Raw genomic sequence first — 121,896 nt, forward strand, 5'->3', positions numbered from 1 at the left:
GTTGAGTGCCTGCCAGCGGAAGATTAGGGAGTGCAGCCCCTCTCTGTGTCCTATGCATTTGGAGAAGGAACCTGGTCCCTGGCCTGGTTCAAAGAGCTGCCTCGCCGCCTGCATCCTGGGCCGGAGCTGCAGACTTCAAGAGCTGTAGGGCGGAGTGGAGGAAGATGGGCCGGGGTCTCTGGGGGTCGGAGGGTGGTGACTTGTACTCCTGCTACGGGTCACCGCACATAGTGCCAAGGACGGCGCTGTCTTTTATCTCCCTGGGTCAGAAACTGCAGCCTCCGTGCCATTTACCTTAGACAGGCTCACTGCAATACCTGCTCGCCACTCCTCTGCTATTCCCTTCTTCTCTCCCTCTTTCTCAGCTACCAAGCTCTAATCCGTATCTGCCTGACAATATCAGTAAGGATTGTCAATTCTGAGACCCTACCCTCTCCTTCCTTAAATAAACACCCTTAGGCCGCCTCGCCACACAACACACACACATACACACACACACACACACACGCATGCACATACACACATATATATGCAGGATTTCTACCAGGATAACAAACATTTGAGAAACTTAAAAGTTACATACAATCTTTAGTAGTATTAAGTCATCACTGAAATGTACATTTAACCTGGACCAAGTTGGGGAAGGCAGGAAGGAGACTTTGTAGCCTCCCTCCTTTGAAGCTATCTCCTCCCTTCACATTTTCTTTCCTTTTCCCAGAGGATGGAGCTTCATTGTCCGTCTCTCAGAAGCCCTTGTACTTTGTCTTCTGTCTGCAGATATTCCAGTTGGGCTGGAAAGAAGTAAAATGATTCTACTCTCCAGATTTAAGTGATTCACTCATACAGGGAGAAAAGTCAACATTGGAACAAAAGCAATCCAATTTTATGCAACTGTATTTATTCTAAACCCACGTGTTCTGGGTTATAATCACTTTAGCTAAAGCGAGTATGATATTAAAAAAAAAAAACCTCAAAGTAAAATACAATCTGTGCCTGCCTAATCTCTTACCCAGTGATTTTTCTCATCATGTTCACCAACAGGGTTATATATACCCAAGAGCAGAGGCACTCTTTTGCTTCAAAATATCTTTAACAGTGGCACAGTGGTTAAGAATCCACCTGCCAATGCAGGGGACACGGGTTCTTGCCCTGGGCCAGAAAGATCCCACATGCCGCGGAGCAACTAAGCCCATGCGCCACAATAAATGAGCCTGCGCTCTAGAGCCCGTGAGCCACAATTACCGAGCCAGCGAGCTGCAACTACTGAAGCCCGCGTGCCTAGAGCCCGTGCTCTGCAACAAGAGAAGTCACTGCAATGAGAAGCCCGCACACCACAACGAAGAGTAGCCCCCACTTGCCGCAACTAGAGAAACCCCGCATGCAGCAATAAAGACCCAATGCAGCCAAAAATAAAATAAATACATTTAAAAAAAAGAATTCTTTAAAAAAAATATCTCTAACAGAGGAAACTGTGGTAACATAGTTGAAAAGGATTCGGGATGCAGTTAGGCCTATAACCAGACCCATCACTCTAGTCAATATCATTGATTATATAATACTAAAGATAGTAACATGACAAACTTATCAACAACTAGAGACCATGTAAATGTCAGTATTTGAAAGTTCAATATTGGGGTACCCTCCAGAGAAGAAAGTTGATCATTTGCCAAGCTCCTGATAAAATCTGGTAAGGGTTTCAGTGTTGTGAGCTTTTGCAAGATGGAAAGAAAGTGAACATCTCAGAATAGAATAGCCCATTTTAGATCTCTATTCTCTCTGGTCCTCATTGGAGTTAAGGCTAGGGTCCCTCTCAGCTAGGACATCACAATTAAACCATACTAATGTTCAGACTTTCCTTTATTAATAGTGCTCCAGAAACCTGAGAGATCATGAATAAACAAAAAACTTTTAGGACAAATGAAGGAAAGATAGTACCTCACATAGTAAATAACAAACTATGGCATTGTATTACCTCCCCTACCCCCAAAGTCTTCAATAGCCCATCAAACAAAGACCAGAGCCTTTAGCATGGCATTTCCAATCACATGCCCCCCTCTTCTTATCCTCCCTCTTTTTTTTTTTTTTTTTTTTGGTCTGTCTTCCCACCTCTGTCTCAATCCCTATATTCAGGCCACACTAGACTGTTGGACACAGACATGTCCTCACCATCCAACATCTCTCTTGGGGTTTATTCCCTTTCTCTAGAATACTGGTTGCTTCATCCCCACGCAACTTACATTCTTCACATCCTACGGGGCCCAACTCAAAGATTACCCTGGCTTCAAAGCCTTTTCCCTTTCATGATATTTCTGTCCTTTATTACATTCTACCTTTGAAATTCTGAAAGTGTTTCCTCTAGCGCCTCCACCAACCATGATGTAAACTCTTCACAGGCAAGGGCCAATGTCTTGGAGCATTTTTGTACCTACATTACAACATGCCTGAACCCAGCAGATACCAAATAAATGTCCCTTTTGATTGAATGGATAAAAATAGCCCCCATTTATTGAGGGCATTTTACATGCCAGGCACTGTGCTAATTACTTCACACACATCATCCCATTTGATCCCCTCAAAACTATTGTGTTGTTTTTGGCTGCGCCACAGGGCTTGTGGGATCTTAGCTCCCCAACCAGGGATCGAACCCATGCCCTCGGCAGTGAAAGCGTGGAGTCCTAACCACTGGACTGCCAGGAAATTCCCCTCAAAACAATTATTACGTTCATTTTACAAATGAGGAAAGTGGTACTTCAAGGCTAAGTAACTAACCATAATGGCACAACTAATAAGCAGTGGGGCTGGAATCTCAACTTAGATTTGCCTGACTCTGAAAGCAAACACTCCACTACTGTACTTTACTGCCTCTGAATCCATGACAGATGCACTGAAAAATACAAGTAGGTTCTGATGGGGATGAATAAATAAAGGGAACCCCTCCCCCACTGTGGTGTATTACAGGAAGCTCTAACAAATTTGGTTACAACTCTACCTTTATTGTGTTTAAGCTAAACAGATCTTTAGGAACTTCCCTGGTGGTGCAGTGATTAAGAATCCGCCTGCCAATGCAAGGGACATGGGTTCGAGCCCTCGTCAGGGAAGATCCCACATGCCGGCGCATGGGTTCGAGCCCTAGTCAAGAAGATCCCACATGCCGGCGGAGCAACTAAGCCCGTGCACCACAACTACTGAGCCTGCGCTCTACAGCCCGTGCACCACAACTACTGAGCCTGCGCTCTACAGCCCGTGTGCCACAACTACTGAGCCTGCGCACCTAGAGCCCGTGCTCCGCAACAAGAGAAGCCACCGCAGTGAGAAGCCCGCACACTGCAACGAAGAGAAGCCCCCCGCTCTCCGTAACTAGAGAAAGCCCGAGTGCAGCAACAAAGACCCAACGCAGCGAAAAATAAAAATAAATAAAAATTTAAAAATAAATAAACAGATCTTTATGCCTCACCCAAATGTCCCTTGCTTATATCCCATGTAGGAGACAAAACCTTGGGCTGTATGAACTTCAGGAGGTGGTATTATGCTTTATGATGACAATAGGTAACAGCATGTAGAGAACAGAAGACAGAGACAACAGAGGTGAAGACTGCAGTTAGGAGTCTGAGAAAACTGCTTAAGGGCTCTGAAGATTTTATGACAGCTAAGTGCATGCTGATACATGGCAATTAGCCCAAACTTATGAGAAACCACTAGAGGTCATCTTTTTAATTACTAGGGAGGAGAGAGCAGCTTTTGAAACTTAAGTCCAGACAATAACAGAACAGATCCTCCCCCAGACATGAGTTTTGTCTTCTAAGCCTGCCCTGTGTGTGTTGCAAGAGCCAGGCAGCCCCTGGCTTCTCAGACTGAGCCAACTCAGTGTGGCAGGCTGGTCACCTACGGGAGAGGAGAGCCCGTGACAGGCAGTGTGAGAACAGACACGGCCTCACATACGAACACAAAGAAAACCCCATATGCTTCCATTAGACGACTTTGGGAAAATGCTTCTTTTCATCTCATACTCCAGACATACTAATTATTGCTTCCAGCTCTGTCACACACACACTACTCGTTTTTTAACTCTTCAGTTCAGCTTTGCCCAAACACAGAGTGGAGGCTTCAATGCTATTATTCTGACCCGAAATCATCTTTCTTTGGTTGGACTTTTCTTCTCACCCCATCAAAAATCAAAAGGGAGGGAATTCCCTGGTGGTCCAGTGTTTAAGACTCCACCCTTTCACTGCAGTGGGGGGCGGGTTCAACCCCTGGTTGGGGAACTAAGATCCCGCATGCCGCGCTGTGCCGCCAAAAAAAAAAAAAAAACTCAGAAGGGAGCCAAATGGCCTTGTGTTCCCTAACCCAGAGTCATCGCTGAAGTAGCATGCAGGGCATACATCTTGCATCTGTCTCATTTTAATCTGGGCCCCATTGTGGGTCGCCACTCTTGGGCCTGGATACCTAGGCCACCTCTGGGCTTTCTCTAGTCAACCTTGTGTGAGAGCTCTTGACCATGCTCTTAGCTCTGGAAGGGTGAGAAGGCACAGAAACTTGCTAGAAAGAAAACTTACTGTTAGATGATCTCACACACACGTGGAGTTCAGAGGATGGGGTAAGGCAGCCCGTTATTTTTCTCACTCGTCACCTATCAGGCCATACTTATTTCGCGCAGACTCTGGACAGGTCCCAGGGAATCACTAGATACCAGTGGTGATCCTTGCTGGCAAGGTCTCAGAGTGGAACATCTACAAGTCAAATACACTTTCCTTTTACAGTGTAGATTCCTGCTAATTACATAATTTTGTAACCAGACTAACAAAGTTTTGTCTTTTCTCTACCTTCAACGATCCAGAAGTTAGGCTATCTCCCCAGGAAAGGAGTGGGTAACCCCCCAGAGTAACATGAGGAGTTGGGGTGTGGTAGGAAACTTCCCTGCCACATGAGAAAAGGGAATGATAAAACCCGCTAATTCAACAGCTATTTGTGATTCATCTATATGTGACAAGTCCTGGACAAGGTGCATTGAGTGAAAGATGAGTATGACACACTCCCTGCCCTCACAGAGCTCACAGTCTGGGGCAGAATTTTCTAGAAACAGAGTCAGCTAGAAGAAGGAACTATGAAAATAATCTCAGGATGATGCTACTCTAAAAAACCCAATGTTAAAACTGAAAAGCCCTGTGGCTTTAGTAAATTAGCAATCTCTGGGAGTCTTGATTCCCAATTCTTTTCAGACTTACATATTTCATTAGAGCTGTTTTTCTAATTTCTTTTTCCTTTTTTTTTTCATAATGGTTTATACATGAGTTACCCACTCAGCTAGAAATAAGGAAATAATACCTTGAGTTAGCAGTCAGGGTATTAAGAATAAAGAGGTGCACACAAGCACTCCATATTGATGGGCACATTTGCATCCATCCTGGCTGGTCTATTCCTACACCCACCTCTGGACAAGTTTCTTCAGTATCTAAACACTTAAAGAAATAAACACAAAAGTTGTTTTCAAACACAAAGCTTCCCACCTCCAACACACATTGAACAGGTGATCAATATGTTAAAATAAAACGTAAAGGTATTCTCTAAGCCAACCTTCCGTCAGAGCAAGCCAAATGTTAATCTGGTTGCTCTTGGCTGGAGTGGGGCAGGTGCCCTCAGTCCTTCCTGTTCTCTTTTAACCTCTTCTAGGCCCAGAATGTGAAGGCTTCCAGTTCCCTCAGAGAAGAGCTGCCTGATGTGGTCTCCCCCTGCCCGGTCTTTAACCTGCTCCCAGAAGTTCTAAAGCCCCGCAGCTAGAGCCTGGAAAGAAAGGAGGACCTTCGGTCTTTGCTTCTAAGCTGAGTATGCACAATGTTACTAGATGAAAGGAGACTTTGTAAAGGACTCTAGGTTTTAAAGAACTTCACCACTGATAAACCTCGTGCATCAGTTAGAGCTCTTCCTTGCAAACAACAGAACCCACTCTGGTTGGTTTAAGTAGAAGAGAATGGCAGCTCAGCCCTGTAACTGCCGAGAGGACTGGGGGATCAGCCTCAAGACGCAGCTTCCAAAACCATCCTTGATGAAGAAATCTCCACCCCACATGCAAAGATGCTGTCAGTGCTGTCACCTCCACCAATGCCATTTTGCATCAGGAATTCAATCTTGCAGCCATCACTGTTCCCCAAAGCCAGGCACCTCTGCAGCCACTGTGTCCAACAAAATGGGGCCCCCATTTCCTTAGGTGTCCTCAGGTCTCACATTTCTTTTTTTTTTTTTTTTTTTAATATTTATTTATTTGGCTGCTCTGGGTCTTAGTTGCAGCACGTGGGATCCTTGTTTCAGGATGCAGGATCTTTTAGTTGAGGCATGCGGGCTCCAGTTCCCCGACCAGGGATTGCTTCCCCTGCATTGCGAGCACAGAGTCTTAGCCACTGGACCATGAGGGTGGTCCAGGTCCCTCATTTCTAAATGAAAGTTTCACTCAGGTGTATCTGAGGGGCAGAGCCTGGATCCCATACCTGAGTTCTAATTGCAAAATATGCTGGGAGTTTGGGTTCTGACTTCCACTTTGATGGAAGATAATGAGGAATTTCCCCAAACAAGAGCAGATGACAACCAGCCATGAGATATAACAAATGTCCAGTCTACCCTATTATCAGTCTTCAACATCAATTTTAAAGACCAAAAGCTGGGGCTTCCCTGGTGGCGCAGTGGTTGAGAGTCCGCCTGCCGATGCAGGGGACACGGGTTCGTGCGCTGGTCCGGGAAGATCCCACATGCCGCGGAGCGGCTGGGCCCGTGAGCCATGGCCGCTGAGCCTGCGCGTCCGGAGCCTGTGCTCCGCAACGGGAGAGGCCACAACAGTGAGAGGCCCGTGTCCCGCAAAAAAAAAAAAAAAAAAAGACCAAAAGCCCTGAGGAGACCCATACGCTCTCTTAATTTGCTACCCTGCTTCTCCATCATTTTAAATGAAAATCTCAGATTAAGACGAGAGAATTAAGGATGTAAAAGTATTATGTACATTTTAGAGCATATTAATTTAGTTTACCCTAATATATGTAATAACTGTGCCCCACTTTATGAGAAAAACTCCCCCCAAAAAACAGCTTTCAAAGATATAAGAAATATAGCAACACCTTATACCAGGGTTTCTCACCCTCGGCACTAGTGACATTTTGGACAGGATAAATCCTGTGTCGTGGGAGGTTGTCCTTTACATTATGAGATGTTTAGCAGCACCCCAGGCCTCTTCCCTCCAGATGCCAATTGTGCACACACCTAGTTGCAACAACCAAAAATGTTTCTAGCATTACCAAATATCCCCTGTGGTGGGGATAGGAGACAAAATCACCCCTGGTTGCGAAGCAGTGCCCTACACCAATACAGCACTTTTAAAATTCCCAAAGTACTCTGCTTGGGAGTGCTACCAGCCTTCATAGTTGGCTCTCTTCAGACAGCAAGACCCCAGAGCTGTGTCTCAAAAACACTGAATTTTCTCAGATTGTCCTCTTACTGCTTCTTAAAACAGCAACAGGGCAAATGGAGAAAGATGACGTTTAAGACGAAAAGAAATCCCTACGATAAGCACAAGTTGATTGCCAACAGCAGGACAGAAATGGTCACAAAGTCCAAATAAGGAAGAGCATACAGCTCTCGGGCTTGGGTAACGGCGCCACCACTACTAAGCATGAATTGTCCTATTCACAGAAGAATCCCAGTTTTGGAAAATATAAGAAATTCATAATAATGCCCATCTCTGAAGAACGCTGAGAAGATCCAATACGTGTGAACAAGCTGGCACACAGCTGGCTCACAGTAATGGGGGCTACTTTGGGGGAACCCTTTGTCCTGCCTTATGTCACCACCTCTTGTCAAAGGGTTTCTGGCGTGCAATTCCAACTCTTTCACTTGAATGTTACTCTGGAAGATAGTCTTTGTAATGAGAAGAATTAGCTAGTTTTTAGTCTAAAGGCTTTCCTTCATTTCATCCTTGTTTACTAGGCATACAAAGCCCAGGGTGAGACATTGCAAGAAGAATCAGAGACCCCAAGTAAAGGACAACATTGTCTAGAATTCTGCAGTCTAGTAAGAGAGAAGTCTACAAAAATCACTATGCTGTATGATCTTGATAAATGCTACTACCACCACCTGCTGTGAAAGGGGGACATGAATGCTCACTGGGAAATTTACTAATTGCTTTAGTAAATTAGAATGGTGTTTACCCTTATAGATCATATTTATTTTAACGCACAAGAGTCTTCAATGTGTTCACATTTGTTACTCAACCATATCAACACTGCACAGGTTGCTTAAAGCTGTCCCCTTTCTTACGTTTATGTCAAACATACACAACAACTTAGGGCCCATTATGAATAAGTGTTCAGGTGGCAGGAAATGAACAAGAAGTGGGTGTTCACTGTGTCTTTCTAATTATCAAAATGTTCTTCAGGCTGAAGCTTTGTGTCAGGAATCCATCCCCCTTCTTTCCCCAGCCACCGCTCAGCATCATTTCTTCCCAGGGGAGGTGTTCCCAGTAACCCCCGCATCCCTAGCAGGCCCTGGTGTGGAGCACCTGGGTGAGGGTGCTGCATGGCACAGCTCCTTCCTCCTCCCTTTGATCGTGTATGTCTTTGAAATGTATGTCTTTTTTTTTTTTTTTTTTTTTTTGCGGTACGCGGGCCTCTCACTGTTGCGGCCTCTCCCGTTGCGGAGCACAGGCTCCGGACGCGCAGGCTCAGCGGCCATGGCTCACGGGCCCAGCCGCTCCACGGCATGTGGGATCTTCCCGGACCGGGGCACGAACCCGTGTACCCTGCATCGGCAGGCGGACTCAACCACTGCGCCACCAGGGAAGCCCAAATGTATGTCTTTAACAATATCCCAAGAGGTCCAGGACTGATGCTGCCAGGGCTGCCTATTTTTGATGTGATTATCCAGGGCTGGGGGGAGGTCCAGGCTGGCTGAGTTGCTGGACCTGAGCTCTCTGAGACATTCTAGGGCAGCTGTAGTACCTGCCCTTCACTTATCTAGGGTCTCTTGCCACAGGCAGTCTCACTGCAACCATCCCTGGACTTCACTCAATTCCTGAAGATCCAGGACACAGTCAGGCCACCTTCTTTAGTGACACTCTGTACAAAAACCCCCTTAAAAGACATAAGGCTTGACCAACCTGCCCAAGTCAGGATCTCAGCCCATTTTATTTTTCAACTTTTGATTGGACTCTTACCAATAGCCAGATATTAGCAGCATGGATGGCATACCTAACCTTAGTCTATTAGAAGTAGAAAATATATACAAGTGCACAGATAGATAGGTAGATAAATGATAGATAGATAGATAGGCATGGAGACCAAAACAAAACACTTGAAAGCCATTTCTATTACATTCTTTTCCTAAGGTAGGGACAAGACAATTTGCTTTCCCATTTTGCTTCCTATCCCGTTTCATTATTGAGTAGAAATGGCTTTTATGGATGGTAAAAATTATCTTGCATGTGCATTGTGCCATTTAGCAGTGAAGGGCTCTTTGTGGTCACATTTACATGGAACCCATGACCTTATGGAAGCCCCTCATTTGGGTTTCCATTAATATATGTCTCCTGACAAAACACAGTGATGAGCCAAACTGCACCTCATTACGTCCACCTCTGAATTATTATGTACACATACCTAAGTTCATTCTGGTGTTGCTATCTAACGTGACGGCACCTTCCTGTCTTTTTTTTAGACAAAGCACAGAACTGCTATGGTCCTCGCAGTGTTTTTCAAGTGCACTGTTCATGTGTGTGTGCGCGCACACCACACACACACACACACAGCTTTTAGGGATGGCAGTCTGGCAGTTAGAATGTCTAGGATGAGTGTGTCTTCCCTGTGTTTTATCTTAGCAAGTGGGTCCCTGTCACCAGGGAAACAGCCCTGGCTTTCATCTGTGAGGACATTGTGAGCAGTGTCTCAGCAAAGGGGGAAGAACAGAAACGTATTATTCTCCTCCCAAAGACTACCTTCATCAGAATCAACTCTGGCCCTTATTAAAAATGCAGACTGAGGGAATTCCCTGCTTGTCCAGTGGTTAGGACTCAGCACTTTCACTGCCGTGGGCCGGGGTTTGATCCCTGGTCGGGGAACTAAGATCCCGCAAGCCCGGAGGCAGGGCCAAAAAACAAACCAAAAATGCAGATTGATGGACCAAAAGACAGACCCATTAAATCAGAATTGCTGATGGTGAGACCTGGGAAAAAGAAGCTATCACAAGTACTGCAGGTTCTCCTGATGCACACTCAAGTGTGAGAACCACTGTCCTACAATCTGCCATGCGTAATCCTGGCTCCCTACTTCCCCAAAGTTGACTGGGATGCCAGCCAGGGGGCACGAAGCAGCTGCCAAATGCAGCCTGGTTTTCTGCCACAGAAGCGCAACAGTGGATTTCAGCCCTCACACTCTCCTTATATGAAAGACACTGGAAGACAATTGTATTGTACTAGCTCGGTGGTTTCTCTATATCACATCTTTTTCAAGTTACTTTTAATGACATAAGTAGCATCTGAACATATTCTCCTGTTTAACAGACATAAAACAGAGAAGCCTAAAACCCCACTCTCTTCCTCAGAGGTTACACGTGTCCTTTCTCTGTGCATTTACATGCATATATCTGAACCCGGAGAAAAGTACTGATGGACATTTAGGTTGTTTGCCACTTTTTGTTATTACAAACCTCACTATAATAAAGATAATAAAGATGTTCCAGATGTCGGTCAAAGAGTACAAACTTCCAGCTATAAGATGAATAAATTCTGGGTGTCTGATGTACGGCATGGTGATTATAGTTAATAATACTGTATTATATACTTGACAGTTGATAAGAGGCTACATCTTAAATTTGTTCTCACCACAAAAAAGAAAGGGTAATTATGTGACGTGATGGAGGTGTTAGCTAACACTATAGTGGTAATCATTTTGCGATGTATAAGTATATCAAATCAACTAGTGCACCTTAAGCTTACACAGGGCTGTATGTCAATTATATCTCAATGATGCTGGAAAGAAGACTCCATGTACTTATATTTGGGTTGAGAGTAAAGCATACTGTGAGTGATGATGTTTTCTAGCTGACCAACATATTCTCATATTGCTCTATATTCATGAGTTATTTTGCAAAAACTCAAGATTCAAATTCAGAGAAATTAAAATAAAATAAAATAAACATGTTCCTGTATGCCTTCTTAGAGAGATTCCTCCAAGGGGCCATTCAGCAAAGGAAAATTTAGAAGTCACAAGATGTGACCCAATTTAAACTTATTAGCACTACAGGGGACTCTCTTTTGCTTCATGAATTATAACAGCTTATTAACTACAGCATGAGTTCTTATAATGGCCAGGTGAGGGTGGAAAGGAAATGCAGCATTTTCCATGGATGTTGGGAAAACCCCCAAACACCCCAACCTGGTTTTTCCTGCATGTTCCCCTTCCTACAGCCCATTGCCAACCAGGGCCTCACGATGGCCGCTGGGAAGGACAAATTCTCCTGAGGCAAGGGTGTGGTTGGGGGAACACTGGCTCAGCCGACAGGAGCTGTGTAAAGTGCACGCATTGGCCTAAGTAAGGTACTGCTTTCCACTTGGTTCTGGGCTCAGCAGAGGGATCTCTATTTTAATATGTTGTTGAAATGAGGCACCCGTGGGGTACATCACTGAAGCTCATAACCCCATGACAAATAATGTCTGAGGCCAAAATCTAAGCCAGTGGAGCCCTGGACCAGGTGGAGTCCACAGGACAGGCTGGGATCGTCACCAGCCAGGATTTTGTAGGAGCGAGCTGGGATGAGGAGAAGCAGACAGCTTGAAGAGGTATAAGAGGAAGGCAAGCCTCATGCTCCCGGACCATGACTCAGGACACCGGCTGCAAATCCCGCACGGAAAGTAACTACCAGAGCAAGCCCTACCCAGCTCGGGATCTCTGTGTCCTCATCGGTAGAGCAGGCTGGGGAAGGAGAACTAGACAATCCCAAAGGTCTCCACAAGCTCTGATAGTCCAGGAGCCCAAGTCTGTGGTCCTGAGAGAGTCACGTCAACTATCCACACGCCTGGACGCCATCGCTCACTTGTCTGCACACACCTGGATGACATTATCTGTCCACACATCTGGATGACACCACTTGTCGCTGGTTCCTCCTTAATGAAAGACGGTCTACCTTCTAGCCAATGCACCTGGACATCCTTTCACAGCTTCACTTTTGTTTTTCTCTCCACACACTGGCCTTCTTACAAATCTAGGAAATAACCTTAGGCCCCTGGAGTCGAACTTCCCTGAGGGAAGATTCTCTGAAGGAAATAATTTAGTCCATGTGTACCCCTCACAACTTTTCAGCTCTCAAGACATAAGCAGCATGAGGAAAGTCAGCCTGTGTAATTGCTGCAGGCTTCAGAGTTTAGTTAAGTTGCGTTTTGTTTGATTCTCATGATTCACCAGATCCAAACAAAAGAATTACGTATTCAGGGCCTTCCCTGGTGGCGCAGCAGTTAAGAATCCGCCTGCCAATGCAGGGGACATGAGTTCGAGCCCTGGTCCAGGAGGATCCCGCATGCCGCGGAGCAGCTAAGCCCGTGCACCACAGCTGCTGAGCCTGCGCCCTGGAGCCCATGAGCCACAACTACTGAGCCCACGAGCTGCAACTACTGAAGCCCACGAGCCGCAACTACTGAAGCCCACACCCCTGGAGATCCCACACAGCATTTTGTGTCTCACTGCTGAGAGCACCATGTCCCTGGGTCACCGGCTCCACTCAACCAAGCTCTGGTACCGCAAAATCCATCCAGGGCACCCAGGTGCTTCCCAAGGAGCCCAGGAAAAAAGACAAACATGGAACTCAGGGTAAAAGGGGTTTTTACAGGTGAGGAGACTGAGGCCAAGCTGAAGGACAGGCCAAGGTCGCCCAGACACTCAGTAGCACAGCGAGGCCATGCCCCAGCTCTCTGGAACTCACACTCAGTGCTTTTTCCTCTGGGTGGAGGGTGTTCTCGTGACACTAATGACCACCTGAAAGAGGAACCAATTCATCTGGTTTTCCAGAACTTTCTGATCTGTCTCTTCTATTCGTTCAAAATTGAAAACCACTTTGGCTGTGCAGACATAATAATAAAAATAGAGAAAATGAGCTGTGCTCAGAGGCCAAGTTTGTTCACTCCCAACGCATCACCTTTGCCTGGGCTGTGTCCTGCTCCCCCCCTACCCCACCCCATAAGTAAGGGCATCCTCAACCATGTTTATCTTTTAAAATCCTGTTTATTTTATAAAACCAAGAAAAAATGGACCACTTCTCCCCATTTCAAGCCCACCCCGACCTCTTCCTCTCCCCAACTCCTCCAGCTCTGGCTGCCCCTCCAGTTCTGGCTCCCGCTCTCACTTGAACGCGCTGCTTTCTCCTTCCCCTGGGTTTCATTTGTTGGGCTGATTGCCCCCGTGAGACCAGCCAGGGATGATGATTCATCCTTCTGCTCCCCACGGCATCTGGTAGGTTCTGGTTAAGTTACATCCAGATGAAGGAGACTGACAACTTCCCAAATCAGTTGAAGCAGGAGCAGACCGTTAAGACACGATGTTGGTTCCAGCCAGTGGGGATGAGACAAGAAAAAAAGTTTTCCCTGGAGATAGAGTGAGACAGGATCTTGTCTGCTTTAAAAATTCAACCTTTGCCTTTTTCCTTCGATTCCTCGAAGGCAGAGCATTTATCTTACAGGAGAAAGAATTGATTTGCACAATGTCTGTTCACCTTCCTTTTTTTTTTTTTTTTTTTTTACTGAAAATGGCCTTTGAGCTGAAACAGACACTACTGGGAAAGAGTCCGACCTGGAGCAGAGAGCAGGTGGGCTTTGCTTTCCCTGAGACATTTAAAAAGAAACTAGAGAAAGCCTGCGTGCAGCAACGAAGACCCAATGCAGCCAAAAATAAATTAATTAAATTAATTAATTAATTTTTTACAAAAAGTCCCTCATTTAATTCCTTCATGAATTGAAATGATAACTGCTCTCATTCTGTACAGTTTGGGGTTAAAAGTGCAGATTATGGAGCCAGACTGCTGAGGTCAAATAGAGGCTCCACTACAGACCAGATATGTGACTATGGGCTGTTACTTAATTTCTAGGTGGCCTCAGTTTTCCTGTCTCTAAAATGGACACAGTAATTTTTGTACCCATCTCAGAAGATTGAATGACTAAAGTGCTTAGAATAGCACCTGGCACAGAGTAAGCACTCAGTAAATATTAGCTCCGACTATCCACAGTTTACAGATGAAAGAGTGTGAGAGGGGCAGAAACTCAAAGCTTGGTTTCTAAAATTCTCCCCATCTTCCCTTAAGAGCCCAGCCCATCTGCTCAAGGCCAGATCCACCCAGTTGGAGCATCTCAGTGCCAGTGTCAGCCACCTGCCCAAACAGTCAGCCACCTCCGTCTAATTCAATCCACGCATAACTCCTTCTACTATCATGGGATTCTTTTAAAAATATTAACTAGATGTATTTTTATTTCCTGAAGCCTTGGTGCTTTTTAGCACACAATCAAGAAATAAAGCCTCAGGGGTGAAGAGCAATGTAATTATGACAAAGGGTAAACCAGTATTTAAAGGCTAATTTTGACGTGTACCTTGAGCAACAAAAATCAGAATAATGTAAGCAGGTTGAAAGCATGGATGAAAGCACACTGATTCTAGACCACAGTGGGAAATACGCTCAAGTTCAGGTGAAAACACTGCCTGGAAACATAATATGCTTTTCTTTTCTGTGGTTAAATAATTAAGTCATAGAACGTGCCCTGGAGAGCTCCAACGATGCCATGATGTGATTTAATAAAGAGGAAAATGTGTAAGTATAGTGGGCACACACAGATTCAAGCCATCAAGACATGGCGTTGCTGGGATTAACATAAAACTGGTATCGAGCACATTCTACACATTTGAAGACTATTGCCAAACTGTGTAAAAAGACCAATGCTTCTGGGACTTCTCTGGTGGCGCAGTGGTTAGGAATCTGCCTGCCAATGCAGGGGACACTTGTTCAAGCCCTGGTCTGGGAAGATCCCACATGCCGTGGAGCAACTAAGCCCGCACACTGCAGCTTGCCGCAACTAGAAAAAGCCCGCGCACAGCAACGAAGACCCAATGCAGCCAAGAAACAATTTTAAAAATTAAAAAAAAAAACAATGCTTCCTAAACAATTTAAAATACCAGAAGCACAAACACTCATTTTCAAATGAGGTCAGATCTCAGTTTTGTTTCTTCCCACTCAAAGATAAGGGAACACAAATGTGGAGTGGCATATTCGTTTCCAAGGGCCCCAGTTCTAGGGTAGAGAATCTTTTCCTCAGGCTGGTGGCAATTTCAGAGAAAAAGGTGGGCGGGGGGGGGTTCTGGCTGCAAGCCCAGCCTGACTCACTGTGAGGGGTAGTTACCAAGAAAATGAACACCTGTTAGACAACATTAATAATAATTATGAGGATGATGACGATTAGCGGAAGAATGGGGTGTGAGTTAAAGGAGATGGTTGTCCCATGATCTCACTTATTTACTTAACACTCAGTCTGACCTGGAGCCAGGAAGAAACACAGTGGGAAAAGTAGTGTTTATATGATAAAAAAGAAGGCACATCTAGGAGGAAAAGTTCATGGCACTGAGGTCCTTTAGGTTAAAGAAACAAAGTAGTAATCAACAAGGCTTGGGGCAGAGAAGGGGAGAGGCTGAGGGTGTTCCGGAGTCCAAGCTCACTCTGCTTGCCACACGACAGGCCAATGTGCCAATAAATCGGAGATGAGGTGTTGAGACAAGGAATATGACTTTATCTGGAAAACCGGCAGACCCAGAAGATGGCAGACTAATGTCTCAGAATAACCATCTTCTGGGGTTTGGATGCCAGTTTCTTTTACAGCACAGAGAGGGGGAGGAGATGAGGAAGTAAAGTAAAAAGGCCATAAGTTTTGCAAATATCCCCTGGAATGGCCAGCCTTGGAGAGGGGGTGTGTTAATTTCTTTTTTCTTATAGCCATCCCCAGGTGGAACAGGGTCCGGATGTTTCCCTGAACAAAGGCACTTTGGTTTAACATTCAGGCAGAGGGGCAGGGTTCCCTGAGGCAGCCTATTATGTATAGACAGTATCCTTTTAGTGAACAAAGCAGCAGAAGGCAAAGGTTAAAGTAAAAGAAACAGATCCAACACGTCTGATTTGCCTCTTCCCTGTTACAAAGGGTCCAAGAAAATACATTAATAAGATTATCTTGGATATGAAGTTTCCTACAAATACACTTGTCATTGACATATATTTATTCATAAGAATATAGCAAGCAGAATTCTTTTATTCAAGACTATTCCTTTTGCATGTATTTTCCTTGAATATATTTTTGAATGAGTTAATTTTATTCAATGAATAGATCATCTTAAGGCAACAGTCTTAGGAATATGTTCTTATAAATATATTCATGATTCCTCATGTTTTCGTCTTTTCCTCTGGGGTCCCCAGCTTTCTTCCCTCATCATTAGTCTCTGTTCTTCAGGCTCTGGCTTTGCTAACAGGGAGTGAAGGCAAAAACAAACTGAATATTCCTTAAAATACTTCCGTGAAGACAGAAAGAAAATCAGTAAATTAAAACTACCATGTTTTATCTTTTTATTTTAATTTTTCAGTCAGTGTGGTGGATTGACAGGGGCCATTCAGCAAATCGGTTGTCTGTGAATTAACCTGATGGCAGGTCATGTGGAAAAGATACAAAGATGCGAGAAGTTTCAGTCAAGTCCCAGTGAATTCACTGTGTTAGTTGGTATCAAGGTCATTAGAAATAAGTTAGTGGTCGACTAATTAAAAAGCTACATATATTTAGATGACATTATGAATAATAATAATAACCCTTCCCACTGACCATGGTTGACTGAGCCGGAGGTGGCCTGCTGACCCAAGCAAGGCCAATCGGAATTCTTTCCTAAGACTTTTCAAATTGAAATTGAGAAAGGGAATGAGCCCTCTTAAGATTGAGCCCTTAAGAAGTAAGACAGGGGCTTCCCTGGTGGTGCAGTGGTTGAGAGTCCGCCTGCCAATGCAGGGGACACGGGTTCATGCCCCGGTCCGGGAGGATCCCACATGCCGCGGAGCGGCTGGGCCCGTGAGCCATGGCCGCTGAGCCTGCGCGTCGGAAGCCTGTGCTCCACAGCGGGGAGGCCGCGGCAGTGAGGGGCCCAGAAGAAAGACAGGTGTAGGGGAAGAAAAAATTTGCCTCAACCCTCTTAGGGTCCCTGGCTGGGTCTAAAAATTAAACTGACAAAGATCAACAGGACAAAAATGTACACATTTTACTGAATTTTTACATGTACATGGGAGCCTTCACAAGAGAATGAAGACCCAAAGAAGTGTCCAGAGCAAGAAGCTTTTATACCTTTTAGACAAAGAAACAATAAATTTGTGAACAACTGACAAGAAAAAAGGCTTGGGTTAGGGCTGATGAGCCATGACGAAGTAGCTAGGAAGATAAGGGGTGGTTTAACAAGGTTTGTTTGTACAGATTTCTCAGCCCCAAATTCCTGTGTCTGGCGATAAGAATGTCTCCTTACTCCTGGTGCAGGGAGGGTACCTACCACTTGGGAGATTTTTTTGTTTCAGGGAAGAAGAATGAAGGTGGAAGGGGTCAGAGTGACCTTCCTGCTTCTGACTTTTTTTTTTTTTTTTTAATTCCTTCAGCTTAAGATATTCAGTATGTCAAGGAAGCGTATCTTGGGGTAGTGTGTCCTGAATGAACTCCATCACAGGGAATCCTGGGCAAGCCTGTTTCCCACTAAGTGAAATAAGACCCCAACTGAATGGAGCTGAGTGGCAGAGTAGCTAAGAACTTGGAGCAAGAGAGAGTCTGACAGTGTCCAAGCACCTGGATCCCACTCTTCCTGAAGCCCAGATGCACCCTGGCCCTGCCCACAGGAGGAAGTGGCTAGTTCCAACCTGAGGGGATGGGTCAGGACATGCTTGGAATGAGACTTGGAAGATGAGAAAGACTGAGAGAGAAAGAAACACAAAGACCTGGAAGATCAGAGTCACCCAACCCAGAAGTGCCAGTGGTGCAGGTGGCTGAGCAGAGTTTGGGCGAAGAGGGTCAGATGTACAGAAAAGGCAGGCTGGGGAGGCAGGGCCAGATCTGGAAGGAACCTGCAAGCCAGGCTAAGGAGTTGGAGCTTTATTCTCTAGGCACTGGGACCCAATGACAGGTCTTAAGTAGGGGCATGAAGCTCATTCCAGAGTACGGAGTACGGAGGGAAAATTGAAGGGGGATAGGTAGGACCTGGGGTGCCCACTGGGAGCCTGCTGCAGAGGTACAGGTGAGAGGGGAGGAGAACCCAAGCAGGGCGGGAGAGCCACTAACTCCCAGTACCAGCCCTCCCCACAACCTAGCGTGGCTGGGGCTGAGGGGGGAGGGGCATCAAAGGGGCGGGGACTATGTAGCAACCTTCCGGATTGTTCCACATGTTACCCCGGGGCACCTAGAGCACACATGCCCACGCTTTGCCCATCTTGGGTTCCTCAAATGCTAGGTTTCCTCCAAATACACACAAGGTAGCAGGTGGGGCTCCATGACCTGATGTTTATTCCATGGCCTCTATCAGGGTCCACAGGGGAAACAGCAGCGCCCAGGAGGGTGTTCCCTCTCTCTCCTGGACACACGGGCTTCTAACCTATTAATCGCCTCATGATTCTTTTTTTTTTTTTTTTTTTCTGTACGCGGGCCTCTCACTGTTGTGGCCTCTCCCGTTGCGGAGCACAGGCTCCGGACGCGCAGGCTCAGTGGCCATGGCTCACGGGCCCAGCCGCTCCGCGGCATGTGGGATCTTCCCGGACCGGGGCACAAACCCGTGTCCCCTGCATCGGCGGGTGGACTCTCAACCACTGTGCCACCAGGGAAGCCCTGCAATGGTTTTTAAGTGCTGTGTTGCTCCTTGTAAAGGTAAGCTTCTTTCAGGACAAAAAGGCAAATTCCCTTTTTGACACAGCAATTCAGGGCCTTCTGTGATGTCAGATGTCCTTAAAAGCCCCTGTCGCTCAGGACAGGAAGAGACACAGCCGATCGTAGGGACACTGACTCGGTATCAGCTCCTCTACAAAGAACTCTTCTCCATCCCTTAAGTCCTTCCACTGGGGCCCCTTCAGGATCCCCCCAGCCAGAGTGTCGGTGGGTGTGGTGCAAAAGAACCATGGCAAACTGACCTTCAGAACAAGGGGCTTCCGTGCAGCATCGAGGAGACTTGACTGTCTGCCCTCCCAAAGGGATTTGAGCTCTCTCTCCAGAGGATGCTGTTTCAGCTCCCCATCGAAAAGCAAGATGGGCTTCCAGTTCTCCAACAGGAACTCGGGACACAGCTCTCCTTACAGCACGCTCAGAGCTGGGCAGGACTCAGCCCCACAGATGCTTCTGGTCCAGCTCCCTAAGAACAGTCCCAGAGGATTAGTGGGGACCCTGCAGCACCGTCAGCCTCAGGGCTGGCCACCAGCTCTGTGCAACAGGCTCACAGCAAGCACCAGGCAGGTTACTCAATGACCCTCCTCCTTTTCATGTGTCCTTCTACATTTGTACCACCCTGTTAAAAATAATCCACCTTCCCCATAAGTACTGTGTTTCTTTGTTTTTGTTTTAATTAATTTATTTTATTTATTTATTTTTGGCTGCGTTGGGTCTTCATTGCTGCGTGCAGGCTTTCTCTAGTTGCGGTGAGTGGGGGCAACGGGAAGCCCCGCATAAGTACTGTTAATCTCCTCACTAAACAAACAGAATTTGTGCTTAAATAACTGTGTTTCCTGCAGGGTTTGCAAATTTCTGTTTTGACTCTTGGCTCAGCTTCCTGGAATTGACTGCAAAGTGTGTAGCTGTGGGCCTGCCCTCCCCTAGGGCATCACTTGAGATCCAACTGAGAATCTGAATAGAGAAACTCAAGCCTCTCCCCAGGGAAACACCAAACAGCCCTAAGGTACAGAGCACCCAGTGTCATTTTTTTAAATGTTTTTATACACTTAAGAAAATGATAAAAATGAAAGAGAGAGAACAACAGAAAATATTAGCTCCTGAGGGTTGTTTTTAAATCCTCCTCTAATTTTCTCCACTGGAGTTTCATATATGAATTTGTTTTTGAATAGGAAGAAAATTGTTTCTCCTTTACTCTCACATGCTGCTTCTGCCATGGTCACACTTCCTTGACCAGACGCATGGGTATTTTCCCACTCCAGGCAATTCTGTGAAGCCAGCTACTCGTCCTACAATTTAACTCCATTCTGACACTGTCTACCTGAAGTTAGCCCCAGATTCCACAGGTTAAAGGCTCAGCCCCACAAGACCGTCCCCACGCTTCAGACGCCAATCACAAGTCCATGTTATCACCTGTGCTTCGGACTGACTGGCTATAAGTCAGAGGTTCCCACCATCCCCACCTTGGGTTTGATCATTTGCTAGAGCAGCTCACAGAACTCAGGGAAACAGTTTACTTAGTAGATTACAGGTCTGTTATGAAAGGAACATTATACAGGTCTATTATAACTCAGGAACAGCCAGACGGGAGACATGAATATGGCAAGGCATGGGGGGAAAAGGCTTCGAGCTTCCATGCCCTCTCCAGGCGCACCGCCAGCCCACCCCCAGCACCTCCACATATCCACCAACCGGGGATTTTTACGGAGACTTCATTATGAACACGTGGTGGTTGATTAAATCATTGACTACTGGTGATTAAGTTGATCTCCAGCACCTTTCCCCTCCCAGGAGGTGGGGCTGAAAGTTTCAGCCCTCAAATCACATAGTTGATTCCCCTGGCAACCAGCCCTCATCTTTAGGGCTTTTCCAAAAGTCATCTCATTAATATGAACTCAAGTGTGATTGAAAGAGAATTGTTATGAATAATAAAAGACACCCATTTTACCTTCACTGCTCTGGAGCTATTTCAGGAAGTGGGAACAAAAGTGAAACACTGTAACAAAAGATGCCCCTATAGCTCTTATCAGTTAGGAAATTACAAGGGTTTTAGGGGTTATGTACCAGGAACCCTGGAGGAAGACCAAAATAAATATGCTAAGTGCTGGCCAATGGAATGCGGCAAGAATTGTTGAACACCGCTTCCAGGTCTGAGCTCTAAAATTCCTCCTTCCTGAGGTTTCATTTCCTTTCTGCCAGCTGAATGTAAAGAGGACAAGACCTTAGAAGATTTAAGACCCACATCATGGAAGAAACCTGGGTCCCTAAATAACAGAACAGAACAGACTAAGCCCAGCTGCCCACTTCCCAATAACCAGTAGGAGACCTCATTGGACTGTGACACGAGCAAGAAGTGAAATTTTACCGTATTAAGCCATTGAGATTGAGGGGGTTTTGGTATCAGTCTACCCCATTTGCCTAGTAAAATAATTTTAAAACTTCCACCCAGAAGGTTTACAAAACAACCTCCATATCTGACATGCCTTCCACCATATTGACTTATACTGTGCAAATCAAGAATCAACCCCGAAAAGGCAAAGAAACAATTTGATTATTATGTTTCAGTTTCAAGGCCATAGTGACCTTACATTTAGATATTTCCCAGTATCATTACAAATAATGATCATATTTTTTCTCCCATCCCCAGGAGTTTGGGGAGCCATACTAAAAAATAAAATAAAACAAAATTCAACAAGTCACAACCACAGGAAGTTTTGGTGCAAATACCTAAATTTTAGCACGAATTAATACACGTTATGCGCATACTCATAATGTACCTCCATTCAGAGTCCTCCTTATTGGCAGGGGAGGGCTTTCAGCCGGCGCATTCTCTCCATCCAGCTCCCCTGGGTCCTTTTGTTCAAGGCTGCTCAGTGGTAAGACGTCTCCCTCAACCCCCAGTCTGCACTCACCCAGCACCTTTCTGGCTTGTGCTGTCATAAGTTAGTGAATGAACGTTGATTGGTACTTTCAGTTTGGTTCATTTTCCTAATTGTCCATCTTGACACCTGGCAGCTGAGCAGTTTGTTCTTAACTGCCGGACTTTGTCTCAGCTCCCACCCAAACATTCCCAGAAACTCAAATGCATTAGATTCCAATGCATATTGGGGCTGAGGCCCAGCCTGCTTTTTTCTTGCCGACTCCACCCTCTCCACCCCACTGCCCAACACACACCCTTTCTCTTTTCTTTCTTCTCCGAATCCTACTCTCCTCAAGATCTGGCTGGACCACGGAGTTTCTCCTGAATTTATCAATTGAGCTCCTATTTCTACTAGGTAATGTTGATGCCTTTCGATCATGCTATATAATGGATATCTTCCTGATCAACAGTTATGTCACAATATCACAATCGTGTACTAGATATGTACCCAATACACATCACATACATGACATGTGGTCAATCCTATTGCGAAAAAAGATGATGGCCGAGGGGAGGGGAAGGATAGCAGGCAGATTCCAGGGGATCTGGCTTGTGTGATGGAAAGAGAAGTGAACTTAGGGGAAGATGAAGGCTTGGGTGTGGACCCCCCTGCCAGCCCTGCTGTTTTAGGGGCTTCTGTACCCTGGGAGCAACTGGAGCATCCGAGTCGTGGGGATCAGCCAGTTCTGGGCAAAAAAGGAAATAAGGAAGCATTTTGCCATCCAGCAAAGCATGAGGGCGGTCAGCATGTTCTTACCAGGGAAACAAGCTCTGCATCTCACCCTGCTACTCTTTCAGGGAGGAAATACAAGCAGAAAATCGCGGGCCCCAGCTCCCGGTTGCGTCAGAGTGGCCTCACTCAGGCTCTTTTTTCCCCTCCACGGTAAGGATGGAAACATAATTGCCTTCACACGGCCAGCATGGAAACTCTGTGACAAGCCTCCGATGGGAGGAAACAGGGAGGGAGGTCACAACAGAGCCAGCTGCAGGTCAGTGGGGTCTGTGCCTTCTGCCCTCCCTATAGCGAGAAGGAAGCTCTGAGCAATAGGGCCATTGCTCAGAGGGGAGCAGGGGGCTCAGAGCTGGCTTACAAATCAGCCGCACTGAATCGGGGAGCAGAAAAGAATCTCCTGTGATGACAGCAACTCCCAGGACCAATGCACTCCCTCTTACCCCTGAGCACCCCCAGGCTTTGGCTGGGTGTGGTAGAGATGGTGGCCCAAAGAGACAGTCATTTCTGAACATGCAGCAGGAGATCAGAAAGGGATGGGGCCCACACAAAGGCTTTGGGAACCTGCACGGCCCCCTCAGCCCTCTGCTTTCTGATGCTCCCCAAAGCTAGGAGACCCTCCAAGATAGTGTAGAAAGATTCCCTGCACTAAAGAAACTGGGGAGCTGACACCACATCTACTTCTGACTTGCTGTGTGACCGTGGGAAATCACTGCCCTTCTCTGGGACTTACTTTCCTCGCAAGACACGTACAAGGCAATTAGCACAGTGAGAGGCTCGTAGCAAATGCTCCATGAATGTTAGCTATTCTGATGATGACGATGATAATGATAATGTCAAATGGGGCATTTGGACGAATGACCCATCTCTAAGGCCCCTTCCTGCCTTATAGCCGAACAAGCAAAACATCTGTACTTAGGATCATAGACACTGTTTACTAAACTCCTGTGTGCTGGGCACTGGAGTCACATTATTTCATTTACTTCTCAAAAACACCTTGCAAAGTATGTAATATTAGCCACTATTTGGAAGATGACAAAATTGAGGGCCAGTGAGGTGAAGTAATTTGCCCAAGGTTACACAGTTAATAAATGGGAGAGCTTGGATTGGAAACCAAATCTTTTCATTATACCAGTGAAGCCACCTCTGTAAAAAGAGAGAAGACTTATCAAAACGGTGTGGTACCGGCAAAAGACACGTAGACTAATGGAACAGAAGAGAAAGCTCAGAAATAAATCCAGGCATCAGTAGTCAACAAATCTTCAACAAGGGCGCCAAGAATACACAATGGGGAAAAGATTATCTCTTCAATAAATGGTGTTGGGAAAACTGGATGTCCACATGCAAAAGAATGAAATTGGACCCTCATCTCACACCGTATGCAAAAATCAACTCAAAATGGGTTAAAGCCTTAAACATAAGACCTGAAATTATAAAATTACTAAAAGGAAGCATAGAGGAAAAGCTTCTTGATACTGGTCTGGGCAATGATTTTTTTGGCTATGACACCAAAAGAAGAAGTAACAAAAGCAAAAATAGACTAATGGGATTGTGTCAAGCCAAAAAGTTTCTGCACAGCAAAGAAAATATTCAATAGAGTACCAGGCATCCTGTGGAATGGGAGGAGATACTTGCAAAGCATATATCTAATAAGAGGTTAATATCCAAAATATATACGGAATCCATACAACTCCACAGCAAAACATTTAAAAAAATAATCCAAATAAAAAATAGGCAAAAGGTATGAATAGTCATTTCTCCAAAGAAGTCATACAAACAGCCAACAGGTATATGAAAAGGTGCTCAGCATAACTAATCATCAAGGAAATGCAAATCAAAATCAGTGAGATACGGACTTCCCTGGTGGTCCAGTGGTAAAGAATCCGCCTTACAATGCAGGGCAGGCTGGTTCGATCCCGGGTCAGGGAACTAAGATCCCACATGCAGTGGGTCAGCTAAGCCCACACATCACGACTACTGAGCTCTCGCGCCTCAACTAGCGAGCCTGCATGCGGCAAACTACAGAGCCCACGCACTCTGGAGCCTGCATGCCACAACTAGAGAGAAGCCCGTGCCGCAAAGAAGAGCCTGCACGCCGCAACAAAAGGTCCCGCACACCTCAACGAAGATCCTGCGTGCCGCAACTAAGACCCAAAATATAAAATTTATGTTTTAGATAAATTTAAGGCCAAGGGGCTTCCCTGGTGGCGCAGTGGTTGGGAGTCCGCCTGCCGATGCAGGGGACACGGGTTCGTGCCCCGGTCCGGGAAGATCCCACATGCCGCGGAGTGGCTGGGCCCGTGAGCCATGGTCACTGAGCCTGCGCGTCCGGAGCCTGTTGCTCCGCAACGGGAGAGGCCACAACAGTGAGAGGTCCGTGTACCGCACAAAAAAAAAAAAAAAAAAAAAAAAAATTTAAGGCCAAAAATAAAATTTAAAAATAAATACATAATAAATAAATCTTTAAAACACATCACAGTGAGATATCACTCTATACCTGTCAGAATACCTGTTCTCAAAAAGGCAAAAAAGTGTTGGTGAGGATGAGGAGGAAAGGGAAGCCTTGTGCACTGTTGGCGGGAATTAAATTGGTGCAGCCATTACGAAAAACAGTAGGGAGGTTCCTCGAAAAATTGAAAATAGAGCTACCTTATGATCTAGCAATCCCACTTCTGGGTAAATAGCCAGAAGAAATGAAATCAGGATCTCAAAGAGGTTCTGCACCACCATATTCACTGCAGCATCATTCATGATAGCCAAGATACGGAAATAACCTCAATGTTCACCAGCAGATGAATGGATGAAGAAAATGGGAGAGAGATGTAGAGATAAGAGAGAGAGGAGTATGGAATATTATATATTATATGGACTATTATTTAGCCTAAAAAAAAGAAGGAAATCTTGCCATTTGTGACAACATGGATAAACCTGGAAGACATTATGCTAATTGAAATAAGCCAGATGCAGAAATGCAAACGCTGCGTGCTTTCACTCATATGTAGAATATAAAAGAGTCAGAGTCGTAGAAGCTGAGAGTAGAATGATGGTTGCCAAGGGTTGGGGGTGGGAGTAGAAGAAACGGGGAGATGTTGGTCAAAGAATACCAGCTTTCAGTTATAAGATGAATAAGTATGGCTATCTAATGTACAGCAATGTGACTATAGGTAACAATACTGTATTGTATACCTAAAATTTGCTGAGAGAGAAATCTTGAGTTCTCACCACCCCACCAAAAGAGGTAACTATGTAAGGGGATGGGTCTGTTAAATAGCTCGATCGTGGTAATTAGTTCACACTGTATACATTATCAAAGCATCAATTCATACACCTTAAATACATAGAATTTTTATTTGTCAATTATACCTCAATAATGCTGAGAAAAAAAGACAGAGCGAGAAAAGCCCTGTATCTAAGGTGACACATAACCTATAGTCTGAACCCAAACATTTCAGTGGATGACCACCTGTCTTGGTTTGCCTGGGACTAGGAGTTTCTCAGGACACAGGAAAGTTGGTCATTCTACTTTTGAAAATGAAAAGGAACGTGACCATTCATTCAATTTGTGATACTTTCTGGGTTTCCTTATGATTTCTTCTTTGATCAATGGATTTTTAAAAGATGTGTTGCTTCATTTCCCAATATTTGGAGATTTTCTAGATACCTTGTTTTTTTATTTCAAGTGTCCTTTCATTTTGGTTAGGTAGCATTCTTTATATGGTTTTAACCTTTTAAAATGTATTGAGACATGTTTTGTAGTCCAGTATACGGGTCTAACTTGGTGAATGTTCCATTTGCAGGAGAAAAGAATGTATGTTCTGCTTGTTGGGTAGGGAGTTCTACAAATTGGTTGATAGGTTTGTTCAGATCTTCTGTATCCTTTGTCTATTTGCTCTATCAGTTACTGAGAAGGGGGTAATAAAATTTCCAACTAGAATAGTAGATTCATTTGTTTCTCCTTTTAGTTCTGTCAGGTTTGCTTCTTATATTCTGAAGCTCTGTTATTGGGTACATTTAGGACTATGTCTTCTCAGAATTGATCTTTGCATCATTATGAAGGGCCCCTCTTTATCTCTGGCAATATTCTTTATCTTGAAGTCTAGGTTAAATAATTCATAAGCTCCCTTCCCACTCAGAAAAGGAAAAAGACAAGAAAGCGTGTATGACTCTGCAGCAGCCCTGACTTATTTGAAGTCAAAGATAGTCTGTGTTTTTTCCACTCCCTCTCTTGGAGCCTGACAGATCTCAACATTTAGAGCATCCATTTATACAAAAAGAAATGGTCTGTTTGATTTAAACCTTCCCAGATGTAATTCCAATTCAGCTGCAGGGGAAGCAGCTGTTTATGTCAGATGGGCTGATAAGGCCCTTTGTCTTGGGGAAAAAGCAGCAATTTATCATCTCTCTCCGACTTAAATCCCTGGGCTTTGTGGGGGGAGGGGCGGATGCTAATTCTGCTCTTTGAAAACCTCAAGAACATAGGTGACCTTCTCAGCTAACAACCTCCTTCTCGGTGGCTTGTCTCTCATTTCATCTGCACAGGGATATGCCTGGATGGGGTAGGGCCTCGGGTCATGTGGAATAAAATCAACAGTTTAAGGAAGGGCACCACAAAGCCAGATCTTACAGAGGGACTACAGGCATATGAGGGGAGTAAAAAGAGGAGTCACAGCTATATGCGTAGTTTCTAGTTGAAAAGACAGGGGAATGGGGTTCCCAAAGACTGGAACAGGTGCTGGTCGGTACTGTACGATTTCAGTTTTGTGTCTTCCATGTTCAGCACAGTGATAAGTACCTAGTAGATGCTTAACACATCTTTTTGGGTGACTCAATAAATAAATGAATGAAACTGAAGTCAGAATGTGCTCTCAGGGAAAGTATAGGATAAGTCAGGGGTCAAACCCCCGCTTCTCTAGGGTTCTGTTAGTCAGGGTTCAGTTGCAGATAACAGTAAGCATTATAGCTAGCTGAAGCAGCAATGAATTTAATGCCAGGAATCGAGTGCTGACAGAGCCATCGGAGCGGATGAAAGAATAATTGATCTCTAGTCTGAGAAGAGATTCCCCAGAATGCACAGAACTGGTCCGCCAAGGGAAGGGAATTGCTGCTTCTACTACCGTCAGGAAGCTGCAGCTGCAAGAGGCGGTTGCCCCCTGGAGGTCTACACCACCAGTGGTGGGGGCCAGGAGCGGCCCCCAGCAGCTGCTGGCTGCAGAGCTACGCCGTGCCTGCTGGAATCCGCTGCGGCAAACAGATGCTTATGCAGTTCTGAATGCAAGCGTCAGCAAGTGCATCTGATGGTCAATCGGAATCGCTTCTGGAGCCACACCCGCAGGGAGTTTGGGAAATTCAGACCTTAGCTTTCCAGTCTCTGCCATGGAGGAAGTTATCCTAGATGGAGGTTGGAACATAAGTCTGGGGGTTCAGATTCTAAACTTTTCAAGAAAATCATGCTGGCCAGACAAGACACATCTCAGCCACACCTGCCTCGCTCTGCAAGCATGAGAGTCCTGGCAGAAACAGAGATTGGAGAGGCTGGGCAGAGCCTGGGACAGGGAGAAGGGGCAAGAGAAGCCAGCAAAGGAAGCAGGAAAAGCAGGAGTGGGCGTGAGGGGGAGAGAAGCCAGGAAGGTGGGCGTGGCCGGGGATCATCAGAGAAGGGGAGGCTGCTCAGTGGCCCTTGGATTTGACCCCAAGAAGCTCCTGTGAGATTGGAGGAGGGAGCAGCAGGGGAGAGCTGGGAGGGAGGGAATAAAACAACGGTGGTCATTTGGCAGGATCTCATAAAGCTGGAGAAGCACACCCTGAACCCTTCTGGGGGAAACTCACACACATGCTCAGAGAGACAAGAACAGGCACGGGGACACAGAATTAGGGGAAATTACAGCGTGAGGGCTGCACAAAGCACTCTATCTATACAGTGAACGCTTTACAGAAATGAAAAGGAAGCATGTGTGTTACCTGTCACACACACCAGTACCGATTTCAAAAACAAAATGTTGGGTGAGAGAAGCAAGAAGACAAACGGCATGGACAGAACAATACCACGTATTTCATTTTTGTAAATGCACACACAAAAAGCACTGACCCTGCTTATGGACACACAAGTGTATGCTTACTACAGTGCAGAAGGGTCCACAGCAATCTCGCTCGACATAACCGAGGCGTGGAAGAGTGAAAAATGGGAGAGATGGGACCCAACAAGATGGCGTCATTGCTAACGTTCACTATTTTTTAAAAAAGCATGGAAGAAAATAGGATAAGATGTTGACAGCTATTAAAGTGGTGACAATATGGTCGTTGGTATATTCTTTTTGTACTTACTTTTCTGTGCAATTTAAATTTCTCACAAAATAGATTTTTTTTTAAGAAAAGGTGGTGGGTGATGCTGAAGGGGTTTTGCACATTTAATGCAACTCAGTGAACGTTTGTTTCTCGCTGACATGTCTGGATCCGGTGATTGCTGTCCAGGGGGGCCCAGCAAATCCTGCTTCTCCGAGGTTTAGGCAAATTGATGGGGCTTCAGGCAACTCATCTCCTCATATGAAGATGCAGTTTAAAATCATCACAGCTTCTGCTCCTGGCAGTGCCTCTCTCCCCACCCCGCGAAGGCTCAGCAGCCTGGGGGGAGGTGGACGGGAACCCCAGCCCCTGGAGCCCACTGCCCCCTCCAGAGCAGGGGGGAGGGACACCTCAGGATCCGTGGTCCCTCTTCAAACCCTCCCCTGAGCTTTCCCCTCACCCTAAGGAGTCAGAGGGAGTCAGAAAAGGATCTAAGGAAAGCAGCAGAATCAGGCAGGGAAACAGCCTCGCAGCAGACGGAGCCTCACCCGTGGGGTGCTCCTCACGTCTCAGGCTGTCTCCTCCACTTCCAGAAACTCTGCTCTCCTGGGCAGAGACTGAGTGTCCCCTGGCTGAGTACCCACCAACGCCAGGCTCTGAGGCCGGCTCTCTTATCTCCCAGCAAGCCTGTGGGTGACAGGGTTCTTTGGTTACAAGCAAGAGAAATTAACCCTGAAGAATGAAAGCACAAAGGAGTCTACTGGAAGGAGATTGGTTAGCTCATGGAAGTGACAAGAAGGCTGGACACATGGGATCAAAAGAGAACCTGGAACCCAGGCAGATCCAGGGGTCTAGGAAGCAGCTCTCGCAGTGGTCTCGTCAGGGTTTGGGTCATCCTGAGGGTGTCCCCACCTGGAGTCATTTCGGCCCGGTTTGGTCACGTGTTCACTATGGCCAGGGGAGTGCAGGACACCTTGACTTGTGTCCCTTGGAGATTTCACATGGTGGGGAGGTAATTCCCCAAAAGTAAATCAAGGAGCTGTTACCAAAGAAGGGAAAAGAGATGTTGAGCAGCCAGTAAACAGCTCATTTTTAGGACCTGTTATAACAACATGCATTTTACAGGTGAGTAGACCGAGGCCCAGAGAGTTTAAATCATTTTCCCAGGGGCACGCACTTAGTGCGGAACTATGATTCCAGCTCCATTCTGTGGGCTCCAAAGGCCATGGCTCCCCACACTGTTCCCATGACTCCAGAGACCACAGCAAGTCGAAGGGAACAAGCCTCGCCCCCAAAGTCAAGGCCCTGCCTGAATTTCACCGCCATACACCAGTCGTCTGAAAGCTACAGCTTCTCAGAATGTCCGTGCATTCTCAGCCCAGAAGGGAATTAAGGCCATGACCAAGCTCAGGACTTACTGCTGTGATGCAGCACGCTGCTGGAATAATTGTCTTATTATATAGCAGGCCCAGGGATGTAATTTCTCAAACCATCTGGCTGGAGTACGTGACTGGGAAGGACAAATTAAGATGCCCTTGGAGAGACTAATCAAATAATAAATGGCAGACACGCTCCAAGAGCTCAGGTTCATGGAGAAGTAGCCCTGGAAGCTGTTAGGGACTCAGAGCCCAAGACAGCTGAGCCAGCCCAGCCTGTGCGCCTGCGCTTCTGCCCCGCCCCTCTCTCAGAGGAGGCACCACCTTCCTGGTGGGGAGCGGGGAGGGGGAAGGACACTGGGTTCCAAATGGGAAGCGTTAGGCATAAATGAAATGAGCTTGTTTCTCTCTTGAAGAGCCCAGGTGATCATACCTGGGGTAAAACATTTCAGATACAATCTTGTCAACATGATAATAACCAGTATTTAGGCTGTGCTCTTCCTCCAGAGACACTGGGAAAAAGCAGGGATGGCTACACTTATACAAACATCTTCCATCAGAGAACTGCCTTCTGAACACGGAGCGGGCAGCTTGGAACTGGCCTGAATGTGTTTCAGATGAACAGGTGGCATCAGGCTAAATGTTAAGGGACAGTCCTCTTCTGCCTGCTCCCTAACTCATGCGCGCATGCCTGCGTGCGTGCGTGCGTGCGTGCGTGTGTGTGTGTATGTCCTACAACGCACAGGACAGCCCCGAACAAGAAGCATCCAGCACAATACACAACAGGGTTTCTCCACCTTGGCACTATGACATTTGGGACTGGTTAATTCTTTGCTGTGCGTGGCCAGGGGCTGTTCTGTGCGTTGGAGGATGTCTGGCTACATCTTGGGCCTCTACCCACTGGATACAAGTAGCTCCCCACGCCTGCCTCCCTCCAGCTCCCTTATCCTTCCCAAGCCCAGTCCCACCAGCAACTCGGATAACCTAGGTCAGAAATTGCTGAATTGTGGGCCAAACTGGGCCTGTTTTGTTCAGTTTGCTAGTGTTTAATGCTTTTAATCAGCTACCTACTGGCAGAACAAGTCAAATTTCCATCTCATCCTGAGAATTCAAAAAGCGAGAAAAAAGCTGGCTAGAGCAGGTGGGGAGTAGGGGCTCCAGGTGCCTTGTCACCATGGCAACCCTCCCTCCTGCCCACACTCACTTCCACTCCCCTGAGTGACGGCACCAGGCCAGCCTACACGCGTTTGCGGACGCGCTCCTGGTCGGTGCAGATGCCGCAGCTGAGACCTGGAGCTCTGGGCGTCTCTGGGAAACACCTCCTCCCGACCTGAGGTGGTCCTTAGGGGTTCCCTAACACCACTCCCAGCTCTCCTTACCTCTCATTCCAAGGCACCTCACCATTCCCAAGGCTCTCTCACGGTCTCGAGGTCATCTTCTTCATCTTTGTAACAGTCCCAGAAAGTGAGAGGCAAAGGTACAATCTCCTTCAGAGTACAGGAGGGGAAACTGAGGACCTCAAAGAGTTCACATCACTACACCCAAGTGACCCCACATGCAAACAGAGGAGCTGGTTGGAGCCCAGGGTTTGCTCCTTGTTATGAGCTAGATGTTTGGGTCCCCCGACCCGCCAAGTTCACATGCTGCAACCCTAGCCCCCAGTGTGGCTGTGTTTGGAGGTGAAGCCTCTGAAGCCCTAATTAAGGTTAAATGAGGTCATGGAGGGGAGCCTGCTCTGATAGGATTAGTGTCCTTATAGGAAGAGACATCAGAGAGGACCGTCTCTCTCTCTCTCTCTCCCTCTCCCCCCAGCCCCAAACGCGCATGACCGTGTGAGGATCATGTCACAAGACAGCCATCTGCAAGCCAGGAAGAGAGTCCTCAAAGCAACCAACTCTGCCAGCACCTTGACCTTGGACTTCTAGCCTCCAGAACTGTGAGAACATACTATCTGTTGTAGGAGCCACCCAGCCTGTGGCTCCTGAGCAGACTAAGGTATACCACACACCATTTTATAAACTGCTTTCTTCACTTAACGTGTAGTGAAAAAAGTGTAGAGTGGACATCTGGTGGGGTCCTTCCCCGTAAGGGCTACCTTGTCACTTTTAATGCCTACGTTCAGCTTCTACTAAGCGTTTCTGAAATCGAGGCTATTGGTGTGTCAAAGCGACGCCTTCTTTCTGTCTTGGGGCGGGGGCTCCCTGAGGTCAGGATCCTGAGCCTGGCTGAAGTGAGACCCAGGAAGGGCCAGGACCAGCCTCGGGCAGAGAAGGGAAGGCACCACCTGGATGAGATCCCCCCCACCCCCCCACCCGTCACAGTGCCTCCTTCCGGCGGCCAGGGAGGGGCTCCCTTCTCCCCTCCCTCAACACGCCCATCCCTCTGAAGCTGCTGCCTTGGGAACTCGCCAGGCAGAGTTTGGTGCCTTCTCAGCGTGATGGGGATAATGGTGCATCCGAGTCACACGAGAAGTCTGACTCTTTTTCAGCTCAATTTTTCAAATTAGGGCTGGGAGAGTGTTCTCGCCACCACCCAGGCTGGCTGCTTGCAAGCACCCACCCCTCCCCTCCTCCTCGAGGCACAAGTCCCCCTTCCAGTTACAGGGCATGAGAGGCCCAGCTCCAACCACTAGCGCTCTTGACGAGAATCTGCCCGATGCTGAGGCAGGTCCGCTGAGCTCCCAGGCCACCTGCTCTCAAAGCTCTGGTGCCTATGCCTGGCCCAGCTGGAAACAGGGACCCTGCGGCCTCCAGAGGGTATGCCCGGTGGGGGAAAGGTAGAAGAGCAGGCCAGGAAACAGGGGATGCAGGCCTCCCTCCTCTAGCTGAGTCCCTCAGTCCTTGCGATGTAGCTGAGCCGGCAGCCCTCCTCCCTTCCCTCCCTGGGGCTGCCTCTAAGATCTCCGCTTCCTCCTGTAGCGTGAGGACAAAAGAGCCACTCCCAGCTGCTGTGCCCAGCATCATCCGGAGCCTTCCTCACTTAATGCTCAGCTTATCTCTGTGTGGCAGGTCCTAACGCTGTCCTCCCCCACAATGAGGGAAAGGAGACGTAGAGAGCTTGGGGAGATTGCCCTGTGAGGACGTGGTGGCAGTGGGCTTTCAGCCCAGCGCACCCACTCTAAAGCATGGTGCAGTAGAGCCTGGCCGGGCGGGTGCGGTGGAGGAGGTCCTGAGGGTGGGCAAGGGCATCTCCCTGGGGTGGCAATGAGCAGCCACTGTCGCCACGCCCCGACGCTCCTCTGACATGTCTGACACTCTGACACACAGGTCATGGTGGCCTGACGGGGGTCACCATGCTCCTTGTCAGCTCTCGGAGGGCACAGGGCATCGGGCAGACTTGCCTGGTGTGGGTCTTTATACACCCCTTTGAGTTCTTGTGCCCAGATGGAGCATCTGCTGGAGAGGCCCCCAGCCTCCCACAGCTGGGCTGGGAACATGCCTGGCCCTGCCGCCTCCCCAGGAGGCCGGGGGCCCTCAGCTGAAGCCCATCCCGGGAGCCTCCCCACCCTATCGGTCTGAGCTCAGCCACGGGAGGTACAGGCCCAGCCCCACACGCCAGAGGCTGCTCCATCCCCAAAAGCCTGGCAGAAGGTTCCTGCTCATTTCCACTCCAGTTTCCTGGCTTCCTTTAGTCCTTGACACCTGCTCATCCAGCCTGTTCCTCACTCTGCTATCCACTGGCAACCAGGGAGGGGGAAGGGATGACAAGATGTGAAAGACACCAGGAGACACCTGTCCAGCCTCAGCCCTCCATCCCCGAATCAGAGGGCAGGAGACCAGGTTTGGGTCTGTCTCCCTCCAATGCTGATCAGCTCTGGGGTTCAGCTGCCTCATCTATGCGATGGACATGAAAGTTACTGACCCACCCGGAGGCAGAGGCCTGGACCACAGGAACTCCCGAAGGTATGTCCTGCTCCCCAGCTGTCTGATGGGCTGATCCTGGGGCCTGGTACCCTCCCTCCCAGGTCACAAGTAGCACTGGGGATCTTCAGGTGCACAGAGAAGGCTGCAGGATCTAATCCTTCTCCTGATTTCCAGGACGGGGCTTGTCTGGCCAGTCTGTGGCGCTGGCCCTGGGGTGGAGTTTCAGCAGCCCCTCCCCAGCTAAGGAGGCTCCCTCATGATGAGGTGGGGCAGCCCAGCCCCACAGGAGGGAGTTGCCGCCTTCAGTCCAGCACATGGTCCTTCATCACTGCAGGAGGATCTTCTCCTTTAGGGAACAGGCAGCAGAGGAGCAGCAGACGCAGGTCTCTGTTCTCTGACCTCCAAAGGCCATGATGTGTTCAAGTTTAAGAAAAAGACTTTGATCCCCCTTTCTTGCCACTACTGCGGAGGGAGATGGAGAAGGAAAGCCTCAGAGGCAGACAGTCAATACCACTAGGGGAGTAGGGGGAGTGAGGGTGCTGCGTCCAAACTCCTCCCAGGCCCCACCCTTGGTCTGGGCAGTCTGCCTGCTTAGCCACGGGCCAGGCTTTGCCCCTGAGTTGATAATGTAGGGCCTGCAGCACCTCTCTGGTCTGATGGCCTGGCTGTGCAACCTTGGGCAAGTTGCTTAACTTCTCTGAGCCTCATGCTTCTCAACTGTCAAATGCAGCATTTAGATTAAAAAGGTTCTGTTTTCAAACACTTTTAGCAGCAGAGCCCTCCAACGTATAAGAAGTGAAGGCAGAGGCTGATAAATCTGGGGGGATTTAGAACAATCGGGGGCTCAGCCGAAGACCTATTTTTGTGGTTCCTCTCCCCAAGGCTGGCTGAGAGACTCTTCCATGGACACCAAAGGCAGCCCATTCACCGAGAATCATTTTGCCAAATACCAAATCATCCGAAGGAACTGAAAATATCTTACATGAAAAATGAGCATGAATGCTAAAAATCTCAAATGCGATGCTGGTGATAGTCTTTCTGCTGATGAAATATCTTGCAAAAGCAAACTCTCCTGTAATAAGCTCCTAAATATTGCCTTCACCAAATCAAACGGGAAATCTGATGTTGTAGACAAATCGGTCATTTGGCAAATTGATCGGTGAGTTTTCTTAGAATTCAGATTCTTGGGCCCCACTCCAGACTCACTGAATCAGGTCCTGCATTTTTAAACAAGGTCTCCGGGATAGTCCGACTTGTCTTCAAGTTTGAGGAATGCTCATTTAGAGCAATGATTTTCAGCCTTGGTTAAACATTAGAATCATGAAATCATGATCTTGAAGAGATATCTGCACCCCCATGTTCACTGCAGCATTAATCACAATAGCCAAGACATGGAAACAACCTAAGTATCCATCACTGACAGATGAATGGATAAAGAAAATGTGAGCCATAAAAAAAGCAGGACATTCTGCCATTTGCCATAACATTGACGGGCCTTGAGGGCATTATGCTAAGCGAAGCAAGTCAGATAAGTCAGACAGAGAATGAAAAATACTGTATGATACTTACATGTAGAATCTAAAAAAACTGAGCTCGTAGAAACTGAGTATAGACTGGTGGATGCCAGGGGCCGAGAGATGGGGGAAAGGAGATGTCGGTCAAAGGGTACAAACTTCCAGTTATAAGATGGATACGTTCTGGGAATCTAGTGTACAGCATGGTGACTATAGTTAACAATACTGTATCGTACACTTGAAAGTTGCTGAGAGAGTAGGTCTTAAGTGTTCTTGCCACCACAACAAATAGTATGTGAAGTGATGGACTTGTTAACTACCCTTATTGTGGTACTCACTTTGTAATATGTACATGCATCAGACCATCACACTGTTACACCTTAAACTTACACAATGTTGTATGTCAATTATATCTAGATAAAGCTAAGGGGGAAAAAAAGAAGAATCATCTGAGGAGCTTTTAAAAACCGTCAGTGCCCAGGTGCCAGCCCCAGAGGGTGTGGTTTCATTGGCTGGGGGTGAAGTCTGGGTTCCCTGTTTTCCAGCTCCACAGCTGTCTGGGGCCTATATTTCTCCATCTTCTCCCTCCCCTCTTCTCCTCCTGGGGACCTGGGAGCTCCAAGCCGTAGTAGATGCTCTCACTGGGACCCGATTTCTATCATCTGAAGCTGACAGTCAGTCACAACAAGCCATCAGCCAGGGAGATGCGCCCCTTTCAAAACAACCCACGAGTTGCATCCCGGTCCACACCGCTTTTCATGAGACTAATTACTGGCAGGATAACAGTCCAAGAAGCAACACCTGCAGATTGCAGATCAATGAGACCCAACCAGGAGCTGCGCCAGCAGCAGTGCGGACAGAGGCAGGGCCAGCACTCACTGACCACTTACTTCCTGGCCTGCTCTCAGGTCCATGAGTAGGTCTGGAAAAGACATAGATCAGGGAGCAGCCGGGGCCAGAGGGAGGCTGCTGGGCTGGGAGAGGGAGTCATGTGGGGTCAGGGGAGAGAGCCAGAGCTGCGCGAGCTCCAGCTGAGTTCAAAGGCAGGATTTTGAAGGCCCCTTGAGCGACTACTTTTTTCAAGCTCTAGTACCCCAGCCTCACCTGGAGGGCTTCTTAAAATGCCAATTGCTGGCCACACCCCCAGAGTTTCTGATTCTGTTGTTCTAGGGTAAAGCCCAAGAGGCTGATGCTGCTAGTCTGGGGAGCATGCTTTGAGAACCACCGCCCCTGAGAATATACTTTGAAGCAGCCCCTCAGTCACAGACTGCTTGGCATAACGGTTAGTGGAGCAGTCTCAGGGGTCAACCAAACCTGGGCTGGAAGCCCAGCTCCACCACTTCCCAGCTGTGTGACCTAGGACAAGTTACTTAACCTCTCTGTGCCTATTGTTCTTTGTGCCTATCTGCCAAGTGGATCCAAAGATAGTAGCTATGCCTTAGGGCTATGGGGAGGAGTAAGAGAAGGAATGCCTGCAAGGTACCTGGAGCACTGAGTGTCCTCTTAGCACTCCTTGCCTGAGCTGTGGCCAGGACGACTCTGGAGAAGTACGTCTATACCTCCTGTGAGCCTGGCCCCTTCCAGTGTTCAAGTGTACTTTTCCAAATTATTTCTTTTAATCTTCAAAACAACACTTAGGAACAGATGCTAGTAATACCCGCCCCCACCCCCATCCTCAATTTACAGATGAGGAAATCTGCTCAGAGAGGCCAAGTAATAAGTCCAAGTTCACACAGGTAAGAAGTAGTGGGGCCTGTGTTTGAACCCTGGCTACCAACTCCCTTGCCCTCCTACCATCTGTTCAAAGACACTGAACTGATGTGACCTCAGCCTGTGAAGCCTTACTGGGTTCAAACAAGTTGTGTCCAACAGGGTCTTAAACTACTGAGAATGGCTCAGAATCTCCTAGAACACGGGGCCCTCCAGTTACCAGTACTTTCCTTGCTTCTAGAGCCGTGCCGCACAATATAGTAGCCACCGGCCACGTCTGGCTACTGACATTTGACTTTCAATTCACTAAAATTAAATAAAATTAAAAATTCAGTTCTTCATTTGCAGTAACCACATTTCAAAGGCTCAAAAGCTACACATGACCAATGGCTACCATATTGGATAGTGCAAATCTAGAATCTTCCCACCTTCACATAAAGTTCTATTGGGCAGCACTGCTCTAGAACCTTGATCTAATTACTCTCTGTACTTTCCTTTACATTTTTTTCTAAATAAAAAGAAAAAAAGGAGGGATGGGAGGGAGGAAGGGACAGAGGGAGGGAGGGGCACGAGTTGTGCAGTCTGCTCTGGGGGTCGTCTGTCTCCTGACACAGATCAGGCATTGCTGTGTGTCTTCCTGAGGTAGGCGAGTGGAAGGCTGTTCTGGGGAGGGTTAAGCAAGAGTCAGGCTAAGCCAACGAGAGTCCTTAACAGCCCCACAAGCAAGAGCCCACATACTGCCTGGGGGAAACTTAGAATCTCCACCAGAACAGATGAGAAGCCCATCCACCGGCCTCTGCAGGGACCAGACCTGCCTCTGCTGGTTTTCCACCTGTCTGGCAGCCTGGCTCAGAGGGCAGCTGGGGGTGGCAATGAGGTCTTCCCTAGCAATTTTCCCGTCTGAGCCTGACGAGGGGCCTTTGAAGACCATTCATCTGCCGTGTTCCATAAACCGTGGCAGGGCCATTTACCTCTCTGTGTGGCGCATGAGTGATGCCAGCAGAGGGACACTGCCAACCTCTCTAGGGAATGGGATGAAAAGGGTGGGATGGGACTGACGCTAGAGTCCCAGACATACGCTCAGAGGCTCTGGGACTCCCATGGGTTTCGAGGACAGTACCTGGCAAAAAATAAGACACTCAACAAAGAACTGCTGAATGAACAACTACCTTGATGGGTGCAGATTCTGCAGCCAGACCACCTGAGATTGTACCATGCTTGCTGGCTGTGCCACCTTGGACCAGTGCCCAACCTCTCTGAGCCTCACAGAGCTACGGCCAGGATGAGCCAAAGACACGCAGGCAAAGAGACAGCGTATGTAACGTGGTGCTCAAGAAATGGCGGCAGCTGTGATAAGGGTGAAAGTCCACCTGCCCCTGGAAGACTGGTTTCCACCTGATGGGTCTTTGACTTCGGCCTGGTCTTATCATCCATGCTGGGTCAGCAGTGGGTCTACAGAGAGAATTCTAGCAGCTGGTATGGCGGCTTGACACCTACCTGGGCTCTGCTTGCCAAAGGTCCCCTTCCCAGCGCTCCCAGGGTCCTGCCTGGCTTGTCCGGAGATGCCATCCACACTCCCCAGCTCCTGCTCTATGTGCCTCTCAAGAGCCTCACCACAGGGAGCCCCAAGGGTGGGGCAGCACAGAGGAGACTCTGCTCAGGCATCCTGACTCCCGGCCAGGGCCCTCCCCTCTGCCAGGTGGCCTGAAATCCTCTCAGGGTCAGTGCTCCAGAGACAATCCCCCTGTTGTCTTCAAATGTCAGAACAACTGCTGCCGGTTATTAAGGGCCCTAGCCCACTAGCCCAGAACTCAGAGGTCACAGAGTCCACACCAGACCTGCCTTATTTCCCCTCATACCAAGAGGCCAATGGACCCCCTTGAATAACAACCCGCCTCTCACCATCCCAGAATATATTCACCAAGGCCGCGTGAGTAACATCCAGGGATGAGAGTTTAAACATCTCTTGGTTAATGGCTTTGGGTCTGCCATATCCAAGAGGTAAGTTCTTTGCCTCCGGCGCGGAAGGAAGCAGTCTCCTTGCTGTCGCAGGCATTGCGTAGAGAACGCATTGACCTTAACAAATTTAGTGGTTGCAAGATTCTGTATTACCTCGTCCAGGCTGGACTGAATGCTCTGCCCACCCCAGACCCACAGATTGCAAAATACAAGGGCAAGAACAGAGATCCTACCAAGCTCACTCCTTCCCTTGGATAATGAACGCAGCCAGGCCTCGTTGCCAGAGCAACCGTTCAAAATCCATTTATTTGAGGAAATCAAGAATCCTGTTTATGCCCATTAATCTACATTAATAAAGCCTTTGACGGCACAGGGCTCTGGAGGCGGGGGTCCAAACCGAAGCTTCCTCCCATCCTGTCCCATCCGTCCCCAGCTAGCTGGGGGAATCACTCCACCCTAACTGGGCCAGCAGACAACGGGTCCCCCGGGGCTAAGCAGCAGCAGAGCTCACAGGGCTTGCTGGAGAGGGGGACCCCAATCCGGGGAGGCTGAGAACGCTCAGGGAGAAAACCATCACGAATTCCAGAAAACGTACCCTGCATGCTGGGCCCTCACTGAAATGCTCAGCTCCTCCCAGCTGCCACCAAGGGCTCTGTGTGTAAACCTACAACACAAGGTGCCCATCAGCCCCCCACCCCAGGTCCTGGCACCAGCGTGGGTGCCCAGGGCACAGTGACAGAACTGAATAAAAAGATCAACTAAATCTGGGATTCTAATTTTAGCCCTAGGTGAGAAAAGTTGAAAGATGACTTAAGAATTAGTCTTCAATTAGAAGATTTCATAGAAGTCAGAACCTTAGACTTAGTCTAGCCTGTGTCGCCGCGTGGGCTGGGCCCCACGCGCATCTGAGTCACCTGGAGCGTGAGGCTGAAATGCAGGTTTCTGGGCCCTGCTCCAGACCTACAGAATCAGAATCTCCGGGGTGGCGGGTAGCGGGTAACAATCCCCCTGGGCGATAGCTCTGCTCACCGAAGTTCAGGAACGCCCTCTTCTCACCAGTGAGAAGAAGAGGGGCAGCCAGCTGGCCAGGGGCCCCCAGTAAAGTAATGTCAGGAGGAGGCCTGGGGAACAGCTCTGAGAAACGCTGCCATTGCTGAGCGGGGAGAGGGGTGCGTGGCCAGACCTTGATTCTTCGGGAGGCAGGTAGATGGAAGGTTCTGGACCTAAGGGGACTTGGGCTCTGGCAGCTCTTTCAGCCTGGCAGGTGGAGTCTCAGCCCAGGGCGTCTTCGGGAAGGGGCACATCCACTGGGCTGGGTTCCGCTGCCCTGGGGCAGCCACCGAGCAGCAGAGCAGACAGTGCAGGGAATGGCTCAGGTGGGGCTCTGCCACCCAACAGCTGTGTGCCCCTGGGTACTTCTCTGCGTCTCAGCTCCTCAACCAAAAATTGGGACTAGCCGGGGTTCCTGCTCCCTGGGGAAGCTGAGGGCGGGGGGCGGGGAGGGGCGAGAGATGATGCAGCTGTTCAGTTGCGTTTGCTCTCAGGTCCTTGCTGGTTCCCCGATGCCCACCCGCATCTCTCCCTGTTTCTGAGCAGACAAAGGGGAGGAGGGGCAGACGGGAACTCCAACTCTGCTCCCAGCCCTAAGCCTCCCAAACCTCCCGCGTGGGGGCCGAGCCCCATCACTTCCTTCCCGGTTCCTGGCCCCCACCAGACTCCTTGCTTGGGAAGAGGTTGCCCACCCTGCAGTTAAGTGCTCACTCCTGCGCTGTTTTATTAATCACATCTTTAGCTGCCCATCAGGATCAGTTAGACCACAGTGAGACTGCCAAGATGGCCATTGCAGTTAATAGCGTCCCAGCTGACAAATGAGCCAATCTGGGCAGCATTTTGGGGGTAAATGATTGGTTTCTAGTGAGGGTCCTAAAATGCTGAGGCGGCTCTGAGCCTCCTTCCCAAACTGGGGTCTGCAGTGTGGCCCAGGACTGAGAGCTCAGCCTTTGGGGACAGACCCAGGTTGGACCATAGCTCTGTCCCCTAGCAGCTGAGGGACTTTGAATAAGTTACTGAATTTCTCTGAACCCCATTTACCCCATCTGTAGAATGGGGCTGAAAATGTTCGTAGCTCCCTCCTGGACTGCCTTGGGGATTAAATGCCACAGTGTACGTAACGTGCTTCACCCACGGCCTGACGACAATCAAGCTCAATAAGTGAAAGCTACTGTTTCTACCCAAGGCCTTCCTTCCCGCTCCCGAAGCCTTGGATGCCTAGGTATGGAGGTACTAAGATGGAGGCGCTTCAGATTACCATGGAGATCGTCCAATCTAATCTGTAGAGGCTGCTCAGTGGCTGTTTATTGAGTTAAAAGAAAACAGGAATCTAATTTTAGCCCAAAGAAGAGAAAGTTAAATGGCAACTTGAGGAATGGGCTCTGGCCAGACAGCATGATAGTAACTGCGGCCGTTTCCAGCACTTACTATGTAATAACTGCTTTCCCTTAAAGAAAAAAAGTCACTTACATTCACTATCATTGTAGCCACTTGCATTTTCCCCAGGACAATTACTAGCCCCATTTCTAGTACAAGCCCAGTGTACCTACAGGTGGGGAAACGCAGAGCGGAGTCACAGCTCTAAGTGGCAGAGCTGAAATGTATCTGCCTTCCTGGAACCCTGCTCCTCCCTAACAAGCACTGTGCGCTGAACGTCGGGAGGAAAACCCAAGGGCAGCCGGCACAGCACCAGTTCTCACACCTCTGTGTTTCCCCTGGGGAAGGGGACAGAGGGATGCAGCCCAAAGCAGCCCTCCAACATCACTTGCTACGTGAGCGGACACCATGACACCGTCGCAGCAGGCGCCGGCAGTGTCCAGGTGCATGGATGGGGCAGCGTTGGAAGGTGATGGCCCTGTGGGGAAGTGGGGGCACTTGGATTTATCGCCAGCTGGCTCCCCAGGGCCACCACATGATGGAAGCCACTGCGGAGCCAGACAGCCCCGGTCGGGACCCAGGTCTGAGCCTCATGTGGACAACAGGGGTAGTAATGGCAGCAGAGTGAGGACACGTGACACAAAGTGTGCAAAGTGCCTGGCACAGTGCTTGGCACAAAGCAAGGGCTCGCTAAAGGGGGCTTTATTCCTCAATTGGCCTCATTTCGAGAACAGACGCCAAGGCCTTCAATTCAGCGTCCTGCTCAGGACACACAGCAGAAGGGGAATGGAGGCCGAGCAAACCCAAACAACGGTGGCCCACCGTGAGCCAATTTCTTTGTTTTACAGATGAGCCTGGAGGTCAGAGTGGTTCAGTGACTTGCCTGGTGTGAATGAATGGTGGAGCCAAAATTCCCAGCTGGATCCACTGAGGCCCGGGGCCAGTGGGGTCTCCTTCCAGATCTCGCCTGGTAGAGAATGAGAGTGCCATTAGAGCCCGCTGTGTATGGGGACAACGGTCAACAAACGGTGCCTGTCACCCGCCCTCTCCATCCCCCGCCGACCTGGCTCCCACTCTCCCAGAACATCACCTGTACTCTGAAGCCCCGGGGACCCAGCGCCCAGGACCCAGCCCAGGATGTCAGGTTGTCCCTGTGAGCTCAGAAATGCTGTGATAGAAATATACACACTAATATGTATAAAATAGATAACTAATAAGAACCTGCTATATACAAAAAAAAAATTAAATAAAATTCAGAAAAAAAAAAAGAAAAAGAAATACACCTACTGCTGCCTGGAGATTGAAAATGCGCTTTTCACTCTGTCAGGCACCAGGGCAAAAGCAATTTACAAACGGTCAGCCGGAGGAGAGCGCGGCTGGAAATGTTTTGCAGTTTATTAAACAGTGCTGACCAGGGCTATGAGACATGCAGTGAGTGTCTGGGGTGAGCCTACACCGGGGTTTCTCTGCGGGTGGGTGACCAAAGATGGGGGCTCTTAGGGACTGTGTGCCTGGTTACTCCACCCTCGGAACCTTGGATTTGGAATCAACTGAGACATCTCCCACTTCCCTCCAGAGAGGAAATGCAGAGGAGGAAGAAATCGTCTCCACCTTTTTTTTTTTTTTTTTTTTTTTTTTTTTGCGGTACGCGGGCCTCTCACTGTTGTGGCCTCTCCCGTTGCGGAGTACAGGCTCCGGACGCGCAGGCTCAGCGGCCATGGCTCACGGGCCCAGCCGCTCCGCGGCATGTGGGATCCTCCCGGACTGGGGCACGAACCCGCGTCCCCAGCATCGGCAGGCGGACTCTCAACCACTGCGCCACCTGGGAAGCCCCGTCTCCATCTTTTAAATGTACTAATTTATTTGTTCGCCACTTTGTTTCAGAAAAGCTCCAAAGTGGGTAACAAAGACCCCATTTACAGGGAAGTAATCACACAGAAAGCAAGAGCGCCCGAGAGATCTTCTAGAGGCCTTAGGGCACTTGGGCTGCAAGCAGCAAACACTGACCTTCACCCCTTACGGTGAACGAAGGGTGGTCACCCAGTGGAAGGCAGGGCCACCCTTCGGGAGGACAAGAGCCCAGCAGCTCTAGGAACTCGCCAGCCTGGTCCCTGGGGTCTCCACCCTTGGGAAGGGCCAGCTCCTGCCCCTTCAGGCTTCAAATGGCTCTATTCACAATTCCATCTTCAGGGGAGAAAGCTGATTGGCTCAGGCAACATGCCCATCCAAAGGCCGAGGAAGGCGGGACACCTTCACGTGCCCTGTCCAAACACTGCTGAATGGGGAGGAGCATTTCTCTGAATGACAGCAGAAGGAGAATGGAGGCCGAGCAAACCCAAGCAACGGTGGGCCACCGTGAGCCAATTTCTTTGTTTTACAGATGAGCCTGGAGGTCAGAGTTGTTCAGTGACTTGCCTGGTGAATGAATGGTGGAGCCAAAATTCCCAGCTGGATCCAGATTCTGGGAAGAGGTTTCCCTACAACAGGGTTCAGCCTCCCTGAGTACCTTTGACCTTGGCCTACATCTCTCTCCCTCCAAACAGCAATGATTAGTCGCTCAATTGTGGCAGGACAGTCGTTTTAGCTTGGGGAGTGTCTCTGGCCCTGCTGAGAGCGCCCACTCTTGACAGACCTGTCGGGCACCTTTCTCTCCGTGTGCCCCAAATGTCCCCTCTTCCCGAATGCTGGGGCACTAGGCCGGAGCTCTGTCCGCAGGCCCAGAGGCCACTCGGAGCTTAGGGGCAGAGAATGCTGCTGACACGGAGACGGCCTGCAGGCTGAGGGCTCAGCACCCATGACGACGATGCTGTCCGGTCTCGAGGTGGCTGGGGTCACACCCCTTGGACACCCCTGCCATGTAGGCAGCTCCCACAGGAGGAAAGGAGCACCTGCTGGGTGCCCACTCTGTACCGGGCCCTGTGTTAGGGTTATGTCTTGAAGCCCTTACATCAACTCCTGCCAGTGTGATCATTAAGGACCAGCTGCTTTGTGACAGCTGGCTGGCCTTGGACAGGTCACTTCACGCCTGTGAGGTCCAGCTTTCTCACTGGAAAACAGAGCTGTCACGGGTGTCAATTGAGACAGAGGAATAGAGTGCTTCCCACAGTGCCAGGCGTGCAGTGAAGACTGGGTCAGTGTAACAGTGGAAGCAGTAACAGTAGTGGAAGTTGTTATTCTGAGACCTGAGGATGAGAAACATCGAAGCCATGGAAAAAGGGAAGGTGAGAGCACTTTGGTTTTACAGTAGAGGAAACTGAGGCTCAGAGAGCTGAAGTGACCTGCATGGGGACACACAACATGAAGGACGGGGAGCTACTGACCCTAAACGCACCTGAGTCCAGAGCTCACGTCGTCTCTACTGCACCACACGGCCTCTCAGCAGTCCTGGTCCATGTCTGCACTTGCCCTCTAGTCAGTCTGTGTCTCCGGGTCCCCCATGTCTCTTGCCCACCAGAGCTCACCCTGGTCCCGGTCCCGAGATGGCCTAATGCGACTGGAAGTCTTGGGCCCTAAAATTGCTTTTACATCAACCCTCCCCAGAGCACCTGCCTTACACCTGAATTTTCCCATTTCTCTTTCCAAGGCCCCCTCGCATCCCCGATAAGATGGCACCCCATAGTGGAAAGCCCTTTCAACGCCTTCTTTCTTCTCTTTGATCTCCTTTCCTATATTAGCAGATGGGTCTGGTGCCTTTAATCTTCTTGCTGTACTTGTAGTTTTGAAGTAATTCCCCACTTCACACTTGATTTAGCATGATTTTCAGTAGACTCGAGAACTCCAGGTTTGTGGGAACTTGGGAGGGTCTGACTCTAACCAGGTTTTCCTTGGAAAGCCTGAGAGCGGACAGTGTGAGGAACCCAGAAGAGAGGGGGCCCCTTCAGTGCCCGGGGACGACCTCCAACTCGGAGACCGGGCGCCCAGGATGTCAACTGCCCCTCCATCAAAACTTCCTGATGGGTTGCAATGACATTTTCTCCAAAGTCGAGCCAGTGATACCAATGTCAACCCAATTCTCTAACCCTGATTGGAAGCCAACATGTACCATCAAGGACAGCAAGAGGATGCTATGAACAAAACACAAGTGATTCACACGACAGCTTGTGAAGCTCAGACCTTTCAATTTGAAGATGAACACTTTAACTCATCTCAAAACAGACTTCTGATGACAGAGCTTAGAAATGAGCCACCAGCCCCAATAGCCACGTGCCCATTGGAATTACTGTGGCTCCCTGTACGGCTTCTAAAAGAGGAATTAAAAGCTCAGATTCCTGCAAGAACTATTATTTCATGCCCCCTTATAATTCTCTGAGAAATCCATGGGATTAAAAAAAAAAAACCCAACTCTCTTGGGGAAAGTTTTAGATTTACATATGCAAGAGTTGCAAAGACAGCACAGCGTCTCTATAAATCCTTCCCCCAGCTCCCCCTAGGGTTAAAACCTCACATAACCAAGGTACACTTATCAAAACCGAGAAATCATCATCGGTGCAACACCATTAACCAACCACAGATTTTATCGGAATTTCTCCAGTTTCTCCACTCACGTCCTTTTTTTTTTTTTTTTGTGGTATGCGGGCCTCTCACTGTTGTGGCCTCTCCCGTTGCGGAGCACAGGCTCCGGACGCGCAAGCTCAGCGGCCATGGCTCACAGGTCCCAGCCGCTCTGCGTCATGTGGGATCTTCCCGGACCGGGGCACGAACCCGTGTCCCCTGCATCGGCAGGTGGACTCTCAACCACTGCGCCACCAGGGAAGCCCTCACATCCTTGTTTGATCCCAGGATCCCACATGGTGTTTAGTCACTACGACTCTAGCTACCTTCACCTGTGACAGCTTTTTGGTCTCCCCCGGTTTTTCATGACCTTGACACCTTTGAAGAGGAGCAGTCAGGTGTCCTGGAGAAAGTCCCCCATTTGGATTTGTCTGACTTTTCTCATGTGTAGACTGAGGTTACAGATTTGGGAGAAAATACCACAGAGGTGAAGTGTCCTTCTCAGGGCATCATATCAGGGGGTAGGATACCAACATGACTCACCGCTGGGATGTGAACCGTGACCACTTGGTCACGGGGCTGCCCCCAGGTGTCTCTGTGATGAAGGTAGTATTTTCTCTTTTCCATACTCAGAAGCCAGTCACTGAGTCCAGCCCACACCCAGGGGAAGGGTAATTAAGCTCCATCTCCTGAAGACAGGAATATCAAAGAATTTGTATACATGTGTTAAAATGTAACTAATAAATATTTGGGGGGTGGGATAACTTTGAACTTATGCAACTATCCTATTTCTCCTTAAACTAACGTCCATCCACTAATTTAGCATCCATCAGCAGATCTTGTCTATAGCAATTATTACTGCCATTTTCTGAAGGATTTTCTATTTCCCCCATTCTATTCTATTCCCCCATTTCCCCATGGTTGGTTTAAAAAAAAAAAAAAGCAAGGTATCCTGAAAGGAGTGGTGGGACTCCACAATGCGGAGGACTGACAATGACGTCATTCTCTTCCAGAAAATTGTAGCCTGTGTGCTCCCACAAGGCAACCGGACTTAGATTTTATTATCTCACATAAGAGTGTCTTTACAACATTTTATGAGATGGAGAAATTTAAATCCCAAAAGAGGTTTGTTGGTTATAGCAACATTTAAAAGAGTATTGTCAATATTGTTATATTTCTTTTATTGATAAAAACACAAACATCTGCAATTTGCCAACCTTTCTTGAGGTGACAAGTCCCTGTCAGTAATATGCAATCAAGAAGGTATTTAAAAAACAAACAAAAGGGCTTCCCTGGTGGCGCAGTGGTTAAGAATCCGCCTGCCAACGCAGGGGACACAGGTTCCATTCCTGGTCTGGGAAGATCCCACATGCCGTGGAGCAACTAAGCCCATGTGCACCACAACTGCTGAGCCTGCGCTCTAGAGCCCGCACGCCTAGAGCCCGTGCTCTGCAACGAGAAGCCACCGCTCCGCAACTAGAGAAGGCCTGTGAGCAACAACGAAGACCCAACACGGCCAAAAATAAATAAATAAAATAAACTTACGAAAAAAAAAACACCCAGACTTTAAAAAACAAAAAAAAAACAGACTTTATCTGACCCTTCAAGGTAAAGATGATATACTAACTATGAGTAAGAAAGCAGCTATTTTTCCTAAAGAAATTCATGTTAAGAGCATCTTGAAAATGGCTAGACATGTCTCCAGCTTTATGAAAATGTGTTACCAAAAACTGTCACCTATAAAAACTCTCATAAGTGCACACATGAACTTGGGAACTAAAATTCAAAAGTGAGTTTCAGTAGGTTTTGAACCCATTTGTTAACAATAAAAATACCACACTTGTAATTATTGAGCCAGAACAAGTTAGTGACAGTGAGAAAGATGGAAATTTATTATAAAGATTTCAACAAACACTTTTTTTAAGACTAGCAGATGGAACTGAAAACTGAGTACTGCTTTTCAGAAAGCAGAGTCATCTGGATCCACAGATCTTAATGAGGTGGCTTTTTCAGCTACAATAGCCATTAAAAACTAGCATTAAAATAAACTTACCTTAGAATCAGACATTAAGTTGTTTTTATCATTAAGGGTTAAAACTAGGAGTTTCAAAAATAATGAAGCATTTTTAATAATATGGCTCTCACTAAACTTTTCAAAAAAAGTAAAAGGTTTTTTTACCACAATACACGCACACAAAAATTTTAAAACATTTTCACCTCATCTTTTTTCTTTTCTATTTTTTGTCTTACATGTATTAGTATAGTGCACAGACATTAATTTAAAAATATATATGTATATACAAATACTGGGGGTGGTGCTCTACACAGTACAGTCAGGTGAGTGGTTTACACAGGGTTCTGTTTTCAGACCATTGCTTACATTCTTAGAACAAACTTCTCCCACCTCAAGAAAATATAAACTGCATCATCTTCTAGTTTTTATAACTTATTTTTCCATTTTTAGTCCACCTGGAATTTCTTTTTGGCAAATGGTGTGACTGAATTTTCTCCAGTTATATCAGCACCTTTTACGGAATAATCCATCATGATCAGAATCATTTCAAAAAGCCACCTTTAACGTACTAAAAATTCTTAAAAGCATTTGAGTCTTTCTATTTTAAACCATCTTCTATTAATTTGTCTATTTTTATACCAGTGTAAAAATTGTAATTAAAAAAATGTTTTCTTGGTACAGCAAGTTCCTCTTCTTCCCCCCCTTTCGATGAAGACTTTATTTTCTCATCAGCTTATACTTCCAAATGAATTTTTAATTTATATTTAAAATACTTCTGGCATTTGGATTGGCTTTGTGCTGAATTTAGATATTAACTCAAAAACTGACATGTTTACAATGGTCAAAATGTTCCTATTCTCAAATGCTTATAAGCCCACGTTCCTCTCCATTCTCACTCCCCTCTACCCCACGCCCAAGGAAACCATGATCTTGAATGTTAATAATTCTTTCTTTTCTCTACAGTTTTATTACTTACGAATCCTTAAACAATATAGGCTGACTGGACTCTTCCGACTTGCTTCTTTTTAACTCAACATGATTTCTGAGACTCACCCACTGTTGATGCACAAAGCTCTATGCTGCACTTAGGGTTCCACAGAATCCCACTGCACACATACACTTCATCTATTCATTTTACTGTAGAGGGACAGCTGGCTCTCTCTTTCCCTCCTTTTTGGTTATTCCAAATAATGCTGTTGTGACCACTCCTGGGCATGTTTCCTGGGTATATACACCTGACATGAGTTTCTCTAAGAGCAGAAATCCTGAGCTATAAGATACACCTGTTCAACTTCACTAGCTAATGCTGTTTTCCAAAGTGGTAATACTGACTTACACCAAGAGTAGCAGATGAAAGCTCCTGTTGTCATAATCTCTCCACTTTTTGGTATTTTCTGACTTTTCCCCCCGTTTATTTTTTTATTGTACTTGATTTTCAATGTTGCATTACTTCTGATGATTCAGATATATATATATATATATATATATATATATATATATATATATATACTTGTTCATGTTCTTTTCCATTATGGTTTATTATAGGATAATGAATATAGTTTCCCTGTGCCACACAGTAGGACCTTGTTGTTTATCTATTTTATATATAGTAGTTTGTATCTGCTAATCCTAAACTCCTAGTTTATCCCTCCCCACTTTTCTGACTTAACTGTTGCCAATTTGATGACTAGGAAATGGTATTATATTTATGGTTTCAATGTGCGTTTCCTGTTTACTAATAAGGTTGGACATCTTTTCATGTTTATGGGCCATTTCTGTTTCTTCTTCTGTGATATGCCTACTTATGTTTTTTTCTGCCTATTTCTCTCCTGAGTTCTTGCTTTGTTACTGATTTGCATGCTGGTGCTTTTTAATAGTTATGTATACATCGTGATTATCTGTATCTTATTCCAGTTTGGGCTTATTTTTTTCACTCTGTGGCATGCTTGGTAAACAAAAGTACTTACTATCAACGCAGCTAAATTATTTATCTTTTAACTCATGGTTTGCACTTTCTATCCCCCCTTCCCCAAAGTCATAAAAATATTCTGTATCATCTTCTAAGTTTTATAGTTTTAACTTTAATCCAGTAAATCTTTAATCCACTTGGGGACTGACTTTTGTGCCTGGTGCAAGGCTGAAGTCCAATTCATTTTTTTCCTTTGTGAAGAATTACTGAAGCCCCATTTATTAAATAATCCATCCTCCTCCCCACTGCTCTGCAATGACTACCTTTAAAAAATTAGGTTCTTGCACGTGAGTGGGTCAGTTCCCGAGCTCTTTATTCCTGTCCATTCATCTACTTATAACCTCTGTGCCAACTCCACAGTGTTTTAGTCACTCATGGTATTTTACAGTAAGTTTTATACTCTGGTGCTGCTAGCTCCCCTCACACTTCACCTTTTTTAGGAATATCTTGGATATCCTTGGTCCTTTGCTCTTCCATTTATATGTTAGGATCAGCTTGTCAAGTACCATTGGGATTTTTTGCTGGAATTACTTTAATCTATTAAAAAATTTGGAGAAAGAGTTGAGACCTCGATGATCTTCTTACCCATCACAGTCTCCCCATTTATTTAGGTCAACAAAGGTGCTTTTTTAAAATTATCATTTTCTCATTAAAAGGCTTATATACATTTTATTAAGATTTTTAGGTACTTTATGACTTTTTCATTCCTACTGTAAATTCTACTTAATAACATTTAAAATATTTAAAGCCATTACTACTTGTGGCTGCTGCATGAAAATGTCATTAACACTTGGATATTGATTTTGTTCCCGCAACCTTGATAAACTCATAAGTCTTCTAATTTGCCTTGCAGATATTTTGGACTTTCATAGATAATCTGATCATACAACATTAATCTGTTAATAGATGAGTCATATTAATTGATTTCCTAACATTAACAAATCTGCATTCCTGAGATAAATCCAATTTGGTCATCATTGATCATCATCTCTCACACTCACACACACACACACACACACACAGACACACAGTTTTTTTATCACTGGTACAGAGGTGAAGATGGACACTCATCCTGAGGGCTAATTGACCGTGGTAGAATACTGAGTGTCGTTATCGTTTATGAGGCATCATGAATGTACTGTAAGCAAAACCATATATTCTATATTAAAACAAAGTTCTAATAAACCAGGTAGCAACATAACAAGGCCAAGGACATCTGTACAAGATTTATTTCATTAACCACAATGTTTTAGAGTGATGGTATGCACCCTAATACAGAAGGAGTGATTCAAAATCCATCAAGAGTTAAAGGTCAGAGCCAAAGTCAGTGGCTTTGAATCCCCGGTCAGTAGGAGTTTCATCCACCACTTTGTTTTTCTTGGATTAATAAAAGAGTTGACGTACAGAACACCCTGTTCTAAGCTCCACTATGCTTTCCGACAAACAAGGACCACCAGAGACTAGACTTCATTGCTTCATCCTTGCTCTGGCTATGCTGGTGGGTGGCAAAAGCCTCTTGTCTGCATTTGGCCTCCCGTTTATTCTTAAGCATTCCTGTCTCCGGCCACAGCTCCCCACATCACGTCTGAATTGCACAGCTGTAATATTGACAAACAGGACTAATGAGAGCAATTCAATTGCCATCTGTTTAACAAAACATACCCTTCTAAGAAAATATCCAGTCTTACTGCATTTAGTACATGGTCATAACATTGAAATGACATGTGAGAATCAATACAAAATATTTATTTTTTTTTCAAACCACAGAATTCACCCCAGAGCCACACCATAAATTTTCCAGAATTGTAAGCCATTAACATTGCATTTCTAAACAATGCAATCCAACCAGAAATGAAGATAATTTCCAATCAGCAGGGGTACAATATATACTAGGGTCCTAGAAGAATGTACCTCTGTCTAGCATTTTCTTTAATTCTCCCACAGCCACTCCACCAACATAAGTAGAAACAGTATACGTCCTTGTGCCACTTAGCTATGGAAAGAGGTTCAAAATAGGGTCTTGGCCAGTGGAGGTGGCAAAGTGTCAATGACTTGGTTAATAAACAGTGGGGACAGAAGAGCAATCCTTTCCTTTGGAAAGAACAAGGGTCCTTTCATATATCCTGGTGGCCAGAAACGGGCAAATTTCAACAAGGCAGTGAAAATAACAGGAAAGCCATTTCTCCACAAACTCCTATGACCTCTATTTTAACTTCTGATAAACATGAACTTCAACTTATGCAATCTTATTGAAAACAGCAATCACAACCAAAAAGGTCCTTATAAACCTCTTCTAGGTGTCAGTCAAGGGATTCATACTCCGATCTTAAATTTTCAAGTCTCCTTAAGAGGCCTAAACCTGGGTTAAAATAAACATAATACTCTGAAGCTCAAAGAGACACCATAAAAAAAAAAAAAAAGAAAGAAAAAGAAAGAAACCCAAAACATCGAAACAATGACTGGATAGCTCATGTAGAGGTTCTGTTTTGCTTTTTAATTGTAAAGTTTTTTTTAATATCTCAGATTAGTGTATATTCACAAAACAATGTTATCTAATAATAGCTGCTTTATTTAGACAATTGAATTTTAGCTCAAGAGCAATGCCTCTTGCATAATAATCATGGAAATAATAAACTGCAATAAAACAGAAGAAACATAAAAGAAAACAGAGCTAGTCTCAATGAGAAGATGACAAAATCTGGAAGGGCTACCCTGGGAGACTAAACAGGCTTATTTAAATACTATGATACAAGCGCTCCTGTTCACTTTCTAACCAATCTGGTCCAACCTTCTGGTTCACTCCAGAAACCGATCGTGTCTGTCAGACCACCATCACCTTTGCTAGCTACATGTGCACAGACCGCCACTCTGAAGCTCTCCTTTTGTGCTGAAAAACTTTCAAATCCCTTGTTCGGTCAGTACAGAATATTGTGAGGTGATGCATGTGCAAACTCTTCCTGAGGAATTCTTTATGTGTGCAAATTTGCAACCTGACAGAAAGCATGGCATGTAGCACGGGCAGTGACAGCTTTATGGGGCTGTAGTGCTGGAGATGCACGTGCGGTGTTAACAACCACGGGGCATCCAGTCTTCCGCAATCTCACTTACTCACAAATTGGCTTTCATCCCATGCCCCAAAGAAAGGGAGGGGAACCTCCTCAAACTTGCAAAAGGGACAGGAAAAAAAAGTAACTTTTCCACAAAATTTAATAATGCACAACTCATGCACCCAGGTTTTTGTTTCTTCTCACTAACTCTACCTAAGAACTAGTAGATTAAGAATCACAACACCAGGTTTTGCTCTCTGCCCCACAGAAAACAAAGCAGTTGGGTTAGGGTGCAGCTGTGACAACAGAGGATATGAGATGACACTGTTACTGAAGCTTAACGCCAACCTTTAAAATAAGCACCGTCTCTCAAAACGACGATCATGTACTGATGTTACGTGTCATCATTCCAAGGTGAGTGAATTGGCTTTCTTTGGAGGGTCTGGTTTCAGGCTGCACACACACACACTAGTCAGTATGGCCAAACCAACTGCATGTGTTGACTCATGAGACAATCAACCTGCTTTACAATTTTCTGCCTTCGATGATTTGGACCCCACAAAAAGCCAGTGTTTAACTGGAGTGCAGAAACTATATACTGTACTGGCAAGAAGAATACAAGTAAACACAAGAAGAAAATACTTTTAGGCAAACAGTGCTTAGTCAATACAAAATGGAGGCAAATCTTATTCCCCTCATGTTGCAAACTAAGACTTTTGTTAAGAATCCCAATTACATAAGCAAGGTCAACAATGACTTAAAGGAATAGTTTCTTCATACTGCAATGTACCTCAAGGGGCCAAAATGAGTAAGAAGCAGGTCGAATGCACTGGGAGAATGTGTATATTCTTTCTACAGTGCCTTCCAATCACAGCTTTGTGCCACTAAGCCCTCACCCACAGCAAGCTGCAGCCACTGTGCAAAAATGTACAGAGAAACTAACTTCTGCAAACTTTACTCTGCCCACTTTGTTAACACATACGTAATAATAAAAAGACAATATAAAATATTTCTCCATTAACTTAATAATGCAAAAAGCATCCAAAGATTTTAATGCCTATCCACATCCTAGTACAATGCTTTTAGAGGGAAAGTTCCGTTGTTGGCCAAAGAATACTCCCTTCCCGGAAAAAGCATTTGGGTATATTACTAGGATACTGAAGAATTCATCCACATTTAAAGAAACATTCCAATTTCACTCCTTTCAGAAATATTATTAAAACCGCTCAAGAGTTCAGTTGCAGGTGTTATTTATAAGCCTGCAGCAAGCATTCCATTGAGTAAAGTAAAATTTGAACTTCTTGATAAAACTGAATTCTTCCTTGATATCAGAATGTTACTGGTGTAGCAAGTCAAACTGTACAGGCACAGTGAGAGCCTGTATATATTCTTACAGTAATTCAGTGTTTCTCAATATAACCCAAGATGCTCACAGAGTGAAATGAGCCCAATTCAAAGTCCTCCTCAAAATCCACCAACCCTGGTTGATAAGTACTTAAAAAAATAAATCTGATGACCTTACTTTTACTTCTCTGAATACTCATGTTACAAACAGAGGACTTCTTCTATTAGACGACTGAATTGCTCCTAACACTTCAAACTCGCCCCCCAGCCTGCTCCCCCAAAAAAGGACCAAGTGAATTGGCAGAGACAACTCTACGAACAACCCGAAAATCAGAAGCGTGATGGTCGGTACCCCTGATGTGTCTTCTTTTTTTGCCCCTAGTCCTCTGAAGACGTAAATATTAGTCTAACACAGCTGACACAGCCAAAGAGAGTCAAGCACATGCTCAATTTAGATTTAAGCAAAACTGTTTTTCCCTTGCCGCATCTTTCTATTTTACTTTGCCTTTCAAAAACAACTTGGAATAAGCTTCAGAGTCTTTTTACAAGGAACTAAGTAGCACTGTGGGTGTATGGAAACAGAAAATATAGCTTGGCCACAGCCGGAAGGGCGCCTTAAAACAGCGGTGCTACTTTTTCTCTATTATACTCGAATATGATGTTTTAAAAGATGCAGACTGCAAACTTTTTAATGCTTTTTTTTTTGCGGTATGCGGGCCTCTCACTGTTGTGGCCTCTCCCGTTGCGGAGCACAGGCTCCGGACGCGCAGGCTCAGCGGCCATGGCTCACGGGCCCAGCCGCTCCGCGGCATGTGGGATCCTCCCAGACTGGGGCCTGAACCCGTGTCCCCTGCATCGGCAGGCGGACTCTCAACCACTGTGCCACCAGGGAAGCCCCTGCAAACTTTTTTTAAGTACTTATCTCACCCATAAAAATGAAATCGATCAGGAATCCCACACCACTGACTATGTTTGAATTTAATTACCGTATCTGCTTCGTAGAGCATCACAGGAATCAGCTTTTACCACTGGGTAATTCTCAACAATATTAAAAAGGGAGCTTTAGTGCTAAAGTACCGGCTAGCCCTAAACTAGCGTAATGCCAACACTCTAGCAGTCGGTGAGAGCATGTTAAGTGACGGAGGGAATGGAAAATGGTCTACGAGAGTTGGTCCCCAACATTAACATGAACAAGCCACGGTGAGGCAGGAGGAAATCTGACCAACGTGCACCATGTTTCTGTTTTCCCACTTATTTAGCATCCTGCTGTGAAGTCACACCTGACATCTTGGCAAGTTAGTCTGTGATACCATCAACTTTTTCAGGAAGCATTTGTGAGTTTGACAACATGGTCACAGAGCTGCAAAGTGCACAAAGCTGAAGGCACGGAGTAGAAAAGTTGTGAACTGATGGTGCGGGCGGGGGTGGGGGGGGAGAAGTTATATTGGAAGCAGAGTTAGCATCTTCCTGTAAGAAGACTTTCTAATGCTAAACAAAGACCAACTCTTTTAAAGGGGTTTGTTTTGGTTAGGGGTGAAAAATACTGTATTGTAATGATCTGCTTGATTTTAAAGCAAAAGATATCTTTCTGTATGAAACCAATATGCCAAAGTGCCAAGTCCGCAAATGAACAAAACAAGTGCTTTAAAAAAAAATAAAAAAGATTCTTCTGCTCTTATATTTTTGGAGGAAGCTGCTGACTTTGGCTGCTGGATCTCACTTAGCAATGGTCACTCTTCATGACGCTTGTTCCTCACGGAATCTGTAGATAAAGTCATTAGAAGATTGTCCCATTTCAAAATCATCCCCAAGTCTAGCAGCAACCGTTTTGTTTTTTGTTAGTTTTTTGTTTTTTAAAATTACAAACCAAAGTAAGAACTCCAACATCCTTTTCCAAGAACAGCTTGGTGACAGAGCTCCTGAGTGTCTGCAGGACCCCGCTGCGCTCTGAATACAGTCTCTGCAGCTCCAGTGTGTCCTCTTTTCAGGAAGGAAAGTACATTCAATACATTCACTATCTGTACCCTCTGGAACTTGCACATGCTGATGAGCTGTCTGAAAAAAACATCAGAAGAGTTAAAGTATCAACAGCCGACAGCATTTGATAATGGTAGGAATCTGTTTATTTGACACATATTTCTCACCCCTCTCCCAATCCCCCAAAAGGAGATCAGAGAAAACCTCAAAACCATGTGGTTTTGAATGAAGTGAAAGGGGACCAAATCATCAGGAGCTGAGTCTGGGCCCTTTATCTCATTCTAGTGGAGACTAAAGAACTGGCAGCCTCCTGACAACTGCCTGAAAACTGCCACCAGCAACTGGGCTTCAGAGCTGCCACAGCTTACAGAACAGTCTGACCCTGACTGCACACAGTGCCCTTGGAGACCACCATCAAGAACACTGGATATCATTATAGCTAGTGGCTGCCTTACATCACAAAACCATCAAGGATGGTAAGGAACATCATTACTTACTATAAGCCAACTCATCCCCAGCTCTCTTCCGGGACTGGTCACCTCTGGGGATTAAAAAAAAGAAGAGGGAGTCAACAGAACTGACTGATAGCTTCACACAACAAAGTAGAAGAAATGAATTGGCAAAATTGACAATGGAAGTAGAGCAGGTATTTCAATTCTAACAACCTATTTTAAAACAGACATTAAACTTACAACAGTAGCTGAGTCATTTATAACCTGAATATTCTTAGCTAAAAGGTGCTATCTTTTAAATATAGAAAGCTATTAAAAAAAGGAAGGACTATCTATAAAGATGGTTTACCCTGGGTCCTAGAAATCGATTGACTAAAACATCTTTGAAGACAAACCTGGGCTCTACTATCGACATCCCTGGTGACCTGCATATAACAGGGCAAATTTCAAATATGGAATAGAAAAATTCAAAAACTTCCGCTAAAAGCCGTATTACGGGACCAGAAACTGCTTAAAGCTTTTGAAAAATCTCAGAATCTTAATGGACATGAATACCCTTCTCGCAGATAGAAGAACGTGAACCTTTACAGAGAATAACCAGCTCATCTTAAACACCCACAGAATTTCTAGTTCCACTTTAGAGATAATAAAATAGAGGTCTGATTAAGTCCTATGCTATCTGTAAATCCTATTTTTGTCTCTCCAGTTTCTCAGACAAATGACTAAAATGCTTAAGTAATGAGTAATAATAACCAATCCACTAGCTTTTTCTTTCCCGGTCTCTTAGCAACATCTACACAGTTGACCTCTTCCTTCCTGAAACACTCTGAGCTCTGCCCGACACTCCGTCCTTGGCCACTTTTTCTTCACCATGTAAAATTCTCCTTCGTCTAGGACAGCAGTCACACCAATCCTGTAACTTGAAATACGATCCATATGCCAATGGCTCCCAGATTTCTATCTCCAGCTCTGATTTCCTCCTGACACTTTGGACTTGTAGGTCCAACTGCCTCACAGCCACTGTCACTTGGACGACTTCCATCTACTGCAAATTTACCACAGCCAGAATGCACTCCATCCCCACTCTTTCCTCAGACTTCTTCAATAAATCACACCACCACCCGTCCAATTACTCAGGCCAAAATCCTAGCTCATCCTTGATTCCTCTCTTTACCTCACTCTGGAGCATTCTGTCCCAGCACATAATCCAAAACCAACCACTCCTCAGCCCCATGGCTACAATCCCAATCCAAACCACTATCACCTCTCCCCTACCCCACTGCAAGAGTCTTAGTGTTAGTCCAGACCAGAGCCAGAGCAACCTTATGTAAAAGCATACATAAGATTATTTCATGCCCCTGATTAAAGCCCTTCAGTGGCTTTCCATCACAGTTAAAAAAAATCAATTCAAATGCATTTTCCCAGGGCTTCCCTGGTGGTGCAGTGGTTAAGAATCCACCTGCCAATGCAGGGGACATGGGTTCGAGCCCTGGTCCGGGAAGATCCCCCATGCCGCGGAGCAGCTAAGCCTGTGCGCCACAACTACTGAGCCTGCGCTCTAGAGCCTGTGAGACACAACTACTGAAGCCCGCATACCTAGAGCCCGTGTTCCGCAACAAGAGAACCCACTGCAATGAGAAGCCCCCGCACCTCAACGAAGAGTAGCCCCCGCTCGCCGCAACTAGAGAAAGCCCACGCGCAGTAACGAGGACCCAATGCAGCCAGAAATAAATAAATAAATAAAATGAATTTATATATATAAAAAATCATTTTCCCAGTCCTGTGAGATATGGCTCCTGCCTACCTCTCCAAGCTCATTTTCTACCCCTGTTCATTATACTTCAGCCACTCTGGCTCTCTTTCTGTCCCTTGGACATGTTAGCACTTCTGCACTTACTACTTTCTCTGCCTGCAACACTCTTCCCCTGAGTTAGCCACATGGCTATCTCCTTACCGTTTAGCTGGAATTCTCCTCCTTAGGGGCATTACATCACCAAGTTAGCTGGAACAGCCCCTCATGCATGCCTTGGTTACTCACTCTCTATCCCATAATCTGTTTCATTTTCTGCCTAGCACTTATTATTACTTGAAATAATCTGTTTACATGTTTGTTACTTAACTCCCAACAGCAAAGCATAAGCTCCATAAAAACAGGAACTCTGCCTGTCTTGTTCACCCAGTACCTAGAGCAGCATGTAGCACATAATAGAAAATACAAAGTATTTGCTGAATTAATAAGTGAATAATTCATAAATAGCCTCTACAGATGGATTAAAATGCAGCCCAAGTAATTATTTCATGCTTTTGTGTAATCCTCCAGATTACCAAAGTTTCCCACTTTCTTTCTCTGGTTACACTCAAGACCAGGACAGAAACCTCTTGCTGAGCTGGGTGAGGAGTCTTCAGGACCGGCAGGAAGAGAACACACCAAAGGGTCTCTGCAGGGTTCTTCTCTAGGCTGAGCATTTGGAGGAAAACTTAGCACAAACTAGCTTTAGACAGCCTAAAGAGCCCTAAACAGATCCGCCTTAATACTGCTTTTAAACACCTCTATTGTTAACGCAGTATCTGGCCAAAGCCTGCTGAGAGTCTTACACTAGTATCATCACAGTAGCATTCACCAAATATTCTGAAACAAGCAAGTTAATGCTGAGCAAAAAGGAAGATACAGGATGGATCTTGTATCTGGAACCTCAACTTCTACAGACAGCCTTCATTCCCACCCCCCAAAATTTTTTTAAAAATGGAACATGCAAAAATAACAGGAGAAAAATGCAGATGTGAAAACAACGGGAGGCACAAAGAATGTAAGTGTGGTGTGTGCATGCGAGAGGCTGCCAGAGACATTACCTAATAATGCTACAAGTCTAGAAAGCTATAAGCTGCCCTCAAAACCAGACCCCTGCTACTAAATGAAAAAGCCCCAATCCTCTCAGCTAGGAGTGACCCTCTCAGCTAAAAGACCAATAATACTCCTAACAAGGTTCTATTTTGTTCCAGAAATCCAGGTAACAATCACTCAGCAAGAACATTTTACTTGCCTTTAAAAGCTATCTGGCAGACCCTCTGAAGAGGCCCATAGGCTGGTTTGAATGAGGATGCTCCATCTGAGAGACTGCATGCTAGAAGTTCCCAAACGAGCTTATCTTCCATAATGTATTCTTTGACAACAAACACCAACCTGCCCTTCCCCCAATAAGCAATTCAATTATGCAGGTAATACATAAAAAGAAAATATTGCTCTTAGCTTGTACGTTACTTCTAGCTTTGAAATAACTCCACGCGATATTTCCATGAACCTAAAGATGTTTCACATAAACTCCAGCCCAAACGAGAATCTGTCCATTAACTGCAAAAGAGGATATATTTGATAATATTCACATATTATTTCAAAACATTCCAAAGACTTTCTCTGTGCCATCCACATTAAAGCGGCGCGCTGCTTACTCCCTATATCACATAAATGGAACACAGCCTTAAATAAAAAAATAGTTTGCAAAGCTGAACAGGAATCATGTGATTGGCTAGACACAAACCATAAAATGACTGCTCATATCAGGATAGCCAGTAACAGAATTTTTGTTAGATAGCTTAGACTATATTTTTGCATCAGTGGACATTTCTTCCAAAACAATCCTAGCCAAATAATGATCAAAGGCAGCATCAAGTCTGGCAGGGCAGAATATGGAAGGTCCATACACAAGTGCTGGAAGCACAGGCAAACTGTCTTCAGTTGCTAAGTATATGGTGCAGGCACACCCTTTCTGACCAGTCTGAGCCAGTCCAGCATGAGTCCAGAATGTCAGGTAAAGCGGGGCCTACTCTGTGCAAAGCACCCATCAGAATAAGTCACGAGGCAGCCTTTAATCCTCATAGTAAATGTATAATAATTTGTTAGCTTAATTCTAGAAATGGCTCAATTCAGTTTGTAAAATAAAACATTTTAATTTTATCAAGTTTTGGAATACTAGCATTTAAATTTCATATGAAAGAATTCCACTAAGAGAAACAAAAGTTCATATTTACACCAAAACTACAAGGCGTTTCCCTGAATATGACCAACTTGGCCTTGTCAGAACAGTGCTAGGCTAGTCCTTCAAAGGCAATGTTAAATGAGACTATTTATGGAGTCAGTCATCCCAAGCAACTACACACCAAACAGTCCTGCACCCTGTTCTCTTATTCCAGTTCCAAAATTAGGATTACAAAAATATCTCTGGGGCTTCCCTGGTGGTGCAGTGGTTGAGAGTCCGCCTGCCGATGCAGAGGACACGGGTTCGTGCCCCGGTCTGGGAAGATCCCACATGCCACAGAGCGGCTGGGCCCGTGAGCCATGGCCACTGAGCCTGCGCATCCGGAAGCCTGTGCTCCGCAACGGGAGAGGCCACAACAGTGAGAGGCCCACGTATTGCAAACAAAAAAAAAAAAAAAAAAAAAAAAAAAATCTCTCTGGATATGTTTAAATAGTTCCACACATTCTTCTGGAAGGTGAATTCAAGATGTTCAGAGAAATCTACAAGAGCTATCTTCCTACACTGCTTCACAGAAATAAAAGTTTTCAGAAGGCTGTTTATTTGTTAAAGGCATCAGTAAGCTCATCTCTAAAATTAGAAGCAAACATTCAAATAAAACATGAAAAAAAGCATAAAAGACTTCACAATTATGGTGAGCCTAGGAGAAAACATAAGAGGTATACTCAGTGTATTCTGCATTTATTTAAAAACATTTAAGGAAAAACTTCTAACTATAATTCAAAATACATAAGCCACACAGAAAAAAACCTGATAAAGTTAGCTACATAAAGTAAAAAAACGTCTGCATGACTTCAAATAAAACAAAAAACCACCATAAGCGAAGTCAAAAGAAACTGAGAAAAATAACTCTTATCTTGGGCAAACAATCAATCTCCTCACTATAGAAAGAGCTCCTGGAAGCCAGGAAAAGAAGACTAACAATCAAATAGAAAAATGAGAAAACCAGAAACAGTTTACAGGAAAAGAAATAAAAACATATGAAAATATGCTCAGCCTCACTCATATAATAAGAGAAACGCAAACGAAACCAACTCTGACTGATTATTTTTCACCTGCCAGATGGGCGAAAATTCAAAGTGTAACAACATACTCTAGGCAAGGCCATGAAGAACAGGCACTTTTAAACTTTGTTAGTGGATATGCAAAATGGCACAATCCCCTATGGGGGGGCAATTTGGCAATTTAATCAAAATTACCGCTGCATTTACTCTTGACCTTGCAATCTAACTTAAGGGAGTTATTCTCCAAACATACTGACAACAGGTACAAAGTTACGCACGCAGCGCTCTCTGTAACAGCAGAAGACTGGAAATAATTCAGGTTGCCATTTACGGGGGACAGGTTAAATAAGTTATAGTACATCTACACAATGAAATGCGTAAGAAAGGAATAAAAATTAAGAATATATACTGTATTCGATTATATCTGTATATAAAATAAACACTGGAGGGAATCATAAGACACTAATAAAAACAGCTGCCTAAAGGCTGGGAGCAGACAAGGAGACAGGTGGGAATAAAACTTCTCAGTATGTACTTTTTATACCTTTTTTAAAACACCCTATAAATAAATATATCAGCTCTTCAAAAATGAACGAGTGAAATTACTATAGCATTAAGTGGCCTCATTCCGTATATGAAAATAATTGTTAGAAATATTACAATTGATGTCAGGAGACCCCTGACCACCGGACATCAGGGAGAGAAGTCAGCTGTTTACAGGCAGAATCTCCCACTGGCCTTTCCTTGCCATAGGAAAGGCAGGGTTAGCAGGCCTGTCTACACAGCTTCCCTGTGATGGCTGACTGGACCTTTCCAGTGTGAGCTGCCAGTGAGGGGAGTAATGACCCATGGATTACTCAGTGCCCCCTCTGCCACATGAATAAAGATGCCACCAGGACAAAAAGGGAATAAATGCCAATCCATGGGTCAACGGAGAACAAATTATCTGCTTTCTTTCCTAACCTGTGCTGAAATTAGAAACTTAGGAACAGTGATCTTGATCAAGGCTGGTATTCTGAGAATAAGCATGGCCTCAGAGTCTATGAAAGACAGTGTCCACCCTCTGCCCCAGCCAGATAAGTGAGTCAATACCCAACCTACTCCTTGTGGTCACAACTATGCCTCAGTGAGGAACCCAGGTGTCTTCCTTTCTACAACTTTCGTCCTTTAATGGCGAGGGATTCAAATAAGAGAAGATATGTAAAAGTGCTAAGGAGAGGGCCAGGATTATGAAACTATAAAGTACTACTTATTCCAATAAAGATATTAAAAAAACAAAAATAAACAAACAAAAAGAAGTACTACTGTACCCTTTAATGATTTGGTGACAGAACAGGGTGCTTTCCCATAGGGAATCACAAAATTTTTATATAATTTTGGTTGAAAATATGCACTTTGAAAGATTTTCTGGGACAAAGCCATGATACTGAATTGCAAATTTTAGAAAAATTAGCGAAGTGTTGATAGCAAAATCAAGGGAGGCTGGACTTCCCTGGTGGCACAGTGGTTAAGAATCCGCCTGCCAATGCAGGGGACATGGGTTCGATCCCTGATCCAGGAAGATCCCACATACCGTAGAACAACTAAGCCCGTGCGCCACAAATACTGAGCCCACGTGCTACAACTACTGAAGCCTGCGCGCCTAGAGCCCATGCTCCGCAACAAGAGAAGTCACTGCAATGAGAAGTCCGCACTCCGCAACAAAGAGTAGCCCCCGCTTGCTACAACTAGAGAAAGCCTGCACGCAGCAATGAAGACCCAAGGCAGCCAAAAATAAAAAATAAACAAGAGAAAATTTTTTAAAAAATAAAAAATCGAGGGAGGCAAATTTTGTGGACACATATAAGTGATAACCTACTTTTTAAGAAGAAACAACTAGAATTTAGGGGCAAAATGGAAATATGAAAAACAGAATCTGAAGGCTCTTTACCAGTTTAGTTACAACATCATTTGTTAGTTCAGTCATAAAATCATTTGCTAGTTTAGTCATAAATGTACATTATAACTGATCATAAAATTTCTACAAGGTTTTTCCAAATATTCAAAACTAGTATAAGCGGATCAAAGTTGGAAGAGCTCTTTGGAGGCTGTCCAGCCTAACTGCCCACCCAATGAGAAATCCCTTCTTCAAACTCCACTTAAGAGCAGCTCCCATAAAATCAAAACCCAGCTTCAGCACTTCCACCGAAGGGAGCTCACCACCTCTCCCAGCAACACCACCTTGACTCTCGCACAGCCGTCTCCCATTCTAAGAATGCTGGCATCCCTCCCCTGCCAAGCCAAAGGAAATGGACATACTTTGTCACAAAAGGAAAAGAAAACTTGCCTTGTAAAACCATTCTGTATAAGTTCTCTTTGAAGTTTCTGATCTTGAGCAGCATATTCAGAAAGTTCAGACTCCACTGCACGAGGGAGAATGTTTGGAATAAATTTAGAAAATAGAGTCGGAGCCATCTGAACCCACTCTGTGAGGGAAGGAAAAGATTCATTAAGGAGATCGTACAGACAAATTAAGTAGAAAAGGGAAAGTTTTCTTCCCAAAGAACAAGATTACGTATTAAACCAAACTTAAAATGGGGAAAAAAACTAGTGCAACCCCTTCTGATAAAGACGCTAAGTTTCCTTTCTAAATAGAATTTACAGAAAGTGGATATTTTTATATTTTTTATGATTTAACAACATTAACAAAAATCCCTAGAGAATTTTTGAAGGAAACTTATCAAAAATTCTAAATATGGAAGAAAACATGAATGAAATAACCAAAGAATTCTGAGCAGGAGGGGACTTGGAGGGAAGGGATTTGATGGAAATACTTAGCCCTATAAAGCATTAATTAAAACAATACACTGGCCTAAGAATAGAATAGTACATGTGGTAGTAAGCAGACATATAAAAAAAGTACCTCAAAAATGCGGAGGGAGATGGGAGAGATAACTGGTAAGCACTTTTAAAATATAAACCTACTTTGACTCACATTAAATTACAGCAAATTAAACATATGTAACAGTGAAAGAAAACAGAATTAAATGGTTATCAAATTATTAAGGAAAAGATAAAAGATCAACAGAATAACCTACAGAAAAATAAACATTTATTCATCAAAATAAAAAGACAAAGAGAAGTCTAAGGAAAATATGTGCATCAGACATGACAAAGATAAATTCGTATCTTTATTATAAAGTGTTTTAACAGATCAGATACTCTTCCCCTACTCAGTGAGCACTAAATATAAATACTGCCCATCTCTATACCCTTTTGGATTCTTTTAATCGAGCCCTTTCAAATTTTATCTTTTGGAAAACATCTTGGCTGTATATATATATATATATATATATATATATATATATATATCAAAACCCATAAAATGTCAATGCTCTATTTAATCCAGCATGCTCATTTTAAAAACTGTAATCTAAGTAAATAATTCTAAATCTGAAAAAAACACATTTAATGCTATGCAATGCTGGGTCACTGGCAAGTTAAAAAAAAAATGCCCAAAAGAACAGCTAAATTAGAGATGGGGGAAAAAAAAAAAAAACCAACACCACAAACACCACCAAGGCCAATCCACTCACCCTTTCTACAAATTCATGTCAAAATGTTCTCAATAGTGTCCCTCCTTCAAGCTCAGTTCAAATATGGCTTTAGAAAGAGTCTCAACTCAGTGCCCTGGGGAACCACTAACCCATCAGTCAGAGTTGGCAAGGAGTCAAACCAGTCTGACATTTTATGGAACACCAGGCAATCATTAAGATAAAGATAAAGAAACAATGAAAAGTGCATGTATTAAATGAAGAAGTGCAGCATGGGATGATGGGAACTATTCCTAGACTGAGCTTCTAAAGACTAGGTAGAAACACATCTAAATAATAGATGTTATCAGAATCTCCAAGGATTAGGGCCCAGGAATCTACAGTTTAACAAACTTTTTTGGGTGATTCAGATGCATTCATTATATAAAAATCAGCACTTAAGAACTACTGCAATGAAAGAAGCTTTTACATTTAAAATTCAACTTTTAAAATAGTTTAACCATAATCTGTCAGGTGAATAAATCTGCTTTAACAAACTAGGAACACAATGGGCCCGGGCAAGACAAGTAAACGTCAAAATATGTTTAATAGTATCTCAGAAAACAGCTAGGACAGCAAAAGGTTAGTCTGTGATAAAATTCACCTTTTCATAAGGACAGTTCTCAAATACAGAATTCTCCTCACAAGTAGTATGAAACCTATTACAAGAGCTCAAACCTGGATAAAAATAGCATTTAGATAAAGAAGCATCTATAAGTTTTTTTACCCTTAATGACTAGTTTTATTCTGCAATTTTGTTACTTATGATAAAAGCCAGAGCTTGGGAAGCTGCCCACTTGGGAAGGAGAATTTAGAAATCTGTCATACTGTATTTGGATGTCTTCCAAAAGAAAAAGAAAAAAATCATTCATAACCCAGCACTAAAAGAAAAACTCATGAGCTATTTTCATCACATTTAGTAAAATGAAATTCAAAATTCTAAGAAACTGGAAAAAGAAATATATCAGTTTATTGGACACATGCAACATTTTTGCTACTTTACATAAATAATTACTTTATAGGAATAATTTGTCTAAAAATTATGAAGAATAGAGCAAGAACTGATCCAAATTTAAGTAACATTACATTTGACTACTCTAGAAGTCACTAACTGCTGAAAGTAGCCTGAGAAAGACGGTACTTCTGGGTATCACAGTCTACCCCTAGTATCAGTTTTAAACTGGTTTCCATCTTAGCAAGCTAAATTCTGATATATCTTTTAAATTAAGTAAACTATTCAGACATCAATTAATTAAAATAAAATAACCACTGGACCCAACTGAATAGTAGTAACAACAGTTAATATTAGCATGCTCATTACATTATCAGGTACTATGTTAAGCTCTTTAGATCATGTTTTATTGCATTCAATCCTCAAATGACAAAAGAATTTCATAAAAAGATAACTGCTGTCAAAAAAGCAAACCTTAAGTTTCTACACTGAAAAATGATTTTCTACGCTGAACTTCTGCAATCTCTCTCCTATGGACATTTTTTAATTGGCTAGACAACTATGCTAAGTTTGAGGCTCTGGGTTAAAAACAGAAAGATACATACAAAAGCATCTCGAGAGTCCTTTAAATTCACAATGGGTTTTTTTTTTTTTTTTAATTTATTTATTTTTGGCTGCATTGGGTCTTCACTGCTGTGTGCGGGCTTTTCTCTAGTTGCGTCGAGCAGGGGCTACTCTTCATTGCAGTGAGTGGGCTTCTCATTGCGGTGGCCTCTCTTGTTGCGGAGCACAGGCTCTAGGTGCGTGGGCTTCAGTAATTGTGGCATGAGGGCTCAGTAGTTGTGGCTCGCAGGCTCTAGAACGCAGGCTCAGTAGTTGTGGCACAGGGGCCCAGTTGCTCTGCGGCATGTGGAATCTTCCCGGACCAGGGCTCAAACCCGTGTCCCCTGCACTGGCAGGTGGATTCCCAACCATTGCACCACAAGGGAAGTCCCACAGTGCTTTTATTACAAGACAGATACATTAAGATAATTTACAAACCATGCCTTTGAATACAGTGATCTTTGATTTTTGGTTCTGCTATTCTGACTATCTTTCTCCTCAAACTGTCCTTATGAAATGACTGTAACTTTACCAACACTTCTAGATTCCTTGTAAGTTATATAATAGGCCTAACAAGATGGAGTTGTGAATGTGTATGCCCGTGCGTATTTGCAATGTAGGGAAGAAGTGAAGAAGAACCTCACAACAAAAAAAGAGATTAATGCCAGACATAAGATTCGACTTTATCTAAAGTGTCTCCTACAAACTATTTTTGTATTCCCCAAACTAGCTGGTTTTCACTAGCATAGAAAGATTTCCAAGTGAGGTCCTGAGTTTACATTTCACAATGATGAGTATATACTCAATTTTTTTGCTATAACAAATCCAAATACCATTAGACCTCAGAAAACACAAAGAAACACTATCCTCTCGCAGATAGGGCTGGAAGTGCCATAAACAAACAAACAAGTCCAACCCCTAAAGAAATGATGAATGTTTACCTGGTCTGAGAGTGTACAGGCCTTTCACAATATTTGCCATAGTTGAAGGTGTGACCTGAAATGGTGTTGACTGGGCTTCTAAAAGTAAAGCTGAAATAGAGAGTAAATGGGTTATAAAAATGATACAACACTTTACTGATTGTCAAGGTTTCACTTTCTATCACTATTTCTCCCAAAGACTGAAGGGTAAACAAGGGCAAGAAAAGAACAGCCCAAGAGGGCAAACCAAGTAGTTGTACACTAAAGTTTTTTTTTTTAATCCAGTGCAGTAGAGCTCAATCTAACAAGTAGATATGTGCGTATCTGTTGAAACACGAACGGAAATGATTCAATTGATGGAGGTTCTGAAAATAAGTAAAGCTTTCTAAAAGCAACAGTATTCATGGTACTTAGTGAGTGAGCTATAAATACTTCCCATTAACTTCACGATTCAAAAGATTTACATTTGGGGAATGAAATATTCTCTAACTCCCTCCATCATTTCCCTTTCCCCCAAATCACCCATATATGAGGCTCTTGGAATTTTTCTGAAAGACATGTTATTAGTAATTCTAGTAACTGAGATCAGAGTCAGAAACTCACTTTCCCAAATGCTACAACTGCAGGTACTTTTTCTTACTAAAGGTAAAGGCAAGAGATCACACTGTCTAACCATGTGATCCTGACTAAACATGACAACAGAGTCAGTTTTCTTTTAGGTTATCTATGGTCACACAAAAATATTATTAAAATATGTTAAATGGATACAAATACTTCCTCTAGACAAAACATATATAAACGAACTCCATCATTTAATGAATATGACAGATACTACTGACTCAAAACGGCTCATTTTTAATTCATCTCTCAAAGACCTGTAATTTACTAACCAAATACCCATGAAACTTGGCATAATTTTCATCTAAGCCAGCTTGTAAAATTATATAAGTTGTTTTCTTCTATCCCCACCTTTTAAAAAATGGAAACACCATCTCACTTGGCCAACAATGATTTCTGTAGTTTCAAACATGCAACGTGAATTACATTTGCAATGCTAGGCATTGCAGAAAAATCATATTTTAAAATGTCATGTTTAAGAATTGAAATTCTAAATTTTAGGTTCTTAGAGGCTATTCTACTCAAGGTTCTCTCTAATTTCAACATGTACCCCAAACCCAGGGTCTAGCTCTATTAATCCATCTTCCTCCCACTTTTTGACCGATCGTTTGGTTTTCAGTAAGTGTTGTTTCCACTAACTCTTTATGTTCAATCACACATTCATTATGTGGTCAAATATATACATTTGCAAACAACTTCTACATAACTATAACCACCTATGTCAAATTTGATAGCTGTAAGGAAATGATAAATTCACAGGTTAAGTTATACGTAAAATGTACATAAATTAATTTGGGATGAATTAACTGAAAATAATCACATTCAGCAACAAAAGGTAAGGTTAAGAAGGTATAACATTTCACTAAAATCCTCTCCACTTAAAATTCATTGTAGGAAAAGTCTTTAAAAGTAAAATTTTCCAGTTGAACTCCCCTTTTAAGGAAAAGAAAATGGGAATTTGAGGGAGAAGTAGCTTGAGAGAGGGAAGAAAATACTTATTGAGCATTTAACAGGTGCTAGGTACTTTACATATGTTTAATTCTCATACACTTTATTTAACTTAGGATTTACTTTCTCACAAGCTTAATTGTTATCTACCTTTTTTTTTTAGTACAAATAAGTAAACTGAGAGGATACTGTACTACCATTTCAAAGATATTAACATTACACTCCTTCTAGAATTACCAGTAACAAAGTTACGGGTGAACTCCTTAATATTTCCCCCAATGTCAGAGAAAAAAAAAGGCAGCAAGTATCATGCCAGATATGAAGGCACTGTCCAATGACCTGCCTGCTCCCAGCTCACTGGGTGATCTTCATGTCACATTTTCAATTCCTCAGTGTCTCTCTGTATAGAATTGGGCTTTATGATCACTACAAGATTCAGAAGACATCAACACTGGGGTTTAGATGCCAATGCTCTTGGATTCAAAAAAAACCCCCAAAACACTGCTACTGTTATGTCATCCCCGTAAGATTAATTACTTACGCATTAGGCTGTAAATGTGCTTTTCTGCAACATGTTCCGTAAACAGCTTTATAAGGTCATCTTTTAAGTCTCTGTTAAGCTTGGTTTCGATGTAAAACTTATTCTGAAAAAGAAAATAAGTTATTTTTCAGTGCATCAATTAGAGAGAAATGATTAGTCTAATGAACTGAAGCACTAAAAAATAAATTCTTTTAGGAAACAATTCATAAAGGCATCAATTAAAACATAAAAACCCAACATCAGAAAACAAAAGCCCTGCCACTATTAGTTATAGTCTTCCTAGCATGGGGTTAAAAGCACATAAAGATAAAATGCTATAAATCATACAAAAGAACATGGGAAGATACTCAACATTAACTAGACAGGGATTCAATGGACCATATTGTATGACAGGCACTTAATATGCCCTTTTAAATGACTACATCATCAGCTAAAGGCAACACCAGGAAACACTAGTGAAAGGTACCCTACTTATCAATGATCCAGGCTGAAAGCATGCAGTGGGCATGCACTGGTTGACTCCCCTACATTTCACTTTAATGATTAGTCTAAGTCATTCAGCTTATGGCATTCCTTAGGGATGGATGGTCTTTGGTTCAAAGGTAGACAAGTGATCCAAGGTAACCCAATCAGACTAAGGGAAACCTAGGCTTGAGTAAAAATCATCTTACAACCATGAGGAGAACAAGATGAAACAGATGTGTAAAGCAAAGAGACAAAAAACAACCTGAGACTTTGGTAACATTGTTGAACCATGGATTCAACCAACCCAGAAACTGCTGTATTTCTGGAGTTTTATTACAAGAGATAATACCTTTCTCATTTACAAATCACTTTGAATCAGGTTTTCTGTTTCTTGCAGCCAAAAGCATCCTAATTAGAATGACTGGCAAGTAAAAAAGATTGAATTCGTTCATGTTTAAATGTTAACTCAATGCACAGGAGTGGAAAATACAAAGAGGAATGAATGTCAATAAGTTGGCTCACTGATTCTCTCAATTCTTAACATGTTTTTTTCTCTCTAAAAAAATCATAAGGGACTTCCCTGGTGGTGCAGTGGTTAAGAATCTGCCTGCCAATGCAGGGGACACAGGTTCATCTCGTGGTCTGGGAAGATCCCACATGCCGTAGAGCAACTAAGCCCGTGAATCACAACTACTGAGCCCGCACCCTAGAGCCTATGTGCTGCAACTACTGAGCCCACGCGCCTACAGCACGTGCTCCACAACAAGAGAAGCCACTGCAGTGAGAAGCCCAGGCACCACAATGAAGAGTAGCCCCCTCTCACCACAACTAGAGAAAGCCCACGTGCAGCAATGAAGACCCAATGCAGCCAAATATATATATATATATATATATATATAAAACATGCACACAATTACAAAATAAAACCACGCAAAAGGGTATGCAATAAAAAGGAGTCTCTCAAGCAGACCTTCTGTCGCATTCCCAAAGGCCCCATTATGCACTGCGAAAACTTTTGTATATTCTTTCTAAAATGTTCTTACATTTTTTTGGATATGCTTTTTTTTCCTCTAAAATGAAGAAGAAAACACTTGCTAATGAAATATAACACACACTGCTTTACATCTTGCTTTTTCACCTAACATTGTATGTTGAAAAGATTCTCTCCAAAATAACATACAGGCATGTCATTATTTTTTTTTTGCAGCATGAGTGGATTTAATTAATTAATTAACTTATTTAATGGTGTGTTAGTTTCTGCTTTATAACAAAGTGAATCAGTTATACATATACATATGTTCCCATATCTCTTCCCTCTTGCGTCTCCCTCCCTCCCACCCTCCCTATCCCACCCCTCTAGGTGGTCACAAAGCACCGAGCTGATCTCCCTGTGCTATGCAGCTGCTTCCCACTAGCTATCTATTTTACATTTGGTAGTGCATATATGTCCATGCCACTCTCTCGCTTTGTCACAGCTCACCCTTGCCCCTCCCCATATCCTCGAGTCCATTCCCCAGTAGGTCTGTGTCTTTATTCCTGTCTTACCCCTAGGTTCTTCATGACATTTTTTTTTCTCTCTTAAATTCCATATATATGTGTTAGCATACGGTATTTGTCTTTCTCTTTCTTACTTACTTCACTCTGTATGACAGACTCTAAGTCTATCCACCTCATTACAAATAGCTCAATTTCGTTTCTTTTTATGGCTGAGTAATATTCCATTGTATATATGTGCCACATCTTCTTTATCCATTCATCCGATGATGGACACTTAGGTTGTTTCCATCTCCGGGCTATTGTAAACAGAGCTGCAATGAACATTTTGGTACATGACTCTTTTTGAATTATGGTTTTCTCAGGGTATATGCCCAGTAGTGGGATTGCTGGGTCATATGGTAGTTCCATTTGTAGTTTTTTAAGGAACCTCCATACTGTTCTCCATAGTGGCTGTACCATTCCCACCAGCAGTGCAAGAGTGTTCCCTTTTCTCCACACCCTCTCCAGCATTTATTGTTTCTAGATTTTTTGAGGATGGCCATTCTGACTGGTGTGAGATGATATCTCACTGTCGTTTTGATTTGCATTTCTCTAATGATTAATGATGTTGAGCATTCTTTCATGTGTTTGTTGGCAGTCTGTATATCTTCTTTGGAGAAATGTCTATTTAGGTCTTCTGCCCATTTTTGGATTGGGTTGTTTGTTTTTTTGTTATTGAGCTGCATGAGCTGCTTATAAATTTTGGAGATTAATCCTTTGTCAGTTGCTTCATTTGCAAATATTTTCTCCCATTCTGAGGGCTGTCTTTTGGTCTTGTTTGTGGTTTCCTTTGCTGTGCAAAAGCTCTGAAGCTTCATTAGGTCCCATTTGTTTATTTTTGTTTTTATTTCCATTTCTCTAGGAGGTGGGTCAAAAAGGATCTTGATGTGATTTATGTCACAGAGTGTTCTGCCTATGTTTTCCTCTAAGAGTTTGATAGTTTCTGGCCTCACATTTAATTCTTTAATCCATTTTGAGCCTATTTTTGTGTATGGTGTTAGGGAGTGATCTAATCTCATACTTTTACATGTACCTGTCCAGTTTTCCCAGCAGCACTTATTGAAGAGGCTGTCCTTTCTCCACTGTACATTCCTGCCTCCTTTATCAAAGATAAGGTGACCATATGTGCGTGGGTTTATCTCTGGGCTTTCTATCCTGTTCCATTGATCTATCTTTCTCTTTCTGTGCCAGTACCATACTGTCTTGATTACTGTAGCTTTGTAGTATAGTCTGAAGTCAGGGAGCCTGATTCCTCCAGCTCCGTTTTTCATTCTCAAGATTGCTTTGGCTATTCGGGGTCTTTTGTGTTTCCATACAAATTGTGAATTTTTTTGTTCTAGTTCTGTGAAATATGCCAGTGGTAGTTTGATAGGGATTGCACTGAATGTGTAGATTGCTTTGGGTAGTAGAGTCATTTTCACAATGTTGATTCTTCCTACCCAAGAATCTCTCCATCTATTTGTATCATCTTTAATTTCTTTCATCAGTGTCTTATAATTTTCTGCATACAGGTCTTTTGTCTCCTTAGGTAGGTTTATTCCTAGATATTTTATTGTTTTTGTTGCAATGGTAAATGGGAGTGTTTTCTTGATTTCACTTTCAGATTTTTCATCATTAGTGTATAGGAATGCCAGAGATTTCTGTGCATTAATTTTGTATCCTGCTACTTTACCAGATTCATTGATTAGTTCTAGTAGTTTTCTGGTAGCATCTTTAGGATTCTCTATGTATAGTATCATGTCATCTGCAAACAGTGACAGCTTTACTTCTTCTTTTCCGATTTGGATTCCTTTTATTTCCTTTTCTTCTCTGATTGCTGTGGCTAAAACTTCCAAAACTATGTTGAATAAGAGTGGTGAGAGTGGGCAACCTTGTCTTGTTCCTGATCTTAGTGGAAATGCTTTCAGTTTTTCACCATTGAGGACGATGCTGGCTGTGGGTTTGTCATATATGGCCTTTATTATGTTGAGGAAAGTTCCCTCTATGCCTACTTTCTGCAGGGTTTTTGACATGTCATTATTTTTAACTGCGTATTTTTCTACGGTAAATATCCTCCATAAATTATTTAAATAGTAGTCTCCCACTGATAACACAGATTCCTCCCAATGTTCTGTTTTTTTCAGTAAAACATATCTTATGGAGAATAAATCATTTTGAAGATTGGTATTACACACAGTTTATCTCTAGGCTACAACCCATTCTCTAGGTTTAGGTTGTAGGATCAACCTAAACAACCCATTCCCTAATCTAATCAACAAAGAGAAAGTGGGACAATGGTTTCTAAGGGCTCTTCCCATTCAACAGGAACACTAACATTAAGATCCTATAGCTTTATATATTTAAAAGGTGGGGGTGGGGGGGTGGGGGACAGGGCAGGGACACTTCAACAAAGTCAACAGACTACAAGACGTACTCATGGCATAATTTTCCAAGTGAAAGAGATTAACAGAATGAAAGCAAACTTTACTGTTCTACTTTTTATGGAGTTACTTCCTTGGCATTTATTATACATCATGTTTTTAGATACATGTCTTAACTCTCTATTTTCTGAAGGTAAGAAATCTTTCTGATATATCTGTATTTTCCAAGCACAGTATCTTCCATATGGCAGAAACAAAATGTTAATTGGGTGACTGCTGATTATTAATGCCTAACTGTCTGTTTCAGCAATGGTATTTATGAAATTTTGGAACAGTGAAAGGCTAAATAAGTCTTCTATGCCAACACTATGAACATTGCTGAAATAGATTAATTTCCATTTCTAACATAATACATAGTAAAAGAAAAACAGAATATGCTTAACTTTCTGCATCTGTCTGCACTTAGACCAATAAACAGAGGTATTTGGAAAGGGGAAACAGCTCTAACTTACCATATATATGAAAAGAGGCACAATGCTCTGCAATGCTCCCATATACTGTCCAAGAGCTATATTAAATCTTTCAATATAGAGATCTGGAGGGCTGGCCTGTGAAAAAGAACATAAATGTGATCATTCCAGGAAACCAGGTATAAAGATCTTCTGGCACAATCTAAAATGCAAACAGACTTAGAACTCAATCAAAGTTCACACTGAAATTCACAATAAAGAAAAAGAGAAGGCTGATATCCTGAAGTTTAGTTAAGATTTCTATCTCTATTCCAATATCTGCTATGCAAAACTGAGGTCTGATTTAGCTGCCTTTAAAATGTGTGTAACCTTCCCATGTCAGTTAAAAGGCTTTGCTCTGTTAACAAGTAAAAAGGTGAATTTACACTTAAGATAAATGATATGATTTTTTAAATCACCACTAAACTATAGACATTTACTATGGGAATCAAACTATATTTGGGCTTGCAACAGGGGGGGAGATTCAAGGAAGTGATATAGGCTTAATATACTATGAGAATGGCTGTTGACATGTTAGAATTACCTTAGGCACAGTAATATTCTAAGTTGATACTAACTTGGTTGTACCACTCCTGTAGCTAGCCAATTATAAACCTATTGGCTAGAAAGCAGGACTCAAATGGTCCATATACATCTGCAGCTCTGGAGAGCAGTTAAAATAAATATAATACATGGCTGGCATTTAACTCACTGTTACCAAATACCACGTCATAAAGCCATCAAAAGAGAACACTTCCAATTTAACTGCACGTTGTGGAATGAATGTGAGTGTGTGTGTCCCCACACACAAATCCCTATGTTAAAACCCTAACCAGTGCAGCTCTATTTAGAGTAAGGAAGTAATTAAGGCTAAACGAGGTCATAAGAGTAGAGCCCTTATCCTACAGGATTAGTGTCCTTATGAGAAAAGACACCAAGGGGCTCATTCTTTTCCCCTTCCTCTCCCTCCCCTCCCCCAAAGCACACTCAGAGGAAAGGCCATGTGAGCACACTGCAAGAGGATGGCTGTCTACAAGCCAGGAAGAGAGCTCTCATCAGGAACCAAATCAGCTGACACCTTAATCTTGGACTTCCCAGCCTCCAGAATGGTGAGAAATAAATTTCCGTTGTTTAAACCACTCAGTCTGTAGTATTTTGTTATGGCAGCCCAAGCAGACTAAGATACTGTGTTTTACAAAAATGTATCCATGTACTATTTCATTTTATTCCCTAAAGCTAAATTAATTAAGTACCATTTTAATGTTGAAGAAACACACAAATGGGCAAGGATTTGCCTAAAATTAGAATGACAGATCCAGGTCTTCCAGCTATGAATTCATTCCTGGGCCAGGGAGTTGGGGGAATGGGCATGGCACAAAACATCACACAAACAAAACTGATTCTACACAAGGGCTATCTCATGACAGTCTCATCATCTGACAACCACATCATATACACAAAGTCTGGCTTTCAAACAAGTATATAAAGAAACACCACGTTGAAAGACTCCTCAATATTAAATTTAAACATTGAAATTATAAAACCATTTCAGCTAAGCTGTTTTAGAAATGTCCAAATAGTCCAGTAATATTTTAAAATAAAATTTAATTCATTTTTTTCAGTTCTACTTAGAAGCTTAGATATGTGCAGTGAGCTGTCCTTACTTTTAATTCATCTTTCATTACTGAGTTCTTACATACAGGTTTGGTGCACACTTGGTGCTTTTTTTTTTTAAACATTTATTTTTCTTAGTCCTCCTACTGCAATAAATTGAACGTTATTTCCATTTAACATCTGAGGCAACTGGGGCTCAGAAATATTTGGTCAACTGATCACAGTCCTACAGCTAATAAGCCCAAGAATTAAGACTCTAACCTTGTTCAAACTCAGTCCTTCCAACTATTTATAATCAATTTTTAGCACCCTGAAACTTTTAGATGAAAGTTCAGACTTCCAGTTTAGGCCACTATCTACCTCTCTGCTTTCACATCCTGCTCATTCTCCCGTGTAGCCCAGCACAGTCATCACATGGAACTACTAACAGTTCCCAAACAATGTCCGTATGCTGCTTAGGCCTCCTTCACTGTATCTTCTACCTGACACCTTTTATCACCACCCTCAACCAGACTCACCCTGGCTAACTTCTCCTACTCATCCTTCAAGATCTGTTTCACTTCCTCGAAACTGAGATATACGGCCCTTCAACAGGGCACCACCACACTTATTCACTTCTCCACTGGGTAGTCTCTGTCACTAAACTTTCAGCCCCTAGAGGGCAAGATCTGTGTCTTATCTTTATATCTCTAGTGCAGACCACAGAACCTGAGCATAGCAGGTATAGATAAGTGCTTTTTTTTTGTACTTAGGACAGTCTTGCTTAAATCTAAAGGTGTTTAAATCTAAATCTAATCTAGCCTTGCTTAAATCTAAATTGCTATTTTATCATTTAACAAGGTTATATGACAATTCATTTAGCCCTCTGAATTTCAATTTCCATACATATAAAAAATAAGAAAAACACTAATTGTGCTATTTCCAAGATGTGCTGAGAATCAAAGAAAATAACATGTGCTTAGAAAAATGTCAACTATTACACATGCAAGTAGCAAGAGTAAACTCCTTTATGAATTAACTACCTATTTAATACTTCAGAAAAACCTATTAACATTATTAAAGGCATTCTTTGTTAACTAAAAAAATTGGGGAAAATAGTTCCACATTATGGGCAAACTTTTCACTATAACGAACAGAATCACATGTAATATCTTTCTCTAAACTGCTTCGAAGAACTCTGGAAATGATATTTCAATATTCAAAGAAATAAATTTTAGAAGTATGATATGAAAAAAGAAAATCTGAAGAGTTTTTGCATTAAAATAATTTTCCTTTTTCGTAAAAGGATACTTTATCTAAAAGTTAAAAGTATGAACATTGATCAAAAGCCACACTTCATAGCAGACAGAATAAATAAAATTGCATTCCTTAGTTATTCTTTTCAAGACTTCCCAAAGCCACAAAGGTTACGAGTATTAAAAAGTACTTTTTGTACTGAATCAAATGTCAGAATGTTTACTTAGCTTTTTTACTTCCACATTACATGCAGCACTTATTCAAAACCTCTTAAATGACAGACTACAAATTATAATAGTCTTCTAAAATAAATCCATGCTCTTTACTAGAAACCTAGAAATACCTGTTAGTAACAAAACTAATTGAATTGTTCCTCCTTAAAACTTAAGTTCAGTATACTTTGGGTCCCATTGTGGAAATTGCTACCTATTTGATTTACATAATTTCACCATGAATGTATTTGGATTGGACATTAAATGAAATTTTTTACCCCTAAAATAAGCAAGCTTCATTTTCTTCTCAAATAAAATAAGAAAAAGCAATTGGCCAGAAAAATAACCATTACTCCAAACATGCTCCAACTTCTCATAACAGACTTAGATTCCCTGAAATTTGTAATATAGCTGGTAGGAATGTTTTAATTTCTTCTTCTTTTTTAAATCAGTAATTCATCCATCTGGTTTAAAATTCAAATTAGTTCAAAAGGGTTTAGAGTAAAGAATTTACCTTTCATTCCTTCCGCATTGAACAAACCAACATTTAATTTCCTTTATAACCTTCCAGAAGAATTTTACATATATACAAAAAAATAAGAATCCCATTCATATCCTTTTTCACACAAATGCTAACTTACAGTCATACTGATCTGCACTTTTCCTAACAATGTAGCTTGGAGACTGTTTTATTCTAGTGTTTCTCAAACATTTTGATATCAGGAACCCTTTATACTCTTAAAAATAACTGGAAATTCCAAAAAGCTTTTATTTATAATGTAGGTTGTATCTATTAGTATTTACCATATTAGAAACTAAAACTGGGTTTTAAAACTATGTATTAATATATTCTAAAATGACAATAAGCTCATCACATTTTAACAATTTTAATGTTAAAATACAGTTAAATATTTTATATTATAAACTAAGTTATATGTAAATATATTTTCCCCCAAAAAAATTAGTAAGAAGAGTGGTATTGTTTTTACAGTTTTGTAAGTCTCTTGAGAGTGGCTTAATAGAAGACAGCTGGATTCTCATATCTGCTTCTGTACTGAATCAGTTGTGATGTGATGTTTTGGCTAAAGTAAATGAAGAAAATCTACCTTCACACAGATATGTAGTCAGAAAAGGAAGGCACATTTTAATAGCCTTTTCAAATAATTGTAGATATTTTTCTCTGAAACTTGACAAGTGGTAGTTTCTTAAAGGTTAGTTGCGATATGAAATCTGAAACTATCAATGAATTCTTGATACTCTATTACATTAAAACCCATTGTTCTATCTTCTACTTTGAATGGGTCTTTTACAGATACATTTTATAGCATTACAAACCTGTCATTTGAAAAATACTGACTCACTGAGTTATGTAGATCTAAACGTTGACACATTTCACTATACAACATCAAAAAAAGTTATCATCATCTATCTCATCAGAAAAGTCTTTTTAAGTACTGGGATGTTATCAAGATCATCGTTGTAGATACAGGTTTTCCAAAATTCTAATTTTCACTTCAAAGCTCAAATATCTAAATTTTCTCATTGGCAACAAATACCGTCAGTTGTTTTCCTCGAAGTGACACACTTCTTTCATTTTTCAGAAAATGTCTATTAAACACCAGTCTAAATAACCATAGTTTGTCAGTCATTCTTTCAAATAAAAGGAGTGTTTTATAGGGGGAAACACTAGCTTAATAGCTAGTTTAGCGCAAAACTCATATAACCACAGAAGTGCTATTTTTCAAAACAATCACTGTTACTTTAGTATACAGCTTCCCATTTCTTCACAAAGAATATTTTTCTAAGTATACGCAAAGTCACAATTCAATAAAATTAATATTTTTCACTGCTTCATCTAGGACATTCTTAAGTGAAATGCTTTTGTTTTCTGCCGTGAGTTTGTAGAAGTGAAGATGCTAAGGCACCAAGCGGTTTTACCCACCATTGCTTTTGCACCATCAGACCAAATAGCCACAGAGTGAAAAGGGAAAATAAGATCTTAGTAGTGTTAGAAAAACAGTTTTGATTTCACAGACCCCCTGAAAAGATTTCAGGGGCCCTTAGAGGTCCTCAAACCACTTCTGAAAGAAATCTCTTCGTTTAAGTACAATGTTTGAATGTACTGTTTATTTAACCAGTCCCCGATTTGATAGCTTGTTGCTAATCTTTTATTACCACAAGATGTTGCAATGAATTACTTCATACAGATGCTATTTTGTAGAGAGTAATTTTAAAGAAAAATTAAGTTTAAAAGAAGTAGAATTAGATGATAATCATGTATCATCATATAAAAACAAAATAATTTTGGTACTTAAGAGTTTTATAGAACCAATCTGCTAAATATCCCTTAAAAATATATATACATACACACACACACACACATATATATATATATATATATTTGCTTACTAAGTATATTCCTTAGTTATCTTTAATTTTGAAAGCTAGATAAGGAAGCTTGGTCAGTTACTCTAATTAGACATATATTAATTTTTAGAACAGCATGACTTGTTTAAATAATTTTACTAGCCAACAGACAAATATACTATGGTCTAGGTCAGTACTGCCCAACAGAACTTCCTGTGATGATGGAAACGTCCTATACCTGCACTGTCCAATATGGCAGCCGCTAGTCATGTGTGACTACTGAGCACTTGAAATGTATTTAATAAAACAAACTAAGAAAGTGAACTTTTATGTCATTTTAATTTTAAAGTTACATGTGACTAAATGGTAACCAAAGTGGACACTGCAGATGTAAAATAGAAATAAGTTCCACAGTTTCATAATTATATCCCTCCTCTTCTATCTACGCCCTATCCCCATCCCACCAAAATGAAACATGAAAAAAATTCAAGAATATTTGCTTTTATGTTCACAAAAACGTTGTAGTTGTCTTTAAATAAAGAAATGACTTTCATATGTTATAATGAAATAAGGAGGAAGAAAAGATGGGAAGGAGGGATCTAATAAACATAACAAGGCCACTAACATATATCTTTGTGGAAGTAATACATGTTCACTGAAATTTTTAAAATTAAAAATGCAATTATAGGAAAACAACCACTACCAAGAATGGTAGATAACTACCATCAACATTTTCTTCTGTTCTTCTGTGTGTATGTTTTATAACAAATATGGAATTATTTTGTAATCTGCTATTATCACTCAGCTATATATATCATTGACACCTCACAGACCAAATGTATTTCAACAACGTGATTGTAATGACTGTCTGGCCCCACCATTGTCTACTTCATCAGTCCCTCTTCATTAGGTACTTAAAACCAAGCTCTGCTGTCTGCATTATCCAGGTTTGCATGGTACTTCTACTCCAGATTAGCACTTCAGTGGTGCAAATGTGTTGCGTGTCTTCAGCAACAATACAATCTTACATTTAAACAAAAAATGACACCACTAGTTGCTTGAGAGAGACCAGTTTCGGGAACTATGGTACATTTGCCTAGGCCAGTGAATTTCAAAGAATGCTTCTCTCCAAGTCACCTGAAGGGCTTGTTAATGATGCAGATTCCTTTGCCACAAGTCCAGACTCAGAAACTTTCCAGAAGTGTATATTTTTAAAGAGAACTTCAGGGGATTCTTTAAACAGCTGGCCCAGCAGCTGTTAAGCATTTAGAAGCCTGTACCTTAGACCACTTCAAAGGAAAGAGAGGTGCTCTATGGGAAGGAAGTCTAGAGGATCCAAGAGAGAGCAGAGCAGTAATTACCCACCCTACACAAGGCATTTATTGCATGACAACAGTGACACTGCAGCTGCAAACTATACTGAAATCAATGAAAATATGATACACTAACATTTTAATATTAGTGTTAAAACTATAGGTGAATTGTTCTTTTTAATTTAACAGCTTCTTGATTATTATCAACTTCAGTGATTATGAAGTTATTAAAGTGCAATGGTTAAGTTCTAACTCCACTTAGAATGCAGAAAGCCACCAGAGAACATCAGTCCTGCCCTGATGGTAAGAAAAAGCTAGTTAACCTACATCATCAATTTTCTGAGCTCATCAGAGACCTGAGGTCACTACATTTTACAACTGCCATGTCCAACCAGGTGAACTGAATTCCAAAGCGTTACAAGCTCTTCTAAGGAAAGAAAGGACACGTGAACTGTTTCTCTCTGGTGATGGCAGCCACAAAAGCTGGTACAAGAACAACCGAAGCTGAAATCAACCATTAACGGCCAAGTGTGAACTAGCAGTATAGAATCCCTGGGAGCCTCAACACAAGGGCAGTCCATACCTACTCCCCAGCTCTTCTCCATGGGTTTCCACTGGGCCTTTGAGATGAATAATTGAGGGCAGTGAAAGAGATCAGAGAGCCACCTCCTGTGGCACAGATGTGCTAGGCCTGTCAAGGTTTGAGGGTGGGGCAGGAGTCCCTAGGGAAACCCACGCACACTGCGGGCCCATCGCGGGTAAACAGCTGCTGATTAGCTGCCAATGGAAGACACGAATGAAAACTGCCTATGCGCCGGGCCCTACTCACCTACAAAGCAAAAGCCATTTGTTGAAGGGAAGGGGTAAGAGATCCACCTGAACCCTGGTGACCCTTCTTTTACCTGAGGCAAAAGCTGTCTACTGTGGGGGGATGGACAGGGAATCCTCTAGCCCTCCCGTCACAGGCAAAGGTCACCAATCACCGAGGAGGGGGCAGAAAATCCATTCATGCCCAGGTTTCTGCACTACTACAAAACAGAAGCATCTTGCTGCTGAGGGAAGTGCAGGAAACTTGCTCACTCCTAAAGCCCCCCATGGATGCAAGGCGAAATTTGGTTGCCACAGGGTATAGGGGACAAGAGGTGCAAGGGGTAGGGAGAAAGCAAGAAACCCTCCGGAGCTCTAGACCAGGGGTCAACAAACCAGAGCCTGCAGGCCAAATCTGGCCCACCACCTGTTTTTATAAATAAAGTTTGACTGGAACACAGTCACGTCCATTCATGTATGAATTGTCCACAGCTGCTTGCACGCTGCAACAGCAGAGTTAAAGATGCTGCAATAGAGACCACAAGGCCCGTGAGGATAACTACTATCTGGCCCTTGGCAGCAAAAGTTTACCAACCCCAGTTCTAAACCTTGAACTGAGAAGGAAAAGGCTATCTGCAAATGGGGTGAGGAAGAGGGAGATGAGAACACTGAGAAAGCCCCACTTCCGAGGGTTCAGGTGCATGGGGACTACCTATGACTGAGGCAGGAGTAAGAGAACCAGGGAAAAAACCCAAACCGAAAACCCTGCTCCCCACCCCCGAAGCCTTGCACCAAGTAACAAGCAACAGCCATCCACTCACTGCTGGGAGAGGGCAACAGTGCAAAGAAAGGCCCCCGCCACAAAGCAGGGCCTGCTAAGGGCTGAGGACAGAGCAGGAGCACTGAAAACCCCCTCCTGATTCACACTAGGAACAGAGCAGTCACTGTCCACTGCTAGAGAATCTGAGGCCTTACTGGTTATTGAAATGATAAAACGCAAACCCAAGTCAACTACTAATACAACTGATTCAACTCCTCACACCAACAGCCCAACAGAAGAGTGGCAGGCCCATTACTAAGCATAAATATTATTTATGTCAGTCTCTACTGATGCTTTTATACAATGTCTAGCATTCAATTAGAAACACCAAAAAAGTAAGAAAACACACCCACTGTCAAGAGTTAAACAGTCAACAGGTCCAGACACAGAGATGCCCACAAGTTGGAACTATCATACAGAGACTTTGAAATAACTATGATTAACGTATGTTATGACCCAGTAGAAGAGGTGGGAAACGTGCATAAAAAGATGGGGAATTACATCAGACAAATGAAAAGGTTTTTTTTAAGTCAAACAGAAATGCTAAAAGTTTTCAAATAGTTCCTTCATAATCTTTTAACATTTTAACATTTATTCCTATATTACCAAGTATGACTTCGGCATTATGGATACGATACAAATGGATCTGAATGCTCTCTTAATATTATTTTCTGAATGAAACTGGAAATTACTTTTTTTAAAAAATTTGCCTCTACATGACTAACTTTAGCAAAAATGAATAGTGTGTGATATACTTTTAGTCTAACCAAATTATTCCATGACTTTCCAGAGCAATACCACTCTGCCAACAGACAGATTTATCAAGGCTCCAGAAGCAACACTAATTACACCTAAGGCTGACAGAGATGCTGCATAAAACTGGAATTTCTTTCCAAATAGACAAATACATACATCTGGCATTATATTCTCATCCATTCCCATTCCTGCTGTGTAGATATTGTTTCCATAGTAAAGTATCCAAAAAACGGTAGGTTATGTAGAAGGTAAATGAATCTCGGGAGCTAGTAAGAACTATAATGCACATATCTGATGCTCCTAATATAAGTTGTATGGATGATTTTCTAATTAAAAGCAACAATAAAAAAGTCAAAGTGAGTCTAAAAGACAGTAGAAGACATCTCTCTCTTAGGTCTCTTAACTTTCAAAGTTAACTGCTACTATCATTACTATTACAATTATACGGAAATTTCTTCCCCGCTTATTTCTAAGATAAGACTTTCCTCCTTTTCCAAATACTATTTGGACTTGAACACTAAACAAAATTAAAGCCAAGCCTCTGTGATCCTGGATTCCTTTAGCTTATCCACATAACAATGAGATAAACCTAGGTTCTAATCTCAGCTTTTTAACTGACTAGCTAGGTAACAAAGAACAGTTACAAAAGGTTCAAGATTACTTCATAAGAGAAAATATCCGAAGTCAGATGAAATAGGAGGACTTCTCAATCTCCTATATGCCTCATCTCTTTTACCACTGAGCAAAACTTCCAATTTAAGTACATAACTCTGTCTCAAAACAAAAAGTTTGTTTTAAAAAGAATACAACTCCTAAATATACTCTTTACACTCTGATAATAAACAACTGCAAATAATTATTCATTATTTAAGTGATTTGACTCTCCTGCTCATCATAAATTCCATTTCCTGAGTTAAGGATGCTGTTTTAACTGGAATAAGTAGGTGGTTTTAATAATCTCAGCTGTAAGGCAAGCATATGGTTTTTATTTCTGTCAACTAGTAAGTACTTTTACTGGATCTCTTTGGGGCCTGGCATTATGTTAAGTTCTATAAGGACACATGAAAAGAAAACACAGACCCTGCCTTCAAAGAATGGTAGTAAACTTATTAGAATTGTGGTCTGAATGGAAGCCTGTAGACTGACGGAGGGTTAAGGCGTCTCACTGGCAAATTCTCTACGAACAACTTCGCTGTAACAACTACTTTAGGTTCTAGTTTGGACTTACAAATAGATCTCCAAATAACTGATTCAGAAGGACTTTCTGGGGACTTCCCTGGTGGCACAGTGGTTAAGAATCCGCCTGCCAATGCAAGGGACACTGGTTCGTGCCCTGGTCTGCGAAGATCCCACATGCCGCGGAGTGACTAAGCCCATGCGCCACAACTACTGAGCCTGCGCTCTAGAGCGCGCGAGCCACAACTACTGAGCCCGCGTGACACAACTACTGAAGCCCGCGCACCTAGAGCCCGTGCTCTGCAACAAGAGAAGCCACCGCAATGAGAAGCCCGCGCACCATAATGAAGATTAGACCCCGCTCGCCACAACTAGAGAAAGCCCACGCACAGCAACAAAAACCCAACGCAGCCAAAAATAAATAAATAAAATAAATAAATTTATTAAAAAAAAAAAAAGAAAGACTTTCTGTGAAGAGATAGTTACCAGTTGGCAGTGATATTTCCCTTACTTGAAATCTATGCAGAAAGGATAACAATGTTCTCGCTATCTAAAAATCTTCCTCACTATAGCAAGGAGTAAACAGCATTATTTTGGGAGAATGAAAGATTTTTTTAAACACACTTTGTAGCTCAAAAGATATAGAAATTATAGCCTTTAAAAGGTATACAAGCTTTCAAATGACTGCATACAACTGGTTGAATTATGCTGCCACCCACTGGACAAAACACAGATAGCAAAGCAATCCTTGGCTCATTTTAAACAGGAAGATAAACTTGGTTTCATTTGCTGGCAGTTTGGCAATAAAGCTTTTACAGGTAATCTGGGGTCTATGAAGACTGAATCAAAGTTAAGTCATGTTGACTGACTATGATTTAGTTTCTATTAATTTCCATTATTAATTGGTTTGAGAGTTAAATTATGTTTAACTCAACCAAGATATATTTGATATATTTAGCTTAAAAGACATTAAAATTACTCTAAATTCATTTAAATGAATGGTTTAAACACAACTAGTTAACTTCCTTTAAAATAGTTGACAAATACTCATTTAAACTATTCTAAATTCTGCCTTATTTGAGAATAAAAACTGCACCATTTTCCTTTTCTGCTTCTGTCTTTGTGGTCTCTCCTCCTCAGGACCCTGCACTCAGGTTAGTATTATCAGTGCTGTTCCTAACAATTCAATGTTATTGTCCTGGCCTGGGAGCCAAAATCTCTGTTTAAACATTGTTTCTTGGTGGTAATGTACAGTCTAAGTTCCAAACCACTGACAAAGAAACTGTTGGAAGAAACACACTTGCTAGTGGGTTCCTGACTATAAAGCTACTAGATCAAAATACCAGAATATTTTTATTTGGCCAAAGTGAAAATATACTCTCAATTTGATGAAGTATATTAACATATACAATAAATTTATCAACATTACGTGGGGAGAAAATGCCTCCCAACTGCTCTAGTGGATTCCGGATTCAGATGTACACAAAAATAATCAAATTGTCTAAGTGTCATTTAAAACAGTTTTAAGAGTAAAGGATGTTATATCCATGAAGTTCAATTATCCAAATGGTAGTGAGATAAAACAGACTCTTCTAAGTATTATCAATTCAAATACTGATTTTACCAGTCAACGCCCCCCCAAAATCTCAGTGACTTAACAAAACAGAGCTTAGATAAATAAAATGTGGTATAACCAAACAATGGAATGTTTTTCAGCCAAAAAGAAGAATGAAGTATCATGCTATAAGCATGAATGAACCTTGAAAACATGCTAATAAGTTAATTAAGCCAGATACAAAAGGTCACATATTGACTAATTCCATTTCTATCAAGTGTCCAGAATAGGCAAATCCACAAAGTAGATTAGTTACTGCCAGCGGCTGACAGGAGGGGAGATTAGTGAGTGGCTGCTAATAAGCGCTGGCTTCTTTCTGGGGTGACTAAAATGTTCTGAAATTAGCGATGATGGCTGCACAACTTCATGACCATACTAAAAACCACTGAGTTGTACACTTTAAAAAGGTGAATGTTAGGGTATGTGAATTGTATCTCAATAAAAAAATAACAAAAATTCTTAATGTGTTTAAAAAGAAAAAAAAATATAGCAAAGTTTTCTTTCTCCCATGTTACATGCCCATCTTGAGGGTCTGCTTCATGTTATAATCACCCAGGGACGCAGGTTAAGGGAGCCTCTACCACCTAGAACACTTGGCAGAGAAAGGGAGACATGGAAAATTGCACTGCCGATCTTAAAGGCTCAGATCTTTGGGTAAACGCCTCACCAAGCACACTTCTCTTTCTCTTACAATCCACAGGCCAAAGCACTTGACCAAGTCTAACTTCAATGGGATAGAGAAGTACACTCCTGACTGGAAACATCTGATTAATAGCATTAAGACCAGCATATTTACCTAATGAGCACTTAGTTCAATACCACACAGGCCAAGAGAAACAAGTAAGTCAGGATTCTTGCCCTTAAGAAGCTCCCATGGGCTTCCCTGGTGGCGCAGTGGTTAAGAATCTGCCTGCCAATGCACGGGACACGGGTTCTAAGCCCTGGTCAAGGAAGATCCCACAGGCCGCGGAGCAACTAAGCCTCTGAGCCGCAACTACTGAGCCTGCGCTCTAGAGCCCATAAGCCACAACTACCGAGCCTGCACGCTACAACTACTGAAGCCTGCGTGCCTAGAGCCCCTGCTCCGCAACAAGAGAAGCCACCGCAACGATGAGTAGCCCCTGCTCACTGCAACTAGAGAAAGCCCGTGTGCAGCAACGAAGACCCAACGCAGCCAAAAATAAATAAATAAATAAATAAATAAAATACATAAATTTATTTAAAAAAAAAAAAAAGAAGCAGCTCCCAGTGTTGCAAAGGTGACATCCTGCTGGTAACTAAATATATCCCAAGTGCTAAACTAAGTACTCTAGCAGCAACACAAATAAAGTGCTACAGCAGCAAAGAAGAGAAAGTGATTAGTTAAGCCTACCGGGAATAGAGAAATTAAAAACTGGGAAAACCCTAACAGACAACTAGAAGGCCCCCTCTGCAGAAAGGGAAGGGAGGAAAGAAATAGCGGCACAAGAAACTAAGAAAATACACAAAGATAAAAAGACATCCTCTCCCACATTTAAATTTTAAAAGCAAAATACTGTTACACTATCTTGCTGAGTTCAGGTGTAAAGAGCCTTGAAATTCTTGTTAAGGCGTATGGCCTTTGCTCTTTAGGTAAAAGGAGAGGCAGAAGGTTGGGAAAATGAATGACATGACACGTCTAAAAAATAAACAAAATGGATTGAGGGAAGGTGCATGGTCAAGATCAAACTAGAAATCTTTTTCTATTGTTCAAGAAAGTACGACTAAGGACCTAAACTAGGGTAGCAGGGGATAAATTTGAGACATTTTACAAGGGAGAAAATCAGCAAGACTTGTGACTCATTTCATATCTCTATCCTACTACTCATCACATTTCAGTATATTAAAATGACCATTGCACATTTCCCCTAAACAGTACAAAGAACAAATCCATCTTATTTATCACTGTACCCTTTGCATCTAGCACAATGCCTGGCACGTGGACACTAAATGTTAGCTGAACTAAACATTCTAAAACCACTATCATTCTCCTTCTCTCTCTCAAGTCTCCACTACCAACTTCTAACAATTCCACTGAAACCAAAATGATCTTTAAATCCTCTCATCCCACCTTCTCTTCCAACTTAATTATTGTCTTATCTATCCTGTTTCTTTGATCTCTGCAATGTGCCCCAGACATCTCTTTCTGCCTTTTCATTGCCAACAGGTTCACCATTTCTTATCCAAGATTCCTAGGGCCAGATGTGCCATAATTCAGAGGATTTCAGATTTAGAAGGTATTATGGTACATATACCATATACTATGTAAAATACCCAGTAGAGATTGGGAATATCAATCCATTGATATTTCTGGGAGAAAATACATGAATGTTCCCAACTAAGTTCCTTCCTCACGAGTTTAAATCAAATTTTACTCCAAATGAGTTTTGGCACCAAACTTAGAGGGAAACAAATCCATTTTCAAAGCTTTTTTTCTATTTTTGACTTACAGATAAGGGATTGTGGACCTGTAATTCATCTAGTCTACTGTAATCACATCTCATTCTTTCTTACTCCAATCCATCTTGTATCGATCTTCCTAAAATGTAACTCCTGGCCTTTAAGGCCTTCTACAATTTGGCCCCAGCCTGCCTTTTTCATCCTTATCACCTCCCAATCTCCCTCAAATACCTCACATTCTATCCACATAGGACCACTCCTTGTTACCCAAACCTCTCTTACCCATAAGCCTTTACTTATGGAAGTTCTCTCAGCTCAAAACACCCCCTCCCCAAATATCATTTTTCATGACGTATTTTTAACGCCATCTTCCTCTTCATCCCTCCATCTGTCTGTGATCATTTCACCTTTAGTCTGATACAGCACTTTCTTTATTCTGCTTTGTACCATAGTTCCCTGAATATTTCTTATTGTTCCAAAGGTACACTAGCAGAGATTGTGACTTAATTCTTTTTTGGGGGTTTCATTTGTTGTTCTTTTTCTAATTTCTTGAGATAAACGCTAAAGCCACTGATGTGTTAATTTCTCACTATGATTGTGGAGTTGTCTGTTTCTCTTTTCGGATCTGTTGATTTTTCTGGGTATTTTGGGTCAATACAAATTTAGAATTATTATCTGCCTAGTAACTGAACGTTCTGTCATAATAAAAGGTTCTCTTTATATCCAATAACACTTCTTGTTGTGAGTCTACTTTTTATGATATCAATGTAGCTATATTGTTTTTCTTTTTGGCTAATGTTTGTATGGTGTATCTTTTTTCATCACTTGCTTGCAATCTTTCTGTCTCCTTATATTTTAGATGTGTCTCATGTTAGCAGCATTTAGTAAGGCTGCAGAATGTCATTCAGTCCAATAATTATTTACTTTTTTAATGCACTTTGTCTTTAATATTTCACGTAATTGATACACCTTACTATTCTTCTATTTGTCCCATCTGTTCTCTGTACCTTTCTCTATCCTTTCTTGACTCCTTTATTTTCAAATTATTCCATTTTCTCTATTATCTTGTTAATTACACGTTTTACTATTTTTTTAGTGATTACCCTAAGGTTATATAGGCTGCATCCTTGTCTTCCCATAGTCTGAAATAAATGAGTACTTTTACTTCTTCCTCAACAATGCAAGGGCCTTAGAACATTTTAAATCCTTTTACCTTCTTCCATCTTCCATGCAACTGTCATGTGTTTGGGTTATTTATATTATACCCTATAAGACATTATCACTATTATTATTCTACACTTGCATATTTATCCTTGTCTTCCTTCATTCCTACTGATTCTCCAAATTTTCATCTAGGGACATTTTCTTTCTATCTGAAGAACATTCCAGTATTTCTTTAAAGTTAGAGATTACTGGTGATGAATTCTCCCAATTCTTTTTTTTTTTTTTTTTTTTTTGCGGTACGCGGGCCTCTCACTGTTGTGGCCTCTCCCGCTGCGGAGCACAGGCTCCAGACGCGCAGGCTCAGCGGCCATGGCTCACGGGCCTAGCCGCTCCGTGGCATGTGGGATCTTCCCGGACCGGGGCACGAACCCGTGTCCCCTGCATCGGCAGGTGGACTCTCAACCACTGCGCCACCAGGGAAGCACTCTCCCAATTCTTGTCTAAAAAATGTACTTCTCTTGGTTTTATGATCACCTCACCTCCTAATATAACTACATATTTCTGACTGAACGTCAGACACTGTTCATGAAAAATTATGGAAACAATTTGATGTCTAGGATAATGTTCTCTCTCCGGGAAGAATTTACTTTCGCTTCTGGTAAGCAACTAGAGGAGCCAGCAAATCCAGACCATCTGAATCCAGTCAGGAATCAAGTGGCAGCTACAACAAGCTAGTCTGTAACTTATTATTCTTACTATACCTGGGATGTGATCCTTTAGGTTTGGTGGGACCTGACCTCCAAGTTTTATTACTCTATCCCCATAAACCCATCAAAGCTCTATTAAATTTCTCAGCCTAGTAGCCTCTTCTTCCAGAATAAACAGGTGCCTCTAGAAGAGAAATGGCGCAAGTGTTAGTCTCCCGTCTCTGGATTTCCTTCTCTTCCCAGGTCTTGGTCCTACAATTCTTCTTTTTTTTATTAGCTCCCTGGCCCATTTTAAAAATTGTTCTCAGCAGGAGGGTTGGTCTAAAATTATCTAGCCTTATCAATCATATGTCTACGGCTGTACCTAACAGAGTACCTTGCATAGTTATATAGGAAAGAGCTAGCTATATTAAGTTCCCCACTAGGTAGCCCTGTAACCAGTCAACCAGCTCAGTTGTTTTTATACTGTCCAAGAAATCAACTGTGATTGAGAAAAGCAACAAGGAGTCTTTAAGGTTTGGGAACAAGAAAGTATGCCCATCAAAAATTAGCGTTTTTAGAGGATTAGTCAGTCAAAAGAACAGACTGCAGAAAGGCAGACCAGTTAGGAGAGTACTGCTCTAGTGCAGGCATGAACCAATAATAAGGAAAAAGATGACAGCAATGGGAATGAAAGGGGACAGAAGCAAGTGAAATTGCCGTATTCTATCAACCTTGACTATCACCTGGAAATAACAGGTAAGGGAGAAAAAAGGAGTCAAAGGTGAATATAAAATCTCAAGTCTGAGAGTAAAACTGATTTGAGAGAAGAGGAATTCAGATTCAGACATGAATACGAAGTATCTGTAAGAAGAAATCCAAGTTGAAATGTCGAATACGCATTTGGAAAAGCTGGTTTGAGCCCTCACCAAAAGTACAGTGATTGCTAAAAGTTTCAACAGAATTTGCCAAAACTAACCAGAATATTGTTTACTGAACTAATAAACCAATTTTGGTATATCAAAAAATCAGAACTGGAAATTCACATTTTGAGGTTCTGGAGGCATGGAAAAAGGAAAATAAAATAGAGATGTTCATTACCACATTTAAAGAACAGAAGAGGAGTGAAGCACAAGCGGAGATAACGGTTTAAAAAAAAAACTAACGCAAAATATATGTCACAGTTCAAACAATCTAGTAGTAAGTAAAAAGTATAGATATACACGTAATAAAATACAAGAGTAAGCAGAATACTAAGTAGGTTTAGCTATGTAAGTAGTTTAATAAATTTAACAAGAAAAATTTTTAAGTTGCCGAAGTGGTCAAAAAGTCATTGTTTCCAAAATGAAAACAATATTTATTTTTTTAAAAGAGGAAGCAAGTTAGATTATGTTGTTATATTAAAGCATTTAGGTTCAACAAATTAAAATAATCTTTTACAATCTCTAAAAACCAGCATTCTCTAACTTTTAAATCAGTAACTGGGGAATAGGAAACATTATTTCATACACTCTTCAGTCCCTCCAACACTGATATATGGCTTTTGATAGAGATAAGTAAGTCACTCTGGGCCATGTAAACTATACACACACCAGTAGCTATTTTAAGATGCCCTTGAGAGATAAGAGGCTGATGCCCTAAAGGTTCAACTCATTGATTTTATCAACCCCAACACTAAATTTCGGATTATCTGTCAAATTCAACTCATCCCACACTCCTGTTCTAGCTCATAATAACAATATATCATTACTAAAATCAGAGCTGCAACTGCAAACAAAACACTCCACCCAAATAAAACTTTTCTGGCTCATGGGGCCTGGCATACACTCTTGTTCTGTCCCCAATGAAAACTGCCCTTAAGGTCTCTATAAAGTAGAGATTACACCAGGATTATGCCACATACTTGCAACACTGAATAAATTAATGTACTGGATTAACTGAACAATGAATAAATTCATTGCCTAAGCACCTAGAGACACAAAGATTAGTGGTCATACAAGGCTAATTATGCTACTCTTCCCACTGGTCAAATTTGACGCTGAGCATTCACTCAACATTTGCGGAGCTGTAACTGCCAGGCACTAAGGATAGAAACACAAGCCCTCAAAGGAGGACAGGGCTGTGAGGTGGCCAGACATGGTCGCAAAAACAATACAGAGTTATTGCCAAGACGCTACGAATGCACAGAAGAAAAAGTTCCAATGGCCTTTTTGTTTGTTTGAGGGGAGTGTGAGGGTTCTAGGAAGATTTTACACAGGTGGACACAAATGAGTTTAAGCCTGAGAAAAGAATGAAGAAGCATTTGCCAAGCAGGAAGCAAAGAAAAAATATCTTAGAACTGAGCTTAAAGCAACCAGGTGTTTCAGTAAAGCCACTTCATTTTAACGTTGAGAAAATTCACAAGATGATATTAGCATGTTTAATCAAGAGGCACACAGTTGCTGAGTGGCAGAGTTGAGACCAGAGCCCAGGTCCCCATGTTTTTATCCACTTTACCCTGCTATTTAACAATGGTTCGAGTTTACATTCTTTTACAAAAAAGATCATTTCAAAGTAAGATTTTTTTTATAGTCCCATATTGCTGAACTCAAAGTAGGACATGTATGGATTCTAAAAACAAGCTAAATTCCCTGGTTTTACATCGTATATTACCTTCACATTTATCAATATGGTTTTTTAAATACTAGCTTCAAAAGAGCTATCACCCTTGTCTATGTTATTTTTTATTTATTTATTTTTTTTGGTGGTACGCGGGCCTCTCACTGTTGTGGCCTCTCCCGTTGCGGAGCAACAGGCTCCAGACGCGCAGGCTCAGCGGCCATGGCTCACGGGCCCAGCCGCTCCTCGGCGTGTGGGATCTTCCCGGACCGGGGCACAAACCCGTGTCCCCTGCATCGGCAGGCAGACTCTCAACCACTGCGCCACCAGGGAAGCCCGTCTATGTTATTTTTATAAGAATTATTCCTATTATTAGTATAAAGCAAAAATTCTTTAGTTACCTAATACGCCATATTAGTAATGGTAGGGAAAACAGGCACTCTGAAACGTATAGAACCAGTGGAAGCATATAACTTGGTACAACTTTTGTGAACCACAAAATATGGACATAGTAAATGACATGCTAGGCAGACCTCAGAGATACTGCAGGTTCAACTGCAGACCGCCACAATAAAGCAAGTATCAATAAATCAAGTCACATGAATTTCTTGTTTCCCAGTGCATATAGACGTTATATTTACACTATACCGTAGTCTATTAAGTGTGCAATAGCATTATGTCTAAAAAAAACAATGTACATACCTTAATTTTAAAATACTTTATTGCTAAAAATAATAATAATAATAAAATAATAAAATACTTTATTGCTAAAAAATGCTAACCGTCATCTGAACCTTCAGCAAGTCACAGCAGTAATATCAAAGGTCACTGATCACAAATCACAATAACAGATATAGAAATAATGAAAATGTTTGAAATATTGTGAGAATTACCAAAATGTGACACAGAGACAAGAAGCAAGCAAATGCCACTGGAAAAATGATGCCAAAAGACTTGCTCAGTACACGGTTGCCACAAACCTTCAGTTTGTAAAAAAATGCAGTATCTGTGAAGTACAATGAAGCGAAGCATAATAAAACTTACAAGATTGATTATTCCCTGTAGCACTGTTAGTAACAGCAAAAGACTGGAAGCAACCTAAATATTCATGGATCAAAAAGTGGTTAAATAAATTGAGGTACATCAGTAAAGCAAGGTACGATGAACTATTATGCATTCCTGATAAAGAATAAAGGAGCTCTACACACACTGACAGGGATCTCACTCTCCAAAACCTCAGAAACTTACTCTCCGAACCTCAGTGACTCTCAAGTATTAGTACCCTGTGCAGCCCATCCTGGGCAAGTAACAGGTTACCTTTGTACTACTGATAATTGATCAAGCAAATTTATGCCAGAGAATGTAGCCAAGTGGCCTTCCAAAACTGCCAATTAGACTGAGCTTGATAACGCAGTACTATAGTGCCCTCTAACTTTAAAAAACATTTTACAGTAATATTCTAATTGTAAGAATGAAATGTAGTCGTATAGTGCTTACAAAATTAAGTACAAGAAAAAATTCTACACGAGCAGAAACTGCAATATGACAAATAACTAGCAAATCACAATTCTACCAGTCAAATTAATGACTCACGGGATGGCAAAGCATATGTGTAAAACATATTATAAAATTTCCAATTCACATTTCATAGATAACTTTTATAAGCAAGACAAGTAATTATTTTATCCTTATAATCTGAATTGAAATGGTTCGCTTTCTGTTTTAGAATATTTAATATTATTTTAATAATAGCAAAACAGTATTCATAAAACAATCTTTTTTGAGATGAGTTCTTTGTCGATCTAATGAAATCTCTGGTACACCCTGCACCCCAAAGACCACCAAGACTTCATGTTAAAAAACGAGATCAAACTCGGATTTCTACTAGAAAAGCTTTCACTATCCAACAGAGAGTAAATATTTATAAACACTCATTTGCTATACATTTCATTCAGCAAGTGATGCTTAGTACGTATGAGATACTGGGCAAGGTACTAACAGCACAATAATGAAAACAGACATGCTCCTCTGCCCTCTCAGGACACAATACTGGGGTGGGGAATGTGGGGAAGGGGAACAGCTAAACCAGAAATTACACAATGAACTACCATGAAGTACTGGGTGTTACAGTAGCACAGATGAGGGGCTCCCAAACCTGACTTGGGGAACAAGGTATCAGAGAATGTTTCCCAAAACAAATGATGTCTAAGTGGCAGCCTAAATGTTAAGTTCACACTGACCGAAAAAATAAGAGCGCAGAAGAAAAGGAAGAACGTTTCAGACAGTTAAGTAAACATGGCAAAAGCCAAGATGTGAGATAGTACCTAAAATGTTCAAGGAACTGAAATAAGTTCAGTATGCAGGAGCAGAAAGGTAAGACATCAGGCTGCAGGAATAAGCAGGAGTCAGAAAGTGAAAGGCTTCCTAAATCATATTAAGAAATTTAGACTTTATTCTAATAGGAATATGATAATCAGAGCTATACTTTAGAAACAGTCACTCTGACTGAAACGCAAGATTCTAGTTAGATGTGTTAAGACTAGAGGCAGAGCACCAACTAAGATGAGCATTTTAGTAAAACACTTGAGGTGATGTGGCCTGGACTGGGTGGTGGCCAAGTAGACAGGAGCCAAGAGAGAAATAGGACATAACTAGGATTCAGCAGTAAATCGAACGCGGGGATTCAGAGAGAGGGTAGAGTCAAGAATTAGTAAGCAAATCATTCAAAGCCACAATGCGCAGATCTTAGGTTTCATCTATGGTTTACATACAATGCCCAGCACTAAATATATTTATTAAATGAATAAAGGTTCTGTATTTAATGGCAAAAAGATGACGAAAACAATTTACACTAACAACAGGAAAAAGATATATTTGGCTATGATAAACACAGCTCTGGCTATACTTAAAAAAAAAACAAACAAAAAACACAAGGTAAGTGAGGAGAATATCCAAATAGCAACCCAGCACTTGCTAGAAACTGTAGATATTTCAGAATTGCTGGAGCACTTCCTAATTGTGGTGTGGACCCTGGTGATCTACTGCTGAGTGACTTTTCTGCACATCTTGTAACTTCTACACCACAACTAAAATGTGATCTGGTCCTGGAACAAAGACAGTACCTGACCTTCAAGCACTGGAAACTTTACTGAGGCAGGGAGGGGCAGAGTAGGATCAAGAAGCCAAGTGCTTCCTTAAATAAAATATTTCCTGCAACTTGCCCCAGATTTTACAGCTGGGATGATGTTCATCTGTAGAGGGTTTATCAACAAAATGCTGACTTCAGTTGTTTATATTAGCAAATATTAGAAACTGGTAGGCAAATAACACTTCAAAGATAATAATTTTCAAAAAAGTTCCAGAAAAAAATTAGAATATACACGTTTATAATATAAAAGTCACCAAATACTGAGGTTAACAGAATAAGGTTTTACATGAAAGAAATATTGCATGGTAATAAACAGAATTAAAGTCGGAAATACATTTAATTCAAAAATGTCCACAGTTTATGTCAAATTTTCAAATTAATCCATTCCAAAGATAAGACATTTGATCAATATTCATCTATAAAATATTTATATATTTATATCATAATCAAATGAACAAGCCTCCAAAGGTATAATATACAAGCTAATTCCAACCAGTCAGAAAAGCCCAAAGAAGCTAAAACCAATACCGTAAGTTCTTTACCTGCAGCTCCTTTGAGACTCTTTCTAAGTGATTAGTTATCTTTTTAATCAGATCGCTATACATCTGTTCCGAGTGCTGCTGGCATACACATTTATACACACAACTGTGGGGAGGAGGGGAGACAGAAAAACCAAGTTAATGATTTTAAGGTTGAAGCACTTAATTCAACCTAAGGTTAAGGCATACCCTCAATATGTAACCACTGGTCAAATAATTAATTCAGGCCTCAAAAAGTGACTAATTGCAACTCTTAAAACAAAAAGTTATCCTGCCCCAATCAGTGTTCATATGGAGGAGACATTATCACCAGCTACAAATAATCTTTTTGAGTATTCTATTAAATGTTTTATCAGTATTAGATAATCTAATATTGGGTGATTATCTGAGAGTCTGACTATGATAACTACTTATAAGCCAGTTTCTCTCTCGTTTTAATGAATGTCAAAATAAGGAAGAGAGGGTGACAGTCAGCAGGTTTCCAACTAACAAAAACGCCTGCTGTATGACCTCTCTGTGCATCACTTGTGCAGAACAGCACAGTTGTCACTTCCTCCTCTTGTGACTGCGCTGACCTCACAACCCACCCCAGTCCTCACTGATTTGCTACTTCCATTTACCAAGAGCTGGGAAACAAAATAACCAAAGATAGTTAAACTTGTGTGCCACAAACATCAACAGATTAAGCTAACATCTCCCTGTGACACTAAAACTACATATTTTTTGTCTTTTTCCACTGACCTCTATAATCTCTGCATTATGTATGGTGGGCGTGGCAGGCTGAGGTAGGATTAACACTATCTTCATTTGAAAACCAATTCTGAAGCAAAAAGTATAAATCAAACCCCCAATCCACAAGTACGGAACATATAAATAACTTACAGAGCCTTAATGTAGGTATCATATATTATATGCATACAAACTGTCATAATTCAAGTTGCTGTAAACTTCACTATACCCTCTAAAACCCAAGCAAATTAAATCTTGACTTACCTGTATATCTGTTCATAGGATATGGGGATATAGTCACCAGGACTCTGAGTTAAAAGCTGATCTATGGCACCATCCAATTTTGGCCAGTATGTGCTCTTATAATCTTCAATAGTTATAACATTCATTACTAAAAGTAAAAAGTAAAATTAATATTACTATGTGCCACATGTAAAATAAACACAAATCAATTTTGCATTCTCAAATTCCTCCCACTTACTCTCTGATTTTACACTGACACTGTGTCACCTAAATACAACTCAATTATTATCCCATTTCCAATTTCAAAAATCCCAACCTGGCCAGGGATTTTAAGCAGCCATTAATTATGATTTAAAAAAGAATTACTATGAATCTGTTCATCTTTAAAAATAAAAACAAAACAGCAATTATCTCTGGTTCCCTTTCCCCGTTTCCGTTATCAGTGGAGAGTTCTTAACATGCACTGACCCTCAAATACACATTGCCAACGATGTGACAAGATGGCCTATGCATGAACCACGATAAAGTTCTGGGAAACTATGACCTCCAATCCATCTTTACAGACAGCTCTGGGAAATCTACCTAGGGAAAGGACTATGGAAATTAAATTCCAAATGCTACAGTGCTAAAAACTCACAGAGATTTATCGCACCACCAGTACCTCCTGGACATGACTACAGCTCTGACTCAGGCTCTCCCTAGCCTATCCTTTAGAAAAGCCCAACAGAAAAAAAAATGTGGATGAACTGGAGCCTTACATTGAAGGCGTACCTCATTCTTAATGGCTGGCTCTTATTCCTCCATGATAGATTTAATAAAGCATTTGTAACAGGTTGTCCTAACAACTGTGAAATCCAGGGGTGATGGGTGCTTCACAACAATGAAATGCTAATGTTAAAAAGAGCTACCCAAAGCACCTAAGATACCCTGTGTCTTATGAACCATGGTAGGAGCTAACAACTACTGGATCAGCCATTTTACTGTTTATTTTTATCAGAAACTCAAGAGCAGAAGGCTGACTTCCCCAAGTGCACACAGCTAATCACTGGCAGAGGTACCAGGTAAAGCAAAGCCTTGACCTAGCATCTTTCTATCACACTACTGATTTCCAAATTTTAGTCATTCAGGTTCAAGACGTTTCTCATGTCTATGTGCCACCTATATCATGTTTGTTCAATATTTTCTTTAAATCAGTTCACTTTTTTGCTTAAATATACTTAAAGGACACTTGAGGAGTGAACTATTGATTTACACAACACAGAATAATCTTAAATGTATTCTGCTAAATCAAAGAATCAGACCAAAAAGGCTACATATGGTAAGACTCTCACTTATTTATAAAGGCATAACTATAGGGAGGAAAACAGATCAGTGGTTGCCCGTGGGACTGGAAGGTGGAAGGAAGGACTGTCTGCAAAGGGGAAGCAGGAAGGAATTTTTAAGACAATGGACTCTTTTGTATGGAACCGCGGTAGCGGATACACCACTCCATGCATTTGTCAAAACCAACAGAACTATACACTATAAAAAGTACATTCACTGTATGAAAAAAACACAAAATTTCACCCAGGATGTAGTGGTAAAGATGGAATGGCAAACTGTGGCAAATGAATCTAATTCACAAATGAATCACATAACCCACACTAAAAATAAAAATAGGGAAGAAAATGGAGAGGAAAGGAATGTTTTGACTACATGTAAGACTAAAAACAGAAAGAACTGTACATGCGTGTGCACACACAGGCACACACACAAAAGGGAGAAGGAGGCCAGATGCTGGAGGGCCTTATGGGCAATGGAAAGACTTTGCCTTTCACTCTAAGATGAGGACATGTGGAAGGTTTTGAGCAGTCATGTAATCTGACTTTGATTTTCTATGGATCATTCCAGCTTCTGTACTAGCAATAAACTAAGCTAGATAAACTAAATAAACTAAACTAACTAGCAATAACTAACTAAGTTTAGATAATAAACTAATAGTTTAGATAATAAACTAAACTAACTAGCAATAAACTAAGTTAGAAGGCTGTGAGATGATGGGGGATTGGAGTAGGTGGTAGCAGCGAGGGCAAGAGGAGAGGTCAGATTTTGAATATATTTTAAGGTAGAGCCAACAAGATTTGCTGATGGTTTGGATGTGAGATGTGAGAGAAGGGTCAAGGATGACTCTAAAGTTTTTAGCCTTCAGCACCGAAGGATGGGGTTGCCGTTGGCTAAGATGAGGAGGATGTAGGAGAAGCTTAGCACGTCTGGGAGCGAAGCTGAAACTGTTGGTACCCCACCCATTTACAGTGATCCACAAAGGCCACTGTCAACACCTACCATTATTTGCCAGTGTTCTCTCTGGCTGCCGGGGTTGCTCTGCCTGAAGGAGAGGCCAGTTGGAAGTTCTAGAGAATTAACAGCCCCAGGAGCCACCATCAAGTAATGACTAATGAGAACTCAGTGTAAATACCCAGCGTCTCCCTTTACTCTGGGTGAGTATGCACTGACTCCCAAGTCCCCACTGGGATTCCACTCCAGTCGCCGCAGTGTCGCCTTCTTTATGGCTTCCTTACCATCCCTGTCTCTGTCTCCACACTCCTGCAGGTGCTTCCTAGAATCACCCCCTTCCGCATAAAACTACTCGCACTTAAAACAAAATAAGAATTGATCAAAAACAGAAAAGTAGTGTCATGTGCAATACAGAAATAAACACAGTGTTATTAAATTCTAGGTAGGTCCTACTGCCTTTAAAGGTTCTGAGTGAAGCTTGCTTTCCCTGTGAATAAAGGAGATCGGCAGATGCTGAGAAGTGTTACACGCTAGCTCCAAAATACCACCTTTCTGCTTTCAGAAGGATTAAAAAAAAAAAAAATTTTTTTTAAGTAACTGAAAAACAAAGAACTTTCTCACTATGTGATTCTAGGTTATTGAACCTCCTATCAAGTGTTTATCACCTAAACCACATCATACACCTGCTCTATGCCAAACGCTGGGAATTAAGGAAGGTAAGTGACAAGCTCAGAAAGAAATCTTCAAGTACTGAAAGCCAAGAATGAACACACCAACCCCATGGGTTCCTGGACCACTCGGTTCAATTAGCTCCACCCTGCGCTGCGGCTGGGGAGACACCTGCTTCCCAAGCACACGTTTCACTTTGGCAAATCTCCAAGTCAAAGATGTGACAGAGGAAAAAGAACCTAAGATGTGAAGTCCCGCAGCTGTAAGGACAGAATGAAGTTCCACAGAAGCAATGATTTCTGATGCCTCTCAGGTGTCTTTCATGTGGCATTAAAAAAAAAACAAAAACTGCTCTGGTTTTAAATATCTTTGAAAACAGACTTTCAAACCAAAACGAAAAAGGCACAAGTCACAGTAGAAAATCTTAAATCCTATTTCCACATCTAAAAAGAAGCTATATTTCCACATATATTTTGCTTGAAAAACAACAGAAAACCAATTCACTTACATGCTAGCTATTACGGAGTGAATGTTTGTGTCCCCCCAAGACTCATGTGTTGAAACACTAACCCCCAATGTGATGGCATTAGGAGGTGGAGCCTTTGGGAGGTTTTTAGGTCATGGGGGCGGAGCCCTCACGTGAATGGATTTAGAGTCTCTGGAGAACTCCCTCACCGCTTCTGCCATGTGAGGACCCAGTGAGAAGATGGCCTTCTATGAACCAGGAAGCAGGCTCTCTCACCAGACTCTGAATCTGCCAGCGCCTTGATCTTAGACTTCTCATCCTCCAAAAGTGTGAGATAAATAAGCCACCCAGTCTATGATAGTCTGGTACAACAGCATGAACAGACTAAGACACTGGCTAACATGACTTTCTTCTCAGGAGCCACCCAATCTTCACCACAGTAGCAAAGGAAAGCAGAACACAGAGAAGCATCTGCAGAGCTACAGGGAGTTCGAAGAACGAGCACTAGTTGGTATTCATACACTTAGCCAAAGATTAGGAAGGTTTTTCATACCAATCTGTGGTCAACACTTAAAATGACAATCCAGAAAATGTTAAGATATTGAATTTCTTGCTAATCTCAACCCAATCTCTGACTTAAAACAAACAAAATATATTAGCTGTTTGGTTTATCCAACATTTGACATGCACAGCCTCAAAGTGTGTGTACGTGTGTGTGCGTGCGTGCAGTCCTGAATTCTAAAACTAGATCCTCTAGCTAGAGAAATGTAATAAATCGCTTTCAACTTTGCCCACAAAAAAGTTCAGACTAACCAAAAAAAATATGAAGCATGGAACCTAAACAAAAATGAAATTACCATTAAATAACTACATTTTACCTAGGTTAGATTTTCCAGCTTGAAAAAAGTGCACTATTTTTTAAACTGTTTAAAGAAGGTATTCTAAACTCAAATGCCTACAAGGCCCAGGCCATTAACATAAGTGAGTAAAACAGGCCTGGTATAAGAATAAAAAAGAGCAGTGAGCATTTCAATGAGCTGGAGAATGCATATGCCCTCTAGAGACATTCAAGTTCACAAAATGTAAAAACCCTCAGGTTGCCCTCATAACATCACGCCACAAGGCTTAAACCTTGAAACTCATAAGATAACAAGCTCACACAGCCTCAGTTCTATTGAGAAAGTACTACAACTGACCTTTACTAAAATAAAGTGAAATAAAATCTAAAACACATGGAATAGCTGGAATCTAAGGTTCAGGAAATACTACCAGATTGCTAATAAATGAGAAACTATTAGGGATATGTAATTCATACCAGGCAGGAATAAATATGTTCAACTCTCATACTTTGTTATCCAAGTAACTTATCAACACTTGACACATTATGCGTTTATTATCAATCTTCCTCAAACTACACATAAGCCCCTTGGAGAAGGAATTCAGCGCTAGAGCCCCAGCTCCAAACTATCATATGATAGGTATTCAATAATGTATGTGAAGTAAATTAATTTAATGGAAGTCAAAATAAATGTTTAATATAAAAAGTCCAGGGCATACTACTTATTAGTAGCTCTGGAATTAAAAATTGAAGTGCATCTGGTTTCACACAGGCTAAAGCAAACCAGGTAAGCCCTACCAGATATTCCTTTTCAGTTTTTTTTCTTGTTATTTGTTTGTAAGGGGAGGATATATTCAGAAACTATAGCAGGTATTATTAATTCATTCTTGGTCTACTGCAAAGACTGGCCACTACCTACTATCAGTGGCTCTCAAAATCTGATACCAGAGCAGCATCAGCATCACCTGGAAACTTGTTAACTTAATGTAAATGCAACCTGCCAGGCCCCAACCCAGACTTAGGGAGTCAGAAAAGTGGGGAGCGTGTAACACATGATACAGAAATCCATTTGAGCCTTCCAGGTGATTCTTTTTTTTTTTTTTTTTTTTTTTGCTGTACGCGGGCCTCTCCCGTTGCGGAGCACAGGCTCCAGATGCGCAGGCTCAGCGGCCATGGCTCACAGGCCCAGCTGCCCCGTGGCGTGTGGGATCTTCCCGGACCGGGGCACGAACCCGTGTCCCACTTCATCGGCAGGCGGACTCTCAACCACTGCGCTACCAGGGAAGCCCCCTCCAGGTGATTCTTATGCCGGCTACTTTGAGAACCACTGCCTAATGCTCCTATTCAAGCTCAGGACAGCCAAGGGTCACAGGTGCTCCTCTGTTCTCCATTGCTAGCACATGGTTGTTGGTTCCGAAAAACTCGAACCGGAGAGTCAAAGGTGTAAATGTAGCACAGAAAAAAATTTAAAGGGCAGCTAGGAACTGTTTTATGTCAAAAAAGCATTAAAGTTCTACTCTTCCATGTCCCTTCTCCCCACCAAAAAGGCCACTTTCATTAAGAACTGGCTCCTTAAGAAGAATACAGTATTGGCAATTACGAAATAAATGATTTAAGCCCAATTAAACAGGCTAAATTGTGTCTCAAACATAGTGACCTTTCAGATTAACTGTAACTAATTACAATTAGATAATCTGACAGATGGACTAGTAGAAAAAAGCTCTGGGCCTTCCTTTTAACTCTGGCTAGGGTATGTGCTCTAAGAGAAAAATTACGACTTCTTGTTGTCACAGCAAGCCCATAACAATCTTGTAAATCTGTGTGGTCCAAAACATTACCACCTGGTAGAATATTATTCTTCCTCCAGCACAAGGGGATGTCTGAAATCTTTCAAGTAATGGACAGAGAGAAGCTGAAGGCCAAGAACAAAGCCTGCAGAATGGGGAGAAGCCTTTGGGAATAAAGAAAAAGATCAGTCAGAGTGGAAGAGAATCAGAATCAGAACAAGGCTGTGTAGTCTAACAAATAAATGGAGTTTTACCCTTTATTTAAAAAAACCAAAATCCCTGTTACTTATTTCTCTCAAAAGGAAAATAATTTGATCCTGGCAAAGGAAAAAGTAACACTTAGCTGCTCCTAAGAGAACTGCCAAGTTGGGAAAAAAACAGTAATAGAGGTGACCAAATCCTTTAAAGATCCTTTTCCATATTAGGAGGAAAAAAACAAAAGCTGTGCCAGCTACTCGGGTATATTTTGACTCGCCAGTAAAAGATGATAGCTAATGTTAAGTCCTAATGAAGCAATTGTTTCTGAAGTAAGCTAAAAACTTTTAAAAGTTATATGCTCTATGGGGAGTTTCTAAGTTTTAAGTTCTAAATTGCATGTGTTTGGGAAGTTTCTAAGTTACAGGGTTTGGGGTTTAGGGTAAGTTACATTTATATAAACAAATAACTAGATAACATTTTGGTCCAGATAAGGCTTATAACATACTAACTATATGAAACCATATAACCTGCTTTGCCTTGTGTCAAATGACATGTTTCTTTCCCCCAAACACTGTAAAACTTGTATAGAAAACACACTCCACTGTTGTTTTACTGCTTAGAAATGACACATTTCTCAAATTGAGGAAAAAACAGAACAGTAGAAACTTCCTTCATCACTACTATCTTAGAAAGTAGCTGCAGTGACCTACCAGCAAGACTGAAATCTATCAGTACGTTACTGTAGAATAGTTACTGCACTACATTATGCGACAATTACAACGTCACATCTGAGCCTGTGACACAGTTCTCACTATGAACATGTTATGAAAGTACATATATGCAAAGGTCAAGTGCTATCAAAACATCCATTATGGCTCCAACTCCAACTAATCCAGAATCTCACAATATTCAAATAGAAAGTATCTGCTCAATTGTGATTACATATGTGCAAACCATGCTAACTGCACATCTGCCGTAGTTTTAAAATTCTGTTTTTCCTGCAAGATTTAAACAAGTCAAACTCTCCATGGCATTAAGACCAGGAAAGTAACTCTGAAGTAGTAGCATAAGGCAGTGTGTGCTGAGGTGGAAACACCAATAGTGAGCTAATCTTGCCCTGCAGGACCCTGAGAAGTTCAGGACCTAACGACAGGATACAATGAGCGAGGTTTAGAGGCAGAGAGCTGGTGGCTGGAGTGGGAAGGGTGAAGATTGGTTGCAAGTCTGTAGACTAAACAGTAAAAAAGAGAAGAGTTATCCTGCACAGAAACTGAAAGGTAAAAGCTTGGGACTTCAGGACAGATACATGGCGGGTGGGTGTGTGGGTGTGTGGGAAGCACAGGGCTGGCAGATTTAAGTAAAGTCAAAAGTCAAAATAAGAAATGTTCAAACATCTAACCCTGCTCCTTTTCTTTAATTCTAGAATGCCATCGGCCAGGAGAAGTGTCTTTACTTCCTGCCCCACCTACCCAACCCTACCATTCTCCCAGAAAGGAAGAAGATCCTTCCCTAGAGAAACGGAACAGCCCCAGAGAAAAGACATTCACATACTATTTGGCAGTTCCCCAAGAATAGCAGCTTTGCATCCAATTAACCCGAAGTGAAGCCCAACACTTACACTTGGCAAGGTCCCTTGTTAACACTGAACTACCAATTAGCCTTTTTCACTTTTAAATACGAATAGACAGCTAAGGATCACAAACATTTGCGAAGTCTCAGACATCAGAGATCAAAACAAACAAAAACTGCAAAGATAAAAGCAAAGAACTAAAAGAACAAAAGAAAACTTTTTAAAAAACCTATAATTACTATGCTGAGAAGATAAAAATTAGTAACAGTAATGAAAAAGGAGAATTCCAAATGCTCTTAAAACTAAAAATACAGCCATTGTTAAAAATCCAAAAGAAGGGCTTCCCTGGTGGCGCAGGGGTTGGGAATCCGTCTACCAATGCAGGAGACACGGGTTCGAGCCCTGGTCCAGGAAGATCCCACATGCCACAGAGCAGCCAAACCCATGTGCTACAACTACTGAAGTCCGTGCATCATAGAGCCCATGCTCTGAAGCGGGAGAAGCCAGCGCAATGAGAAGCCTGCACACCACAACAAAGAGTAGCCCCTGCTCGCTGCAACTAGAGAAACCCTGCATGCAGCAATGAAGACCCAACACAGCCATAAATAAATGAATGAATGAATGAATGAATAAATAAAAGCATTTATCTCATCATAAATGCCTTTATCATAAAAAAATCAAAAAGAAAAAAGTAAACACCTAGAAACTCTCCTAGAACATTAAGAGAAACAGAATATACTAAAAAATAGTTAACAGACTTAGAAGATCAAAACAGGAAATTCAACATTTGACTACCAATAATTCCAGAGAAAAGGGAGAAGAGAGAAAATGTAAAGGGAGAAAAACACTGACTCATTTACCTAAGAAAACAACCCAATAATTTTCCAAAGGGAAAAAAAGACCACACGCAAAATAACAAGAATAAAAATGGCACCTGAGTTCTCCACTGTAACACTGCCAGCTTAAAGTCAATGAAGCAACACTTTAAAAATTACTTAGGGGGCTCCCCTGGTAGCGCAGCAAGTGAGAATCCGCCTGCCAATGCAGGGGACACGGGTTCGAGCCCTGGTCCAGGAGGATTCCACATGCTGCAGAGCAACTAAGCCCGTACACTGCAACTAGTGAGCCTGCGCTCTGGAGCCCGGGAGCTACAACTACTGAGCCCATGCCCCACAACTACTGAAGCCTGCGTGCCTAGAGCCAGTGGTCCACAACAAGAGAAGCCAACGCAGTGAGAGGCCTGCGCACCGCAGTGAAGAGTGGTCCCCACTCGCTGCAATGCGCAGCAACGAAGACCCAACGCAGCCAAAAATAAATAAAATTTTTTAAAAAATTATTTAGGTAAGAATTCTATACCCAAACAGTCAATCAAGTGAGCATTTTTATATATTCAAGACCTGATATTATTATCCATACACGTTTTCCCAACAGACTGCCAGCAGATATGTTCTGTACATACACACACATACATGCGAACACACCAGTAACCAGTAAAAAGAAAGACATGAAGTGAGGTGGCCAAGACGGCAGAGTAGGAAAACCCTGAACTCACTCCTCCTCCCATGGATACACCAAAATTACAGCTACTTACAGAGCAACTATCTATGACAACGGCCTAAAAACTAGCAGAAAAGACATTCCACAACTGCATACCTAAACAAGGAACCACAATGAGCTGAGTAAGAGGGGGTGAGACGCGGTATTGTCAGGACTCACAACTCCATGTCAGCGATCCACGAATGGGAGGAATATCACAATCAAAGAGGTTCTCCCCAAGGAGTGAGGATTCTTTCTGAGCCCCACATCAGGCTCCCCTGCCCAGGGTTCCTGCATCAGAAAGATGAGCCCCCAGAACATCTGACTTTGAAAACCAGCAGGGCTTATGTCCAGGAGAGCCAGAGAGCTGTAGGAAACAGACTCTGCTCTTAAAGGGCATACATTAAATCTCACACACTTCAAATCTCAGCACAGAGGCAGTAAATTGAAAGGAGCCTGGGTGAGACCCACTTGCTGATCTTGGAGAGCCTCCTCAGGAGGCAACTGGAACTCCCCCTGGGGATGGAGATGCTGGCAGTAGCCATTTTGGGCAGTTCGTTCTACCAAGGTAACACCGCACTGGCAAGTGACATTTTGGAATCCTCCCCCTAGCTTATTAGCACTGGGGGCTTACCCGCCCACCAACAGGCCAGCCCCAGCCCCAGAGCCAGGCAGGCAGCTGGGAAGCCTACCCTGCCCTCCAGCAGCCCGGCAGCCACTGCATGAGGCAGGGCCTCACAGTCAGGCTGGGGGCCAGCCCCGCCTACCAGCACACCCACCGTGGCACTCCTGCCATAAAAGAAGGGCACAGGCAGCCCTACGGGGGCACCCCTTGAGCATATAGCTCTGGTGACCAGAAGGGAGTGTGCTACTGGGACCCACTGGATGTCTCCTACATAAGGCCACTTCTCTAAAATTGGGAAATGTAACCAACCTAACACAGAAAACTGGGCAAAATGAGCAGACAGAGGAACATGTCCCAAACAAAGAAACAAGACAAAAACCTCAGAAAAAGAACTAAACGAAGTGGAGACAGGCAATCTACTCAACAAAGAGATCAAGGTAATGATCATAAAGATGCTCCCTAGCCCAGAAGAATGGATGAACATGGTGAGAATTTCAACAAAGAGCTGGAAAATACTGAGAACCAAACAGAGCTGAAGAATACAATTAACTAAAATTAAAATTACACTAGAAGGAATCAACAGTAGATTAGATGACACAGAGTAACAGACTGTGATCTGGAAGACAGTAGTAGAAATCACCCAAGTTGAACAGAAAAAGAGAAAAAATAATTTTTAAAAATGAGGATAGTTTAAGAGACCTCTGGTACAACATCAAGCATACTAACTTTACAGGGGTCTCAGAAGGAGAAGAAAGGGGCAAAGAACTTGTCTGAAGAAACAGTAGCTAAAAACTTCCCTATCCTGGGGAAGGAAACAGACATCCAATTCCAAGAAGCACAGAGACTCCCAAACAAGTTGAACTGAAAGAAGTCCACGCTAAGACACATAATAATTAAAATTGCAAAATTAAAGATAAAGAGAGAATCTTACAAGCAGAAGAGAAAAGCAACTAGTTACATACAAGGGAACTCCCATAAGACTCACAGCTGACTTCTCAGCAGAAACTTTGCAGGCCAGAAGCGAATGGCACGATATTTGCAAAGTGATGAAAGAACAAACTTAAAACCCAAAATACTCTACCTGACAAGGTTGTCATTCAGATTTGAAGGCGAGAAAAAGAGTTTTACAGACAAGCAAAAGCTAAGAGTTCAGCGCCACTAAACCAGCTTTACAAGAAATGATAAAGGGGTTCTCTAAGCAGAAAAGGCCACAACTCAAAATATGAAAATTATGAAAGGAAAAATTTCACTAGTAAAGACGAACATATAGTAAAGGTATTAGATCAGCCACTTATAAAGTTAGTAGGAGGGTTAAAAGACAAAAGTAGTAAAATCATCTAAAACCACAATAAATAGTTAAGGGATATACAAAACAAAAAGATGGAAAATACAACATCAAAAACATTCAACATGATGGGGGGAATAAAAATGTATCGTTGTTAGAAGGCATTCAAACCTAAGAGATCATCAACTGAAAACAATCACATATGTATATACGTTGTACCATATATACAGCTTAAGATACGTGGTCAATAATATTGTAATAACTTTGTACGGGGAGAGACGGTTACTAGATTTATCGTGACGAACATTTCATGATGTATGCAAATGTCAAATCACTATGCAGTACACCTGAAGCTAACATAATACTGTACATCAACTATATTTCAACTTTTAACAAAACTTTCAATAAATAAATAAATAAAAAGGAAGACATCAAGTAACAATCATTCCACCTGTTGGGAAGCCCATGAGTGGCAACTGTGGGCCCTAAGAAATAAACAGGAACAAGAAGATTAACAGCTCCACAAGCAGACAAAAAGGAAATACTGATTAACTGAGCATTTCAAAAACACCAGTGACAGGTATATGGTGGATGTGATAAAGATGCTGAAAAACTTTAAGAATCAGTTTTTCAAAAACTATGCAAGTATAAACAAGGCAACTTAATAGCAGAGTTTGATGTGAAAGAAAATGTAATCTGAGTACACTCCCAGCCCTTCAGTGATTATTTAGTTGTAATGTAAATATGGTTTATTTTGAACCAAAAATTGTGTTATTTAAAGAATTAAAGAGGTAAGGTGTGTAGAGGTATAAGAGAACTAAAACGTCGTGGAAATAACAGGTCAACAGGTAATATAAAACTAACTAATTAATTAATAACAATATTAACACATTGAAATGTGTGGATAAATACCAGAAGAGACAACTAAATGAATTAAAAATAATTGACTCTGGGTCACAGGTCCAGGAATGGGAAGGAACAAAGGAAGGAATCACTGATTTTCATTATATATCTTTTCATACAGTTTAAGTTTTTAAAGTATAAGCCTATATAAAAGCAAAGTTCTGTGCTGTTTTGTTCTAAGACCAAAGAGTTTGGTGAAACTCAAATCCTCAGAAAGGTAAAAACAAATCTGGTGAAACTAAATTTTTGTTTCAGCACTTCCAATATTCTAAAGTGCATGAAATGAGAAAGCTCAGCTTACCCACTGCCTACTGGACCTCTCCACCCAAATGTTCCACAGACAACTTAAAAAAGACACACACACACCCCTACCTATACGCCTACCATATCCTTATCCTCCCTTCTTCCCAACCAAATTTTACAGACTGTAGTCCCCAAATGTTTCCAAAGTCGGAAACCACCTCTCTTCCAATGCTTTATTTGTTCGGGCTGTCATCTCTTGCCTAGACTACAATAATTAAACCCCCTAACCAGTCTCTCTGCCTCCATTCTCTCTCCTTTCTAATCTATATTAACATGCTAAGACAAATTTTACCAAGTTGACTCCCTTAATATACTTCAGTGGCCCCTATTCCTGCAGAAGAAAATCCCATCTCTAACCTAGCGTGCCCTTCGCATCTAGACCTTTCTATCGATCTAGGTTTAATTTGTGCCACTCCCTCCTCACACCCTATGTTCCTACAATAATTTCAACTCTGGGTCTTCCACACAGGCTTCTCCCTCTGCAAAGGAAGTCTCTTCAAGCCCAACCCTGCCACCTCAGTCCTCCTAACAAACTTTTATTCATTTTCAAAGATTCTTTTTCCCTCTATGCTACCATGTACATACATAACTTTACCACAGCACTTAATTATAATGTATCACAATCATCTGTCCATCAACCACCACACTAAACTGTGTCTCATTCATCACCAGAGGCTAAAATATTACCTTGGCATACAGAAGACGATAAATAAATATGTTTGGATAAAATGCCATTCTAGTCAGCACACACGCAACTACAAATTACTTATCTGTACTCTTAACTACAGAGGTTAATAGGCAAACAACTACAAAAGTAGGAAGAAAAATGGAAGGCCAGTTTTCCCTGCCAAGGCATATTATAAAAGAATATCCACAATCATTTTTTTATATAGCATTTAACAGTTCACAACGTGATTATATATGGTCTGGGCTTACAGAGTTACAGTTTAAAGAGAAAGGGAACAGCATTCATTTTCTTTAGGGATTTGGGACTGGGCCTTACATAAACATTACAATGGCTTTCTCTTACAGTTTCATCACTGTCACTTTGTGCAATTCATGTCAAAAAACGGCAAGACAAGATCCCCAATGAGATCCTGAAATTTGGACAATCGATCGATACCACAGTGATGCTTGCTGCAGCACAACTCCACTAAGCTGGAAGGCAAGAAGATACCAAACAACCACCACGGATGCTGCAAACAGTGCATATTTTAAGGCCTGAATGCATTAACTGATTCACTTGTAAAAGAATCAACCAATCTGGAAACGCAGGTAGGACCTGATCAAGCAGAGCAACTTTATTTAGGATTTACTAAAGTCAGTTAACACTTTCACTAAATTCAAAAGTCAATTTTAACATACTTCTGAGTCATTCATTTAAAGAAAAGAATAATTTCATTGAGTTCAATTAAAAAATACTGTGAAGCTTTTATTCATCTGGAGAAGCTTTTGGTGCAGTGGATTCATAATTATCCTGAGATCATGGCACAGTATCATCAGTCAAGGCAAGATCCCACCCCACCCCCCTTCCATCTAGCCATTCAGTGCCTTTTATCCTCACGCTCCAGTCCCACCTGCCCCAACACATTCAGACAGGGAACCATTCTAGCCTGTTTAATGTATCTGGAATATAAACAGATGTGACATATGCTACATCTGAGCAGAGGCTTTAAAAGCCATTGTGTTGCTGTCCACTCTCTTCTCTTTGTCTCTGCCAAGAGTGACAGGACCCAGAAAAGAGCTGCGCTTCAGAATGGGATGACATGTGAAAAGCCACAACCGTCAGCCACTAACACAACATGAGCAAGAAATAAGCCTTTGTTGGTCCATAAGCTCCTGAAATTTGGGGGTAATTATCAAGCTGACTAATGTTCAATGAAAAACGGAACTAAGTAATTACACTTCCCAAATTACATTCCATCAATGAGATACATTTGAATGAGATTTGGAAGGCCAAAGGGAGGCAAAGGACAGATTATTGCTGCTGGTGGTTCTGGCAAGTAAGGTTAGAGACGTCAGAATTTGTGGCAGCCGAACTCCAAGTTCCAGTGTCTGGTCACCAACTTCAAGGATGAGGGAGGCAAGTGTGACGATGTAAGAATGGCGGTGGTGGCAGCAGCAGCCTGTCCGCTGGAATGCAGCTTTAGGCGAGCAGCCTCACTGACTTCATACCTCTGACCTTTCCAACAATTTACAATGGACCCAATTTCTGCTATCAGATCTCCTGTTGCTTTAGATACCTAGAGTATTTTCTTGCACTGAACTGACTGATTAAAGTATTTGGTACCAGAGTAGTTACAGGACACAGACTCTTAAAAGCTAGGAACCTGGCTTTGGTTTTCCAATCTAGTTGGATTTAAAGGCAATGATGACATTGCCACCTTTAGATAACATAATACTAATAGTACATGGCATGTAGCAGCAAAGAATTACTTACCACCTGTAGATACCTGGAATAAAGTTCTTCTTGAAGAAAACAGCATGGCAGACTGCTAAGTGCATTATGATGGAAATAAGAAAGACAAGGACTGTGGAGTGGGCTGATTCTGAGGACAGGTGAAAGCTTTAAGAAAATGATTAACTCAATAAACAGAGGACCAAAGAGCATCCATGAATGCATAAAAGAACCTCTTAATTCTTATAGGTATAGGGTTGATATAGCCAAAAATCAAACAGAGTGACTCTGCAAGTTACAGAATTACCATATAAAAATAATCTCTTAAGTAAAAGTTAGGGCACTGATTGTGAAATGATAAGACCCTGAGGCCTGAAATGGGGTCAGTTTGGTGGAGTTTGATCAATCTGAGAACCCTGACCTCACAAAACTCACTGAGCCTTCCCTACCTGAGAAGCACCCCTCGCACCCAATATGAGGCTAATCTTTACTTGACTGAAGCCCCTGCTCCCTTGCTGTAATACTGACTGGAGCCTTGCAAGGGAATGCAGATTCTCCTCATGCCTTACTCCAAGCAGCTCTCACCGCCTCTAAACCTCCAACTATTATAAATCAAATTTCCCAGGGGAAGAAGCACCAAATCTAAACAAACAGGAGCCAGCCTTCATTCCAAAAGAACTACAGGCATACCTCATTTTATTGTACTTTGCAGATACTGCGCTTTTTACAAATTGAAGTTTTGCGGCAACTCTGAGTCTAGCAAGTCTATCGGCGCCATTTTTCCAACAGCATTTGCTCACTTTGCATCTCTGTCACATTTTGGTAATTCTCGCAATATTTCAAACCCTCTACCAGCGAAAAGATTATGATTTGCTAAAGGCTCAGATGACATTTAGCATTTTTTAGCAATAAAGTATTTTTCAATTAAGATCTGTGCAATTTTTTTTTAGGCATAACGCTATTGCACACTTAACAGACTATACTATACTGTAAACATAACTTTTATACGCACTGGGAAATGAAAAAATTTGTGTGATTCACTTTATTGTGATATTCACTTTACTGCAGTGGTCTAGAACAGAACCCATAATATCTCTGAGGTACACCACTGTGGACTCTCAGAAGACATTAAGAATTCTAAAGACTGAAACATAACTTTAGGTAAGACTTAAGTTATCAAAAGGAATACACTTACTGAAGATTCTTCATTCACTGCAGTATCTCAAGAAACCAGATATGGTTATAACAATTTGCTCAGTTCACTGACTGAAACCTGGACTCAATGACAGTCTATGTTAAAAACAGTTGGAACTCTTGCTGAATTAACAACAGATTAGACACCAGAGACAACACAGCAATAGAAACTATCTAAACTGAAGCAGAGGGGGGTGAAAAAGCTGAAAAAGATAATGAACAGAGCCTCAGTGATTTAGTGTACAATAACAAGTGGCGTAACATATATGCAACTGAGGGGCATGGGGCAGTAATTCTGAAAAAATATAAAATGAATAATAATGTTCCAGATTTGACAAATTCTAGAACCCCACAAATCCAAGAAGCTCAGAGGACACTAACAAGAATAAGCCTACAGAAAACTCTACCACAAGGAATATCACAATCAAATTAAATTTGATTTAGTGAAAGATAAAGTGAAAATCTTAAAAGCAGCCAGAAAAAAAGGACACATAACTAGAGAGGAACAAAGATAAGAATATTCAGACATTTATTAAAAGAAACAATGCAGGCTAGAAGACAACGGAAAGACATCTTTAAAGTATTGAAAGGAAAAACAAAAACAAAACAAGATTATCAATCTAGAATTCTATATCCAGCAAAAATATCCTTAGAAAATGAAGGTAAAATGCTTTTGGGGACAAACAAAAGCTGAATAAATTCAAGGCTAAATCCCTTGGCAATTTTGGGCACTGCAAATATCTTCCCTAATTCTTTCATCTGTCACTGAATGAAAACCTTTAATTTTTATATAATCAAAGTCATTACTTTTTCACCTTTGTAAGTTTTAGGAGATAAAACTTTCCCTAGGGAAAGAGCTTCTTCAACATTGTCTTCCATTAATTTTATAACTTTTCCTTTCACATTTAGATCTTTAATTATCCATAGTTCATCCCATCTGTGGTGGTAGGTTTTTCTCCATAAAGTAAGCCACTCTTCCTAGCAACATGACTCCTTTCTCTGATGATTTATGATACCACCTTTATCTTAAGTTCCTGAACATATAGGTAAGTCTCTGCTCTCCAATTTGTTCCCCCAGTGTATTTTTTAGGTTCTTGCACTTATACTAGTTTTTATTACTATAGTTTTGAAACAGTATCTTAACCTCTGGTAAGGTAAGCCCCCACGAAAGCAAAACTTTAAGACTGATTTAGCTATTCACAGACTTTATCCCACCTGCCATATAAATTTTAGATCAGGTTATTGAGTTTGTCAGACAAACCAACTGGAATTTTGATGGCAGTTTAATCAAATTTATAGATTAAAATGGAGAAAACTGACTTCCTTACAACAATAAGTAATCCAATCCCAAAAGCATGGAAAGTTTTCCCATTTATTTAGGTCCTCTTCTAGCTCCTTATTAAAGTTCTCTCCTTAAAGATCTTATGTACTTAGGGTAATTCCTAGAGACTATAGTTTTCTTGCTATTATTGTATACAATATTTACTTTTTAAAAAAAATTTATTTATTTTTGGCTGTGTTGGGTCTTCGTTGCAGCGCGCGGGCTTTCTCTAGTTGCGTTGAGTGGGGGCTACTCTTCCTTGCGGTGCGCGGGCTTCTCATTGCGGTGGCTTCTCTTGTTGTGGAGCACAGGCTCTAGGCATGCGGGCTTCAGTAGCTGCAGCGCGTGGGCTCAGTAGTTGTGGCTTGCGGGCTCTAGAGTGCAGGCTCAGTAGTTGTGGTGCACGGGCTTAGCTGCTCCACAGCACGTGGGATCTTCCCAGACCAGGGCTTGAACCCGTGTCCCCTGCATTGGCAGGCGGATCCTTAACCATTGTGCCATCAGGGAAGCCCTACAATATTTACTTTTGATTACCTTTACTAATTGGTTATTGCTAGTGTAGTAAATGCTACTAACTTTTGTAGGGTGACCTTAAGTCCAGTAACCTTGCTAAACTCTTACTAGTTCTAATAGCTTCTCTTGATTCTAATGGTTCTTCTAGATAAGTGATATTATCTGCAAATAATGAGTTTTATTGCTTCCCTTCTTATACTTTTAATTTTTTCCCCCTGTAGTGTTCGTCAGAACCTTTCTTATGTTAAACAGTAACAATGACAGAGGGCATCCTTATCTTGTTACTGATCTTTTTATTTATTTCTTTGCCGTGGCACATGCAGGATTAGCTCCCCAACCAGGGTTTGAACCCGTGCCCACTGCAGTGGAAGCGCTTAGTCTTAACCACTGGACCACCAGGGAAGTCCCTTGTTACTGACCTTAAAGTAAATGTATCTGAAATTTCTCTGTTAAGTATTATTATTTGCTGTAGGTTTTTGGTAACGACCATCATTTAGTTATCCTGCGTTCCAAGCTTGCCAAGAGTTTTTATCATATATGGGTGCTGCATCTTATCAAATAATTTTATGGTATCGAAATAATGATGAATTCTCTCCCTTTAGTCTATTTTTTTAAAACTTTTTAATGGGAATTTTCAAGTACATATACAAAAGTAGAGAGAATGATGAACCCATATACTCTCCTTTAGTCTACTAATAAGATAAATTACATTAACAGATAAATGGATGTTGAACCACACTTACATTCCTAAAACAAACTCTATGGATCAAGATTCTTTTAACACATTGTTGGGTTTGAAGAGCTAGTATTTTGTGTAGGATTTTTACATTTATGCTAATAACTGAAAACAGATGTATAACTTTCTCATATCAACTTTACCTAGTTTTGGAATCAAGATTTCACTAACTTCATAAAATGAGCTTGGCATCTCTCTCTCTCTTTTTCCTATTTCCCAGAACAACTTTTAAAAAGGAATTGTTATTTAAAAGCTCATTGCACCTCAATTATAAGATTATCTTCATCCAGAGTTTTTGAAAGGGGACGTTTTACTATTTCAGTTTTTAGATATTTATTAGTCAGCTCGGGCTTCCCTGGTGGCGCAGTGTCTAAGAATCCGCCTGCCAATGCAGGGGACACGGGTTCGAACACTGGTCCGGGAAGATCCCACATGCCGTGGAGCAACTAAGCCCATGCGCCACAACAACTGAGCCTGAGCTCTAGAGCCCGCAAGCCACAACTACTGAGCCCGTGTGCCACAAGTACTGAAGCCTGCGCGCCTAGAGCCTGTGCTCCGCAACAAGAGAACCCACTGCAATGAGAAGCCCACGCACCGCAACGAAGAGTAGCCCCCGCTCGCCGCAAAGAGAAAAAAGCCCACACGCAGCAACAAAGACCCAACGCAGCCAAAAATAAAAATAAAATAAATTTAAAAAGTATTTATTAGCTCAAGCTATCTACTTCTTCTTTTACCAACTTTCATAGTTTGTAGTTTTCTAAGAATTTACACATTTCCTCTAGGCTTTCAAATTTATAAACCCATAGCAATTCATAAAACTCTTCTTTTAAACACCTCATGTTTGTACCTGTTTCCCAGTTATCACTTATTGTATTTGCATTTAAAAAATCGGAGGTCCGTTTAGCTTATTAATTTCAAAAAACAATCTTTTGGTTTGGCAAATCTTTCTTTTGTTCCTAATTTCACTAATTTTTGCTCTTAGCTGTATGCTGTTTTTCGAACTCTTAAAATGAACTTGGTTGAAACACTAAAGCAAGTTTCCTTCAGCATTTAGATAAGTCACCCTGCCACTGTGTCCCAGGTCTGGTTTCATTACATAGACTTCAACACACAAATTATACAATATAAACATTATTTTCATGTACACATAATACGGACAAAATCGCAGACAAATCTTACCAACCATACCTACATATGAATGTCTCTGACTAAAGCAGTATCTTGAAGGCAAATAAATAAGATTATGTGCTTGTTCCAAAAAAAAAAAAGTGTGTAAGGCTATGACTATACATCTGAACCAAGGCAGATATTTTCTCTGCACAGCTAACTGGACAATTACTGGTACAGCCTGATAAAATTAGCAACTAGAAATGAAATCTCCAGTTCTTTACCAGATGCCATTCAAAACTTGCAGTTATTAATAGGAGAGAAAAATCTCGCTATGACGGTCAATTTCCACCATCACCAGCCCCAAAAAATACCACTTAAAGCAAACGCACTTTTCCTCCTAGCTGTGGAAGCATACATCCTTGGTTGGAGATAGTTTCGGTTACAAAACAGATTTTGGTCTTAAATCTTTCTGCCTGCAGTTGAGCGTCAGGGCGGATCACTAACATAAAAGTTCAACATTGAACACAATCTTACATTTGGACACATACCGAATGGCTTATTCTTATGAGTGTAGACTTTGAAAAAGTAATTTTATACATTATTAGCTTCAAAACGGATGTCGCAGCTCCCACTGCGCTGCTGTTACTCAAGAAGCAACTCATACATTTCCCTATCGGGATGCAGAAGGCGTGCACTGGAGAAGGGAAAGAACGAAGCGTAGATATATAGGTCAACTTTCTAATTCCTGACTTGTTTAACGCAGACTGGCTAAAAGCACAGAAACACAAGTGGCCAGATTTCTTTTGCCCCTGGTTGCAAAAAACAAACTGAAGGCCTCTCCCTAACGAAACTCGGACAGCCTTATTTTCCCTTCACGTTTGAGGGTGAAACTTAAGGGGGAACGGAGAAGAAAAGAGCTTCCTGATGCTGAGAGATAGCCAGTCATGATACGGCTCGCGTTTGTAGGAGAACTTCGGGCTGTGTGCGTAACCAGGCTGCTCTTTTAGGCCAGGTAATACAAGAAGCCAGGGCCGCTCCGGCGCCGGCCGCGGACACCAAACGAGGCGGGGGAGGGAGGCGGGGAGGGGAGGAGAGACCCAGGCCTGAAACAAAGGAAGCGGGATGGCCGAGAAGGAAGGATTCGGCGTCCGGGTGGGAAGGAGAAAAGCCAAGGCTGCAGACGAAAGGTTGTACTCACAGAACTTGGAGGTGGAGGTGTTGATGTTGATGCTGGAGGTGGGGGTGGCGGCGGGGGCCGCCTTGGCCACGGCGGCAGCCGCGTCGCAGTTCTTCAACATCATGATCACCCCATTCGGCTCCGGCGGTGGCCCCATCGGGAGCCCCTCCTTGGGGCCTTTCCTGTCCACGGAGACCGCAGGCATCGCCAGCAGCTGACCCCCCGGAGGCTCTCGGGCAGGGGCTGGGATCGAAGAGGGGGGCGGAGGGGGTGGGGGTGGCTGCCGGAAGCCGTCCACGGCGGCCTCCCAGTTGTTGTGGTTCTGGTCGTCCATCATCGCCTCGTAGCTGCCCCCCTCCTCCTCTTCCATGCTTTCCTCCATCCTGCAGGCCCCCAGCACCCGCCCGCCTCACAGGCACCTGCCGCCCGTCTCAACCCCAGGCCGGGGGGGCACCGCAGCCTCCTCGAGCTCACATCGCCGAGGGCCGGAACGGGCGCGGCGGGGAGGGCAGCGGCGCGCCGGGCCTCTCAATCTTGCCCGGCCGACTCGTAGAGACAGGGCTGACGGCGGTGGGCGCTCCAGGGCTCCACTTAGGGAGAGGCAGCCGTAAAGCAGCAGCGCCCGTCACGACATTTTACAGCAGCTTCCAACAGGCAGCTGGAAAGGGCAGCTGGGGGAGCGGCCCGGAGGGCACGTGGTGCGAGGAACCAGCCGCGAGAAAGCTAAACGAAAAGGGGCGGGAGCTGTGAGCCACCCCAACGCAGTACAGCAGAGGTTCGCCCCGCCTCGGCTGGTCCCATGCGGAGAGGAACTGGGCAACCAGTCCGGAGGAGCATTCGTCGGCTCCGCCCCCGGCCCGGCCTCACGTGATAAGGGAGTTTGGCTGCGCACGCGCGTTCAGAGTTTGGTTACCAGGACTTCGGGGGGATGAGCGGGCGACTGAAGACGCGCTTAAAGCCTGCCCCTCGGTCGGTGTGTCCCAGGCTTCCCGTCTCACCGGTGTTTTTCTCCCGCTCACCCCATTTACAGGGTTTCGCACTGCAGAGGGCCTTGCAGCCCCAGCTTTTGCTTGACCATGGAGCTAGGGGGCCAGTAGAAGCTCCGCTTCGCCATAATAAACGGGTGGGAGTGCCCAGGGCGGCCCTTGGCAGGACTGCTCTTGAGCCTCAGCCCACACGACCCAAACCCTCAAAATCGAGGAAAACAACCGAGACAGCAGAGTGGCTTAAAAAATAAATGTGTTTGAGCTAATCAAGAACTTTTAAAAAGTTCCTTAACTCTTCCGTACACTGAGGCCAGAAATTTTAAACTTAAAAATGCCACTCTCCGTATGCTGTTTCACAAATCTAACTACAAATTTGAGATTATGTATGAGAGTCTTGAGGGACAAGGAAGAAAGATTATGTAACTCTATTATAATTTATTCGATTCCTCTGCAGTAGCTATATATATATATATATATATATATATATAATTTTATGCTGTACTCGGGCCTCTCATTGTTGTGGCCTCTCCCGTTGCGGAGCACAGGCTCCGGACGCGCAGGCTCAGCGGCATGGCTCACGAGCCCAGCCACTCCGCGGCATGTGGGAACTTCCCGGACGGGGGCACGAACCCGTGTCCCCTGTATCGGCAGGCAGACTCTCAACCACTGCGCCACCAGGGAAGCCCTGCAATAACAGTATATTATACGAGAATAATGAATCTTTATTTCTACAGATATGCAATTAGTGTGAAGTGAAGAATCACTTCAGTCACTGAGAAATTGTCTCTGATATACTTCAGTGTCCACATTTGTTTCATCTTCCCTACACATATTTTCCCAATATATTCTGCACTAAATGAAATGTTTTGACCAATCACTTAGAATGATTTAATTTCAGACAATGCTCCCTCATATTAATTAATGGCATATATTTTTTGAATCAGCACACGGTTTTGATTCTCTGGGCCTGGAACCGTACTAATTTTCTGGCCCTGGGACATTTTGGGAATATGAAAATAAATTTTTTTCAAGTAAAAGACACCTGAGTGAAATGCTGAGGAGGAAAAAAAGGCAACCTTAGAAGTCTATGCCCTGCAAGTAAAGAATGTAAGAGGAAAGACAAATTATAGTCTTTTCCAGACAAACAACCGCTGATAGTTTGTCATCAATAGACTTCTGAGGTGGGTGGGTGGGTGGGTGTGCCTAGATAACACTCAGTACACAAGATATGAGAGTCATAAATGTGTCTCTAAAAATATGGTCAGAAAATATATGAAGCAAAAGTTGACAGAAGTAGATGAAGAAAGAGAAATCTATCATCAGAGTAGGTGATTTTTACATATCTCTGTATCACATTGCAGTGGGTTGAATAGTAGCTCCCAAAAAAGATATCTCCAGTGTCTTAATCCCTGGAACCTATGTGTTACTTTATTTGAAAATAAGGTCTTTGTAGATGTAATTGAAGATCTTGCAATGAGGAGAGCTTCCTGGATTATCCAGG

At 42.6% G+C, this 121,896-nt stretch overlaps 1 protein-coding gene across 7 annotated transcripts; it reads right to left on the minus strand.

Moving 5' to 3' along the window:
- Positions 1–41,618: 41,618 nt before the first annotated feature.
- Positions 41,619–120,119, minus strand: CACUL1 (CDK2 associated cullin domain 1). 7 transcript variants are annotated; one of them, XR_016388180.1, is made up of 10 exons: positions 119,431–120,113; positions 98,528–98,654; positions 97,538–97,640; positions 75,069–75,164; positions 70,196–70,298; positions 68,110–68,199; positions 57,052–57,095; positions 56,445–56,632; positions 46,747–56,339; positions 42,595–42,679 (listed from the first exon to the last, which is right to left on the minus strand). XR_016388180.1 is itself a non-coding variant. In XM_022568639.3 (9 exons), exons 1-9 carry the CDS (start codon positions 119,789–119,791, stop codon positions 42,574–42,576), a joined length of 1,218 nt encoding a protein of 405 aa, XP_022424347.1. In that variant the 5' UTR covers positions 119,792–120,119; the 3' UTR covers positions 41,619–42,573. The 7 variants fall into 7 exon arrangements, 5 of the variants coding, with proteins under 5 accessions (XP_022424347.1, XP_022424346.1, XP_089754343.1 ...); XM_022568639.3 differs by lacking the exon at positions 46,747–56,339 and having other exon boundaries at positions 41,619–42,679; positions 119,431–120,119; XR_016388179.1 differs by having other exon boundaries at positions 46,747–56,632.
- Positions 120,120–121,896: the final 1,777 nt, after the last annotated feature.

The sequence above is a fragment of the Delphinapterus leucas genome, chromosome 16 (assembly GCF_059928025.1).
Source record: "Delphinapterus leucas isolate spDelLeu-1000000601 "Yukka" chromosome 16, BTC_Dleu_Yukka2, whole genome shotgun sequence".
Classification (NCBI taxonomy): Eukaryota; Metazoa; Chordata; class Mammalia; order Artiodactyla; family Monodontidae; genus Delphinapterus; species Delphinapterus leucas.

Excerpts from the sequence above, each read along its gene's own strand:
- CACUL1 (XM_022568638.3), bottom strand. The coding sequence starts at position 119,791 with ATGGAGGAAAGCATGGAAGAGGAGGAGGGGGGCAGCTACGAGGCGATG. Across the intron at positions 97,641-98,527 it reads TCCTATGAACAGATATACAG|TTGTGTGTATAAATGTGTAT; the intron begins GTAAGTCAAGAT and ends TCCTCCCCACAG. Across the intron at positions 56,633-57,051 it reads TGGGGATGAGTTGGCTTATA|ACAGCTCATCAGCATGTGCA; the intron begins GTAAGTAATGAT and ends TGTTTTTTTCAG.